Consider the following 144,179-nt stretch of genomic DNA (forward strand, 5'->3'; position numbering starts at 1 on the left):
TTATTTATTTATTTATTTAATTTTATCCCTTTTTGATATAAGTTATATATAATATATTTTTTTTATCCTAAATACAATCAGAGATATATTTCTTTTATAAGGTTAAAATCTTTTATAAATTTTGTTGGCTGTTGTTATATATGTCAGTTAAAAAGAAATTTATTTTAACAGTTAAAAAAGTAGAGGTTTTTTGGTCTAGTATGGTTCAGACTGGTCGAGTATTGTTCAGACCTTTGGTTAAGTATGGTTTAGAATGGAAAAATAGGTCAAGTACATGTCGAGAATGGGTTAAGACTGTTTCAGACTGGTCGAGTAATAGTTTAGACTATTTTCAACGGCAAAGATAAGGGTCAAGTACGATTCAGTACAGTCGAGTATGGCTCAGACTGGGGTCGAGTAATGTCAAGTAAAAGTCATACCAATTCAGACTGGTCGAGTAAAAATCAGTACAGTCGAGTACAGATATAGGCCATTTCAGACTTTAATGGTTTGTAGTGCTTCAAGTTCATCATTTTCAACTAAAGTAATTATATCTCTGTTGTAAGCTCCATCTGTACCGGGACTTTTGTTTTTTGACATAGCCATCAAAGCTTCAGTAATTTCATCATACAATATTTCTGCATCACACATGTCTTTATCATTTTGATTTATTTTTACATCAATAGAACTAATGAATACTTCCATTTTCACATTATCTACTTTAACACAAGAATATAAATTTTTATAAAAAGAATATTCAATATCTAGTATACCATCTGTATCACTAATGACATCACCTTTCTCATTTATAAGCTCTATTACAGCATTATTTTCTTGCTTGTATTTTTCTAAATTTAGAAAAAAAGTAGTATTCTTATCACTTTCAGAAGCCCATATTGCTTTGGATCGTAGAACTGCTCCTTTGCATTTTTCTAACTCATAATTATTTAACTCAAGCTTTAAGTTTTCTAATTTCGTTACATCTATAGCAATGCCGTCTGCTTGCATGGCACATATCCTTTGGATTTTATTTTGCAAGTTAAAAAAATCTTTCTTTTTTTCTTTTGCCAAATTAGCTGAAAAAACTTGTGAGAACTTTTTGATTCTAAACTTAAGATTATCCCACCATACAAGAGGTTCAACAGTATACAATGAACTTTGAACAGCTTCATTAATTATATTCCTTACTTTTTGAACATATTCATCATTATGTAATAAGGTGTTATTTAAAACCCATAGTCCAGGTCCTTTTTCAACAGTACAAAAATTGAAATTCATTATAACATAAGTATGGTCACTAAAACTAGTTTCGTTATACGACACATTTTGTAAATTTGATGACAACATTCGACTTATAAGAAAATAGTCAATACGACTTTGTTGTAACATACCATTTGTAATTCTTTTCTAAGAAAATATCTTTTTATTTTCATTTCTACTTCTCCATAATCATCCATTGTCATCTTTAAAAACTAACTTAGACCTTTCTTTATAGTTATTACTTATCATAATAGCTACACCTTGTAGACAATTTTTATCATTACTTTCATATATTACACCTTCATAAATATGTCTTTTTCCATTGACATAGTCATCATCCAAAAATGTTTCCTGTAACAGGGAAAAACTAATATGCCTATCGTATAATACAGATACATTATTTTGACCTCTGACTATACACTAAATCAGAATGTAATATGTAATTTCCGTGTATCTGTGTATTTGTATTCAATACTGGTTTACCTTACAAACGGTATATAATAAATGTTACATCTACATTTATTGATAATGACTTCATTAAAATATATAATACGTATAATAATTAACTACATAATATCATGCAACAATCATAAAGTTGCAAATATAATAATCATAAAGACTTATGATGTCAATATTATTGATTTATTAAAAGCTCCAAACTAACGGGAGGTAAGTCATGTTTACAATACAATATAACAATGCTAAACTATAAATAAATATACTCTTACCACGTGTGGAGTGAGTTGTACTGATAAGATCAACGGCACATCATATACACATCACACAATCATGTGTTCTATATAATTACATTACATGGAGTCCTGAAACCAAAATACGAACATAAATACTCGGACTCTAATTATAAAAATATACAACGTACCTAATATTCTTTATTCATTTATATTTGTACTTGATAAAAACTATTTACTACAAAACTATTACTTTATATAAATGGAAACACTTTTCCTTCTTTCACTTAATAAGCCGTCATTTATAAAATATAGACTATTCATGAAAATAATCAGATATATAATGTACGCAAATTAACAATACAATTCTACCGTGGCAAATAAACCGTAGATTATAAATCATATACTTATAGCGTAACAAAATACTCTCTTGTACATCTCGTGTACTTGTGTTACATACATGCGATATGAGGAGAACTTTACAATACAAAATAGAAACTTTACTAGAATATCATTTACGTGAAAAATATAAATAATGTTAATAAAGAAGTAACTTACAGTATTCTATAATAATGTTGTCCGAAATATATAAGATTTACAGGTAAACTATGTGGTCAATATAAACAGATATAAATTCAATGGACTGTAATGGCTATCGTCCCGTGGAAATGTACAGGTACAAAACAAAGGAAATTAAACTTGACCGCGAAATATAAACAGCCAATCAAATACAATGATTCAAGTAAATCCCTAATGAATATTCATAGAAAATAACGTGAATATTACTATACATAAAAGTAAGGTTTTGCATGTAATAATTTAACCAAAATACAATATCCAAAATATGAAATTAAGCTTTATAATAAATATATTAATTAAATAGATGATTTTTACAATATATAAAATAATCATAAAAGTCACTTTGCTACATTCTCCCCGCTGTAGGAAAATGACTTCCACGTCATTCCAGTCTGTTTTCCCCTTCACTGAACGTTGACGTCCTCGGCAAGCCATTAACCACTAGTTGTTGCTTCGCATGATGTCGAGGATGGTTCTGGACAACTCCATCTCCAAGCCTTTAAATCTTCCTTTTCGTGCTTCAGACTCCAACCAATGAATCTTCATTAATCAATCTGGCTGTTGAATTGTAGTAGCCTGCTTGGATACAACATAGTCCTCAAGGTATTTCCTCTGAGTTCCTCTGAGGTCTAGTTAATACTGGTGGGTCTCGTGGTGGTGTAGGTAGTATCCGTCTCCTTCGTTGTTGTTCCGGAGCTATGGTGGGCTCATCTGCCTCTAGTGATAAGTCTGTTGGCGCACTCTCATCTTGAGCAATAGAAGTGTTTTCTCCAGTAGTCTGAGCAGTCGCTTCTTCAGGTTCCTCATCACTCACAAGGTTTGGTTCTGCAGTACTAATAATGTCCACAGGAAGAGCGTCCTCTCCTAAACCAGTTCCCTGCTGATCACTACTCTCAGCTCCAGCATGGCCGTCACCATTGAAACCAAGACTTCTTTCTTCTTGTAGGTCCACAACTGGTACATCACTGTTAGTGTTGTCCTGTGTATCCTGTTCAAGTATCATATATCCATACTCCTGCTCCGACTCCTCATCTGATACTTCATCAGTGGTCCTGTTCTCACTGTTTCCTTCAGATTTCGCTGGTTCCTCAGGCTGCTTCTTTCTTCTTTATCAATATTATCTTTGGGCAGATCTCCAATAGGCAAGAACAGATTCCTATGTAGAGTCCTCTTTCTCCCTTCTTTATTCTCTTTTTGAACCACGTACACTGGTATTCCACAATTAGGCTGACTAATTATACGGTACGGGTCATCTTCCCACCTATCTGCTAACTTTGCTTTCCATCAAAAGCTAGAGTCTTAACTAAAACTCTATCTCCCGGTTCAATCCACCATTTTCTACATTCGAAAATGCCTGTACCAAGTCAGGAATATGACAGTTCTTGTCCATTCGTTTTTGATGCGTTTTGTTATTTGATTTTGCCATGTGATTATGGACTTTCCGAATGGATTTTCCTCTGAGTTCAGAATTTTTTTATTTTACTTTTTTCAGCACAGCTCTTTTTACTTTCTGGTCGTAGTGTGTCTTTTGTCGTTTCTGGGCAGCAAAGATGTTTCTTGTTGCTGTGTGATATGCTTTGCGTAGTCTTTCCTTCATTACCTCTGCATACTTCGTTGTTGTTACAGGTTCAGCTTTATCTCCAATTCCAAAGGCGATGTCAATAGGAAGTTTTGGTTGTCTTCCAAACATCAGATAGTAAGGAGAGAATCCAGTTGATGTTTGACGAGTGCAATTGTAAGCATGGACAAGACCAGCAACATGCGACTTCCAATCTTTCTTCTGGACGTTCTCTAGTGTTCCAAGCATACCAAGTAATGTCCTGTTGAATCGTTCAGTAATGCCATTTCCCATTGGATGATACGGTGTTGTTCTTGACTTAGTCATACCAGTGATGTTGCATAATTCCTTGATGATTTTGGATCCAAAGTTGGCACCTTGATCGGAGTGTATTATTTCTGGTAAACCATAGTGGACGACAAAGTTGTTGAAGAATGCGTCTGCAGTTGTTTTTGCTGTCTGGTTTCTTGTTGGTATTGCCAATGCATATCGAGTGAAGTGGTCTGTTATTACTAATATGTTCTCAAATCCACCTGTAGATCTTTCAAGTGAGAGATAGTCCATACATACTAACTCCAGAGGTTGTGTCGTCTCGATGCTAATGCGAGGTGCTCTGTGACTTGCAGGTTGCTTTCGTCGAATACATCTGTCGCAGTTCGATATCCAGTTGTCAACATCTCGATTCATTCCAAACCAAACAAAACGATCTCTAACTAATGATACTGTTTTGTCTCTGCATTGATGTCCCATCTCATCATATAATGCTGTGAGTACTTTGTAAATGCAGACTTCAGGTAATACCATTTGTTTATGTTGTTTCCCAATGTCGTGGATAATACGGTAGAGTACGCCATCAATCATTTTCAATTTGTCATAGTTGTTAATAAACCAAGTGTTCCATGGTGAACGTTCTAGTTGATTTTTCGTGGCTTGCGATGTTCATCAACCCAATATATCCAATCATTAAGGTAAGTATCTTGCTTCTGTTCCATCTTGATGTTGACTAGGTGTTGTGATGGTAAGTATGGATCATCAGTGGCTTTAGATGTTGTCATCGATAACGTCTGAACATATGGTTGAGCATGTTGTAACTGACAAATGGCTTTCACAAAATTTGTACTAATGTTGGAGGTGTTGGTACGACCAAGTAGTTCTGGAAGTCTGGAAAGTGCATCTGCATCAGCGTTGTTAACACCAGGTCGATAGACGATATTAAAGTTGTATGATGACAAACTTGTTATCCAACGATGACCAGTGGCATCTAGACTCGCTGTTGTTAAAACGTAGGTAAGTGGGTTGTTGTCTGTAACCACGGTAAAGGTGTTGCCAAAAAGGTAATCATGAAATTTCTCTGTTACTGACCATTTCAGAGCAAGGAATTCTAACTTATGGACTGGATAGTTCCTCTCAGTCTTGCTAAGTCCTTTGCTGGCATAGGCTATGGCTCTTTTCTTTCCTTCTTGTGATTGGTACAGTATTGCTCCAAGACCAAGCATAGATGCATCTGTATGTAATTCAAAAGGTTCCTTGTAACGTTGATAACCAAGAACAGGTGGCGTCGCAAGTTGACTTTTGAGCTTCTGGAAGGCATCTTCTTGTGGCTTGTCCCAAACCCATGATGTAACTGTTGGCTTCTTAAGTTTTCGTTTACTGGACTTCTTTGGTGCAGGCATCAAATCTGTCAGCGGTCTTGCTATCTTGGAGAAGTCTTTGACAAACTTGCGGTAATAACCGACGAAACCAAGGAAGCGACGTACTTCTTCTGGCGTTGTAGGTCAAGGCCAGTTGATGACTTTCTCTAGTTTATCTAGATCGGGTGAAATGCCATCTTTAGAGACTATGTGACCAAAGTACTTGACTTTATCTTTGAAGAATGCACATTTCTTGGGCGAAAGTTTCAAGCTGTGTTCTCTTAGTCGTTGTAGTACCATCTGTAGTCTTTCAAGATGTTCCTCATACGTCTCTGAAAAGATGATCAAATCGTCAAGGTATATAAAGCATATATCTAGGTGAAGATCTCCAAGTATCTGTTCCATGAGGCGTTGGTAAGTTGCTGTGCTGTTTACGAGGCCAAACGGAAGTCTGTTAAACTCGTAGAAACCAAGAGGGCCGACTGTAGACGCTGTTCTAGCCTTGTGTGTCTCTTCTACCTCTATTTGGTGATAACCACTCTTCATGTCCATCACGGTAAAGTAGTTGTTTCCTCCCAAGGCGTCAAGGATTTCTTCGCTTCTAGGAAGAGCATATGAGTCTTTAATTGTCAGCTGGTTCAATTGTCTATAGTCCACACACATTCTGAGCTTATTGTCTTTCTTCCTAACCAATACAACATTCGATGACCAAGGCGAATGTGAACGACGAATGATCCCAGCAGTAAGAAGTTGTTGAAGATGAGTTCTAACTTCGTCGAATAAAGCAGGTGGAATACGCCGGTGTCGTTGTTTGAATGGTGTTTCATCTATCAGTTCTATTCTATGCTGAACGGCAGTGATATGGCCTATATCAATATCCGTAGTGCTGAATACATCCATCTCTGAATTGATGAAGTAGATCTCTTGCTTTACGTAGTTGATCATCAGTAAGCGTGTCTGGAAATGTAGATTCATTCCATGCATCTTGTTCGCAGGTGTCTGGTACATCAATGTCGGTAACTGAAACAGGCTGAAGTTTGCAAAGGATGGCATTTGGCGAAACGGTCACTGTTCTGGTGGTTACATTGCTGATGTGTACTGGTATGATGCTGTTGTTTCTATACTGATATGATACTAATGATGGAGCGATATCTAAATCAGATGGTATTACTGCTCTATCAGGTGACTGTAGGAGTTCACAAAAAATATGCTAATTGTTCGGCACTAAATGCGTAATTTCTCATGAGTGATGCTAGAGGCAATACTATTTGAAAATCTAAAACATATTGACAAATGAAGAGCAAACCAACCAAGGAAAAGGACATAACATTAAGCCAAATCTGGAATCAAATCTATGCACGAATTCCAAATTAAAATTTTGTTACAACACCACGCAATCTGTTTCTTGGCTTCAACAGTTCTCCGATAGAGGTATCGATCCAGCGTAAGTAATAACATTAACAGTACCAACGGATATGCCCCAGAATGGCAGGCTTATATTATTTTTCTCTTGAGTGATGTTGAGGTTAGATCATGATATAAATTTACAGGAATAGATAAATTTAGATGAATGGATATGTTGTAATTTTATTAATCAGCAGCTTATTCCTAACACAATTTATCCATAAAAAGTCACTTCTAGTTTGGTTGATCAAGTATATTTCCGTTCACAAATAAAAGAAAATATCACTACCCCTCTAATATAATAATGAAAAAGGTCTAGGTTTAAACAAATTGCTAAATTGACTTAAATCTGCACTGTAAATGTCATCAGTGCGGGAACGTTACAAAGTGACATTTTTATTGTGTGTTATAATGCAACGTGTAATTTTGTTCTGTCGATTACGTTAATATTAAAATCTTAACTAATATAATAATAGATTATGTAAGCTACTGAATAGAGGAAAATGTCATTGATAACACGACTTAAATACATAAGGTACAATCAATCTTGTTTAATCATAGTGCATAATTATAAGGTCGATCAACAGAGCATCTGAAGTGTTTTCGCCACACAGTGCCATTTGTTTGTTACTGATTTTGAACACATAGGTTTACGCGAAACTAGGTAAAAAACGAAAACAGAGGGGAAAAATCACAAAAGAGAAATAAAACAATAAATACACATGTCAAGTATCCTCCTTGCTTCTAATATGGACATATATATATTTTAAATATAGCATTTATGTACGTATTTTTGTATTTGACAAAGAACATAAATATTGAGAGAAATTTAAGTAATTATTACTAGCAACCATGATTTCAAAATTCATGATACCTATATAAGAATTTGCTGAAATTCTAAAGTGCATTACTATGTAAACATCAAAAATAAATTAAATAAACTCGTCATAGATACCAGGATTGAAATTTTATATTAACACCAGACGCGCGTTTCATCTACAAAAGACTCATCAATGACACTACTTTCAATTGTTGGATAAATACAATCCACATTATCCATGGTAATAATTGTCCTTATACCACTTTGCATATCGGCTGGAATAATTTATAGTATCTGTTGTACATGAAACATTTCTCTCAAAGTGATATCAAGGTGCAGGTAACAGCCAAGAACATGACGACCTAAATATGAAGTGATTTTATAAGTTGTTCTTCATCAAGGGGCTAGTTTTTTTTTATATGATACCATACACCCAATCTTGATCTGACCGTGTAAATTGAAATACGGAACCGTCGAAAGCTGGTGCAGAATAAACTTCTTTGGAATGGTAGGTTTACTATAACATAACTGTAAAACTGTGTCTGCGTGAATATTTCTATTCTACGTATATAGACAGAAAGTTGTAAACCTAAAGATAGAATTAACTTAAAATTAATATCAATATGTATTGTAAAAACTGATCGCAGTGATCAAATAAGATGCAATTAGTCTAAGAAGGACATTAATATAGAGCCAATGTTCTACTGATCAACATCTGAAAAAATTATTTAAAGGTGCAGCTTAACTTGTATACATTATATTTAAATGTGATTGGACATTATCAAATTACCTTTATACAGGTTTAACCACGCCTACTTATATCGATGTCAATCCTAGCCACATTGCCTGCTCAAACATTAATACGAACAACACACGCATGGCATGCAAGTCAACAAAACTCTTACTCTAATACTGAATGCATTAGGAAACTGATTCTAAATAAAATCCATATTTTCAAAATGATATTATAGGATTTGCCTGTATCTACCATCTTGAATGTTAGACTTAAAAAAAAAACTAGTAATACATAACATGAGAAATAGTATTTTAAATAAGTTGTTTACAAAGTAGTATTGTTTTTTTTATTTTTTTAATGTGGCTCATTTTAAAGAAGACCGGCTTGTCAAGGTAACAGAGGTCACAATAGTTTACACTGTTTACAGCATAAAGGAAACCAAACGCTTTACATATTATATAGATTATGAGATGTGGCAGTAATGCGAATGAGATAAATATCCTATAACGGACAAGTATATACAGTTTGGAGTTTTACTTTGTATTAGATAGATGTCCACTTAAGGACAAGTACATACACTTTGGAGTTTTACTTTGTATTAGATAGATGTCCACATAAGGACAAGTACATACAGTTTGGAGTTTTACTTTGCATTAGATAGATGTCCACTAAAGAACAAGTACATACACTTTTGAGTTTTACTTTGTATTAGATAAATGTCCACTTAAGGATAAGTACATACACTTTTGAGTTTTACTTTGTATTAGATAGATGTCCACTAAAGAACAAGTACATACACTTTTGAGTTTTACTTTGTATTAGATAGATGTCCACTAAAGAACAAGTACATACACTTTTGAGTTTTACTTTGTATTAGATAGATGTCCACTTAAGGACAAGTATATAGACTTTGGAGTTTTACTTTGCATTAGATAGATGTCCACTAAAGAACAAGTACATACACTTTGGAGGTTTACTTTGTATTAAATAGATGTCCACTTAAGGACAAGTATATACACTTTGGAGTTTTACTTTGCATTAAATAGATGTCGACTAAAGAACAAGTATATAGACTTTGGAGTTTTATTTTGTATTAGATAGATGTCCACTTAAGGACAAGTATATACACATTGGAGTTTTACTTTGCATTAGATAGATGTCCACTTAAGAACAAGTACATACACTTTGGAGTTTTACTTTGTATTAGATAGATGTCCACTAAAGAACAAGTACATACACTTTTGAGTGTTACTTTGCATTAGATAGATGTCCACTAAGAACAAGTACATATACTTTGGAGTTATACTTTGTATTAGATAGATGTCCACTTAAGGACAAGTATATAGACTTTGGAGTTTTACTTTGCATTAGATAGATGTCCACTAAAGAACAAGTATATACACTTTTGAGTTTTACTTTTTATTAGATAGATGTCCACTTAAGGACAAGTACATACACTTTTGAGTTTTACTTTTTATTAAATAGATGTCCACTTAAGGACAAGTATATAGACTTTGGAGGTTTACTTTGCTTTAGATAGATGTCCACTAAAGAACAAGTATATAGACTTTGGAGTTTTACTTTGTATTAGATAGATGTCCACTAAAGGACAAGTACATACACTTTGGAGGTTTACTTTGTATTAGATAGATGTCCACTTAAGGACAAGTATATAGACTTTGGAGTTTTACTTTGTATTAGATAGATGTCCACTTAAGGACAAGTACATACACTTTGGAGTTTTACTTTTTATTAAATAGATGTCCACTTAAGGACAAGTATATACACTTTGGAGTTTTACTTTGTATTAGATAGATGTCCACTAAATAACAAGAATATACACTTTGGAGTTTTACTTTGTATTAGATAGATGTCCACTAAAGAACAAGTACATACACTTTTGAGTTTTACTTTTGATTAAATAGATGTCCATTTAAGGACAAGTATATAGACTTTGGAGGTTTACTTTGTATTAAATAGATGTCCACTTAAGGACAAGTATATAGACTTTGGAGGTTTACTTTGCATTAGATAGATGTCCACTTAAGGACAAGTACATACACTTTGGAGGTTTACTTTGCATTAAATAAATGTCCACTTAAGGACAAGTATTTAGACTTTGGAGGTTTACTTTGCATTAGATAGATGTCCACTTAAGGACAAGTACATACACTTTGGAGGTTTACTTTGTATTAGATAGATGTCCACTTAAGGACAAGTATATAGACTTTGGAGTTTTACTTTGTATTAGATAGATGTCCACTAAAGGACAAGTACATACACTTTGGAGGTTTACTTTGTATTAGATAGATGTCCACTTAAGGACAAGTATATAGACTTTGGAGTTTTACTTTGTATTAGATAGATGTCCACTAAAGAACAAGTATATACACTTTGGAGTTTTACTTTGTATTAGATAGATGTCCACTAAAGAACAAGTATATACACTTTGGAGTTTTACTTTGTATTAGATAGATGTCCACTAAAGGACAAGTATATAGACTTTGGAGGTTTACTTTGTATTAGATAAATGTCCACTAAAGAACAAGTACATACACTTTTGAGTGTTACTTTGCATTAGATAGATGTCCACTTAAGAACAAGTATATACACTTTGGAGTTTTATTTTGTATTAGATAGATGTCCACTTAAGGACAAGTATATAGACTTTGGAGGTTTACTTTGTATTAGATAGATGTCCACTAAAGAACAAGTATATACACTTTGGAGTTTTACTTTGCATTAGATAGATGTCCACTAAAGAACAAGTACATACACTTTGAAGTTTTATTTTGTATTAGATAGATGTCCACTTAAGGACAAGTATATAGACTTTGGAGGTTTACTTTGTATTAGATAGATGTCCACTAAAGAACAAGTATATAGACTTTGGAGTTTTACTTTGCATTAGATAGATGTCCACTAAAGAACAAGTACATACACTTTGGAGTTTTATTTTGTATTAGATAGATGTCCACTTAAGGACAAGTATATACACCTTGGAGTTTTACTTTGCATTAGATAGATGTCCACTAAAGAACAAGTATATACACTTTTGAGTTTTACTTTGTATTAGATAGATGTCCACTTAAGGACAAGTATATAGACTTTGGAGTTTTACTTTGTATTAGATAGATGTCCACTTAAGGACAAGTATATACACTTTGGAGTTTTACTTTGTATTAGATAGATGTCCACTAAAGAACAAGTACATACACTTTGAAGTTTTATTTTGTATAAGATAGATGTCCACTTAAGGACAAGTATATAGACTTTGGAGGTTTACTTTGTATTAGATAGATGTCCACTAAAGAACAAGTATATACACTTTGGAGTTTTACTTTGCATTAGATAGATGTCCACTGAAGAACAAGTACATACACTTTGGAGTTTTACTTTTTATTAAATAGATGTCCACTTAAGGACAAGTATATAGACTTTGGAGGTTTACTTTGTATTAAATAGATGTCCACTTAAGGACAAGTATATAGACTTTGGAGGTTTACTTTGTATTAAATAGATGTCCACTTAAGGACAACTATATACACATTGGAGTTTTACTTTGCATTAGATAGATGTCCACGTAAGAACAAGTACATACACTTTGGAGTTTTACTTTGTATTAGATAGAGGTCCACTAAAGAACAAGTACATACACTTTTGAGTGTTACTTTGCATCAGATAGATGTCCACTAAAGAACAAGTACATACACTTTGGAGTTTTACTTTGTATTAGATAGATGTCCACTTAAGGACAAGTATATACACTTTTGAGTGTTACTTTGTATTAGATAGATGTCCACTAAAGAACAAGTATATACACTTTTGAGTTTTACTTTGCATTAGATAGATATCCACTAAAGAACAAGTACATACACTTTGGAGTTTTACTTTGTATTAGATAGATGTCCACTAAAGAACAAGTACATACACTTTGGAGTTTTACTTTGTATTAGATAGATGTCCACTTAAGGACAAGTACATACACTTTTGAGTTTTACTTTTTATTAAATAGATGTCCACTTAAGGACAAGTATATACACTTTGGAGGTTTACTTTGCATTAGATAGATGTCCACTAAAGAACAAGTATATACACTTTGGAGTTTTACTTTGCATTAGATAGATATCCACTAAAGAACAAGTACATACACTTTGGAGTTTTACTTTGTATTAGATAGATGTCCACTAAAGAACAAGTACATACACTTTGGAGTTTTACTTTGTATTAGATAGATGTCCACTAAAGAACAAGTATATACACTTTGGAGTTTTACTTTGTATTAGATAGATGTCCACTTAAGGACAAGTATATACACTTTTGAGTTTTACTTTGCATTAGATAGATGTCCACTAAAGAACAAGTATATACACTTTGGAGTTTTACTTTGCATTAGATAGATGTCCACTAAAGGACAAGTATATGGACTTTGGAGGTTTACTTTGTATTAAATATATGTCTACTTAAGGACAAGTATATACACTTTGGAGGTTTACTTTGTATTAGATAGATGTCCACTAAAGAACAAGTATATACACTTTGGAGTTTTACTTTGTATTAGATAGATGTCCACTTAAGGACAAGTATATAGACTTTGGAGTTTTACTTTGCGTTAGATAGATGTCCACTAAAGAACAAGTATATACACTTTGGAGTTTTACTTTGCATTAGATAGATGTCCACTTAAAAACAAGTATATACACTTTGGAGTTTTACTTTGTATTAGATAGATGTCCACTAAAGAACAAGTACATACACTTTGGAGGTTTACTTTGCATTAGATAGATGTCCACTTAAGGACAAGTATATACACTTTGGAGTTTTACTTTGCATTAGATAGATGTCCACTTAAGGACAAGTATATACACTTTGGAGTTTTACTTTGTATTAGATAGATGTCCACTTAAGGACAAGTATATACACTTTGGAGTTTTACTTTGTATTAGATAGATGTCCACTAAAGAACAAGTATATACACTTTGGAGTTTTACTTTGTATTAGATAGATGTCCACTTAAGGACAAGTATATACACTTTGGAGTTTTACTTTGCATTAGATAGATGTCCACTAAAGAACAAGTATATAGACTTTGGAGTTTTACTTTGCATTTGATAGATGTCCACTAAAGAACAAGTATATACACTTTGGAGTTTTACTTTGCATTAGATCAATGTCCACTTAAGGACAAGTATATAGACTTTGGAGTTTTATTTTGTATTAGATAGATGTCCACTTAAGGACAAGTATATACACTTTGGAGTTTTACTTTGTATTAAATAGATGTCCACTAAAGGACAAGTATATAGACTTTGGAGGTTTACTTTGTATCAAATAGATGTCCACTTAAGAACAAGTATATACACTTTGGAGTTTTACTTTGTATTAGATAGATGTCAACTTAAGAACAAGTATATAGACTTTGGAGTTTTACTTTGTATTAGATAGATGTCCACTTAAGGACAAGTACAAACACTTTGGAGGTTTACTTTGCATTAGATAGATGTCCACTTAAGGACAAGTATATAGACTTTGGAGTTTTACTTTGTATTAGATAGATGTCAACTTAAGGACAACTATATTGTTACGGCCAGAAATCGCCTTTAAATTGTAGCCAACAAAAGACACAAATCAATACTAAAATTTAGCAATATTTATTATACAAAAGTTTACAAGAAGTATTTCACAAATATTACTGTCAACTTAACTGTCAAAATATGAGTCCACTCTTTTATCTTTATCTGTATCCGGAAATCTTTCGGAATCCAATCTGAATATTATGTTCACTACTAAGGTCACAATCCAGTATGATGTTGTTTGTAGAATAAAAGTGTCAATCCAAATGCCGTGAATACTAATGTCTATCAATGTCTAAGTCCAAGTTTAATTATTGGAATTTAACTTTAGTGTCTGTATATATAGTGTTGTCATGGAAAATTCTAGAACACTCTATAATGGAACATTGTGGAAAATCCTGGAAAGTTACAACGGAAGTTTCTGGAATAACGTAGAAGTTTAAATTACGCATCTTTTATAAGGATCATTCTAGAAAGTTCCAATCATTCTGTGATTGTTCCAGTGATTCCTAAACTGCACAGTTATAAGATTATTTGGTAAACAACTATCAGGCCATACAACACAAATTAGGCCAACATAAATAAACATAATAATTACAATATCATAACACCTCCCCCCTTAAAAGAAGTGTAACAAAAACTTATCATGAATAATATGAACAAAAATATATAATATATACAAAGTGATTTAATAAGCTCTAGATAAAGCATCAGCTATTACATTATCTTTACCCTTAATATGTTTTACAATTACATCATATTCCTGTAACAATAAACTCCACCTAGACAACCTCTGATTCTTGTTTCTCATTTTATGCATGAAGGTGAGAGGATTATGATCAGTATAAACAAGAATAGGATATACAGTGGGATTCAAATATACATCAAAATGTTGAAGTGCTGACAACATTGCAAAACACTCTTTTTCAATAGTTGAATAATTTTTCTGATGTTTATCTAATTTCTTAGAAAAATATGATATAGGTTTTTCAACATTATCATCTGTCTCTTGATATAAAACAGCTCCTATTCCTACATCGCTTGCATCAACGGCAAGTTTAAATTGTTTTTCAAAGTCTGGAGTAATCAGAACTGGACTATTAATTAAAAGTGATTTGCTATTTTCAAAAGCTTTTTGACAATTTCCGCTCCAGATAAATTTAGAATCTTTCCGTAAAAGATGAGTCAATGGTTGAACAACAGTAGCAAAATTTGAACAAAATTTTCTGTAAAATCCAATCATGCCTAAATATCTCATAAGTTGTTTTCTTTTAGTAGGAGGAGGAAATTTGGAAATAGCTTCCACTTTAGCCATAATAGGTTTCACTTGACCTTGGCCAACTGTATGCCCTAAATAATCAACAGTGGCCTGACAAAATTCACTTTTACCAAGATTAACAGTCAAATTTGATTTTGACAATCTATCAAAAGTATCATATAAATGTGTTAAATGCTGTTCCCAGCTATCACTACATACAATAAGATCATCAATATAAGCATAACAACAGTTTAAATCTTTTATAACATTATTGATCATTCAATGAAATGTAGCTGGTGCACTTTTCATGCCAAATGGCATTACAGTATATTGAAATAAGCCATCTGGTGTAACAAAAGCTGATATTTCACGAGCTCTCTGTGTCAATGGAACTTGCCAATAACCTTTCAATAAATCAAATTTGCTCACAAATTTTGCTTGACCAATATTGTCAATACAATCGTTAATCCTTGGAATCGGATAGGAATCAGATTTTGAGACTGAATTTACTTTTCTGAAATCAGTCACGAAACGGAAAGTTTTATCTGGTTTTGGCACAAGGAGACAAGGAGAGCTCCATTCACTGTTACTCGGCTCAATAATATCATTGTCAAGCATATATTTAATTTCTTTCTCATAACTTCAAGTTTGAGTGGATTGAGCCTGTAAGGATGTTGCTTAATTGGAGAAGCATCTCCTACATCAACATCATGACAAACAGCAGTGGTTTTGTTTGGCACATCCGGAAAAAGATTTTTAAAAGAAAATACCAAAGTTTTTATTTCTTCTCTACGATCAAAAGACAGATGTGCAAGTTTTGAATCTAAATTTGACAAAATTTCTGAATTTTTCAATCTAACTGTCTCTTCCATAGTTTTACAACTAAAAGGTGGTTCAATTACATCTGGTTTGTCATGATTGTTCTCAAATTTAACCATGCCTAAAGTGGCAACTGGTTTACTATCACATAGTACATTAGTACGCTCAAAATATGGTTTTAACATATTAATATGACACACTCTATTTTGTTTGCGCCGACCTGGAGTTTTTACAATATAATTCAAATCATTAATTTTTACTCTCTATTGTATAAGGACCACAATATTTAGCCTGTAAAGGATGTCCAGGGACAGGCAGAAATACAAGTACCTTATCACCAGGCTCAAAAACTCTGTCCCTGGCATCTTTATCATACCATATTTTCATCTTGTTCTGAACATTTTTTAAGTTTTTCTGAGCAATTTGACAAGCAGTATACAATTTTTCTTTAAATCTAGATACATAGTCTAAAAGATTCAAGTCAGTATGTTCAGTAAGCCACTTTTCCTTAATCAATTTTAACGGTCCCCTTACAGTATGGCCAAATACCAACTCAAAGGGACTAAATCCAAGGGATTCTTGAACAGCCTCTCGGACTGCAAAAAGTAGAAAGTGAACTCCATCATCCCAGTCTCTGTCAAATTGAAGACAAAAAGTTCTAATCATGTTCTTCAATGTTTGATGAAAACGTTCTAAGGCACCTTGAGATTCTGGATGGTACGCACTTGATCTATACTGAGCAATCCCTAACTGGTACATGACTTGCTGGAATAAACCTGACATGAAATTTGATCCCTGGTCGGACTGTATAGACTTAGGAAGTCCTACTAATGTGAAAAATTTGATCAAAGCTTTGACGATAGTAGGTGTCTTGATATTTCTGAGCGGAATAGCTTCAGGAAAGCGGGTAGATGTACACATGATTGTCAATAAATATGCATTTCCAGTCTTGGTCTTTGGTAAAGGTCCAACACAGTCAATTAGAACTCTGCTGAAAGGTTCGTCAAAGGCTGGAATAGGCAGAAGTGGTGCTGGTGGTATTTTCTGGTTAGGTTTACCAACAACCTGGCATGTATGACATGATTTGCAGTATTCTGCAACATCATTTCTAAGTTTAGGCCAGTAAAAATGCTGCAAGATCTTAAGGCAAGTCTTCATTATACCTAAGTGTCCAGCCAAGGGGGTGTCATGGGCAAGACCAATAATTTCTTGTCTATAAACTTTAGGCACCACCACTTGGTACACCACTCTCCATTCCTCCTCTGGGGTAGCATCAGGAGGCCTCCACTTCCTCATTAAAATGCCGTCCTGATGGTAATAGCATTCGGCCACTTTGTCTGCTTCCTCCTGTGGTTGAGCTCTCTGGCTGAGCTGAAGAACCTCAGGGTCTTTATGTTGTTCTTCAGATAAATTCTTTCGGTCTAATGAATGGCTGTTTACATCTGGCCATGGCATAATAACATTTTTGTTAACACTAGGTGGTTTTATAATTGCCTTTTCTGAGTTACCAGGACCTTCAATGTCAGCTATGAAAGTGTCAGAAAGGTCCATGTAATCAAACTTGTCTGTTTGCAAATTCTCATCTTGTTGTTTTCTAGCCATCGCCCTAGTAACAACACAAGCTGGATATAATTCAGCATCATCTTCAGGTGATTTAACATCCACCACCGGTTCACTGGTAACAATTGGTTCAGCAACCACTTTGTTCCTAGCTAGATCATTTCCTAGCAATAAGGTAACACCCTCAACAGGGAGATTAGGACGAACACCTACAACAACTGGTCCAGTTATTAAATCTGACTTCAGATAAATACGATGGAGAGGAACATCTATACAACCTAACTCTACACCTTGTAACAAAACGGAGGCACCAACAGAAGTCTTCTCGGACAAAGGCAACACACCTTCTAACAATAAAGACTGAGAAGCTCCAGTGTCCCGTAAAATCTTAATAGGCTGAAGAGTGGTATCATCAACAATAGAAATAAACCCATCAGACATAAAGGGTTTATATTCCTCCATGTAATCACAAAAACTGGACTTAAAAGCCTGACTCGCAGGACATTCCAATGTACTGGTAATATAAGGTGTCGTACAAGCACTGGTCTTCGGCTTATTATCTCGTTCATTCTTCTTCTGGAGTCTAAAACAATCAGCAATCAGGTGACCAATCTTCTTACAATAAGCACAAGTCAGTGACTTCTTCTCAAAAGTATCAAATTTTGGACTAGACATATTATAACTGGACTGACTCTTATTCTGTGGAACAGGCTTACTATCAGTACGCTCAGTGCTTTGATTTTTGTAATTTCCACTGGAAGTATTAACATTTTGACTCTTGAAACTTCTTTTATGTGAAAGAGTATAATTATCTGAAATTACAGCCGCATCATGTATTGACTCAACAGTTTTGTCGTCTAAATGTGTTTTTAATTCTGAATGAACACATTGTTTAAACTCTTCTAATAACATCAATTGTCTTAGTTGATCAAAATTGTTTTTTGTTTTCTTTGAAGTAAGCCATTTATCAAATAGATCTTCTTTTTCCCGAGCAAATTCCACATAGGTTTGCGAATCAAACTTTTTATAAGATCTAAATTTCTGTCTATATGCTTCTGGTACTAGCTCATAGGCTTTCAAAATTTCCTGTTTCACAGTGTCATAATCAGAACTTTTTTCTGATGGAAGTGCGGAGTATATTTCAGCTGCCTTACCCGCAAAAACACTTTGCAGCATCGTAGTCCAATACGGCATTGGCCATTTCAAATTATTAGCAATTTTCTCAAACTGTGGAAAATATTTATCAACTGTTTTTTCACAAAATTTCGGAACCAAAAGTATATTTTTTGCTGCATCAAAATAATCTGATTTCGACTGGACTTCAATTTTCAGTTTTTCCATCTCTAGCCTTTCTCTCATTTCAAGTTCTTTTAATTTAAATTCATCTTCTTTTTCTTTTTTCTCCATTTCTAACCTTTCCTTCATTTCCAGTTCTGCCTGTTTTAATTTAAATTCATCTTCTTTTCTTTTCTCCATCTCCTTCAAATTCATTTCCAGTTCTTTTAGTTTGAGTTCATGTTCTAGTTCAAGCTGTTTTAATTTAAAGGCGTCAATATTTTCGACCTTAAGTTCAAGAGCCTCTTCACCTAAAATTTCTGCGTCAACTAATTTGTCTATAACCAAATTTTTTATAATTTGTTTTCTCATAGATACTTTAAAAACTAATTTCAGTTCTTTAGCAAGCAACACTAATTCCTCTTTCTTTAAATTATCAAAACTCTCCAGGTCTGGCGTTTTCAAAAATTTACCGGCATCAAATGCCATTTTGTAGAATTTTGTTGGCTAGTTATAATACAAATACTAAACAAATTTTGAATAAAATATTTTTAAGATCCCAGGACGAGCCCCCAATTTCTGTTACGGCCAGAAATCGCCTTTAAATTGTAGCCAACAAAAGACACAAATCAATACTAAAATTTAACAATATTTATTATACAAAAGTTTACAAGAAGTATTTCACAAATATTACTGTCAACTTAACTGTCAAAATATGAGTCCACTCTTTTATCTTTATCTGTATCCGGAAATCTTTCGGAATCCAATCTGAATATTATGTTCACTACTAAGGTCACAATCCAGTATGATGTTGTTTGTAGAATAAAAGTGTCAATCCAAATGCCGTGAATACTAATGTCTATCAATGTCTAAGTCCAAGTTTAATTATTGGAATTTAACTTTAGTGTCTGTATATATAGTGTTGTCATGGAAAATTCTAGAACACTCTATAATGGAACATTGTGGAAAATCCTGGAAAGTTACAACGGAAGTTTCTGGAATAACGTAGAAGTTTAAATTACGCATCTTTTATAAGGATCATTCTAGAAAGATCCAATCATTCTGTGATTGTTCCAGTGATTCCTAAACTGCACAGTTATAAGATTATTTGGTAAACAACTATCAGGCCATACAACACAAATTAGGCCAACATAAATAAACATAATAATTACAATATCATAACAATATACACTTTGGAGTTTTACTTTGTATTAGATAGATGTCCACTAAAGAACAAGTATATAGACTTTGGAGTTTTACTTTGCATTAGATAGATGTCCACTTAAGGACAAGTATATAGACTTTGGAGGTTTACTTTGTATTAGATAGATGTCCACTAAAGAACAAGTACATACAGTTTTGAGTTTTACTTTTTATTAAATAGATGTCCACTTAAGGACAAGTAGATACACTTTGGAGTTTAACTTTGTATTAGATAGATGTCCACTTAAGGACAAGTATATAGACTTTGGAGTTTTACTTTGTATTAGATAGATGTCCACTAAAGAACAAGTATATACACTTTGGAGTTTTACTTTGCATTAGATAGATATCCACTAAAGGACAAGTATATCCACTTGAGAGTTTTATTTTGCATTAGATAGATGTCCACTAAAGGACAAGTATATACACGTTTAGTAATTTCTTGCGTCCGATGCGCTTTTCTGGATTTACCTTCATCAGGAAAGCTCAAAGCCAGACATTTGAAATGATGTATAAGTACCAAATATAGCATGGACAATTTAAAATGTTTTGCTTATTCTCAAAAGTGAACATATTTCGTGAGAGATTAGAAGTCACACAGTTAAAATGTGAGCTTTTGATTATCTTTTGGTCTTTTATCTTTTTTTATAACTTTTTCATAATGTTTTAACGAGTGTGATTGAATATCTCTTTGGTATGTTTATGCCTCTTTCATATATCCTACATAAATATATATATATATATATATGTTTAATGTTTGATTTTGTAATTTACAAGTAATTAAAAGTCTACATTGTTAAGATTGCCTACATGAATTTAATTTGTTTTGTTTGAACATACTGGTTAGTATTACAATTATCGCTTGAGCGTGATAATCCTAGTAATATTTTCAATAATGATGTGTCTGACTTTATTTTATAGTTATAATGATAACATTTCCGTAGATACATCCTACATACCACGTGTTTGTAAATATATTTTAACAACCATCTTTAAGATAGACTCATTGGTGTATTTGAATTTATAGTTTAGTTTTACTGTTACCTTTAGTCAGTGAAGTTTTCCAAAAATATGATTTTAATCAATGTCTTTTCTTCCAAATATTTTAAAACAATATGAATCATAATACTTATATATTCCCATAAGAGCTGTCAAAGGCGACGGTAGGATAAGACAACTGTTTCTTCTTTTGAAATTAAAAAAAAGTACCATGTATCTTTCAAACAACGTGCGTCAGATGTTTATAACTTGGACAAGACTTCAATTAGTTGAAAAACTTGTCTCTGATACATTTGTCAAATCAAAAAATGAAAACTATTCAAACTAAATATTTATAAAACATTAGTCGTTCAGATTTGAGTAATCATTTGTTAATTGCGTTTGACATATTTAAGGCTTCAAACTCACTAAGACAACGTTGACCTTTGATGGATTTTACCCATCTTTTTTGTTATGGTTCGGCCATATAATTTTTTTCGGATCATGTACATCCATGACATTAAAAAATATTTGAATTTGAGCGTTTATTATGAAGGTAAATCCAGAAAATTGTTATGGACGCATACCTTATCGATTGTTATTTATCAAAACAAATTTATTATGATATCTTTTCATATATATTTAGACCAAGAGCTATCCATGAAAAAAAAAACACGTTTGGCTAAAAATGTTCTCAAACCAAATGTTCATGTGTTTTAGTAATTATTTACGGGTTTTTTATTTGTCCATATTTAAAAAACAACTGATGTGTAAAATTATTATATTTGTCGATATAATTAAAACTGACTTTTTATAGCATTAACGTAAATATTATTCCTATCTTTTCATTTGATGATAAGATTACCATGATTTTAAGTTATTAGAATAGTTAAAGTTTGATATTGATTTATTTGCCCCTTTGGTATCTTACCTATATCTTTTAAAGAAATATAATTTTAAAATGAGCCGAATCCCGTAGTGACTAATGTTCATTTATCACTTATTGTTTTTTACATTCTCTCAAATCAGCAATTAAATCTCGAAAGAACACATTATTTGAAAAAAATGGCACCTACATGCAATCCTGTAATTTGAAATTGTTTTTTTTTTTTTTTATGTCAAATGATTACATTTTAATATCTTTATTTGTAAGAAACACTTTGAAGAGAAATATGAAAACTATCAACTAGGTAAATTGTCCAACAGCACTTTGAAAACATAATTACGGTTTGAAATACCTTCATATTTTCATGCAATACAGATAACCTTTTATTTTAAAAATGGCAAAAACGGACATTTGTCAAACGTTCCGAATTATGGGTGATCATTGCTCTTTAAGTTCGTACTTCATTTGGCATATTAAATTGTTTTGATTCGAGCGTCAGCGATAAGGCTTTTGAAGACTAAACATTTCCGGTAAACATAATTGTAAGCTAAATATCTATGATGAGCTTGCATATTCATATAGACCAATTAATAATTGATATACTGTTGTTTTTTTAACGTGCAGTGGCAGGTATTTGATACATAATAGTGACAAGGGGTTTATATTAACTACATACTTTCATATGATGTTTACAGTCTGCAAACCAAGTCTAGTGTGCTTGGATTGAAAGTTTATCGATTCTATATATATGTATGCATGTAAACATATCAGCATCACAGAGTCTTAAAAGATCGTGTAGGTCTGTATAATAATGCAATATGAAATGTCTGTCTCAACTGTATAAGCGTTTATTGAATTGTTCTATTAAGTTCTAGAAAGGCGGCAATATGTACTTATTATAAAGGAACATTATATTCCTTCAAGTTGTTCGAACTAAACTACCTAAAATTAAGTGATGCAAATTGTAAGATTAATGTTGATACTCAGTGTAAGGTCGGTGTGATATTCATTCATTTGGAATCTAATTAAAATGCAAATTGCTTTCAAAATAACGCCACATAGGAATTCGAAAATGCTTTAAACCTAGATATTATATATTAATGACAGGCACTAAAATTCCCGGTATTCAAGAACGTTATGACATTTTGTATATGTGTTTGTTATTCACGTTTTTCACATACACATATCATGTGAAGGACACACGTGGGACTTTCAAACACATACGTCAAAAAGATTCATCTTTCATATGATGATTTATTTTGATAGGCTACATTAACCTGCATCTAATGGATCATGAAATGGTCAGTGGCGGATCCAGAAATTTTCATAAGTGGGGGCCCACTGACTGACCTAAGAGGGGGCCCGCTCCAGTCACGCTTCAGTGATTCCCTATATAAGCAACCAATTTTTTTCCCAAAAAGGGGGGGGGGGCCGGGCCCCCTGCCCCCCTTAATCCGCCTATGATGGTTTCATTTAGGACTAGTCGACTATTTTTCGGAGAAACTTCAAATCTGAGCTACCTGTACATTTCAACTTCTATTTTGTGTTTCCCGTGTTAAGACTCATAAAAGGAGACATTCAGTAAAAATTGGCTCGTTTTATACAAGTGTTTTATACACGAAATATATCAAACCTAACCCTAACCCTAACCCTAACCCATTGGATGTTGGATGTGTACGGATAGTCTTAGATGCATGATTTTTTTATTAGTTGTTAGTGGCTTTGAACTAGTTATCAGATAACTGCGAAGACTCTCAGATCTTTTCATTGTGTCTTTTTGTGTCGGGATGTATAAGTACCAGGCCACGTCCACTTGTATTTTTGTCCATCTGATGAGTTAAACCTTTTTCAACTGATTTTTATAGTTCGTTCTTATGTTGTACTGTTATACCACTGTCCCGGGTTAGGGGAGGGTTGGGATCCCGCTAACATGTTTAATCCCGCCACATTATTTATGTATGTGCCTGTCCCATGTCAGGAGCCTGAAATTCAGTGGTTGTCGTTTGTTTATGTGTTACATATTTGTTTTTCGTTCATTTTTTTTTTACATAAATAAGGCCGTTAGTTTTTCTCGTTTGAATTGTTTTACATTGTCTTATCGGGGACTTTTATAGCTGACTATGCGGTATGGGTTTCTCTCATTGTTGAAGGCCGTACGGTACCTATAGTTGTTAGTGTCTGTTTCATTTTGGTCTTTTGTGGATAGTTGTCTCATTGGCAATCATACCACATCTTCTTTTTTATATTTAAGCAGAAAATTGACCAAATATATCAAATAAAAGGCTACCGCTTTCAATGGATATTAAATATATTTTCAGGCCTATTTTTTATGATTATAATCTGTGTTGTGTGGGAAAAGTAATTGTGTAGTCTTTAATATGTACAGCTAAAAAGTCAGAATTATAAATACAAATATATAATTAATCTGTCTTCACAATTTAAAGATTTCAAATAAAGGTTATACATTTGATAAGAATATCTGTATTTCAATATAATAATAATTGATATTTGTAGAATTTGTTATCCTTTTATAGGTAGACTATTTACCGGATTTGTTATCACACAAGCAACACGACGTGTGCCATATGTGGAACAGGATCTGCTTCATATCCCACTATAGCAGTCATCACGTGACTTTGACGACGTCACATATCACCCGTATTAACCCACGTAAAATGTATAGAAATGCACAGGGGCTTTCAAGAATCGATAAAATAAAGTACTTTAAGTTCATGATACAAAAAGTGTGGGAATATATAATTATTCCTAATATATTAAGAAATATATTTATGCCTTTTGAAAAAGTTTAAATTTTGGTCTTCTGCCTTCCAAATGCCTATGAAAATTTGTCTTGTTGCCTCGATAAGTTCACACTGTTAATCATCCAACTCCGATAAATATTGGATTTTCTGTCGTGTTAAACCTAAAATTGTGATTTAAACAATAGAGATGGAATAATTGTGGGAATATGTGCTTATTACTATATTCATAAATATTTGAAATATCGTATATGCAATAGTTTAATTTTTTATTATGTCCCTTCCAAATTGATTTGAAAATCAGTCATTTTCAGAAAATCTGGTATTATTTTTCAAGATGGCGACCTCATTGTCAGCGCGGGACGACTTGGTAAAAACATATTTTGTAAGATTGTTACATTGAAAATCAAATAACCGTTGGATGCTCGCGTTTTCAGTCATTGTCTTACCTTAAAGCAGCATAGAATCAAACATTGGTTCCTTTTGATAAAGCTGTTACATACTGTTTATTTTATAAAATTTTGAAAAAAATGGCGACCAAATAATTTTCAAACGTGGGCGATGTTCGACACTTATTTTGTACATGCACATAAATCCAATTTAATTTCACTGTTTACATTGCAATTAAATATGACATGTTATAGTCACTATAATGATAGCCAAGGGCATAGCTAGATAAAGGAGATACAAATTAAGTCATAACATCAACGTGATCAAAGATCGAAAATAAACATGGCACCTAATCACAATGTAAGTTTTGACAATACCTAAATAATAAATAATAATAATACCAATGTAGATTAATTAGTGTTCTCTATGAAATTTATTACGATATTATTTTATATTTATAAAAAAAAAAAAAAAAAAAACTCGAATGGATATTAAATAACCAAGGTGAAATAAATATATTGTTTAATTTTCTTTAAATCATTCATCGGGTAACCAGTTAATTTTACATAATCCTAATTAAACCAGTAACACGCAGAGTTATCGAACGTAATTATGACTGGAATAGTTGCTAATGTACCCTTCCGGAGCACCTGATATCACCTCTAATTTCTGGTGGGGTTCGTGTTGCTTATTCTTTAGTTTTCTACGTTGTGTCATGTGTACTATTGTTTGTCTGTTTGTCTTTTTCATATATAGCCATGGCGTTGTCAGATTATTTTCGATTTATGAGTTTGACTGTCGCTCTGGTATCTTTCGTCCCTCTTTTATAACCGAAATAAGATATTCATTATCTATAGAAAAAAAGACGACAGATCCCTAAGGGACTATTAAACTCATAGCAAAAATTAAACTGGCAACGCCATTGCAGAAAACAAAGGAAGATTGGAAAATCTTGAACCTCAGCAGATTGGTATACTAAAACGTCATGGATCTTTTCTTTTCCAACAAAAAAATCCTTACATTTCATGCATTTGTGTTGAATTATATTTTTTGTCTTTCGGCTTGTCAATTTTGTACAGAAACAAACCCAGACAATAATAGTAATTTGTATAAAGCGCTTGTCCACATAGAAACAAGTGAAGGTAAAGTGAGTATCTCAACTCATTTTGGGGTACATAATCAGTAATATGGCATTAGAAACTTGCAAGATTGTGATTACTATAGTTTTAAAAAACTAAGTTTTCTTTTACATAAGACATACCATTGTATTTCTGTGATGTATGTGTTGATAATTTCTGTTTCATTTTGGTCTCTTGTGGAGAGTTGTCTCATTGGCAATCATACCATATTTTCTTTTTTTATATTACACAGTTTTACCTGCTTGATCCTAATTATTGTTACATTTACAATTGTTTTGCTCACCAAGTTTTGTCATAATAACATAACTTTGAACAACTGTCATACAGATGAATGGTATAGCTACCTGTACAACCAATGTTAAACGAAAACATTCTTGTACCAAGTCAGAAATATGACATGGTTTTTACTCTTTCCATGGTTAATAACGTTAGATTTTGAAAGTTTGTATGTTCCTCTCCCTTTTAAAACTTACCGTTGAGTCATGTAGTATTGTGTTACTTTAATATAAGATGTTTCAAGAATAGGAACATCTACTTACGGATAAGAGTCGGTCGTTGATTTGTGCCGTAACGACCGTGTTGAACAGATTTCATAAAAAAAATCTTGATTTAGTCATCAGTTTGTTCGAAGTCTCTGCATGCTTTGTTTCTTATTTTATATAATAGCTGTGCCATGGATAGGTAGACATTATTGTAATCACAATTTTTTCTCCTTTTCTTCCATGCCTGTGACATCACTGAATTTGAAAGTGTCTAATCGTCGTTTCTTGTTTTTTGCTATGAAGCTGCAAGTTTGTTTCCGACTAATGAGTATTGAATATCCCTCTCGTATCTTCTGACTCTTCTGTTTATGTTTATATCTATATTTGTCTATACCAATTATTTAAATTATCGTTCACAGTTCCTTTCATGTATGCAGTACGTTAAATCATCATGACAAATACTTTACGTCTAAGTGACTAAAGTTTAAGTTTCAAATGTAATCTGTTTAAATATCAATTTGGTATACTCCGTCTCTCTAGTTAATTGAAAATTCATGAGTTCGAAGCTTATCAGCAATTTGCCTGGAAATAGATTAAAAAAATAGAATGTAGAAGTTCATTTAGGTTTAATCTCAATTCTATTCAATTTTACTAACAGTGTATACAACAAATCCTTCACAAATAGATATCAGTTCTAAATCAATGCTGACATAATTTGACTGAAGAAATTTCGTCTGGCAATTCAGATGAATTACTAGATCATGACATTAATTTAGGATTATCTAGCCTTTGACATTTTTCTCTCTCGTTTAGACATTCAAGACAGTGTCACATGATAAATCTCAATCAACTACTCAAATACGGATGAACAAATGTTATTAGTGAAGAAACCTCTCAAATCTGGCACAACTAATTTCCATTCTACTTACAGCATTTTAATTAGTTTTATATATTTGCATAGACTTTAAATTGCAGAATTTAATTGTTATATAATATTAAAATGGTTGTATTACGGAATTGTTTGACTGGAATTTCCGGCTGAATTAGCCATGGAACTCCACCAGGTTATCTGATATACTCATAACATACATGCAATACATGTTATATCATAAAAATAAGTAAATAAATCAGTCAACCAATGCACAAATATATTCATAGGTTTATTATGTATCAGAAGAAAAACGTTATGGGCACAGCTTAGTACTCAGCACTTCTGTGTTGACCAGAATTATCAATTATATGCTCAAAAATATGAATCAACTGATGACATAACTTATTACCTTTATTACATTTTGTCAAAATTTCGCACTTAAGGATCCTAAACGTTCTCGAATTAGATGGGCTTTCTTTTTTAACTTTTGTTGAGTTATTTGTAGACGATACTCGCGACTGGCGTACAACATGTTAATTCTTGTCTCTATAATGAGTTTACTAAATTATTTGGCGGATGTTGCTGAACAACATAAAGTGCACTACATGTGATCAACATATATTCTTAGCTGAAAAATTAATTAAAATATTCGGATTAAATATTTTGTATTTGGTACTTTGAATCGCAATTAAAACATTGTTAACCTACCTTTATTTCCGGTAAATTGGATATACTGTAATCGTTTTCTAGGAAACTTGACATTTCTGTGGAGTGTTTTCGTTGTTTATTTCTGCTTAACTGAACAAAATCTTATTATAGATTTTTTCAAAACATAAATACATTCCCAGAAGCATATATTTTACTAAGTCAGGAATCTGTTGTTCTGTTCAGTTGTTGTCGTCTGTTTATGTGGTTCATAAGTATTTCATATTTCTCGTTTCTATACAGATTATACCGTTTGTGTTTCCGTTTGAATGGTTTTACACTAGTAATTTGTGGGGCCCTGCATAGCTTGCTGTTCGGTGTGAGCCTAGGCTCCGTGTTGAAGGCCGTACCATGATCTGCAATTGTTTACTTTTATAAATTATGACTTTGATGAAGAGTTGTTTAATTGGCATTCATATCACATCTTCTATATCTATTTGTGTTAAATAAGTTTTTTTACCTTTTGGCTTGTTAATTTTGTACAGAACCAAATCCAAAAATTAATTATAAGTTGAGAAAAGCGCTTGTCCACATAGAAACAACTAAAGGTTAAAGTGTATATCTCATGTTTTTTGGGATACATAATCAGGCAGGAGTATGGAACTGGAAACTAGCAAGATTTTGATAAGTATAGTTCTCTCATGTTCAAACAGCTCTAACAACTAAGTTTTCTTTTACATAAGTTATATACTTGCATTTGTGTGATGTAGGTTTATACAGTTTTACCTGCTTGATCCTGATTATTTTCACATTAACAATTGGATTGTTCACAGAGTTTTGTCATAATAACATAACCATCAACAACTATCATTAAAGTGGAAGGTATAGCCACCTATAAAACCAGAATTGACAAACCTTCCTGTTCCAAGTCAGGAATATGACATATGTTTTTTTACTCGTTCCGTTGGTTAGTAAAGTTAGATATTGCTAAAATGTATGCATCTCTCCCTTTCGGAGATTACCATAGAGTTATGAATTGTTTTGTTACATTAATATTAGGTATTTCAAGAATAGGAACCTCTACTTACGGATAACAGTCGATCGTTGTTTTTTTTTTGCTACCGTGTTGAACGGTTTATAAAATTTCCTATTAAAAAATCTTGTAGTCATTAGTTTGCTCAAATTTTCATGGTTCTGCATGCTTTTATTTTTTTTTAGTTTATGTATTGGCTGTTTCATGGATAGCTTGAAATTGTCGTAATCACAATATTGTCTTCTGTTCATCGCCTGTGACATCACTGAATTTAAAATTGTGTACTCGTCGTTTCTTGTTTTTGGGTATGGAGTTGTCAGTTTATCTTCGACTTATGAGTATTGAATATCCCTCTCGTATCTTCTGAATCTGTTTGTATATATATATCAATATTTGTCTATACCAATTATTTAAATTATCGTTCACAATACCATTCATGTGAGCACTACGTTGAATCATCATGACATTTACTTTAATTCTGAGTGACTAAAGTTTAAGTTTTATATGTAATCTGTTTAAATATCAATTTGGCAACCTCCGTCTCTCTAGTTAATTGTGAATTCAAGAGTTCGGTGCTAATTAGCAATATGCCTGGAAATAGATTTTAAAAAAATAGATCACGACATTAATTTAGGATTTTCTAGCCTTTGACATTTTTTCTCTCGTTTAGACATTCAAGGCAGTGTCACATGATAAATCTCAATTGACTACTCAAATACAAACTAATCAATGTTATTAGTTACGAAACCTCTCAAATCTAGAACAACTCCTTTCCATTCTTCTTACTGATTTTAAATTAGTTTTTATATATTTGCATAGACTTTAAATTGCAGAATTTAAGTGTTATATAATATTAAAATGGTGGTATTACGGAATTGTTTGACTGGAATTTCAGGCTGAATTAGCCATGGAACTTCTCCAGGTTATCTGATATACTCATAACATACATGCAATACATGTTATATCATAAAAATAAGTAAATAAATCAGTCAAGCAATGTACAAATATATTCATAGGTTTATTATGTATCAGAAGAAAAGCGTATGAGCACAGCATAGTACTGGCAATAAATACATTGTTAACCTACCTTTATTTCCGGTAATTTGGATACACTATAATCGTTTTCTAGGAAACTAGAAAGTTCTCGGAAGTGTTTTCGTTGTTTTTTTCTACTTAACTGAACTCGAAGATCTTATTATAGATTTTTCAAAACATAAATACATTCGCAGAAGCGTATATTTGAGTTAAATGTGGTTTCTTGCATATTCTTTTATTCCTACGATCACTTATAAACACACACTTTGCACTCGAATAAAGGAGCAACAATATCTAGAAATTGAATTTTGTTTTATTCTTTTAGCTGCAACAGTATAATATTCAAGTAAATAGGTTGCAAGATGAGGTGTTTGTGATAAAAAATAAATGAAAATGTAACAAAAGAAAATTATACAAAACTAGACCATTTTGAAAAATAAGATGCAAGCATTCACTCAAATACTATCAAGACGGAATATGACAGTAATCCATTTGTATTGTTCGTTGGTTGACAAAGTCTAACATTTGATTTGGTAAGTTTTAACGGACCATTCAATATTCTGTTCACTAAAATGTTTTTTAATATATTTTGGAAAGTCAATAAAACTTCACATAGTCAAACGTCAGACTATATCAACCAATCTAATCGAATTGAAAACAACTGTGGCATGCCCATCTAGGAACCAGCATTTTTTGAAGGGTTTAAAGTCTTGTTCTATAAGACGATGGTGTTTGTCTTTCAATAGAATACACAAAAAAAGTAGTGTATGCGAAATCAAATTAAACGTTTAACATTTCATTGTGTGAATTTTTACGGACTTATGTTTGTTTTTTCACTAAAACGTTTTTTTTTTGTTAATACTTTGGAAAAAATCGATAAAACTTGACAAAGTCAAACGTGAAGCTATATCAACAACTTGCGTATGCAGGTTTGGGTACCTTTAATGCAAATCGTTGTTGAGATTTGTTAACGCATTGATTGTATCAATTATGTAACTATTCTTTTTTTTATTGGTAAGAAGATGTTTATCAACTTCCGTAGAACCGATTGTTGGTGCCAAATGCAGCATCAATTAATGATTTACCAAGCATAAGGGAAGCTGTATATATAGAATTCTGATCACAGATATCTAATCTTAAAATAATATAAATGCAATCACGCGCAGCAATCTTTTTATAAATTCTGTTTTTCAGTCTTTATTATTTTTTGTCATCTTAATCATCTTTTTAGCATACAAATTGTTATTTGATGTCTTTTAACTATAAAAACGCATATTCTTTTTCGATAATATTAATATTTGACCGCTATTTAAAAAACAAATAATGTTTGCACTTTTTTTCAGTATTTTCGATGTTCAGTTAAATCGTAAATAATCGTTAAATATAAGCACTGACGAGTATTATTTCTTGCTTTATTTCTCACATATAGATATGTCCGAAACAGTTGTCAGAAACAGTTGAAACTGACAATACAATCATTTATTGGTGTTTTAATAGTACAATTCCTCAATCTTTACAATCTGGGCAGACTTTACTGTATCTGATAAAATTGAGAATGGAAATGGGGAATGTGCCAAAGAGACAACAACCCGACCATAGAGCAGACAACAGCAGAAGGTCACCAACAGGTCTTCAATGCAACGAGAAATTTTCGTACCCGGAGGCGTCCTTCAGTATGCTTTTATTACGTACCATCTATCTTCATAAATTATGCTTCCTATTTTTAATTGATACAGAGTGTCACACCTATGTCATCTTTAAACATTACATTTGTTTTTGTAACTTTTCCTTCTAGACGATTAGTCATTTTCTGATTGTCACATTTTGGCCTTAAAGGACAACGTCGATGACAAGGGAAATTCATTAGCCTTTCCTCAGTAGATAAAATATAATGCAGTTTGAGGAAATCGTTATTTGGAACACTTTTTATGCCACAAGGTCACAGTTTTCAATTCATTACTTTAAATAAAACCAATATGTGAAAGGATCTCTCAGCCTAAATTTTGTAAGTTTGAAGACAGACGTCATCCTTGCAATTGTATTGAAAAGACTTTATACGAGAAATGTCAAAATACACCAAGAAACTGTCTAACATTATTGACGCATTGAACACATCAGTTAAGTTACAGTGAAGATGTTGTCTCGTTCTATTGTCTCCAGACCAGTTGACATTCTTTTGAACTGGTAGTGATAACAAAATATGTCCGCATAGCTTTTCGTTCTGGAGAACATGTGATCATCATAGGTTTTTGGTGGTTTTCGTGTTGTTCAGTATCTTGTGTTTGTACCATTGCTTCTTTGTCGACATCTAGTTATGAAAGTACCCTTAATAAAGTCTGCTTTTTAAACTACAACATGAAGTTTCCTGAAGCATGCAATTAAAGGCCTGATGTATTTAAAGAGATTTATCTACTTTCAATACCCCTGTCGAACGACAAAGTTGAACATTCCCTGTTTGTATGACAGATATGAGAATCATAGTTTGCCATTGTTACAGATAGAAAAAGTAATTAAATTTATAAACTTCAATTAAATACTTTCCTTGAAGACCTAATTATTTTCAAAGCTTTCTCGGTATAAACCAAGAAAAGATAAAATATAGTCAAGAAGCAGCATAAATATATTTAATGTTTGATATGTTACAAGAATCTATGCATCAAGTGAATATGAAAAATACATAGTGGTGGATCAGTTTTAGACACAACTTATTTGCATAGCATCGACCTCGAGTAGATACAAAATGTCCATTTATCAAAAATAATATATGGCTCCATATGAAATGTTCATACTGTACACCATGTTTAAACTACAAAATCAAAATGTATCATCACAAGAGGTTCTTCATAGATTTTATAAATTCACCAGATTTTCTCTCGTGTAATTTATTTTTTCCTCTTCACATTTATGATTTTCTGTAAATCCAGATTTTCCAATTTTTAAAAAGGTGTACTGTGTAGTGTGATTAAATTTTAAATTTAAAATATTTCGTAGGGAGTTTGATTCATTTCATCTTCGATACAGTTAGAAATACTATGCGGGAAACGATATCCGACAATTGGGCTTACCAAATTACATTTGACACGGGCTTGTACTTATAGTAGGACAGCAATGAATGGCACTTGTGAGGCAGAATCTGTGTACCCTTTCTGGAGCAGCTGAGATCATCCCCGATTTTTTGTGGTTTTTGTGTATATCCGGTTTCAGTTTTTAATATTGTCTTTTGCATATTGTACTGTACTAAACAGAAGATACATTAAACTGATAGCATTTCGGCATCTGATTTTATGTGGTACAAATTTTAAAAGCATTTTGTGAGAACATTCACTTGTTTAAATGCTAATAAATGATGCTCGAAAGTGATAAATGTTGTCTATTTAACTTAATATTATAAACTTCGCCGACGAAATAGATAACATGTAATAGAGTGAATGAATTAAATGTGCGAGAAACTATACAGGTGCTCTGTTCACGATTGTTTTCAATTGAATTTCAATATCATAAGAGTACACTTGTTTAATTTTTATCATTTATATTTCAGTGAATGGTACCATTAACACTGTGTCGGTTTGATATTAAAATTATCAAGAAAGTTTGTTATATCTAAAAAGAATAAACAGTTTGAAATTAAGATTTGCTGTCAAATTTTAAGTTTTTAATTTTCTTTATTTTGATTTTATAATAGTTTCCAAATCTTTAGCTGATAATTTTGTACTTCATATGTTGTTTATTTAAATTCCTACATGATCGTCTAACTTACAGTTTTTATAATTGAATGTGTTGGAATTTGAAGTCATACATATTATTGTACAAATACAGGTTTCATAGCTGTACAACTGAAAGTATAAATAATTTAGTGAAATATGATTACCAATTAACACTTTTGTGATTACGAAATTAAAACTAATGTGTTTGAAATGAAAACAACACTAAACATGTCAAGCGTACGAAGTTCTCATTCAGACCAAACAATAAAAGTGTAAATATTACCTTAATTTTTTTTTTTGTGTATTGACGACTTTAGCAGATTGACAACGTTTCTGTTTAATATGAAAATACTATCATAATTGATGGTAGTGGAACATTATGTGTTCTGCTCTCTGCATCTGTCAGTCCTTTCGAAATTATTTTCGTCCGTCCAGTATGATGGTTTAGTTCTGGGTCAACCTTTTTATCTTATGTACACATTAACTATGTTGTGAGCATATTTGAATAACGGTAAAGATTTGAAGAGAGGCGAAAGATACCAGAGGGACAGTCAAACAGGTACAAAATAAACTGACAACGCGATGGCTAACACATAAAAAGACAAACAGACAAATAATAGTACACGAGCCACAACATAGAAAACTAAAAACTAAGCTACACGAACCCCTTTATAAACTTGGTGTTATCTTATGTGCTCCGGAAGGGTAAGCAGATCCTGCTTTACATGTTGCACTCGGCGTATTGCTCATTTTATTGCAGACCCGGTAATAGTCTAATTGGGTATGTCACATTCGCGGTGAAAACGGAAGTGAATTGTAGTTAATACATAAGGAACATATCCGATATCATCTGTGAAACGGTTATTCCATAACGGTCAACCAACTTGTGATGGCGTCCGTTGAATTTGCGACGGGATGATTCTAACTTCACCATTTGGAACGCTTGGTTTTTAATGCTTCCTTGTGAGCAGCAACCAACTATCAAGGAAATCATGACAGGAAATACAAGCCAAAGAGTATTGTATTAATTGAGAGAAATATACATAATGTTGCACGATCACTGAACATGGAACATTGCATTGTGAAATCAGTCCATATTTTTTGGGATTTTGGTAAATATGATTTACCATTAACTTGTGTCACATGAGTTTGAAACTAAATGCACATATTTTTATGATGGTATGAACACAATTCAATAGTTTATTATTTTACTAAACGTGAATATTTCCTAATACCAACAAGCATTCAAAATCAAGTAAATACAAGTAATGAGGATCAAACCACATTTAAACAAGTAGCATATAAATTTGTAAAAATTATTTCATGAAATGTCTTAAGTTTGAGTTTAAAATAAAGAAAACGTATGCGTGTATATCCCCCAAAATTGTACAAGAGTTACAGCCTGCAATACAAGATAATTTAAAAATGCTAATAAATAAAATAACTTATAGTTATAATTTTCATAAATTAATTCAATCCCGCTCAGGTAGTAACCTTTTTATAAAAAAAGAATCGACTCTTGATTAGAAACCATAAGCTGGTTAATGTATTATCGTGCATTAAAAAATGTTTGAAAAAGCCATACAAAAACGGTTGATGGATTAAAACACAGCGTTATAATCCTTTTCTGTCTGATGTCAACTATAGTTGGTTCGGTTCAATTAAAATTAATAGAAGAATTGAAAAAAAAATATGAAAGAGAACTTATAAAGCATATTTTAATGGACCTGTCAAGAGCGATCGACTGGCTAACTATTAACCTACTAGTTAAGAAATGAAACCTTATTTTCGATCTGACAGTTCATGGAAAATGATAAAAATCATAATTTAAAAAAAAGTGTTATAACATATCACATGCTATATAGGGAAACAATTTATGATATACCTTTAAGGTCAGCTATGTTTATATATTATCATAGTTGGTGTCCTTATGCCAAAAAGACAGAAAATATAATGATGATGTTAGTTTTTCAATAAATGATTCTCATAAAGATTTTGGTAAACACGTATCATATATACCAAAATGCTCTTTTTAAGAATATCTAAAACGAATTTTGGAAAACTAAAACAAACTACCACGGTTAATAAAGTATTCGTTCGATATTTTATTTCATTTGTTGAGAACTAACTAAACAAAAAATATTCTGGTATATTTTGATATATTTTCAATTATTTGTTTTCAAAAACTAACAAAATATTTTCAATTATATGGTCATTTTTATAAATTTCCCGTTTACAAAACTTTTTTGAAAAACTAAGGATTTTCTTATCACAGGAGTAGATTACCAAAGCTGTATTTGCACAACTTTTTGGAATTTGGGTCCTCAATACTCTTCAACTTTGTACTAGTTTGGCTTTTAAACTGTTTTGATATGAGCGTCACTGATGAGTCTAGTGTAGACGAAACGCGCGTCTGGCGTATTCAATTATAATCCTGATATCTTTGATAAACATTTTAGCTATAATTATTATAATTGAAAAACGAAAAATTTTAGACATAATAAAGAGCAGATGGCAAAAAAAAAGATTTTTTAGATACATTGCTGAACTATTTTAGAAGGAGCACAACACTATCGATAAGATACATTCTTACAACAATTCAAGGGTTCAATACAAGCATGACTTTAGTGTTCACATTTTATAATTTACATATACAGGAATAGCTCAGGAACTCGTCTCAGAATTATTTTTTCTATATTCATGTATACGCCTGTTACGGATGATTCCGATGATTGGGGTTATTTTGTTTCCCTCTGTTTATATTTGTTACCCCGAGTTGCCTCTTCCTTATCGATTTACGAGATATGGACTACATATAAAGAGTTATGTCAACAACAGAAAACTAGAGGTTTCGATGTAAAGTATTTAAATCGTGGTAAACTTCTTTCTAGAAGCAATCACATACAATCCAATTAAAAACACAACAATAACTTTGCTTTATCACTATTATCTGAAGTCATGAGATCAAAGGACTAAACAGGTAAAAGTAATTTTATTTTGTTGGCAGCCTTAGGATGGTCATTTATTACTCATATTATACTTTGCCTTTTTTCAATCATTGTCTCTCCAGGAAACCTGATATGCACTTGTCGGTTAGATTAATTAACGTAAGCTTTAATAGATTATATGTTGCTGTAAGTTGTCTTCTCCATATGCACTTCTTAATTTGTCAAAAAAGAGAGAAATATAGAATTTGAAATGTCATATATTCACAACAAAGGTAGTTCGGATTTCTTAAAGGAACTTACAAAAGTATAACACAATACATCGGTTACTCTAATTTTTGAATGTTAATGTAAGTAGAATTTAAAGCAATTCTACCTCATCTCCTTATTCTATAATGCTAACCGTTTGAATATTACATCAAATGGTGAATGGAAATGAGGGATGTATCAAAGAGACAAAAACTCGACCAAATAGCAGAAAACAGCAATAATCCAACAATGGGTCTTAAACACAGCGATAAAACACCAGCACCCGATGGCGTGTTTCAGTTGGTCCATTGACACAAATATGTACAAGTGTAGGAAAAATGGACGTCACACTAAACCACAAACATATATATATAAATGAACTAGAATTAAAAGACTTACAAAGACCAAAAGCTTCTGACTTGGGACAGGCGCAACAACTTGGCGGGGTTAAACATGTTAAGTGAGATCTCAAACCTCCTCTATACATCTAGCCAATGAAAAATAAACAAATACTAAGTGTAATTTGACATTTTTATGTTCAAAAGTATCTGCATTCTAAAATGTTTTTATAATATTGATGAATTAAAAGCCTTCCTGAAACCGTATACATATGATAGCTTATTGGACACACTTTAAAACGTTGTATCACAAAAAAAGCCATGTTTGATTGTAGAATAATAAAGAACCAACAGATCGATGATGTTTTGTCTCCTGCCAAATGTTTATGTATCTAATTTAATTGATTTTTTTAAAATAAGATGTATATGTCTACAAATTTTCTAATAAAGTTATTTCAGCTATAAAGACTAAGAAACTTCGACACTAATGGTCAAAGCGTGATAAACTTCTTATGAAAAAGAAAATAATGCTACATATCAATTTATAAGTAAATTAAAAACACTGTAATAACTTTGTTACATGACCATAATCCCTAGTCACGAGATCAAAGGATCAGACAGGTAGAAGTAATTAATTTCGATTAGTTTGTTGACGGCTCAAGGATGGTTATCTATTACACAAATGACAGGTTGCTTTTAGTTATTCGTGATAGGTCCAGGGAACCTATCATGAAACAGTCAAGTATAGGTTAATAATTGTATGTTTGATTGAAGTCGTATGATGCAGTTAATTGTCTTCTCCGTGTGCCTTATTTTATAAATTGACTAATGACAAACAAACAAAAACTGTTATTTCAAACTTCATAGATAAATATTAACCAAATGTAGTTTGGAATTCTTTAAAGGCTCCTTGATTAAAGAAACACAAATTACCGGTTACACGAAATGCTTCTGTATAGACCATTTAGATGTGTGACAAAGCCAAATAGTATTTGCATGCAACACACAATATTTTTCTTTAGTGACTTAAACGGTCAATTCATTATAATCAAGATTGATATAGCGTAATCTAACAGCATAACACAAGAACTATCAAATTATTACACAAACTTTCCTAAGGGGCATAATTCCCATTACACAATACGTTTGTCTATGAATTGCAAATTAGTTTCAACAATTCCAAATGTAAAACTGATATTTATTTCATCACATATTTTTTCATTGATTTTTTTCCAAGGACATACCCAACTGAGATCGGTGATTTACATGGAACGCTATGACTGCCTAATGTTAATGATCAGCATTATATTCAGTGCTCAAAACATTATATGCAGTGCTCACATCATTATATGCAGTGCTCACAACAAGATATGCAGTGCTCACAACAAGATATGCAGTGCTCAAAACATTATATGCAGTGTTCACAACATTATATGAAGTGCTCACAACATTATACGCAGTGGTCCAAACATTATATGCAGTGGTCACAACATTATATGAAGTGGTCAAAACATTATATGAAGTGGTCACAACATTATATGAAGTGGTAACAACATTATATGAAGTGCTAACAACATTATATGAAGTGGTCATAACATTATACGTTTTTTGTTGATGAAGCTGATGATCGGTGATGGTGATGATGATGTTTGATGTATGATGCGATTGATGTAAGATGAGATGATTCGATAAACATAATTTGTAATGCCCAGGAAACAAATTTAAACAGTTATTAAAGTCATGTTATCATTAAGGCAGTATACAATATTTAAAACAAATTGAAATAAGTAAATTAAGAAGTATGATCAATTTACCACAAATTTATTCCGCACCAAGGCATTTTAAAGTTATTTTGATGATCATTTTCACCATATGCACAACTTTATATGTATATTATGTATCAATCGGCAATCCTCGGGTGACTCCCTACTCTCCTATCGTTAGATGAGGTACGGAATCGGCCGAGTTGTGACGAATGGTATATATATTTAAGTGTTTAATAAATTGCTTCGCCGAACACAGCTGGGTACGACCGCAGAGGTCCGACCATAAACCGTTCGGACAAAAATTGACACACTATTCACGCTTGATTCAGGTCTGAATTTGGAATGTAATTAAATATTTGACACATAATAGGTTTCTAACACAGAATAGCTGTAGTCAAAGAACTTAAAATTGGTTATATCATTTGAATTTATACTTAATTTTTTGCTTTTGCACTACGCTGTTGCGAATTGCCCCATCCCCCCAAAAATAAAAAATAAAATACCCTCCCTTTTTTATTGATTTTGTGCAATACACTATGCTGTTGCATACTGACCCCAACCCGAAGAAGAAAAAAAGATGTATCCCCCACTTTTTTCTTTTTGATTTCTGAAATCTGATATGAGAAAAAAATTTCTTTATACATAATTTTAAAGCAGTGTAAAGGAGGTAATAAAACATGTTTGGATTACCTCAATATATTTGGATTACCTTCCTTACACTGGTTTCAAATTGTCTTAATTGGCTATTAACCAAAAACCCTTGTTTTCCCCCTCTTTGTTGCCTCTAATTCCTAAACGGCTTGAGCCATAACACCCTCCCCCCCCCAAATACCCCTCCAAGCAAATCATAACCATCCCTTTGTGGTATGAAAACTTGTGGTATAATTTCTGAGAGATTCATACACTTAATAACTTAAAACTACAAAAATGATGATTTTGACCACTTTTTGGCACCTAATTCCTAAACAGTTGAGACCATAACCCCCAAAATCAATCCCAACCTTTCTTTAGTGGTTATAAACCTTGTGTTAAAATTTAATTGATTTCTATTTACTTATACAAAAGTTATTATCCGGAAACCATCCGTCTTCGGCGACGTTCAATATACGACCATTTAAAAAAAAAATTTGCAGTCGTATTAAAACATATAGATTTATACACATATATAATTGTGCATTTCTGATCATTTGACCCTTAATAAATATCTTCAGATTACTCGGGACTGTAATTAAGATATGTTATGACCCAGTATTTTTTAAGGAGAACCAGATATCTGTCAGAAGTATACTGTTCATTGCATTTTTTTTAATGTTGGTCAGCGATGTTATTCGAAATAGAATTTTACTTAAACATTTACGATTTCCAATCATATTTTAAAAAGGCATGGCACAGCAATGTTTGGTGCAAAATAACTAGTTTGTGAATTCGGACTATGCTATACACAAAAGCAGGGGTCGAATTTAAGTTTTTTTGTTTACTGGCCAGCCCCGGACCAGTGAACTGAAAAATCTACCGGTGCGGCTCCAAATCAACTGGTCCTGCAAAAATGTCATTCATTTGCCAAACACTATATTTTATTTTTGTTTTACATATGTTAGACAAAAAGTTCTTTCCTATCCTTTATTCCCGTAGATTTTTTGGGCTGTTCTGATTGCTCATGTCAGAGTTAGTAGAGAATAGAACTTAAAATTTGAAGATCCCGTTACAAAAATACATTTCTTATCTAGGTCTGTCACATTTTTTACAATTCATTACGTTGCGATTCACGATATGATTTAACCATTCGCCATTTTTCCCCAGGATTTTTGATATGACATTTCCTGTCGTCAATGTCATATACTCTATTCCTTTTGAATGTCTCTAATTTTCATTTGTTTTGTCCGGCGGTTTAACTCCGGATTTTGTGTTGTTGTGAATGAAGCTTACTTGAGATATTAATTAACTTGATCAATTGGTATACTAATTAGTACCCCAAATACCGTATTATTGATTGTGAGAAGAATTAGAACGCCAATAACAACAACGACAAAAATTCACAGTAAAACAATACTTGTAGTTCTCTATTAATATAATTATTTTACAATTATATATTGACATAATAACGAGTATCGTTTTTTTATTTGTGCTTCTAATAAAAAAATTTTGTGTGGACTTTCAATAAAATCAAAGAAGTGCTCAGTAACAAAATATCATTCCTCTTTTATGTGTTGTTGCTATCATCTGGACCTTAACACAAATTGGAATCTTTTTTTAAGGTCCATTGTTTTCAAAGAAGTGCGATCTTAATGATATCATAATTCTATGACTTGTAGCTGATTAAATTTTGTATCTAAATGTATCTTAACCAGAATTAATTTAGGTCAAGATGACTCTTTTTTCATAGTCAATCGTTACTATCCAATAATAGTAAATCATTCTTTTTTACTCACAGTTTGTTTCAACCTTTACCTAAATGCCTAACTTAGATGCATGTTTTTTTATTAGTTGTTAGTGGCTTTGAACTAGCTGTCAGTATATGCAAGTATTCTCAGATCAGTAATTAGTGTCTTTTTGTTGTTGGGATATACAAGTAGCCGCCCACGTCCACTCTATTTTTTGTTAGATGCATTTATATTCGTATCCATCTGATGAGTTAAGCCTTTTACAACTGATTGTCATAGTTCGTTCTTATGTTGTTCTGTTACGCCACTGTACCAGGTTAGAGGGAGGGTTGGTATCCTGCTAACATGTTAAAACCCGCAACATTCTGTTTATATGTGTCTGTCCCAAGTCAAGAGGAGCATTTATTTCAATAGTTGTCGTTTGTTAATGTGTTATATACATGTTCGTTTTTCGTTCGTTTGTTTGTACATAAATTAGGCCGTTAGTTTTCTCGTTTGGAATGTTTTACATTTATCATTTCGGGGCCTTCTATACCTGATTATGCGGTATGGGCTTTTCTCATTGTTGAAGGCCGTACTGTGGCCTACAGTTGGTAATTTCTGAGTCATTTTGTCTTTTGAGGAAAGTTGTTTCATTGGCAAGCATACCACTTTTTTTCATATATACAGTCCGCCAAAAGTTAAGCACCACCTATTTTTATTGCATTGATTTTTTTTAAAATTCAAAAAATCAATTATTTCTCGAAAAAAAGAAAACAATCATATAGCAATTTTGCTAATGTATACCATACACAAACCACAAATATAATTTTGGTCACTTATGATGGTTCTATGCATGTAGGTTTTTCGTTCAAAGAAATAGTGTAAATTACACAATTTAGAAACGGAATTTAAGTTTCACTGTGATTTTATTTTTTTACAACAACTGGTCACCCTATATCATTAAAATTTTCTACACATAATCTTTGGTATGTTCGGCAAAATTAATGTCAATATTTGAGTAAATAACATGTGTAACAAGCTCTCTTCCGGTACAGTTTCATAACACGACGTATCATTCTCGGTACAAGCCTTTAAAACTTTAGTATATTGTAAAGGTAGATCTCTGCGATTGAGATTTCCACCAATGGCATCTCAGACATGTTTGATAGGGTTTATGTTTGGAGACATGGAAGGCCAAACAATAGTGTAAATGGCTTATTGCTCTTTGAACTCGGTTAAAACCCTTGCCCTGTGTGGTCTAGTGTGGTCGTTCATGTACAAGGGTCTTGGCAATGTTGACGCAAGTGGGGGATTATTAAAATGAGGGACTACAATGTTTTAAGGCACCAAATCGGTGTATCATACATCAAACATCATCACCTTAATCAACAAAAAACGTATATTTTTTTCATATAATGTTGTGACCACTTCATATAATGTTTTGGCCACTTCCTATAATGTTGTGACCACTGCATATAATGTTTGGACCACTGCATATAATGGTGTGAGCACTTCATATAATGTTTTGAGCACTGCATATAATGTTATGAGCACTGCATATAATGGTGTGATCACTGCATATAATGGTGTGATCACTGCATATAATGTTTTGAGCACTGCATACTGTTACGCCCCGGTGCTTTGAAAGCTGACATTTTTACTTGTTCATTTTGTATTTTTTTATACTTAGTTTCAGTATAAGGTACCAAATGTAACGTTACGTGTTCTTGTTTATGAAGAACTTGTGTATTACGTCACACGTACTATAAAATACGGAACGCATGTTCCTACGTTGAGCTTCTCTCCAAAAACCTCCATGCAGTTACCAGTCTCTCTAGAATTTGCTGCACCAAGTAAGAGCACTTGATGATAATGCAGTGCACCAAGTAGATTTGCAGCTTGGTGAAAGTTTTTAGATGCAGTGCACCAAGTAGAATTGTATGCACCGAGTACGCTGCGTATTCAAGTTGAATGCAGTGCACCAAGTAGATTTGCTGCACTGAGTACGCTGAGTATTTGAATGCCGTGCACCAAGTAGATCTTCTTGCGCCGAGAGCTAGAAGAATTGTTTTATTAAACTTGGTGCAAGTAATGCACCTTGCCGTATGACTTATTGTATATAATTATTAACGTATTTTGTCTCATGAACCACTGTATTTGATGTATTGTTTAATTATAAATATTACAATTAATGAACTTCCATTATAATCTTTATTATTACTTCCTTCACCAGAGGCCCACAAAAGTAACTACGGGTTTATATCCTGACAAGAAAACCCGGAACGTTACAATACAATAGTGTGAGCACTGCATATAATGGTGTGAACACTGCATGTTATGCTGATCATCAACATAAGGCATTCATGGCGTTCCATAGATTTTCGCCATATGACTCAATTGTAAAGATAAATGCGTAGTTTTTTTTGGAGGAACGAATTTAAGCACTCGCAACCGCAAAGTGGAAAGGGATTAATATAAGTTGCAAAACTTGTTTCCCAATCCACTATAAATAAATATGTTTAAATTAAATATAAAACATGTTACAAATCTAAGAAGTTATAATGACTGCTTTTATCCTTGATTGAGTGTGTAATTGCGAATGATGCACGCAAAAAATAAATAACAATAGACCAAAACTCGGTGGAAAATTCAAAACAGTCCATAATAAAAGCATGAGCCCTATATCCATTGAACGCAACCTGTCTCTTTTTGTTTGTAGTGAATTCGGGTTATGTTTTAAGCATTGTGAATCTTAGAAATGCATTATAGAGATCCCATTAAGCAACATTCATCAGTTTTACAAATAGATGACAGATGTAATCAGAATATATGTGGTAATTAAATGTGAAAAGGTAAGACAAAACGAATTGGTCAAGTTGAATGGCAGGTCTATTATTCAAATATACAAGGTTATGAATGAAGATGTCATAAATTTATAACAGAAGCAAATACTTTGTATCTAGTCTATGTGAACTGTTGGGGTATTGAACAACAAGATATCGCTAATAAATTTGATCATGCAATGGAGTAGAAAAAAGGTTTTGTTTTCTAGAAGTTTTTGGAAGAGTTCTTATTCATAGAAGTGCAGTACTTAACACCTATTCAGGATTCAAACATGATAACCTTTTTAATTAAGACAACATTGGTTTACCGATGCAAAAATCTCAACAATCGACCAAGAATACAAACAAAGTAACAAAACAAAAACAACATCAGGATGACATCAAACTTTAAAAGTAACGATACCAGGTGCGTCACACGATATGCACACGTCACCTTCCATTCAAATGGACACTTCATCAAAATGTCACAATCAGTAAAAGGACACAATCTGTTAAATAATAAATGGTTTAAGACGACAGCAAAACGTTCAAGATGAGGCACAGACATATCGCTTCTGTCAACCATTTTTAGACGTACTATTAGTTTCGACTGTTATAGCTCATACATAACATGCATACAGCTATGTAACAGGTGCATTCGTATAAAAAAGTCATAAAATCTACGTCATTAAGTCTCAAGTGGATAGTTATCTTATTGACAAACATACTACATCTCCTATTTTTATACATACCTGACAGTTCGATATGAGGTTTAGATTTCTATGATGATGTAACAAGAAATCTGAAGTTGATTTTAAAAACATATTGTACAATATCAAACAGACAAAACAATATTATTTCAAAGTTTAGCTTTTTTTTTTGGTTATGAAATTGACTCTTTTGTCATGCTTTATGCTTTTTGTACTAAATTGATGTTTTTTCAAAGCCATATATGGATAATGCTTTATAAAACTTTGTAAATGTGCCTTGTTTTGTTTTGTTTCTATTAATTGTCTCGTTCAGAAATTTCTATTCCAACAAACCATTTGCCTACCCTTTTTATTGTCCAATTTAATTTAATGAGGTCTATCTAACGGATTTAAGAATAGGAAAACATATATACAAAAGGAAATGTAAAGGAATCGTCAATGAGAATGAAGACAAAAGTAAAATCACAAAAATACTGAACTCCCTAATCAAAGTCCCTAATCAAATGACAAAATCAAAAGCTCAAACACATCAAAGGAATTGACAAAAGCGACATCAGATATCTAGTTATTTCAGTATGGTCAACAAGTTATAAGCCTTGTATATTTGATGCGTTTATATAATATCATATTTTCAGCTGTAAGTATATGATTTACTGTCTGTATCTTATTTTGATTACTAATCTTATACGTCTTTTGTCTTTTGTTTCCGTACAATCACCCCAAACGGATGAAGTGTAGCTTACTTTTTATTTAGACTGATCATTAGCATATAAAACTAAGCATTGATATTTTGTATCTGATGTAGTGGCTAGCCAGAAAACCAGGATGAATATCTCCTGTACCTAGTCAAGAATTTGGCAGTTGTTATCTTTAGTCCGTTGTTGACGTTTGATTTAGTTGTAGTTCAGTGTTTCTGTTGTTATCTTATAGTTAATGTGTTTCCCACGGTTTTTTTCTCATACCCGGATTTGCGTTTTCTTAAAACAGCATACTACTGTTGCCTTTATTTGGCATGCTAGCAATGTAGGCATATGAATTATAGCCTCATATCATACGCAAATGTAATTAAATTATCTTACAAAATTGTAAATATAAAAAAGAAGATGTGGTATGATTGCCAATGAGACAACTGTCCATAAGAGCCCAAAATGACACAGACATTAACAACTATAGGTCACCGTACGGTCTTTAACAATAAAGCCTTTGTAATGTAAAAGAGGGACGAAAGGTACTAGAGGGACATTCAAACTCATATATTAAAAATAGCTGACAAAGCCATGGCTAAAAAATAACAAGACAAACAGAAAAATGATAGTACACAAGACACAACATATAACACTAAAGACTAATCAACACAAACCTCACCAAAAACTGGTGCTAATGTTTGATACATTTTCTTTAAATTATAATACAGAAAATCAGATGCTACCACTGAAGCAAGTGTGATATGATATTAAAATGGGAGTTTTGCTGTTTTAAATATTGCAAAATTTCAAGAGTGCAGAAATATTTAAGTGCACGAGATTCGGAGTTATCATGTGTTTTCGAAAGATTTTTAAACGATATAATGACTTTAACTGAACTGTAAAACAGCTTGTTCTTTACATGAGAGATCATCAGGTATGTTCAACTTTTTATGACGCCCAACATGATCTACAGAGAACAGCAAAACGCATTGACACCACACTTGAATTTGACCATTGAAGTACTGAGATCAAACAAACCACTCATTCATTGTAAAAAGATAATCAACCGATTGGTTGAGAACAACAGAAAGAAATAGATATATCATGTTATCGATATATGATATTTAATAGCTCACTATAAGGTATGGGTTTTGCTCATTGTTGAAGACCTATGGTGACCTCTAGTTCCTTATTTTAGTGTTATTTGGTCTCTAGTGAATTGTTGTTTTATTGACAATCATGCCATTATTTTTTTTATATTGAATGTATGATATGACATATATTCAAAACAGAGGACAGAAGGAGATAGTTTTCAGTCATTCTCGGGAAAAAAAATGTATGGCCTGAGTCATAGCTAAGAACAAGAAAAAATGTGATAATGTCTCAAAATGACGGTTTTGAATAGAGAAACTCTGTTTCAATCAATATATATTTGTAGAGAAAAAAAATTAATACAACATGTTACAAATTTCCTGAGACGAGTTTTTGGATTTAACGTCATCAGAAACGCTCATAGAGGGATATTTGAAAGCCAAGAATGTATACTAACCGAGTTGAAGAGTAAAAAGTTGAACTATATAATTTAATAAACCAGACTTTTAGATATAATTGAAAATGCTTCACCCACAAAACAGTATACAATACATATAAGAAGATGTGATATGAGTACCAATGAGACAACTCTCGATCAAAGCTTTTTAAAAGATTTTTATTTCATAAAACACATGCAAAGACTGAAAACATTAATATAAAATGTCAAAATTTTCAACATTTTACAACGCAACATCATTAACAAAGTATATTAAACGCACTCTGACTGAAAAAACCCAACATACTTATGTTTCAATACAAAATTTTCAATTTACCCATATCATTTCACCGATACACTTATCACATTGTGAATACATTAAGTCGATTTCCCAGAGATTTCAATCATTATAGATGATTCATTAATGCATTATACTACTAGCAGAACAAAAAACTAAAACAAAAGAAAAATGCATTAGCATTTATCGTCTGGCGTGATGATTAATGTGTTTTAGTTAAATGAAAATAATTTAACTGTACTCTAGCAATTACATTTTTATTATAGAAATAAGAGATTATCCATTTATAATTTCAGCTTATTAACTCACTATCTCACAAATGGAGAAGAATTTGAGCAAAAGCTGTGCCAAATTTCTAAAATTCCAACCATGCTAACAGTGATGTGTTTCTCTCAAATTTAACTTTCTTAAAATCCGTTTATTCTATTCATAACTTTTTTTTTGAAAATGTGGTATACTGGATTAAAACCAAGAAAAAAGTTAACATATTTGATTTTTTGAAATTATAGTAGAGTTATATGTACTCTACTATAATTTCAAAAAATCATTTGGCATTACATCGTGGCCACAAGTTAATTTTTTTTTCTGTTTAGTATTAAATTTATATTAAGATCAATTTTATTTGGCAATCGCCAATGGCAGTCAGCAGGGATAAAGAACATCATGTGGTTCGACCTGTTAGTCAAATGCGTTTTGTTTAAATATACTTTTTCACTTCTTTGGTCTTTTGGAAAATGTTGTTTGTGGTGTTTTTAGACCCTTCTACAACGACATTTGTTTTACATGCACACGTATAAAAATTGCGGTTTTTATCCAACGCAATCATAGGTTAGAACGTAGTTTTCAATTTAGACTCGTTTATATTTTTCGTTTGGGCTTGTATCATATTTTCCCTCCGGTTTATATGATCCGTTCATCCTATATTGACTCTTAAAATTCAAGAGTTTATCTAAAAATGAGGGTACTTTTTATATGGCCTTCAAAATACCGTTTCGATCCCTAACATCACTGAAGAGACATTTATTGTCGAAATCCGGATCTGGTGTACTAAAAAAATATTGACACCGTATGTTTGTGGCATAACATCGTGGCCACAAGTTAAATTTTTTTCCTGTTTAGTATTAAATTTATATTAAGATCCATTTTGTTACATCTTGTGATCAATTTTATTTGGCAATCGCCAATGGCAGTCAGCAGGGTTAAAGAACATCAGTTGTTCGACCTGTTAGTCAAATGCGTTTTGTTTAAATATACTTTTTCACTTTTTTGGTCTTTTGGAAAATGTTGTTTGTGCTGTTTTTAGACCCTTCTACAACGAAATTTGTTTTACATGCACACGTATACAAATTGCGGTTTTTATCCAACGCAATCATAGGTTTGAACTTAGTTTTCAATTTAGACTCGTATATATATTTATATATACATAAAACATTTGTAGTTTAAACACGTATCTTTTCCATCTTAAAACCGTCTTAATATCTTACTGAATGTGTGTAGCACCAATATTCTCTTATTTTTTTTAAAGCAAACTGGTTTCCTGTAATTTCTGTAGTTGAATGTGGTTACAGTTTTCCTCTACGTGGTCATTATCGTTGTCATCTGCTCCTGCTTGAATGGCTTGATCCACCATGTTGGTAATCCGGGTATGTTCCATTTCTTCAATAATATTTCGCATACAAGGGAACCAGTAACTGAGTGATGGGAATGTTTTCACGAACGATTTTTTAAAGCGGTCATTTAAAAACGCATATATGAATGGATTTACACAGGAATTTGCATATGATAATGTGTGTGCTAAGACTTTGATAATAAACATAGGTTCGGTTTTAGGGAATTCGGGATAAAGCTTGGTATAAATATTGATAACATGAATCGGAAACCAGAATGTAGCAAACAACAATATTATAATGGCTACCATACGCGTCATACGCTTCTTTCTTCTCGTTTGTGTTTCACTTGTAACTGCTGAGTTTATGGATCTTCCTGTCTGAAATAATAAACTTAGCGTAATTATAAAAAAATCGCTACCTGTATGTTTTAAACGGTTAATATTGCATGTGTATTGATATTCAACAGGAATAGTTGTCCTTGGTAATTAAAGTCAGATATACGGATCCCATGTGATTTAGGTAATGGTCATTTACAACACTTTTCATTTGAGTATGCTTTTACCCTTTTACAGCCATCAAATATTTTTTTTCAAAACTAAATAATCCCTAACCTCAATATATACTAAGGATATGCAATGATCATAATGCATATATTTGTTTTTAATATTCCATAAACATGCGCTCATCTAGACTGTTGAGGGACGGTATATAGGTTCAATCACCAGTCTGATAATAACAAATACTTTTTATAAAAGAGTAGAATTACGTTTCTTCGCTTAAAACGGGCTAAAGATCAGACTGGTTGTCTCCGACACAGAATATTGTTTTGGAGATGATGCCATTTCTAGGCAATCGCATGCTATCTTTCGAGTTACCATGTGAAAATACAACGTCGTAAATTGATCGACTGGAAAGCAGAGCTATGTTTTTCCTATCGTATTAATGTTTTTTTACTAGATATTGATGGAAGATTACAAGTTTATCCACAAATATAAAAGTATTCTCAAGACAAAATGTAGCTACGAAGAACAACATATAGAGCAGACACATATGTTCACTTGTAAAAGATACTCATCAGATAAAAGTGTTATTGTTTTGATTTACTGTACAAACCTTTCGTCTGTAGCCTTTCCATAAATTACGAAGAATCTGATAATAGCATATAACAATGATGGTTAATGGTAAGACGTAGTTAGTGCCTGTGACTGTTATGAGTATAACTTTCCCAAGCGTCTCGTCTGGCCATGCTTCCTGACAATATGTATTGTCTTCCTCGTCTGTCACGGTTTTATGGTATAGAGCAAACGGAACAGATATGAAAAAGGCAACTACAAATACAAATACTGAGTTTTACTATATGTCGTAATAAGGTACTTATTTATACTTTTGATGTAATTAATATGCTATTATTTTGTTGTTGTGGTAGTATAAAAAAACATTAAGAAGGGATATAGTTACGATACTGTTGTCAGGTCATTAAAGATTGCATATTTTGGCGTTAATATTGATTCACTTATAGGGTCATATTTGTTATGATGGTATGATACTAAACCCCTCAGGGGAGGATTGTGCCTGCTTTTCATATGATGAAGACATAATTTTTCAATCAGTTTAAATGAAGTCCGGAGCTGGCATGTCAGTTAACTGCTAGTAGTCTGATGTTATTTATGTATTATTGTCATTTTGTTTATTTTCTTTGGTTACATCTTCTGACATCAGACTCGACTTCTCTTGAACTGAAATTTAATGTGCGTTTTGTTATGCGTTTACTTTTCTGCATTGGCTAGAGGTATAGGGGGAGGGTTGAAATCTCACAAACATGTTAACCCCGCCGTATTTTTGCGCCTGTCCCAAGTTAGGAGCCTCTGGCCTTTGTTTGTCTTGTATTATGTTAACGTTTAGTTTCTTGTGTACAATTTGGAGTTTAGTATGGGGTTCATTATCACCACTGATCCAGTATATATTTGTTTAGGGGCCAGCTGAAGGACGCCTCCGGGTGCGAGAATTTCTCGTTGCATCGAAGACCTGTTGGTGACATTCTGCTGTTGTCTGCTCTATGGTCGGGTTGTTGTCTTTTTGGCACATTCCCAATTTCCATTCTCAATTTTATGTAAGCGAATTTTGTCATAGTTAAATAGCTATTTATTTTATATTTATAGATAAAGGCAACAGTAGTATACCGTTGTTCAAAACTCATAAATCCATGGACAAAAAACAAAATCGGGATAACAAACTAAAACCGAGGGAAACGCATTAAATATAAGAGGAGGACAACGACATAACACTAAAATGTAACACACATAGACAAAATCCCACGAGAATAACAAATATAACATATATATATAACATCAAAACCAAATACATGAATTTGGGATAGACAAGTACCGTGACACGTCTTATCGCAATGTGAATTTACACTCAAAAATAAAGAGAAAACAAACGACACAACGTTATAATGTAATACACACAGAAACGAACTATAATATAACAATGACCATATTTCTGACTTGGTACAGGGCATTTTTAAAGGAAAAAATGGTGGGTTGAACCTGGTTTTGTGGCATGCCAAACCTCGCACTTTTATGGCCATGTGAAATATAACATCAAAATGACAACACAGGACTACAATATAAATAAATTGGAGAACACAATTGACAAAGAATCACACGAACAACAGCCAACAAAAGGCAACAAGTTCAAAATTTTAATACGCCAGAAGTGTATTTTGTCCACACAAGACCTATGTGTGACGCACAGATACAAAAGTTTGAAAGCCGAAACGAGTACAAAGTTGAACAGCATCGAGGACCAAAAGATCAAAAAGGTTGTGCCAAAAACGGCAAGGGTTTTCTGTTAAGTTACCAGAAAATCCCTATAATTTAGAGTAATTTATACTTTTGCAAACAGTAAATTTAATAAAATGAATATTCAAAAAATGTACATGATAAAGCTGAAGTATTAACTAATTACAGGAAACAATTGAAATACATTTACATAACCAGACATTTGAAACACAAAGGTAGACACATCCGAATACGTTTAAACCTCTACGCCAAGTGACGTCCTATTTGAAACTGAAAAATGACGAAAAAATGACGTCATTTGAATTAGTAAAACAGAGCATCAAAAAATGAAAAATGACGTCACATAAGAATGAATAAGATAGAATTAGGATTAATTTAAGATTATATATTTGAACTAAATACTGATATTGCATTTAAATAACAAAGCACATTTTAATTCTTATTAATATAAAACTGAGGTAGCAATTAACTATATTATAAAACTATGTCAGGTTTGTTATGAATCTAACTTCAAACGTAAAATATCGTACTGATTACTTTGAACGAAATCAAATCTGATAAATGAAGGCGGTGATTAATTTTCTTTACCATAACACATAAATACAATAGAAAAGACGTCAACACATTTGACAAAATCCGATGAGAATTACAAATATAACAATAAACATTTAAACTAAATACATGAATTTGGGATGGATAAGTACCGTACCACGTCTTATAGTAATGCGAGTTCACACTCGGCAAAACAGTCACAATCGGGAATAAGTCACGTTTGGTAATTAAAAGATTAGACGACATTATGACAAAACACAATCTACCATGTGGTAAAAATGTCCTTAGCTAGTTTGGTCAACGAAACATCGTATGGATCCACCAAATCGTGATGGTGTCCATAAAATTTACGGAGTGTCAATTTTAATCTGTCCTCCTCATAACTTTGTTGGAGCAGTTTCTGCGTAAGGAGCACACTCCTGTATATGAAGTCCGTATAGTGTGAACAAGCACGAGAATAACGTATCAATTGTGATATGTAAACACCATACGAAGGGGCAGAGGGTATGTTACTGCTGAGAAATGGGAAATATATAGAACTTAATATTCATTTTCAATTGAAGTATAGACAAATATTCTGTCTGAAATATATATATCAACATAAATATTCAACATTAACAGTGCATATTTACTGCAAAAAGAAAAATCACAAAATACTGAACTTCGAAGAAAATACAAAACGGAAAGTCCATAATCAAATGTCAAAATCAAAAGCTCAAACACATCAAACTAATGGTACAAGATTTTTTTATGTAGAAAATGGTGGATAAACTTAGTTTTAAAGCTAGCGAAACCTTTTTAATTATAGGACAGTCGCATAAAATTCCATAATATTGACAACGATGTGTAAACAAAACATATAGGCACAATAGGTAAAAAATGTCATTATTAGGTACAGCAGTTAATATTTTGTTATAATCTTAAACACTAAAAACAGTTATCAAAGGTACCTGGCTTATAGTAAATGCATTATTTTTTTATTAGTTGTTAGTGACTTTGAACTTGCTGCCAGTAACTGCGAGTATTCTCAGATATGTACTTATTGTCTTTTTGCTTTATCAAAAATAGACTAATCTGTGTGTGTTACATTCTAATGTTGTGTTTCTGTTATGTCGTAGTTCTCCTCTTATATTTGATGTGTTTGTAACCCGGATTTGTTTTTTTCTCAATCGACTTATCAATTTCGAACGGCGGTATACTACTGTTGCCTTTATTATTCATCAGTGGCGCTCAGATCAAAATAGTCAATACGCCAAACAAATAGAAAGTTAAATTTAGTCCTGGTATCTATGATGAGTTTATTAAAGAGCATTGAGGACCTAAAATTCCAAAACAAATGTGTTAAATAAGACTAAGGTAATCTATGTCAGGGAATAGAAAATCCTAGGTATTCAGAATAATTCATACTTTTGCAAATAGTTAAACACAAAGAAACATGAAACAAAGAAACACAAAATTGCCATATAGAAAAGCGCATTAGCAAAAGTGAAAGACCAAAATACAAAAATTGTGAAAACTAACACAAGGACGGGATGTACAAGTACAGATTTAATGCCATATGTAACATACGAACAAGAAATATGACAGTCAGCAACTATCGACAATATATATATAGCATCAATTACACCATTCTATTCTTACAGATATACATGAATTGTGATCATAACCTTTTATTTCCCTGATCAAGCCCATGCAAAGAGATAGGGCGATGTTGGAATATCCTTCTAACTAAACTTACCTGACCATACACAGATATAGATAAAAAGTAAAATCACAAAAATACGAAACTCAGAGGAAAATCAAATCGGAAAGTTCCTTATCACATGGCAAAATCAAATGACAAAACACATCAAAAGCGAATAGACAAGAACTGCCATATTCCTGACTTGAAACAGGCATTTTCTTATGTAGAAAATGGTGGATTAAACCTGATTTTATAGCGCTAAACCTCTCACTTTGTACGACAGTCTCATCAAATTTCGTTATATTTACAATGATGCGTGAACTAAACAGACATAATTAATAAAATAGTCAAAATAGGGGTACAATAGTCATCATCGTGTTACAATTTTAAAAGGAAATACATTGCTTCGCGTGTCTGACGTCACAAATTTTATACGTCACATATTTTTGTCGTAAGAATTAATTTCAGAAATAGACTGACCGAGATTTCAAATAGTCCAAAAGTTCTATAGAATTTATAAGAATCCAAAAATGGTTCATTCCACTACGCGATTGAATAATTTTGACGTTTGTGGTTCAATGTATTTTCTAATTTATAATAGAAATATAACATAATTGTAAGTATTCTTACCTGCCCAGAAAAATATATATTTAATTTTAGTGAAACGTACCGGCCCATACAAAGATACATGTAATTGTAGATATCTTCCTGTTCCTCCAATTCATAGAACTTAATGGATGAACAATAGCATGATATCGGTCAATCGTCATTGCTGTTAGAGTAAAGGATGTTGCATGTAAGGTCACCTGTAAAAAAAATAGAGGCTATTTTGAAATGTATGATTTTACATTGAATAAAAAAGGGATGTGCATAGAGTAAAATAACAAAAATATCGAGCTCTATTTGGAACTATAACATGTCATATGTCAAGGAAAAGCCATTCACTATCTTGGGTACTTTTTACAACCAAAGAAAGTCACAGACAAAGCAGAATACCGGAACATTTGACGGGTGCCACATATGGAGCAGGATCCAATTACCCTTCCGGTGCACCTGAGATTACCTCCATTTTTTGTGGGGCTAGTGTTGCTGAGGCTTTTATATGATGTTGCAAATAAAAAGCTTCACTCAAATTTGCCAGCTATATATTAAACGGACAAAAAAGCTAAAGAAAACACTACAACATGAATAACATAGTTTTCTTCAACTTTTAATTAAAACATAAGTAGATGTGGTATGGTTTCATTTACCTTGGAGTGGGGTATTTTTGTTAATACTTTTTTATTAATCGAGAAAATATATTTATTACAAAATTTGCAGGAACAGTTTTGTTAAGATGCCATAAGGTTTATAAATTAGTTTGAAACAAACATTTCGATCGACTGTTGAGAGACAAAGGTATTTACATTGTAGCTAACAGCAAGTTATGATGTCGCTTCATATCTTTACTACATAAATGACAGTCAGTGTGATTAATAATATAAATTGAAAGTGCTTCGAGATCCGTTCATCTATAATTTTCCGTCATACTAATGTTTTGGTAGACCGATTTATTCTGTCTTCATACTGATAATAATTATTTGGCTACACTTCCAGCATAAATAAAGATGTGAAATTGAAAGTTACGTCATTAATGGTCCTTAACAAACAATTTATCTATTAATCTTCAGACATTTTTTATAATTGAATTATACATTCATTTTTATCATTTTGGAGAGATTTCAATCTAATGCAAAGTTGTAACGCTGACTAAGTTATAGTAATGTTTATTGTATTGTTAAGTTTTCCCGACAAATATCGTCACATCAGGACAATCATTGTTTATTACGCTTCATTACGGAGTGCCAATTATGGTATTCTGTTGCGTCTTATCAGTGCAACTGAACACTTATTTACTAGAGTTTTGACAAGTGTCTTCAAGTTTTATTAGATTCAAATTACTGAAAGCAATTAATTTCAAAATCTTAAATGTGATAACAGCTTCATACTCGATTAATTGAATACCTAAGGATAGACATTTTTGTGGTGACATAAGAACGTATAAAGATAATTTATATGCATAACAATTTTTTAACCCAAATTTATGTAATGCAAAATCAATCTATTGACACGACAAAACAAACCTTTTATTTGAATAAATCATTGACACATTAACGAAGTTAGAAATGTAAATCACAGGCAAATGATTTGACGATAAACCCGGGTCCTGGCTGTTATTAGTTGGACTAGGAGGCAGATGAAAAACTCAGGTATTGATAGTAGTTAGTATTGACTCTTGCCAGCAAAACCTCTGGACAAAACAATAAATCATAAAACTACTGTTTAAAACAGATCTAACGTTCGAAATTAAATCTCGAAGAATAACTCATCGGTGTCGAGACTTTTAAGCAATTTAAGCAAACGATGTGTATAAGAGACAGACTGTTCATCAGTATAACTACGAGTTACTTACTATTCATCCACATAGATTATTAAACTCAAATCGTGTATTGTTTGTTGACTAGTGTCTTTCTTCGCACTTTTAGTTATTGAAAGTTCACTTAATGGTGTGCACATCTAGTCAATTTGTATGTGTCACTGCTCTTTGGACACGGAAACTGAGAAAGCACTATGTTATTTTTTAATGAAAGAATATGCTATTATCGGGAAAATCAGACAGCAACTCATTGACAAAAAACTTGAGGCTTCTTATAGATCATTTTTCTATTAACCCTTGTGATCAATATAAACTGGGGGATGGAATACACTACCATTCATCACAGAACTTTTCAGTTGAGGAGAAAATATTTTAAGTATTATCTTTATTTTTCAGGTTCACAAAACATACATCAGTGATGTTCAAAGCAATAAAGTTAAATAGGTCAAATAAACTTCGATTTTTTTAACGTTTAAATTCCGAAAGGTATTGCCAAATACAGTTAAAAGAATCATTATTCTGATAGAAAATCAATTAGCTGTCAAACAATTCATTCTTTACTTCATTTTCACTAACCTCGTTTTAAAAACAAATCTTCGTATATGAATATATAGAAGAAACTTTTGTACTATACGTTATGCTACATTGTACATTTATGTAGACATTTTCGCTTATGTATACCATTATTCTATTCCTTTATTATTTCAATATTGTTATTCTTCCGAAAAACAATTACACTTCATCTTTTAAACGTGTAGAAACGTTTCTACGAGTAATTGAGCGTTACACACATTGATTCTAGAAGAATGAAACAAGTGTACAAGCACGTTGTAGGATATATGAAACACCAGGAGTTGATTACCTTTGCTGTAATAGATGATTGAATTTAGAGTCCTAAATGTTCTTTGACTTCGTAAATGTGTTGGCCTTTTTGATTTTTCAGGATTCGAGCGTCACTGATGGGTCTTTTATACACGAAACGCGGATCTAGCGTACACAATTTAAGTCTGGTATATATATATATATATATATATATATATATATGATTTATTTATACATATACTGTTAATGAATGCAATAACAATTGCTTACATTTTTCTATCATCGCTCATTACGATGTTCTTGGGCAGAAATCGGTGCTTTATTATTTATATGTTAATAATCTAATTGTATTCGATAATTCTTTATGCATTTAACATATGACTGTTGTCACACAAATAATAATGACAAAAAGCAAAGTGCAATCAGGTAAACACGAACTAACGTTTTATTGTGATAACTAGTTTATTTTTATTTCTCAATTGTGATCTCCTATTAACAACATTTAATGGAAAATTCTAGTTAGTTATCACATAGAAATTGTTTTTATTGTGGGCTGACCTTTTATCGGTATTTCATGTAGAACAAATTGCAGTATAAGATAATATTAGAGTTTCAGTATCTGTCAGACAGGCCATTGTATGTCTGTCATTCTTGCAATACATATGTTGGTAACCTTTAAGTGCAGTAATTGCTGGTATCAGATGGTAACCATAGCAAGAAATTATTAAATCGTTATTAAAAAGACATATATATGATGAAAGCAGGAAAAGTACAAATTACACCTAGTTTTTTGTATGCGTTCATACAAATAACACATATAGGACAACTTGAATGTATGCTTTCATACAAATACAATATATCCATATCGTCAATTGTATGTAAGCTAGCTCATATATTTCACTTTTGTTAGTTAATACTTCAGCTTTATCATGTACATCTTTTGAATATTCATTTTATTAAATTTACTGTTTTGCAAAAGTATAAATTACTCTAAATTATAGGGATTTTCTGGTAACTTAACAGAAAACCCTTGCCGTTTTTGGCACAACCTTTTTGATCTTTTGGTCCTCGATGCTGTTCAACTTTGTACTCGTTTCGGCTTTCAAACTTTTGTATCTGTGCGTCACACATAGGTCTTGTGTGGACAAAATACACTTCTGGCGTATTAAAATTTTGAACTTGTTGCCTCTTGTTGGCTGTTGTTCGTGTGATTCTTTGTCAATTGTGTTCTCCAATTTATTTATATTGTAGTCCTGTGTTGTCATTTTGATGTTATATTTCACATGGCCATAAAAGTGCGAGGTTTGGCATGCCACAAAACCAGGTTCAACCCACCATTTTTTCCTTTAAAAATGCCCTGTACCAAGTCAGGAATATGGTCATTGTTATATTATAGTTCGTTTCTGTGTGTATTACATTATAACGTTGTGTCGTTTGTTTTCTCTTATTTTTGAGTGTAAATTCACATTGCGATAAGACGTGTCACGGTACTTGTCTATCCCAAATTCATGTATTTGATTTTGATGTTATATATATATGTTATATTTGTTATTCTCGTGGGATTTTGTCTATGTGTGTTACATTTTAGTGTTATGTCGTTGTTCTCCTCTTATATTTAATGCGTTTCCCTCGGTTTTAGTTTGTTATCCCGATTTTGTTTTTTGTCCATGGATTTATGAGTTTTGAACAGCGGTATACTACTGTTGCCTTTATTTGGGTCTAATTGTAGCATATCTTTTGTTTCAAAATTCTAAAAAACAATTTGCATATCACTCATTTATTAAATTCTTTGTTTAAATAATGTCCTTATATCAGCAGTGTTTAGTCAATGTGGCATTACTTTGGGTAACGATTATCGTTTACACATAGTTTTTATCAACATCAACATTTGAGATATAAAAAAAAATGTGGTATGATTGCAAATGAGACAACTGTCCACAAGAGACCAACATGACACAGACATTAACAACTATAGGTCACCGTACGGCCTTCAACAATGCACAAAGCCCATACCGCATAGTCAGCTATAAAAGGCCCGATAAGACAATGAAAAAACAATTCAAACGAGAATACTTACGGCCTTATCAATATAAAAAATTATGAATAAAAAACAAATATGTTACACATAAAACAAACGACAACCACTGAATTACAGGCTCCTGACTTGGGACAGGCACATACTTAAAAAAAAGTGTCGGGGTTAAACATGTTAGCGGGATCCCAATCCTCCCCTAACCTGGGACAGTGGTATAATAGTACAAAATAAGAACGAACTATAAAAATCAGTTGAAAAGGCCTAACTCATCAGATGGACAAAAATTTGAGAGCCGTTTTTCATTCTTATGTCATCATTTTAAAGAATCAAAAGTCTCCGTTATATATTGATTATGTTAAAATGTAATACTATCATATGCTTTGAAAACAGTAGTCAAAGAGAGGCAGAAGATCCCAAAGGAATATTCAAGCAAAGGTTGAAATACAAAAAATGACAATGCCATTGCATAAACAGAGAAAAATGCAGACTAAGCAACATGAGCTAGGCTAAAATTTGGCAAAGATTTCAGGTGCTCATAAAGTGAAAACAGACTGCTTCACATGTGTATGTGGCAACCATTGCGACACTCGTATACAGACCCGGTGATAAGTCTTATTCGGTAGTGCACATACATTTGTGTAAAACATGCTCCCCAACAGTTAACCAAATCATGATGTCTTTTGTAAAATATTCGAACGTATGATTGCAGCTTCACTACTGAAAAACTCATGGTATAACAGCTTCCTTGTATGCAACCCTCTTCCAAGAAAATCATAATAAGAAAGACAAACCCTAGATAATTGTATCGAAATATATCAACTCCGTATACAGGCCCTACTGGAATGTTGCTAAATAAAAAGAAAAAGTTCACAGTTGGCAATTGGCAAAAATGTCTTTTATCGAAAAGTTTTGTTCTCAACCGACTTTTTCTAGCAATTCTAAATGTGATTCAACATATGAGGCCGACTTATCTGCATCTAATGTTTTATTTATTTCATTTATTCCAGGTTGCATTCGTCATATTATTAGTTTGAATCATGTTTTAAAGTTAAATTACCTATATAACATACACATAATGAAGAATGCTAGCTTCCTTTTATTCTTCCAAAGATACTCTTGTATGAAGATTCAATTAGGTATAAGGACCAGTCGGCAGAAAGATGATAATTGAAAATGTCGATTGGTTTTTGAAAATACGTCCTCCAAAAGTTACGTAGATGTTGTCAATCAAGAAATTAGACATTTACATAATGAAAGATGCAGAGAAAAGTTTGTATGAATTATAGTATTTATAACAATGTATTCCTACTAAAGAAAGGGTTATTGTATCTTCATTGGCCGTTTAATGTGTGCTGTAATATCCTATTGTTATGAAGAATAGACTTTACGTCGAAAAATAGCTTATGTTATGTAAGTATTTACAGTCTATTAATATGTTGTGTACATAAAGTCGTCTCCGTCTGGTATAACGAGTGACACGATATAAGTTGAATGGTAAAACACTGGGAATAGGTTGACCGATACTATACGTTTTTTTTTCTACAAATCACTCGTGACATGTTTTTTTCTAACTAAGAACGTTTGCTACCACAATAGTCGTCTAATCTGTCTATTAACCGATTTCTCCGTTAACCATTTGTGACATCTTGACTGAGTGAGGAATCGAATACCGGGTGATGCATGCATAGCTTTATATCGTGATTTGTCTTCTTAAACGACTTATTAGTTTTGACCATCGACACTTTACTGTTGTCGTATGGTAACATCATAGCCTCAGTTTATAACAATTTAATTTTTAGCTGATTCTGAGACGACGTCAATGCAAGCATGGGTAAGTGCATGATTTGTCATTTGTGAAATAGACAGGAAAACAGTAAAAAACATCAACAACTAAACAAAAGAAAACAATCAGACCTTACAAAAATGACTAGCATACGTTTAGTATATAAGGGAATGTTGATAATCAAGTACATACAATCACCCTTTCTCAAACCAACTAAAACCATTTCATATTTAAAGTCGAACTTGTTACTGCTGTAGAAAGGACAGACGTATTTCAAAATAAAATAGTTATTGTTTGTTTGCTTTTTGGCCTTATATGTTTGTCCCATATATTTTATTAACTGTTCATTTGCATTCAGATATCACAGATCAAATTTATTCGTTTATAGTGTATTAATGGACGTTTTTTGATTGAGTTAAGCCTGCCAATTGATATTTTATCGTGTGTTTTGCTATGTTGTGATGTTGTGCTATTGTTTCAGAAAATGGGAGAAGGTTTGGATCCATTAAAACGTTTAATCCCGCTGCAAGTGTTTGCACCTGTCCTAAGTCAGGAATCTGATGTCGTTTGTTTATGTAATTTATACGTGTTTCTCGTTTCTCTATTTTTTTAAATTTTTTATTTTATATAGATTAGACCTTTGGTTTTCTCGTTTGAATGGTTTTACACTAGTAATTTTGGGGCCCTTTATAGCTTCTTGTTCGGTGTGAGCCAAGGCTCCGTGTAGAAGGCCGTACATTGACCTATAATGGTTTGCTTTTTTTTAAATTGTTATTTGGATGGAGAGTTGTCTCATTGGCACTCACACCACACCTTCCTATATCTATATTCAATCAATAGAATCATAAAGAAGAATATACAGTATGAATATATTAATCAAAAGGGAACAGTAACATCATATTGGAATACCATTAAAACTGCATACAACTTGTTCTAAAATACAAACTTTCTTATTATCAGAAAAACCAGTTTGTTTAATCATTAATTATTTCAATTTAACTATTGTTTAAAACATTACTTGGAGGTAATTAGTATTAGTTTATAACGACAATTAACGTTCAAATAGTAATATCTCTCTTGTCATTCAGTTATTTGAATTTATGATAATGAGTCCCTCTAGTTTCTAAAGCGAGAGCATAGTCCACCAGTCATTAAAGCTTAAGTTGCAGATTTATCGGTTACAAGTGTGATTTTCGTTATCTTTTATTTTGTCAAAAGAATAAATAACTCAGGATGGCATTCAATTATTGAAGTTCAAGAAGTTCAAGAAGTTAAAGAATTTGATTTGTTTTACGAATATAGTTATCCAAGGTAACAGGATTATAATTTAGTACGCCAGACGCGCGTTTCGTCTACAAAAGACTCATCAGTGACGCTCATATCAAAATATAGTTGAATCAGTACACCAAACCCCATAAAAAATATAATATCAAAAGTTTTATTAGTAATGTAACTAGCATTTAAACATAACGAAGATAAATAACCATTCATACAAGACGATTTGATCTCTTTTGTTAATGAATCATCTCAAATTCCAACCACACACATACCCATACACCAATATGACATCAAAGATCTGATAAAAAAAGAAGTACCATTAAGGATAGAATTAACATATTTTAGAAAAGCATCAGTATCTTAAACTGATAACCTGTTGCTTATAATATTGGCGTTTTCATAAATCAGGCAATTAGTTCTACATTGGATGAAATAAAAAAATTACTGTCATGTAATAAATACTGAAATAAATATTATAAGTGAATGTAATGTACTTCGCAGCTTTCCGAAAGTTAGATGTAAATTATGTAATAAACGTTCTGATTTATTGTGGAAAGAGTTTTAATATTTAAATGAATGATATAGTTAGTGTCGCCTACAGAAATAAAATATTGTTTTAAAAACATTATGGGGGAAAGTTTTAGAGAAATCCCCATTTTAAGTTAGGAAATTCATGATTGTTGTAGCTTTTTAATACACTTAAGACATTTATAGACATATATCATAGTTGTTCATTGCCTATATAACAAGAAGAAGTATAAATCTAATATGTATCATTTTATATTCAGATGCAGTTCAAAAATTTCTTATTTTATAAAAAAAATCCGATATAGCGTCAAATAAGATAAACCTTGACATTTTAAGATGAAATAGTATTGATTTGAATTTAAAAAATATATATTTAAAAAGTGTTGCACATGTAGTAAAGACATGAGGTGCTAATGTCTTAGAGTACAACTTTCCTCATAACTAGAAGTCAGTACGAAAATGTAATTTTAACAGGCTCCTGACACAGCATGAGCAACCATCTAACTCTCTACGGGTTTTTATTCTTTTTTTTTTTAAATCGCATTATGTATCAGTAATGTTAAATATTGACCTTGGATATATTGTAGTTTATTTTATTTAAACGTTTCAGATCGAATAGATTTCAATTAAATATAAAATTATTAGTTTTACCTGATATATTATTACGTTTGTTAGTCTAAAGTCACAAAATGAAAATCCCAAAAGCAAATGGCAAAATCAAAAGCTCAAACACTTAAAACGAATATATACCAACTACTGTGGATTCATTTATTTTCGTGGGTATCAATTTTCGTGGATAGAGAAAAAAAGACGTTTCGTGGTATACGTAAATTCGTGGATCGCTGATTACAACAAAAAAAATTAGATACGTAATTCGTGGATTTCCTTTTGATTTAGGAGATCATATAACATCCTTGGTTCGATCAATAATAAAAGAAAACAAAAATGAAGGAATTCATTGAAAAAGTTTTGAATTGTCAAAATCCTCGCTTTATTGGTCATTCTAGGTTAAAGTGTTCATTGATAACTTTGATTACAATAATGGGCAGAGACAACTAATTATTTGTTTGTTCTACAATTTATAAATTCTTGTCTGAATTCTATAAGGCATTCAAAACTTTATGATTGAAAGCTAATTTCCCTAATCACGATATAATAAACAGTGATATAAGTATAAGGTGTGAAAATAAATGTTCCTGTCATAAACAATATTACCTACGGGCAATATCCCCGTACTTAATCCTATTGATTTTTAATCACTGGTAAACCAAACTATGACACGGTAATTAACAACTTGCAGTTATTTTCCATGAACAGTTTTAATCAATTTTAAAAAGTAAATTATCACTGATATTCGATATTTTTATTATAGATTTAACCAAAATGCTTGTATCTTCTTTAAATAAAAATCACGTGTTATGTTACAATGTTTATCGCTAGTCAACACTATACTAGAACTGCATAACATAACCGGAAATAAACATCCAACTCCATACACATTTCTCGGGATTATTCTTCGTTGAATTCTTAAATTCGTGGTTTGCTGTGACCCACGAAACCCACGAAAATTGGTATACCACGAATAAAAATGAATCCACAGTATGAAATTCCTGTCTTGGGGTAAGCATTTTCCTATTTAGATAATGGTAGATTGAACTGGTTTTATAGTGAGATAAACCTCTCACTTGTATGACAGTCGCATCAAATTCCTTTATACTATGTCTACGTTCAAAATGCTATATATTACTGCTCAAAGAGATCATTTTTCTAAACCATTATTTATAACGGGTATACAATGTACATTTAGCTTTCGTATAGTAAAGGTATGCGTTTCTGCGTTTATCTGTACTTTTACTGATTTTTTCCTATTCTTGAGTGACATTTTGACAAGATGTGAAAACGCATGTCAGATGATGCATGCAAAAAAGCCTCTTATCCTGAAGATACATCTAGTCGCGCTCTCGTTTTCCTGATAAGACATCAGAAGTTGTGGTACGAGTGCCAATGAGACAACTCTCTATCCAAGTCACAATTTATAAAAAAAAATCATTATAGGTCAAAGTATGGTCTTGAACACGGCGCCTTGACTCACACAGAACAGCAAGCTATAAAGGGAACCAAAAATGACTAATGTAAAACCATTCAAACGGGGAAAACAACGGTCTAATCTATATAAAAAACAAGAATCGAGAAACAGTTATGAACCAAATCAACAACTATGTTTTTACTTTTTACCTTTATTTGTCTCTTCCTGATCGATAATTATAGTTTATAGATTAATTGCTTATAGTCATACGTCATGTATTACTTTCTCAAATGTTACTATATGGATATATGTATCTTATCATTTTCTTATTGATAAATTTCAAAAGACTATTGCAAATCTATATTATGTGATGATTTTTTTTCAATTGATAGTCGTATAAAATTAGTATCGAGTTGAAATCAATGTGCAATTATATGCATTAGAACCTGCGTGTTATCGTGATAACTAGAATAATTTGGTTTCTCAATTATAGACTATTAATTACGATACTTGATACAGAAATCTTGTTTGTTATAGATTTAATGCATATGAATGACAAAAACTTTTAAGTTATACACTTAATAATTATTTATATATCTACACTGCCTGTTATTTAATACAGTGAATGCCTGCTCATCCGGCTATGCCTACGGTCGGAAACAATGAAGGTCTTTTTGTTGGCGTGTACAAGCATCTTGCTCATATTGTAAGAGAAATTATAGTTTTTCTACAAAACAATAAAATGACAAAAATACCGAACTCCAAGAAAAATTCAAACCGGAAATCTCTTATCAATGGCAAAATCAAAAGATCAAACAGATCAAACGAATGGTAAACAACTGTCAAATCCCTGACTTGATTTAGTCATATGCACTAAGCACAATAATAACAGTGTATCCATATAAAAAGGACAAAATGGGGTATGAATGCCAATGAAACAACTTTTCACCAGAGTAGAAATGAAGTCGTAGTAACAAAATATAGACAACCGTACAGCCTTCGACAATGGAAAACAAATACCGTATAGTCAGTTACAAAGGGTAATACATGTAAGAAAACCAGACAAACAATAGTACACAAAACACAACATAGAAAATTAAAGACTGATCAACACACACCCTACCCTAGTTGTGATTATGATTGATGATGGTATACATTTTTTGTAAATCTTATTTTAGGTCGACTGATATGTATCTTTTTCATTTTCTGTATAGCAAGAAGTGCATTTTTCTTTATCGTAAACTACGTACAAAAAATACCAACATTTTTTATTGATACGTTATTTTCACATATTACCATTACCTTCATCAGACGTCTGGCATGCTGGGAAATAATAAATATGGACATATGCCTCTGAAGTCAATAACTATTATTTATTCAAAACATGTTGCGTTTAATCCAACTGTATTTTCTTATTTACATGCATTCATCTTCACCAAAATGAATAAATTATATTAGTAAAACGAATTAATGTCAATAAAGATACTGCCGATTTCGTTAACAAGATTTCAATTGCATGTGTCGCCTACACCCTGATTTACAGCAATGCTTGAAGTGAAGTCAAAGATGGTAAGTGACTTTAAATAAATGCATTTCAATGCCAAATAAATTGTTCCATTAAACAATTTACCATATTATGTAACATAAAATTGCGTAATATGTGCTTTCGTATACGTATATAAAAGTAATAATTATAATTACGAATTATTGTAACCTCAAATTTCTTCATTTTATAACTCTCAATAACTTCGGTGTTGACATGAATATCAATAATGTGGTCATTTGTATGAATTTCCTGTTTACAAAACTTTGAATTTTTCGAAAAAAGCTAAGGATTTTCTTATTCCAGGCATAGATTACCTTAGACCTATTTGGCACAACTTTTGGAATTTTGGATCCTCAATGCTCTTCAACTTTGTACTTGTTTGGCTTTATAAATATTTTGATATGAGCGTCACTGATGAGTCTTATGTAGACGAAACGCGCGTCTGGCTTACTAAATTATAATCATGGTACCTTTGATAACTAATTAAATAGTCTAAACAGAAATAAATATATTTGATGGACAACTATGTCAAAGACGCAATACCATTGATGTGAAACAAATTAAAACCAATGCATTATTTGTATATTAAAACCTAGCCTTTGCTAAAAAAAAAAACTCAAATTTAAGTACAAACAAATAGATGAAGTGGTTTTTAGTTTTTTGAGAACCTAGTCTTTTATAAAAGTGATAAAAAGATTGATTGGATTTATTTTCAAGACATCCTTGTTCTAGAAGTAAATATATCTTCATTGTCAATCAGTCTAATTTTGTTTAACAAGCGGCAGCAAATTTTCTGATTGAGTGTCATTTTATAAAGCAACTTCACAGTGCATATCTTCAAATTAAGTTTAACGAAGTGAATAGATGTATAATTGTGGGAATATTGACACCGTAAAACTGATTTGTGTTGTAATTGACTTGAATGGTAGTGATAAAAAATACATCAGCATCAATCACGAAGGAAGTAAATTACAGGATTAAAAGACAGTGATGCCTTTATGATAAATTGTCACTACAGTGTTGGATAACTGGTTTGAACAAGAAAGACAAATGAATGGACAAGATTATATGAACATAACTACTTTCCTTTCAAAACTAAGTAAAGTTCAATACATGAACGATTTCTTTTTTTCATTTTAACTCTCCTCGAAGAAGGTGCGTTACATCTAAAATACTTACTATGCAATCTTTGGTCATTCAAAATCTTAAAAAATGAAAATACTAATGTGTCAATGACATTTTGCACCACCACCAGAAAATATCTAATGAATAAGGGCAGAATTTTACTTTAAACTTCCCATTTACATCATTATTCCACACACAATACACAATAAATCCACACACAATACACAATAAATCCACACATTCTTTACACAATAAATCCACACATTCTTTACACAATAAATTATATCAAATACTCAATCACGATTTCCATTTCGGTTTCAAATAGTGTAGTCCCTCATCAAAAGTTCAAACATAAAAAACGAATGGAAAACAACTGTCATATTCCAGATCTTGTACAGACATTTCCATAAACAAAACTCTCACGTGTATTACCGTCGCATATAGTTCATTTATATTAATAACAATGTGTCAGTAAAACCAAGAGACGTAATAAGAAAACATTTTGCACATTAGAGTTCAGCAATCAACATATAAAAACATAGAAAAAACATTATTAAACAACTTTGTGATAAGAAACCCAAATGTCATATATACATTAGCGAAAATGAAAGAAAGGAATACCAAACATGACCAAAGCACAATGACACAACGGCGGGATGCTACATAATTGACTAAACAGTAAAGTATAAAAATACACACAGACAAATCCAATGTAAAATAACAAACAAACAAAATATTACATGTATAGGGAAAATTGAAAACGGAAAGTCTCTTATCAAATATCATTATTATCCAAATTACATCTTATATGTTCTTGAACAATACCCTTGTAAGGTAGATGTACAAATGTAGTAACCAAAATTATTATCTGTAACTAAACTGTCGTATTTACTCACAGTAATGTGAAAGTGTTGTTTCAATGCCATACAAATCATTTTTTTTCTTTAATCTTTATGATATTTCGATCGATATGATCGCTTATTTTGCCATATTTTTCTTTTCTATCATTTTGTTGATATGACAAAATGAATATAAAAGTAAAAATGTGGCAAAATATGAGGTTCATGTATCATTACATAATAGCTGCAACCATTTAAACAGGATCTATTCAATATAACTAGTTTGAAAAAACAGTTCTTGAACATCATACCCAAAGTATGATATAATATATAAACAACCTGATAATATGTTAGTTTTTTTTCCTATTTGCATCTATATCCAACAACACGTTAGGTTGTATAAAAAATATCAAATATGTATTTGTACCATCTTGTATAAAATCAGAAAATAACAGTTATGTTTCACTAAATCCGTTGGTTGATTACGTTGGTCAGTATAATAACAAAAATACTGAACTCTGAGGAAAATTAAAAAAGGAAAGTCCCTAATCAATTGGCAAAATCAAAAGCTCAAACACGCGTATTAATCGGTTTTTATTGACTTTCATATTTTGAGTAAACCTTTGAGTTCCGTTTTTGCTGTTTTACTCTCATATAAAACATCTGCCACTTCGAAATATAACGATTTCTACATAGATATGTGGTATGAGTGCCAATAAGACAACTCTTCACCCAAATAACAATTTATAAATGTAAACCATTATAGGTCAATGTACGGCCTTCAATAGTTTCCTTTTTGATAATGGCTAGAATAAAAACCGAATCTTATGTTTTTAATGTAAACCTATTTTGGTCATACTATAGATTTTAAAAGGAATGTTAACCAATTATTCCATATACAATTTTCCCATTTAGAATATAATGAACTATTACAGCAAACTGTATGTCTATTTAATTTGTATTATATTGTCCAAGTCCTATCTTTATTTGCCCCAAATCACAATAACTCAAGGGTTTAAAATCATAAAAGCATGATTAATAAATGAAATCTGACTTTAAGATTCTTTTATCAATATTGATGCATTTAACCATATTCTTAAACATGTCAGATGGATAAGTCAGTGACGAAGGATGTCTTGTAGTCACATAAACATAAACACTTTAGGGGGATATCTGATTTACTTCTACATTAATGATAAAAAAAAGGGTCATTTGTGACACATTCCCCATTTCCTTTCTCCATTTTATTATCATGAAGTAACAGATACCGAAGAAGAGTTTATATAATGCAGGGTTCACACATTGCCGATTATTGCTCCTGTTTGAGATCAGACAGCAATACGACACGAAAAGTGAAAAAGTCGGATAAGTATCCTCATTTTCTGGAATGTCCTATCATGGTCTGAACGCAATCGTTTTAGTTCGTAACAGATTCCTACGGGTCGGGAAGGGTCCGAATAGTTCGGCAAAGCACCCCGATAGTTAGGAACGTCCCGTAACATTCGGGGCAACTCAGCCGATTTTGTCTAGTCGGATTACAATCGTGGCTATGTCGTGACAGATTCTGCTGTATCGGATCTAATTCCGAACAATGTTTTGTGTATTCTGGACGGTGTCCTGTGGAACGGGAATGATCTGGATTAATTTTTCATAGCTGTTTTTTCTGCCGATTGAGTCCAGATTGCATCCAGATTTTGTCGATTCCGAACCGGTTTTTGCCGAAACCGTTCGGAAACAGTCCCGTTATTAATACGAAATTCGTCAATGATACCCACGTCAGAGTACCGACAATTACAGAATACAATACGACTGAGACCAGACAAAGCCGTTTGCAATGCGATAGAGCGGACCGTGATAGGATTACGTTCCGATAGCACCTGATCATCCCGAATATGCCGACAGTTTTCGAACGGATAACTTCCATCAGCGTCGGTTCACTGTCTGGTAACTGTCTAATCTCTGTCGGATTACATTCGGTAGAGTCGGGACGCAATCGTGACAGACTCGGTCGAATATTACCTTGCGAAAAATACGAATCGGATTAGAAGCGGATTCAAAACGGGATTATCGGGACATATTCGCTTGGAAACGGTTGAATATCGACGCTTCCTAAACACTATCTGATTGTTGTCGTGATCAAATTATTTTTTGTACAAATTTTAATTAAAGTTTGAATTTCCATCCACGATTCACAGGATCTTGATCAGACTTTTAATAAATTTTAATCTGGAATGGTCCTGTCAAGGACGGTAGTAAAAATCGTGAATGTGTGACCCCAGCTTAAGGTAGTATCAAATATGCGTTAAAATATCACAACTTGAATACTTAACCTTTTGAATTTCAAATGTTATATAATTGCAAATTTGTTGAAACCGATTTGTACCTTAATGTTTTTTTTTGTATAAGCTCCTCTTAACAGTAACTTTTTTAATAGTAAGGCATTCATTATATTTATACAAAAGATAGATTATAAAAATCCACGAGTAATAGATCGCCAGGCTTCAATGCATGGATAATTTTCATGTACACTTATTTCAGATTCAAGTATCTAACATAAGTTTCAATAAATGGTACACAGGGGAGACATGGAGATAGTGTTAACGACACAGTAACTTCGTACTTATGTACTTGTGAGAACAAACGCATATTATTTTATTGAAAAAAAGTTATCATTTTATAACTAACAAAGACGTCCTGTTTAAAACACTTGACTTGTTCTTCATTTCACTCATTTTTGAAACTAGACGATACATGATGTTATTGCTATGGAAAATTCGAAGCAACAAAAAACAACAGACAAGTAATTAAATGAATGGTACAAATTTTACCCAATCAGATGCGCATTTCGACAGTCAATCTCTCTTCTATGATTCTCAAGGCCAATTTATCTCAAAAGTCTAAAGTTTGATACCAACATTGAAGAGCTTGACAAACCAAAGATAATAATTTGTAACGTTAGAAGAAGATCTTAGTTTATAATATTACATTTTCATTATTTATATCTGACTAAATATTATTATTTACTTCTCACAACAGATATAATAACATTTTTAATTAATCTCTTCACCAACCATAATCTTGTAGAGTAGAAGTTCAAGTGAAGTTTATAGTACTGGCAGAGGGCACAATGATCAGTTATTTGAACTGCCTGATTAAACCACCACTAAAAATTATTTGATAGTTTGTTTCAATGCTTTATGTTTTCCCGATGACTAGAGTTGTTCTTGACATTCCGATCATATAAACTAGACAAAACGAGGGGAAACGGTGGGACGATATCAATAAAATTGAAAATGGAAATGGGGAATGTGTCAAAGGGACAACAATCTGACCAAAGAACAGACAACAGCAGAAGGTAAAAAACAGGTCTTCAATGCAACGATAAATTCCCGCACCCGGAAGCGTCCTTCAGCTGACAAATGTATATAATAGTTCAGTGATAATGAACGCCATACTAAAGTCCATTTATCAATAACAATAACCTGTATCGTTTGAATAGAATGGACCAATTACTCATATAAGATATAATAACCTCATCAATACGACAGGTGCCACATGTGGAGCAGGATCTGCGTATCCTTCGAGAGCATATGAGATCACTCCAAGTCATTGTTGGTGTTCGTTTTGCTTAGAATTTTCTCTATTGTGTTTTTTCTGCATCGTTGTTTGTCGGTTTGTCTTTTGCTTTTTTAGCCCTGGCGCTGTTAGTTTTTTTTCTATCTATGAGTTTGACTGTCCCTCTGGTATCTTTCGCCTCTCTATTATAAAAGTATGTTCAAAGTCAGGATCGACACTAACAGATAGTGATTGAATATGGTATTCATAATATTCAATATACTAGTAATCGCTATAAGCCCACTTTCTCCCAAAAAGAGGTTGATTAGGAGGAATGTGAAATTAGGTAGCCGTCTCTTAACAATCTGTACTATATACCTTTAAAGTCAGATAGATATGGGTACTTGATACCGAACCACGATGACAGTTACGAAAATATAAGCCTTCACATAACAAATACAGTACTGATGAACTAAAATTTGTAAAAACCAGCGTTTCCGACATCAAACTGACCAATATATAGCTTATAGCTTAGGCTAGACAGAACGAACCAGTTTTGAACTTTATGACTAATTACCAATTTCTTTAATATTTCATATGGGTTTATGAATATGATTCATTTATAGTTAAAGATGAAAATATTACAGTTATACAAGATATACGAAACTACTTTGGGATTCAATAAAGGTCTGATTGTGTTACACGTGATAGGTTGCCTCTAGAGAAAATGGACAATTAAAAAGATCGCACCAAGACATTATTAGCAATAAGGGCAACCAATAATATTATATCATATATGATTTATTGTTTCAAAATGCGAAACAAATATGAACAAAATCTTCACGACTGTTTAAGCAAAAATAAAAAATTTAGAACCAATACGTTGTCAAATGTGTTAAAACAAAAACGAAATGAATTCATTTGAATTGTGAACACTTTTTCGAAACAATGAAAAAGAGAGACGAAAAAAACTAAATGGACATTAAAACTCAAAAGACAAAATCAAATTGACAAGCCATGGCGAAACAAAAAAAGGGACAACTAAAACAAGTAAGCAAATCAAGAACCCTTTCAAAAACGGGGGTTGATCTCAGGTGCCACAAAAGGGTAGGCAATTCCTACTTACTTTTACTGATATATACCAAACAGGATTGTCTGTTCTTATGAGGTATATGTTGATATCCTTCATTTTGATTTTTTCTGTTTAATCAGTTAGGATTCTACTTCGTCAAAATTATCTCCTTATTACGCCAGTTCATTTTCACAATCGTAGAAATGGAAGCCATTGTCGGGATGACGCGCTACCAATTTTGCTCTTGGAAACCGATAAATTTATCCACATTGCACCAGTACGATCCTCATATGTCAGTTGTATTTTAAAAGACAAATGTATCAACTCGCTAATGAGCATCAGTTGATGATCTTGTCTGCATTGATTCAACTTAAAACTATTGTCTGATCGGTTGTCAAGTGGAATTTTCGAAAATTCATAAACATTTAAAAAAAATCTAATTAAATATTTCGTGGAAGGGCAGACTAGATTTTTTTAATGGTTGAAGACTATAAACCCTAGTTATCGCACACAAAAAAATTATAATTTTTTGAAGATATGCATTTTCATCATCCAACTTGAAAGACTGTCGTCAAGTACTTTCAGTAAAAAATAGCTATTCGAACACACCTACTCTGTTTTTGTGATTCATTAGATAGGTATTTCACTTGACCCATATATTTTATCGTTTAGTACTGTGATTTTTTTATGTTATAAAGTCAACCTGTAGCTTTGATATATAAAAATGATAGAATCTGAAGCGAAACGATGTATGAAATATTCTTGCTTTGTACGATATCAAGACAAAATATTCAACTCAAACACGACCTAACATAAAAAGGTGCACTCGATTTTCTCTTTTCGATACAATTGTTACCCATTTTGGGGATTTTTTTCTTGAGTGACATAATGGAAGGGCAGACACAAACATTTTTGAACTAATAGATTGATATGTTTTCCGTCCGTGGTAATTTTTTCAAAGAAATCGGAGGTTATGCATTTTCTTCATCCGACTTGAAAGATACCCATGTCGTCGACTTGCAATCTAATTGTTCTGCAGAACTATGTTCTAGATAAATTAAAACTTATGGAAATGGTGTTTTTAAAATAAAACACCTCGTAATTGAAAGGAAAATTGTAATTTTGTTTGTTTCTATTAACTATGCTGACCATTGTTTTTGTTATTATAATACTGTGGATTCATTTATATTTGTGGGCACCAATTTTCGTTGATTGAGGAAAACATATATTCGTGGATAATTAATTTCGTGGTTTTGGCAAACCTGCATACATTCCTTATGAAAAATTGTATTCCGTTGAACATTTGAATTCACGAAATCCATATATATAACTTATATTAATGAATCCACAGTAAATGGAATATTTCCCAAATTCTGACCATTGTTTTTCTTTTAAAGAGGTATGGACTTTTCAAAGTAACCAGGATAGTTTAAGAATTGGATTTATTTATTTTTTTATACAATATAAATATAAAAGTAGTTTGTAGACTATAGTTTGAGTTTTATAGTCACAGAATTTGAAAGTGATAGCAGTTTATTGATGTCCCGCTGGAGGTAAAGGATAAAATTGAGAATGGAAATGGGGAATGTGCCAAAGAGACAACAACCCGACCATAGAGCAGACAACAGCAGAAGACCACCAACAGGTCTTCAATGCAACGAGAAATTCTCGCCCCCGGAGGCGTCCTTCAGCTGGCCCCTACACAAATATATACTGGTTGAGTGATAATAAACACCATACTAAACTCCAAATTGTACACAAGAAACTAAAAGTTAAAATGGTACAAGACTAACAAAGGCCAGAGGCTCCTGACTTGGGACAGGCGCAAAAATGCGGCGGGTTAAACATGTTTGTGAGATTTCAACCCTCCCCCTATACATCTAGCTAATGCAGAAAAGTAAACGCATAACAATAAGCACATTAAAATTCAGTTCAAGAGAAGTCCGAGTCTGATGTCAGAAGATGATAACGTATCAGGCAACACCAATGCACACACACTGTTACTGTCATTTTAACTTGTGAACGCATGTGAAACGTAAATTTCCTAATGCTATTAAAGGCTTATTAATAGAGCTTTCTTACAAATTGACGTACGCTTGACGAATCATACGTAAGACTCGTTTTAGGGATCCTTTATTTTGACATTTTGACATATTTAAATAATAGTCAATGAACTTTGGACCATTTACCTACATGCAACGACACTTATTAAATTAGATTTTTTTTAGATCTACAGAATTTCGGGACATACGATAAGTTAGTGTGAATTCACATTACTATAAGACGTGTCACGGTACTTTTCTATCCCAAATTCATATATTTGGTTTTTATGTTATATTGGTTGTTCTCATCGGATGTTGTCTGAACTTGGTCCGTTACTGTGTGTGTTACATTTTTTTAATGTTGTGTCGTTGTTCTCCTCTTATATTTAATGCGTTTCCCTCGGTTTTAGTTTGTTACCCCGATTTTGTCTTTTGTCCATGGATTTATGAGTTTTGAACAGCGGTATACTACTGTTGCCTTTATTTAAAATATAACACCATCAGGTGGAAGTAGATAACTCTAAAGCATATCTTAATTAAAGGGTAGTCCGGCAGAAAAAAATGCCCCTAATAACTAAACAAAATAGTGCTCCAACCCCCTCCCTCTACTCTTTCCAATATTTCAATATTGCATTGTTTAACCTTAGAAAATATCAAAGCAAATTCATTGTCTTCTTCCCTTACAAAAAAAAGGAAAAAAAATCAAAAAATCAAATACTTCCTTGATTCAATATTTGCAACGCCCAAAATAATAAAACGTAGAAAAAAAGATGATCTTCATACTATGTCATATGCTGGTGCTCGTTTAATAACTTGTGAATCATCGCCTCTCCCTGGGTTATATGCATCCTCCCCCTTTAAAGTGTTTATATGATATTCCGGCGTGAGGCTCTCCTAATCGTTATTTTAGCGTATAACTGCGTTTTGCCTACAGTCCTGAACTTTCATGAAATTTAAACCACTGGACGTTGAGTGACAACTTGTCTATCTTTCAAGTTTGTCTACTCTTTATAAAATCCACAACATATATTGTAATTTGTTTTAATCAATGTGTTATGTATTGCTTTGTAAAAGGTGAGACGTTAATAAAATATTGTATTGTATTGTATTGTATTGTATTATATGATGCAAACGTGTAGATTTATTTTCTTGATATACATTTAGGTGTTTGAATGTGTATGTAAATGAACAAAACAATCTACATTTATATAATTAGCTGATCTATATTAAAGCCCAAGGACAGATTTAGATGGGAATTCGCACAAGAGTGCCTCTACTCAACGGACACATTCCTAGCCTCAGATTCTAGATCTTTGCCTTAATCTATTAATCTATTATATACAATTAAGTCATATATAGAGAGAAAGAGAGTTTAATTTTCCAAAACAGCCCTTTTTTTCGTTTTTGCTTTGAGTGTAAGGGAACAAGTAATTCACTTCAAGAGAGTTATGCTTTTTTCCTTTTAAAATATTCTGATTCCCAATTTGACCCAAAAAAGTATTGTGGTCAAGAAGCAGATTACAAACAAAAAAATCTTAGTCAAGATTTTACCTGAAAAATAAATAAAATTGATTGATAGCGTCTAAAAACTAAGAAAAGAAAAACCCATAGCCCCTCCTTCAATGGTTGCTCTCGTTTTGTTTTTATCCCCCCCCCCCCCCCCCCCCCCCGGGCATTTTATACTTGTTTAACAGTGTGACCTTTGTAACTTTCATATTAAACTGAAGTTGCAATTAAATTTATAGTTTCATATTTGTCGGCTGCGATCACAAGAGTTACATTACCATTAATACAAAATAACGGTATCACAAAATCTGTTTTACTAGATTTATTTGAAATTACTTTTTCAAAACATTGTAGCATCATTGTTTTACAAATATCGATATTCCACGTTCACAATTTGCTGTAAATGTACTATACGAAATAAAAATGTGAATCTTGTCGTTAAATTTGTACTAACGAACTTCAACAATGCCATTAAAATTTTAATCGTGAAACTCGTGCTTAAACCGTTCCCGCGGAAATGTGTGTACTCGTGGTTTACGTAAGTAACGTATCGGACGTAAGTCCATTTGACACTATTTTCCTTTATTTTCTGATAGTAAAAGCGTGTATTATTTCCGATATGCTTATTTTTGAAAGATAACATGATTTGATTCAGAAAAGAATGCTGTTTTATCGGATAAAATAAAGACTGTAAATTGTTATTGTAGAAATGAAATACGTGCTCCCTTTACGTTCGTTCGTACTTTTCGTCAATTTGTAAGAAAACTCTACTTGACGAAGACATAAACATTTGATGTAATTTCTTGTAAAATAAAAATTTCCGATTTACGTATAATGAAATTACGAACAGTCTGCACACTTAGTTCATTAAATATTAATGACTGCACGCGAAGCTAGAAAGAATATTGTGACAAAACAACACGAATTTTATATAAATGTGTAAAGAAACTTAGCTATTAAAATGGGCCATATTATTTGAAATGAATATGTTCTACGACTATCTTAAAGTCATATGAAACCTCAAATTAGAAAAAAATGAAGCATATGTGTTTTAAACGAAATGGATAGTTTTCATTATTAAACTTTAAATATGTACATATACTTTTTTTCTGACGAAAGTTCTTTAATTTGTCCACATTCAGAAGAAGTTTACTTTTATTAATTGCTTGCTTGAAGGAAGCAATTCTCCGGACATATTGTCCTTAAGCAGATTCACCTTAGCGTGACCCGCCTCGTAAAAATCTGGTGTTCGCAATACGCATGGATCTGTCACTGAAATAAGCTATTATCTAATTGTACATGTTAAACACGTGCTCAGTGTCCTTGCTTTTTTGTTGATTGTTGAAAAAACGGATGGAGATCGTTAAACTTCGGCTTCAAAACACGAACTTTAATTACCTGCATATTTTCGCAACAACACTGATCGATTGAAAACCAAATGACGATTATACAAAGTATATGCGATAAAAAATGATAAAATCGTGCACAGAAGACTAAGTTTATATTGTATGTATGCATTGGTTCAAGAATTGGAATAACATTATTTTTCACCGGTCACTCGTTTCATATGACTTCGAGTTATATATCATACCATCGATACACTTGAAATGCTGTCCCATTTCCAATCCGACATTACAAAGCGACTTATAAATGTACTTGTTCATAAGTGAATATGTCTTCCGGTGCTATTGATACAAAACAAGATACGCGCTTCATAATACAGATCATGAGATAGGGATTCCTTTATAATTTACATTTGTATTCCCTTGTCTGAATGTTAGTCTGTTCAGTTTCTTGTGCATACATATTGATATGTGATCCGTGTTTTCAGTGCAGCCAAATTATAGAATCGTAAAATCTAGTATAAATGGTATCTCCTATTAATAACTTTTGAAAGCCAAAAATCACGAATGACACTTAAAAAAAAGAGAAGGAATTAATTTCAAAGTTCATATGTCTTTGGTGATTACTTGGATCTTTATTTGCATGACTATGAAAGTTGTTATAATTTTAACTAAAATGATAGGTATGCAAAATACGAATAACGTCTCTTTTTTCTTTCTTTAATAGGTCACGTGATTGAAATGAAGCAAGATGAAGATGTTTTCACTTAAAAACTAACAATTTACAAGTAATAAGTTAAGTACATTCGAAGCACTTTCCAGATTTATTTATATATCATTCAATCAAGAATCTTGTATAAGAAAGGAGTTACTGTTATTTGATCAGAAGGTAAAAACAAATAACATCCAAATTCAAATCAGATAACATTTGTCTTGTGGAGCTTGGTATTGAACACCAGTACACGAATTTTGATCTGAAACAGTCATGTTGATCTTAATAGGTATATTATATTTATGCAAGACTGGACAAAATGTTATCAAGTCATTTTCAGTCTTTCATCAGTTTTCAGGTTTGATGTTTATACCAAAATAGCCATTTCGGATCCCAGTTTGTTTCATTCAAGTAGCATTGGCTACTAAGTTGACATTATCCACACAACACTGGAACATCAAAATAACATTTGATGAAGTTGTTGTGTTTGAAGAACAGCTCAAATAGCTTTCACCAAAAAGCACATATATGAAATATTTTTAAGTCTAAGTACGTAAAACAACTTGCAATTTACAATTGTATGAGCTATGTGACCTAAAGTACCCAATAAAATAACCAAACCACTTAGCTTTGACGTTTTGTTTACAATCAGAATTGTATTTGGATCTTTTTTTATGATGTCAGACAATTTGATGTTTTCTTTTGAATACATTACAGGGTTGTTCGTTAGCAGCAATTTGATAAACTGAAAACAGACATTTCTTTATAACTATCGCCAACTGTTCCATTGAAGATCGGTTCTATATATTCCATAAAACAAGTCAATATATATTTGGACATTGATCTTTGTTAAAAAATACCTTGAAGTCTAGAACATTTTTTATTTCCTTTTCGTAAAGAGCAACCCTGGCTGATATAGACATTTTATTGTGATTTTTATTAACCTCCAGTAAGGAAACGACTTGTCTATGTGATAAAAACGACAAAAGTGCACGGGGAAATCTTCTTTTAATTGTAGAGAAAGACTCAGATGTAAAGTAAAGCGGATAGTTAAATACAGATAATGTAAAATCATTGCTGGTTAGACATGCGCAGGCAATTAGTTAAATGGGACGATACCATATCTTTTACATTCTACAAAACGTTGATTCTTATAATTAAATTAGAATCTGACATTTGTTGCTCACAAATCTTTGACATGAAAAGACCATGCTTAACTTGGGCAGACATTCATAATATGCTACTTGGAAAGGACAATTCAGCATTTGGAAACAACATAAACCATTGTGTTAACGTTTTGTGATCAAACGTCTCGGGTGTCAAAACTACTTTGTGTCAAACTACCAATTTGTTGAGCTGGTATGGATGTTGTTACTTTGTCAAAGAAAACAACCCGAGCAAAGAGCAAACAACAGCCGAGGACCATCAATGGGTCTTCAACGCAGCGAGAAAATCTCGCACTCGGAGGTGGTCCTCAGCTGGCCCCTAAATAAAATTGTGTACAAGTTTAGTGAAAAAATACATCATACTTATATATATGTATTTCACTTTGAAATTGTCTAAAATGCAGGTTGCGGGTTGCGGGTTGCGGGTTGCAGGTTGCGGGTTGCCACAAGGGGATAAGCATGGGATGGTGTAATCTACAACATTTTACTTGTTTCACTTGTTATAACAATTTTATGATCAATGTTTAAGGCATGGTATTTAATAACAATACACATCATTCTTGTGTAAATAAACTTACACCTACAAATAGAAATCTATCAACTTACATTAATTACAATATCTTGATGGGTTTATATAATATTATACACACATTTTCGTATGAACTTGAAAAGAAAGCTTAACAAACATTTGGGTAAAACCTTCAACAAACGGTAGATTCTCACCACTAACTAATACATATTAAGCACTTGACACGGTTTTAATTTTAAGTGGTAAATTAAAGACTTTTTGCCTTTAAACTAGATATATATATGAACATCATTGTATATATTTTTGATTAACAGTGTTTCTGGATTCTTTTTAGCTAAGTTCTATTGCATTCTTAGCAAGGGTCCTTCTCAAAAGTCTACCTATTCAAAAGTCTTGTTTTCGCTTGATACTCCTTTAAAGTTTTACTGGCTTATAAATACGGTATGAAAGGCATTTCAAGTTTTAGTAACATGTTGCAGGGGAAATAGAAATACCGAGCGTCTGTTAGTCCTTTCTTCGCCGGTCTGTCTATCCGGCTTTTGTTATCGCTCCCACGTGTACAACTCTTGCCATTTTTTTTTATAAAACTATTCTATAAATAGGTTATAATAGGTTAATATCAACAATATCTATGACAAGTTCTAAAAAGGTTGACGTATTTAAAAGAGTTATGACCCTAAGAAGTATCATTTTTTTTTAGAAAATGTCCTGTGAGCTGAACATATACATGTATACCTGGGTTTTTTGTTGCAGTCCTTGAGTAAAGTTTCAAAGAAACTGAGAGTTGAGAAACTATGATAATTGCAAAAGACAAGCAAAAATTTTGAATCACTAAATATAGACCATCAAACAGAGCTGCCCCTTCTGCCAAAACAAATCTCAATTTTTCGGAAAACATTTGAAATACTCTGTAGAGCCTCCAGGATTACTTGGACATGTCTTCCCATTTTAAAATTTCTGTATTCGGTCCTGTCTTTCATGTATTGTCAAAATATTAATTTGCATGTATATTTATAAGAATTGCACTTCTAATTTTCATCAGGACCCAAAATTGAGCCAACTTGAAGGTTCTGTGTTGAAGGCCGTATTGTAAAATAATTCTGCTTACTTTAACTTCATTGTCTTGGATGGAGAGTTGTCTCAATGGCACTCGTACCACATCTTCTTATTTGTGTACTAGTGTTGTACTCATGTTGTTTTTGTATCAGGATCATATGTTCTACTAACCTCTAGTTTTCAGTAAGTGTTAATTTCTGCCAATTTAAAGCACAAGAGTGCACACGGTAAAATGTATCGCCTTCTTTACTAGTCATTGATATTATGTTGATAGTTCTAACTATATAGCTTTACTACAACTGTCACATTAATTTAACATTTACCAAGAAAACTAAACATTGACCAATGAACCATGCCAGACAGAAAGACATGTACAGCTAACAATTCTTCCGTACAACAAATATAGTTGACCTATTACTTATAAATTAAGAAAAACAGACCAAAACACAAAAACTTAACACTGAGCAATGAACCGGGAAAATGAGGTCATGGTCAAATAAAACCTGCGCGACTGACAGATAGATCATCAAATATTTCCATACACCAAATATAGTTGACCTATTGCATATAGTATAAGAAAAAAAGACCAAAACTCCAAACTTAAGTTTGACCACTGAACCATGAAAATGAGGTCAAGGTCAGATGACACCTGCCGGCTAGACATGTATATTTTACAATTATTTCATACATAAAATATAGCAGACCTATTGCATACAGTATAAGAAAAATAGACCAAAACACAAAAACTTTACTATAACCACTGAACCATAAAAATGAGGCCAAGGTCAGAAGACACCTGCCAATTGGACATGTACACCTTACAGTCCATCCATAAACAGAATATACTAGACCTATTGCTTATAGTATCTGAGATATGCAATTGACCACCAAAACTTAACCTTGTTCACTGTTCCATGAAATGAGGTCGAGGTCAAGTTAAAAAGGAAGGATAAAATCATCAGAGACACAGATTCCACCACTATAACTCATGTATTACAATATTTTGCCCACTTTCAACAATTAAATATTAAGTATTTAAATATTAAAAAAAAATAACTGTCTGGAGTGGAGAAATATCGTAACACACTTGTTGCATTTGTGGAATCTATATATTTCTTAATATTTAAATGTAAGTTGTATTTTATGATAGTTCATAACATATTATAAAGATTGAGAGTGAACACGAATGTGGCACTTTTATTTTTGACAAAAAAAACATCTGAAAAGTGACATAGTATGGTCCGAGTACACAGTTATTTCGTAGTGCATTTCTTTTAGACAATAAATGAAAATTTAAAAAATCCCACCTGCGCTTTCCCAATAATATTTTTACAGTGTGTTGTACTACTTTTGGGACAAATTATATCAAAATTATAGAAAACTTCATCAGCTCTAACTCAAAATATGGACAATCTTATGTTAAGGGGGTCTTGAAATCTTTTGACAGCTTCCGCAGTGCTAATTTTTGACCTTTTTCAGCTGGACCTAATCACTACTTTACATTAATATTTATGACCCAACTTTTTTTACAGTGTAATTTCACCCCCCAACTTGCTATATGAGGCATAAAACATGGAGAAATAAATTTGGAAGGGGTATAACAAAAATTGGCAAGTAACACACTGTCCACACTAAGGACTACATTCGTGGACTACGAAAATCAAAGGACGATAACTGTGTACTCGGACCGTATGGCATATTTGATTGATTTTTCCGATTGCAGCTTGAATTTGAGGGTCTTAATTGACTCAATCAGTTCAAATCTTTCACATGAAATTTAATTAGGCCAAAATCAGCCTTAACCATACATACATGTACACCTTTATATACTCAAAGGATTCTCTTTTTGAAAATAATAAATACTATTTTTACTTTTCAATCAAAGTCAAATTGTAAATGGACAATTGTAGTGGAACTGGCTCAAGTACACCCCCCCCCCCCCCCCCCAAAAAAAAAAGAGAAAAGAAAGTAAAAATAGCAGAAATAAGAATACTTACCCTTTTCATTTATTTTGGCTGGGTCTGCAAACTTATGTGGACTCTCAAGCGTCTCTGTAATGTCTAAATTTTTATTTTGCGTCTTTAAATAATAAAACTGACTGCCAAAGAAAGCAAGTTATTTTGTTTGCTTTTTGTACTAAATTATGTTCATGCAAGAAAAGGCATATACAATTATTTAAACCTAATAATTTCATAATATTAGCCTCAAAGATGTTAAATGTCCACTGAAAGGAATTTAATTGTTTATGTAACTAGATAAAGACAGATTAATGTGTTCTATGATAGAACCTGTTCAGCCTATGTAAATAAGTTTTCATTGCTTTCACTTTAATTAGAATCAATGTTGAGAACTATTAATAGCAATTGAGCAGTATGATAAGCATCAAAAGATACATGTATGTGTATTAAACTTATGATTATTGAATTTGAATTATAATGAAATGACAAAATCAAAAACTGACAACTGAAAACTGACCAAAAACTTCTACCCTACTTTTAAGCTTTATTACTACAGGATGTGTTCTGTTAGAAATGATTTTAAATTTATTAGTCATGGGGTAGATTTTATACATGTATTTTCATACATATATTTATGTGTGACCTGCAACCTGCAAACTTCAACCTGCAACCCGCAACCCGCAACCTGCAAAATAGCACTTCCCTTTCACTTTCAAGTTTTTGGGGCATGTGAGTTCTTGATGAAGGTAACTATAGAAGAGCACTTGTATGCAAAAGTGATATTTTCATTTTTTGTTGAACAGGAAGGATGTAAGATTTTTTAAAATGAAAAAAAAATAACAAAAATGGTCTCTTCTAAATTCGGTTCATTTAATCTTAACTTTGAAAGATATTTGCTCCATAAAAGAGGATAAAGATAGAAATTTGAAACATTTAAATTTATTACCCACTACAAGCTGTGAAAACACCTACATATTTTTAACCATCTAATATAAACAAATTGTTATGTCTACACTTTTCTAAAATAAATTTGCTATTGTGCACAAATAGAAACTATTTCTAGTTATATCCACATTAATCATGTGACACTTTTTTTACAATTCGTCGGCAAACATATCTGAAGAATCAAAATTAGCACTTGTTATTGTAGTTTGTTTATTTGATTTAGGATGTAACACGTCTTCTGGTTGCTGAAAGTATTTTGTCTCCAGCTGAAAGGCATGTCATTTGAGTGTGACCATATCAACATTTTCTCCATGATTTACTACTTAGAATTGAATTGTATTCTGTCTTTTTAAAATAACCTCAAACATATGGTGCACTTTTAAATAACCTGCTACGTGGTTTATTCAGTGTACACCATATTCTGTTTGTTATTTCTTCATAGACAGAAAATAAATTACTTTTTTTTTCTTAATCATATTATTCTGCCATTCATATCGTTAAAAATTGCAGAAAAAAAAACATTTCGTATTGAGACTATAATTTACATCTTGACTTTAGTTGACGGCCAAAACCCAAAGCTCAAATCGGAACGAGAGCTGACGTCACATTCTCAAACTAAAGTAGAAAATGTGTATCTTCTTATTGACCTCAAATGTTTACGTTAAAACAACAAGTCAGATCGCGTGGTAATTAATTGTTAGCTTGATTGTTATATTATCTGTAGATTATTTTGTTTTCTCTCAGTATCAATGAGCCAGAACAGACTAAATGACCAATCAGAATATTGCTAATGAGGTGAAAGCAATGAAGACAAGAGCCCATCACCAAAAATGTAAACAATGTACAAAGTACAAATATGGTGATAACAGATCATAAAATCATTAAATATTTCATATACATGTAGACAGCTTTGTCCTCTAGATTATCTATCAATACATGGAAGATTCCATTTTCAAATAAGGGTATCAAGTGTCGTTAGTCGTTGGAAAGAGAAAGCAAAGACTGCAAATGATATTTACTTTTCTCCCTTCAATCAATTGGAACTCAACTTACTTTTTGTAAGGCAGTTTTTGAAGGGGTAGTTGTAATTTTGATGCGGAATGTGATCTTCACTTTTTTACGAAGACGTGTTAACGTAAGACCAATGTTGTAACTTTTTTTAGTAGTACACACACAGCATATCAAGAATTCAAATGCATTCAACTCTTTATATTCATATGACACTGTTTTTAGGAAGTCAGGAATTAGACAGTTTTTTTCATTCGTTTGATGCGTTTTGTCATTTAATTTTGCCATGTGATTATGGACTTCCCGATTTAATTTTCCTCAGAGTTCACTACTTTTGTGATTTTACTTCTTACAGATGGCTGTTGTGACTTGAGCCGTAAATAAAACATGACACAAAATATAAATTATTCTTATATTGACATTCGTATAGGTTATTGATATGGTAATCCTGTCAAGTGAGAGTGGTAAATTGTAATATATATGGAAACCTAAATGATTTAAACATTTAACGCGAAATTGTAATCTATTATAATAATATATTGATTTTCAATCATGCTCACAAAACAATTTAAACAAATGTCTATTTTCTGTAATATAAATTCACTTTACACTTTAATTTTAATAAATCTTAAAGACAACCGACAATTTAATTGAAACAGAAACAATGGATAAGCGTTGATTCTTGAAAAAGAAACCATAAGCCCGTAGAGCGAATGGTTTGTTTTTCATGGATCAACGCTTATCCATTGTATCTATAACTTAAACTATTGTGTTAATGTCTTTTCAAAATTAAAGCCTATTTTTAATTAGAAGGTATTCTGTGTGAGTTTAAATGACCATGTCATCGTGACAAACGATATATTACAATACATTGTTTATCACAATTAAATGGTTAAAACAATACAAAGATAACACAACACGTCTGCCATTTAATGTTACATACCAGCTCCTTTAGTTTAAACATATTTATTTATAGTGGATTGGGAAACAAGTTAAGCAACTTATATTATTCCCTTTCCACTTTGCGGGTGCGAGTGCTGCCTTGTAGCGGCATTAACCTGCTCTTTTTTCGAAATCTACAAGGGTGTCTTTAACGTGCAAGAGATATGGCTTTCTCTTAACACGGGTTAGCCATTTATCGTCCCCTTCCGACGGACTATCTAAAACAGCTGGGATGTAAAATAGTTATCCCATTCGGACTTGGTGTGTCAGTGTAAGACCACACTCTCGCCTCCGGCCATCGGGGTGATCTTACACTGACACACCGCGTCCTCGTGGGATAACTATTAAATCTTCATATATCAGGCATCTAGATATATCTTTTTTGACATAATGAGACATATTCGATCTTATTCATGTTATTTCTTATTAAATCGAGAATAAAAATTTAAAATGTGTCAAAAAACGGGGACAACAACTTGACAAAGATCATATATATAGTATATATATATAAAGCATGTGTCCGAAATTTCTAACAAGAAGCCTTATTCTAGACGATTTTCTAGCATAAGAATTTGCGAATAAACAGATAAAATCATACTGTATTAATTTATAAAACAAAAATGGACAACTAGAATGTAAACATTTTCATTTCAAACGTGGAAAGCCAACAATGATATGATAATAAACGATAAAACTCGCTTTTATCAAACAAAATATCCACAATAACTTACAAACCAAGAGACAAAAACAGGAAATCTAGAGAATAGGAAAAACAAAAAGAATACAAGGATTCGAACCTAATCCGACACATTCTAACTCACTGAGCTTAACCATGAAACCTCGCCGCTACCAACTCATCCTATACGATTTCCAATTATTGTATATATAAAGGAACAGTCCCTGTGTATCCGTTGTACCGATGTGTAACATATATTCATTTATATATATAAATTAGACAATTAAATTGTAACCTGTTGGTAGCCGAGAGGTCTCGTCGATATGTTGATGTTAGTAACACGTCACACAATTCATGGACGGGTTCAACTCCCAGTGAAGGCATTTAGAAATTACAAAAATTAAAGGTAAGGTTTTAAAATAATTCCATTAGTGAACAGAAATCAGTAAATTGGCCAATTCAAACTTAATGAAATTAGACACACAAAGAACACAATTGAATATAATTTGGTGAGTCAATTCCAGCGACGGATTTATGAAGCGTTGATTCTAGAAAAAGAATCCACGATAAATGAATAGGCTGACATCACCACAATGGTTTATGGTACATGTAAATCCAATTCTATTTTTGTTTCTTGTTATAAATTTTATGTTGATAACTGTTTAATGAGTATATTCGATAATGTCTCATTTTTTTCTCGTTTATTTGTACGCGTGCATCCCTTCATATTTCTTTCACCCTTTTTTGTATAGAACATCACCTACAATGTATATACGTGATTTGAATAAACCAAAATATATTTGTTTGTGAAACTGTTTAAGGTGGATATTTCCAAAGAAAAATAATTAAAATTAAGAACTCGAAGGAAGAAAACACCATGCTAACGAAATAAGACGAACATATTAGCAAAACAAATTCGCCAAACCCACCAACCAAACAATAAAAATTGAAAAATTGAATCCATTATAATCGGAGCCAAATCACTTGTTTCGAAAACGTTTGCAATTCCAGCTTTATTTTTCCACCAGGTGCTTAAAAAGTAAAATCACAAAAATACTAAGCTCAGGGGAAAATCAAATCGGAAAGTCCTTAATCACATGACATAATCAAATGACAAAACACATCACAAACGAATGGACAACAACTGTCATATTCCTGACTCGGTACAGGCATTTTCAAATGTAGAAAATGGTGGATTAAACCTGGTTTTATAGCGCTAAACACTGTGTATGACAGTGTCGTCAAATTCTGTTATATTTACAATGATGCGTGAACTAAACAGGCATTATAAATAAAATAGTCAAAATATGGGTACAGCAGTCATTATCGTGTTACAATTCTAAAAGAAACAATTTCGCGTGTCTGACGTCAGAAAATGTATGCGTCACATATTTTTGTCGTTCAATGTTTATACAAAATAAACTCATCATAGATACCAGGACTACATTTAGTATACACGCCAGACGCGCGTTTCCTCTACAAAAGACTCAGTGACGTTCGAATCCAAAAAAGTAAAAAAGGCCAAATGAAGTAAGAAGTTGAAGAGCATTGAGGACCAAATTTCTGAAAGTTTTGCCAAATACAGCTAAGGTAATCTATGCCTGAGGTAGAAAAGCCTTAGTTTTTCAAAAAAATAAAAAAATTGTAAACAGTAAATTTATAAATATAACCATATCAATGACAATTCAAGTCAGCACAAAAAGTACTGACTACTGGGCTTGTGATACCCTCGGGGAAACAAACAACTCTAAAATATCACATGAACACTGTTAGCATACAGGGTTAAACAATCAAAAGTATGTAAAAATTACTTTCAGAAATAGACCGAGATTTAAAATGGTACAAAAGTTCTGTAGAATTTAAATGGTTCATTCAACTACATAATTTTTGACGTTTGTGGTTCCACGTATTTGCTAATTTATAATAGAATATAACGTAATGACATGTAATAACACACTGACAGGATATTTTAAAGTACAGAGTCACGTTATAAGAACCAACGATACACAAGAAGTCGCATATACAAAACACACTAGCAAAAATGAAAGATAATACAAAGTACCGAGCCACGTTAAAAGGATATCACAGAAAACAATCCAACAGTAAAAGTAATATTAATATTAGATCAAAGACGATTTAAAAAAAAACACTTTCTTCAAATAATAAAACGGTGTTTTTTTTAATGTTTTCGCCTAAATCACCAAAGTTATACACCTTTCGTTCTGATTCTTTGACAAAAAGTAATTTTAAGGGATGTTCATAAAATGTTCAAAATATTTTATCAGTATTGTATTTATGTTTGTATTTTCAAATCAAATTGTCAAAGAAATAAGCGTGGTTGCAAGACTATTCCGGTTTACTTCCTAGATTGAATGAACATGCCAAGATTTATTTATCTAATCATCCTACAAAAGATAATTATTAAAATCATGCAACCGACAAAGAAACTGTTGTTTGTTGAATGGTTGAATGTTGTTGTGCTGGTACTAAATCATTGACGTTTACTTAAAGTCTTCATGTGTTGATATTTAGTCAGAAAACAGTCAAATAAAATTGAGAATGGAAATGGGGAATGTGCCAAAGAGACAACAACCCGACCATAGAAAAAAACAACAGCAGAAGGTCTCCAACATGTCATCAATGTAGCGAAAAAAAAACCCGGAGGCGTCCTTCAGCTGGCCCCTAAACAAATATATACTAGTTCAGTGATAATGAACGCCATACTAATTTTCAAATTGTACACAAGAAACTAAAATTAAAACATTTAACATTACATTTTGAAAAGTTAATATATATATATTCATTTACACCACACATTATGCTGTGATGGCAGTGTTTTTTTTAAAATTTGTTTATATTCATGATTGGGAAATAAACTTTTAATCAGTCCATATATGTAATATATATGAATAGCAATATATAAATAAATCTCATCCAAAAGACATTTAAATTTAAAATTAACTATACAAATAATGCTGATGCGATGTCAATATAAGTTTGATAAGACTGGTGTTCAAATATAACTGTTCTTAATATAGGGTACAGTAGTATACCGATGTTCAATAGTTATTAAGCGATAAAGCGAAAACCAAACGTATAAGAATGTAGTGAGTTACAGAAGGCACTCACTATATTCTTGTGAAATTCAGCTTTATCTTAGATTTCAAGAATACTCATAACGTAGTTTAAATCATTATATAAGGCCTTATGTAGAAGTAACTTACTTTTCAACATGTTCCAAACTCCAACATTGTATTAATTAGCATCACTTTGCACTGTTTCTATAATTTCATTACTTATTAATTTTATATTGAGATGAAATATCATTGATAGTATAAAGTTTCTTTAAAATAACGGTTGTGAACTATATATTGTTGAATTTATAGAAACACTACTGTTTTTCCTACCTCGCAATAGATTGATATAGCCTTGTTTTTGTTTAACAAATAAGATTTTTTTTAAATTTTATATTGCTCTTCAAGTTCAAAATCCTGGCATCTTTGATAAGTTGTTTCCAAACCTAAAATGTCTTTAATCGTTTTTTTTTTCTCGAAAATATTTCCTTCTGTGTAGTTTTAAGATGTCCGTGTAGATGGTTAACCAGTCTATTATTTTTCTTTGAGCTCTTTTTTTTTAATCAAGTTTGAATCAAAATTAAAAGCAGATAATGAATTTATTTGTTGTGTTCCTAAAGTATATAAGCCCGATACTGCATTTTTTTGCTTTCGATTATCGTAATATAAACTCTGGTTACATGTATTAAAAAAACAAACACATTATGTTGTTATTAATTCCTGAACCTAGTTGGTGTTTTTATAGATATATTCATGACAGAAGGGAGAAAGGGATATCACTTACATTTCTTTGAAGAATGTACGATCTATATAAAGGTGTTGAAAGGGCTGCAATGTGTTCCTGGATTATCACACCTTAATTAATTTGATTTTTAGTTGCAAACATTTTCTGTGCTCAAGTTACATATGCGGCAACATCTTTGACAGTCAACAAACTGTTAAGAATGAGATTCTATCTTTTATCTTATTATTAAAGAATGTAATTAAGAACACACGGTGATGAATGGTTTCCGTCTAACTATTCAAACTTCATTGAAAATCAGCTTCTCTTAAAGGACTCTTACTTTGATGATATGATTAAAAGGAAGCATTCATCAAAGACATGAAAATGATGAAAGACTAGATATAAATAAAGTAACTTTGGTCTCACTAATCATGTATGATTACAAAGCGTAAAACAAATTAGAATCTAATTGGTTTTCAATTTGATATTTCAATTTAATTGTTGAAATTTAATCAACCAATTACTGTGATCATCAACAGTACTGTGAATAAAAGATTATGGAATATATGTCAGAATAGAAATTCACCACACGAGGATTATAAAAGGTCATGGCATATACGGATCACTTTATTTCCCCTGGATTATAATGCCCCTTTTTATCTCGATACCAAAATGTGAAGTATTCCAGATTAGACACAACCAAAAGAATAATTAAAGGCAGCTGTTTTAGGTACTGGTCGGAAATTATCCAAGAAATCTGTTTCCTTCTTGCCAGATTCTTTATCGTGTATCCCACATAGTTTAACCATTTTAATACACGAGTAATTACTCTGCTATTGTTATTATATTGTTTATTTCCTGACGGAGACGTCATGACGATAAAATAATCCGAACACAGAGGAGAGGTTAATAGGATTTATATTGATATAGAGCGGCAAAACTTGTGACAAAAGGATATTCGAAACCAGGAGGTCACATGATAGCTCATTGAGCAGTCATATGATAAATAGACACATGATACATGATTTTTCTTATATTCGAAATAGTTGAATGATGGCTAGATCAATGACAACAAACTAAAATCAGAATTGCGTCATTATGTATAGGTTAATGGATGTTTCATGCTAGCTTTACCATAGAAAAACAATGTAATCACCAAATGTCCTATTGTCTTATGTCATATTACTATATCGTAATATTCTGACCGAATTGTGTGTTCAAGAAATTAATTTTCTCTTTGCCATTCTGGAAATTTGTAGTTAGATATTTGTACTTGACCAATACTTAGATTGTATAAATTCAAAACATTTGTTAATGAAAACCAAACAGTTTGTGTACTTGAATAAAATATCAGGCCTACTTTTTATTCTTTATAGTTTTCCAATGTGACATAACATCAAATTATCTATCCCGTTATAACAATAGGTGATCGGCTAAATTGTAGATGTACGCCTATAGCGGAAAGTTGTGTCTTGTTTGCTGTCGGAACTTCTCATTCTTTTATTTCTTTCTGAGAGATTTGTATTCTCTTGTGACAGATTTGACAAAAAATAATTCAATATGTCTGAGCTGCAAATGTTAGAACTAATCTCTTGTTTCTTACAAGATGTGGGATTAGTCTTGACGGTTTATATGGAAGTAAGTCTGTGCTACAATTGTGATTGTTATTCGGTAAACATAGCAACATAATAAGTTGCGAAGATCAGACGTCACTTTTTACTCAGAGTTTCTATTCGTAAGCTGCAAATGCAATCTGTTCTTGCGAAAACCAGTTACGTTTTATTTTATTATTTCTAGAGAAAATGCTGCACACAAGTCAACAGTATCTTTGCACAGCGTTTGAAACTGAGATTGAATAAAATATTATTTTTTTTTCGAAAAGTCACCATTCATGTTGTAAACAATGATTATTCATCAAAACTGATAAACGTCGTATTATGATTTATTCATTAAGATATTTGGTGAATGTAATTTGCCCAGTCTAGTTACACAATATTCTTATTATCAAACAGTAAAATTATGCATTATATTTATTATTCTAGAATATATGGATGTTAGTCTCGCCTTCTTTGATTTCATTAATGTTTTCGTATGCAGTTTATATGTGACATTAATTAGTTTCATACTATAATCAAAAAGGTCTTTCATTTTGATATACATTGCTTTCAGCAAATATAAAGCGACAACGGGATGAAAGGTTACGAATTAATAATCTAAATATCGATATAAGCAATTGATCAGGAATATTGTTATGACTGACATTGTAAAGAAACGAATATACTGGTTAAGTAAATATGCTTCAGTTAAATGAGGTTGATTTTTTTCATACATGATCCAAAGAACAACATTGAATTGACTGCGTCGCCGGTGTCCTTTTATTATTAGAATATAAAGAAGTGGTATTATTGTGCCAACATTTAACTCATATTAATTATATGCCAATTTATATACAATCCATTGATACGGGAGTAAATTAAGGCGTACCTAAGAAGGACGAAACAAGCAGAAGGGGGAGCGAAAAAACATGAGAGCAGTTATTTGAAAAAATCTTAATGTATTTTAAAGTCTGCCGATAATAAAGAAATCGATCATTCTTGTAGTAACTAATCACTGTACTTCAAAGTAAATTTATTTCAGAAAGCAGTTAATTCAAGTTGCGAATTTAAACACGTAAAGTAAAATAAAATAAACGTTTTAGGCATGTGAATATCACTTTTGCGCGAATTGGTATCACACAACTTTGACTATCATAATAGCAGTACAATCATAATATTTATCAATAAGTTAAAAGAGATAATTCTGATGCTCGATTTCCTTAGAAATTAAATTGACATAAAAGGTTGGATGTTAATTTCTATTTTTAATTGCATTCTGGAATGTGGATCAATATGAGAAGTTGATTACAACTCTGTATACCTTATTAAATGAAGTGAATATTTGAAACAATTTATGGTATGTTAATCCATTTGTAAACGCTAAATTTTCTAAAATGCTGAAAACAATTATAATAAAATTGAGAATGGAAATGGGGAATGTGTCAAAGCGACAACAACCCGACCATAGAAAAAACAACAACAGAGGTCACCAACAGGTCTTCAATGTAGCGAGAAATTCACGAACCCGGAGGCGTTCTTCAGCTGGCCCCTAAACAAATATATACTAGTTCAGTGATAATGAACGCCATACTAATTTCCAAATTGTACACAAGAAACAGGCGCAAAAATGCGGCGGGGTTAAACATCTTTATGAGATCTCAACCCTCCCACTATACATCTAGCCAATGTAGAAAAGTAAACGCATTATAATACGCACATGGAAATTCAGTTAATGAGAAGTCCGAGTCTGATGTCAGAAGATGTTACCAAAGAAAATAAACTAAATGATAATAATACATAAATAACAACAGACTACTAGCAGTTAACTGACATGCCAGCTCCAGACTTCAATCAAACGGATTGAAAGATTATGATAACACTTTATTGTACAAAATATATATTCATTTCTTATGATTTCATATTCTCTTTCATAAATGTATTTAAGATTCCACAATTTTCAGCAAATGCATCTCGGAGTGTAATGATTTATTCTGCTTGAACTAGAAAAGTGATAAAAGGGTCTGCCACCTGATAATACAATACTTGGAACATCACACTAAATTGTAGAGAAACCATTAGATGTGTGACAGTAATTACAGTATTGGGTTATATTATATTATACCTATTGAACTTGCTATTTCAGAGTATTGAATAATATAAAATCAGTTGTGTCCAATGGAGAAAGCATTCTTGTCGATAACTTGAAAAGTTAAATCTTGTAATTATACAACAACGTGGCATTTTTTGTCAAATGTTTCCTGCTTTTTCAGCATTATCAGTCTCAACAAAAGATGGATGACGAATGTTTCTAATATCCCTAACATTCATGCAACACATTCTTCATCTAAACAAATTATTTGACAAATATTACTATTGTCACACAGTCAAAATATGCTACTTAATATTATTTAAATAGCTGTCATTCTAAACATAAACATTTTTGAACTGTTGCATTCACTTTTTTATTTCACAATGTTCACCATTATGTTTTCATGATATAATATCCAATCTGTCTTTGTAAGTCACCAAACAATCAAATCATTTATATGCATTACATTTCTACGTTCATACGAACTGTTGTCATACAAACGAATGTTTCAATGGAAATGGATTAGCTTATGACAACATACTGATTATATTAATTGACATATATTGTAAAGATCAAGTCGAGAGGAAATTCTTATTAATTTCGTCCGTAAATACTGATCCTCTATTGTGCAATCGCATTTAACATCCTCGTTCGTCCCTTCTTATATGTCGCGACATCGTTACTTAATCCGCTTTGGTGGTATTTTGCATTGTACAATTTCTGATTAAACCAGGATAGAACCTGGGCTTCGTTTTTATTTATTTGTTATTGGTTTGACCATAAAAACATATTGTCTTGAATTGAGTCCATTTCTTGAAGACGAAAATAGTTATCAAAGGTACCTGGCTTACAATTTGATACGCCAGACGCGCGTTTCGTCTAAACAAGACGCTTTGATAAAAATGGTTAGATATATATCACGATTTCCCCATTAACAATCATATATAGCAACTAGAGCCGCATTCTTTTGATTTCCGAGTTCAGCATAGTTTGTAAACACATATATTTTTAATATATCATGTTAAATTAACTATATTTGTCATTGTCAATAAAATTGCATTGATTAATACCTTCTTTTTCAGAAAAATATCGTCCTTTCTATTCGAAATTGAAAAATAATACATCTGAAAAATCTTAATAGAACATTTGATAATATCGGAGATATTTTTAAACTTAATAGGATTCAAAAATATATAAGACAGGTCTCTAATGAAGAGCTAATTGACTATACCGTGATGTGTAGAAAGGTCAGATTGTTATGAAATTTATACGACATTTTATTATATATTACTTTTGAAAGTATAAAAACGAAGATGTTGTATGATTGCCAATGAGACAACTATCCACAAGAGACCGAATAAAAAGGTCGTCCGTGTTATGCAATTTATTTCATGAGCTATATGAAGGTATTTACAGATTTAATCTGATATTAAATTTTAAAAAATGTCAAAAGATTTACTATTAATCAGGTCGATTGACTTCTTGTTTCAAATTATCAAGCTATTGTAAGATAGTGAGTGATACATTGAATGGTAGGCTGAACATTGTGAAGATGATTTTTGCGGAATTAAATCGGGTCATCTTACGTTGATTAGTATATAAAAAAGAAGATGTGGTATGATTACCAATGAGACAACTGTCCACAAGGGATCAAAATGACACAGCCATTAACAACTATAGGTCACTGTACGGCCTTCAACAATGAGCAAAGCCCATACCGCATAGTCAGCTATAAAAGGACCCGATAAGACAATGTAAAACAATTCAAACGAGAAAACTAACGGCCTTATTTATATAAAAAGAAATGAACGAAAAGCAAATATGTAACACGTCAACAAACGACAACCACTGAATTACAGGCTCCTGACTTGGGACAGGCACATACATAAATAATATGGCGGGGTTTAATATGTTAGCGGGATCTCAACCCTCCCCCTAACCTGGGACAGTGGTATGAGTCAAAAACAAAAATATTTCAAAGGGTTTATATAAGTATTTCACACGAAATATTTATTATTGAGCTTATAATCAACACCATTCAAATAAAGTCTTAACAAAAGTTGTAGAAAAGTATACTATAGGCGTGGTAGAACAGTAAACGCAAAAACAAAATCTTCAAAGCAAAAACGTTCGACCAAATATTCATATAATTCCTCATAAAGCATTGACAATCTTTTGATATTTGAAGCTTCATACATCAATCATCACGATCAATCAATGCTGAATACAATTAACATAAGATGAAATGATACAGAAAGTTAACATTTTACACTTCAAAAAAAATCATTTCACAAAAGACTATTGCATTAATCTGTACACTTTAATTGGAAAAATCTATTGACTGGATGTGTTAAATGGAAAAGGGGTAATGGGGTAATGCTGTTAAATTTGTATTTCAGGTTTTTTTGCGATATTCCTGTAACATGAAAATGACATTCCTATGGAAACATGAACTTACACTTTTGATGATTGATGGAGGTTGTAGTTTCTTACCCTTTTTGCCTTCAGCGGATAGGTGATGGTGTTCATTCCTAGCCAGCCGGATTTGAATACAGAAAAGAAACGGATGGTTTATGAAACTTTTTTTTGCGTTCTGTGCTCTTGATTTCTCATTTGAATTATGCATTATAGATGTACAGGTGCATTTAAGTGTTGGTAGTAATCATTTCGTTTAATTTGTTTTGCTAACAGATTAATATATTTTATCCCAAAAATATATATACAATGTGTTTTATTACTTAAATATGGTAGTGTAAAGACTGAAACTTAGCGTATACCATGTTATCACAGAGATCAGTACTACAATGACAAATTACTACTTACCTAATGGGACAGTGTTTTGCCAAAAAAAATTAATTGGGTTAAATACGTTGTGGAGGTTAACTATGTATTCCAAGACTTTTAAAACTATCTCATCTAAATTCAATGAGGGGAGATGGGAGACTACGGTATCTTTGGTTAGAATTTTCTAGCATAGAATCGTCATCAAAATTACCTCAAGGTATCACCAAGTGATGTATGGTAAGATTTCAATCGCAAATACGTCAAATAAACAATGTGAGCAATTATATTTATGAACACAAGAAGATTTTTCCTATACTTCTTTAACAACTAAGGATAAGGAAAATTTTGATCTTGAAGATGCAGCCTCAAAATTACCATTTATTATATAATTTTGAAAAACCTTTTTTATCATTTTAATATATAAAAACTTATAGAAACAGGTTCTATTATTTTTATTTATCAGACTTACCTCTGATATTGATAGAATTCACCATTTGAGAAAAACTTTAACATATTTGAGTCAAGTGAGATCGGTTGATTTGATTACAAGTAACCGATTTAGTCATTTCTTTCAAAGTGTTGTTGTCAATAAAATCATCAAACATTGAAAACGAAATGTGTAAAGATTTAAGATAGCTTATTGGGTTTATTTGGCTTACAATCTTTTCCTACGACATGTATGTATTGAAGCACAAAACAAATCATGCAGTCTATTTTGTCCAATGTCCACTTGTTCATTGCAATGGAAATACATTCAGAAAAGTTTTAAACGTAAAGTAATGGCATTTATTATTTGAAATCTCCCCTATAATAGGATAACAACAATCAATTTAACATAACAGACTGAACGACAGTCCACGTAAACCAACAACACCATCCGACTAAAAAAACAACCATACAACCCTTTGCAAACATAGCCAGACTTTTTGCATAAATACAATGAAATTGGAATAAAACAGTTTTACATCCACATTAACCTCCATATTGATTTATTTGTTTTTACTATGCAGCTACATGTACCAACAGAACGAACTGATACAAACACAAATTAACAAAACGGCACAAACATTTGAAGGGGTTTCAATTTGCTCGAAATTGCTGGCAGCTAACAAAGTTGGCTTCAACTGAAGTTCACTTGAACATAATAATTTGAATCTATTTAAATATATTCAAAGGGATCGTTTTGGAGGAATGGTGATAATGTAGTGGTTCTTTGAAATAATTTTCTTGCTTACTAGTATTTACAACGTAAATGAAAAAAAAAAAACAAATTTAACGTTTAATTTGATATTTTTAATCATAATCTGACAATATAAAGGATTTTCCTCCTGAAAGACACATACAAAATAAGGTATTAATATCATTTCCTTCTTACTGTACAGTGTGTCGTTACAAAATGACGTATTAAATAAAAAGCTGAAAACAATTAAAATCACAAAAATATTGAACTCCGAAGAAATTCTAAACGGAAAGTCCAAAATCAAATGGCAAAATCAAATGACAGAACCCATCAAAGGAATGGACAACAGCTGTCATATTCCTGACTTGGTACAGGCATTTTCAAATGTAGAAAATGATGGATAGACCTAGTAACCGTTTATAACAAACATTAAAGATGTATGAGACTCTTTGCTGAAAGGGTCATGTTTAATATAAATAAAAAATATTTTCCGTTTAAGAAATGATGTGCTTGTGTAGAGCATATGAAGTAGTATCCTGCTATAAAATATATGCTTTCTTCATCTAGCAATTGCAATTTACACATCACTGTGATGTATTGTTATTATAATGACAATTTTATTGATTAGCGAAACTATATACAACCATATACTGTTTAAGTATAAAATTGAAATGTGCAGACTAGAATTTCAAAGGAAAGCCAGAATCCGGCAGGTGGCGTTTTTCTTGCAATTTGTGTTTATGTCATTTGTCTTTATATGTTGTTATTTCCCCATTTCAATTAAGACCAAACATTCATCGGATAATATATTACTTTGCTGGCAGAGATAATTGCCCTATCCATTGATTTCGTATACATGTAGCAGGTGAAACACTGTAAGAGGTTATCATCGTCCTTAAAGTGTGTCTTTGTTGTCAATATACCGGAGAGCGCTAATCGAAGCATTTCCAACATTTTTCACAAAAGTACAAATTATTTCATCAATCAGAGGTGTTATAATTTAAACCTGCCAACAAATCGTTAAAACATAAGAAATTTTATCAATAAACTTTGCTGTCTATAGGTCATTAATATATATCCAGTTTATCACGATAAAAAAAATATAACTCAATATACCTAAAACAAAATATATAAAAATACCAAACTCTAGGGAAAATTCAAAGCGAAAAGTCCTTTATCAAATGGAAAATATAAAGCTCATACACATCAAACGAATGAAAAACAAGTATCATAATTGTGATAAGGTACAGGGGATTTCGTTATGTAGAAGATGGTAGAAAATTAAACCTGGTTTTATAGCTATCTGGACATCTCACTTTATACTGACTTCATGCAGGAACTTCTTAGGAAGAAAGAAAAGAAGTTAGCAATATCCTTTAACTCTACTTTCCGCTATATAGATGACGTTCTTTCACTAAAGAATTCAAAATTTGGTGACTATGTGGAACGCATTTATCCCATCGAATTGGAGAGAAAGAATACTACAGATACAGTTAAGTCGGCTTCATATCTTGACTTACATCTAGAAATTGACAATGAGGGTCGGTTGAAAACAAAACTTTACGACAAAAGAGATGATTTCAGCTTTCCAATTGTGAACTTTCCATTTCTAAGTAGCAACATTCCAGCAGCACCTGCATACGGGGTATATATCTCCCAATTGATACGATATTCCCGTGCTTGCATTTCCTATCATGATTTTCTTGATAGAGGGTTACTGCTCACAAGGAAGCTACTAAACCAACAGTTCCAAATGATGAAGTTGAAATCATCCCTTCGTAAATTTTACGGACGCCATCACGAGTTGGTTGACCGTTATGGAATAACCGTTTCACAAATGATATTGGATATGTTCCTGACGTCGTAAATACAATCCCCTTCCCTTTCAAGAATGTGACCTACCGAATTAGACTGTTATCCGGATTTGTAATCACATAAGCAACACGACGGGTGCCACATGTGAAGCAGGATCTGCTTACCCTTCCGGAGCACTTGAGATCACCCCTAGTTTTTGGTGGGGTTCGTGTTGTTTATTCTTTAGTTTTCTATGTTGTGTCATGTGTACTATTGTTTTTCTGTTTATCTTTTTCATTTTTAGCCATGGCGTTGTCAGTTTGTTTTAGATTTATGAGTTTGACTGTCCCTTTGGTATCTTTCGTCCATCTTTTATAACGTTTGATAAATATTATTAAATGACTTCCGAGTGACCACTTCGAATACCATTTCATCGAATTATATTAACGTCCAAATACATTAATTTTCGATATGATTGTCGTACATGTTTTCTATATCATCTCTATATGACGTCAAAAAACTTTGATCAGAAAAAAATTCATTAATCTTTGTGGTAAATAGTTTGATTTTAATCTTTTAGAGGATGATTCCGAACGAATCAAAGAACAATCATTTTACTAAGAGGGTAAATAATTAACATATCTCAGCATATCGTATATTATCGTATATTATCAACGTCAAACACATAAATGCATTCATGGTTAATAGTTTTTGACCCCATTTACATTTAGATTAGTATAGTTCTATACGTTGCGTACGGAGCATACTCATTGCCATCTAATTAAAAATTATTTATATACAATATGAGTTTACTGATTTTTGTTCAGTATGATAAAATATTTCGAAACTGGAATGTTTTGATAGAGATATGAAACACCATACAATTAGGCAAATAGTATAAATGAATAAATATGATTCTAGTTTGAAGTCTTTTATATATAAAATTGAGAAAGGAAATGGGGGAGTGTGTCAAAGCGACAACAACCCGACCATAGAGCAGACAGCAGCCGAAGGCCACTTATGAGTCTTCAATGTAGCGAGAAACTCCCGCACCCGTAGGCATCCTTCAGCTGGTCCCTTAAAAATGTGTATACTAGTAGAGTGATAATGGACGTCATACTAAACTCGAATTATACACAAGAAACTAAAATTAAAAATCATACAAGACTAACAAAGGCCAGAGGCTCCTGACTTGGGACATTCGCAAAATGCGGCGGGGTTAAACATGTTTATGAGATCTCAACCCTCCCCTTATACCTCTAGCCAATGTAGAAAAGTAAACGCATAACAATACGCACATTAAAATTCAGTTCAACAGAAGTCCGAGTCGATACAAAGGAAACAATGAATACACGAAAAGAACCTTCCAGTTCGACTTTGTATTTGTTTGGCTTTATAACTATTTTGATATAAGCGTCACTGATGAGTCTTATGTAGACAAAACGCGCGTCTGGCGTACTAAATTATAATCCTGGTACTTTTGACAACTATATAATAAGTTGTGTTCATAACTCACTTATTTACGTGAAATTTAACCACTCACTGCATATGCGACTGTCATTCAAGTAAAAGGTATACAATCATGTTTAATTCACAATTTTCTACATAAGAAAATACCTGTGCTAAGTGTTGTTTTCTAAAATCTTCTCTTTCGGAAATGATGTATGGGTATATGCAGGCTTTCTAAATTATTTCCGGCTTAGTATATATCTAGGATTTTGATTGGTTAAGGCACGTCGTTACAAAACCCATAGCCCCTGGGTGTTGCTAACTCATATCCCCGGACGTTGCTAACCATTGTCCCGGGGAACTTCACGCAAGTTTTCCTTAGTTCCATGAATGCTCCTTGTGAAGTATTGAATTCTGTAGATTATCCATGATGTTTGTAATGAAATATTTAATTCATTATAATTTTGTCCTATTATGCCGATCATTTACACTCATTTCATTAAATGCATCACTTGACTACCACATTTTCACGGAATGGGACTACTGACCTAGCTATGCAAATGACCCACGTTGACGTCACACTATCTATGACGTAACTCTCACAACATTGATCGCCAAATTTGACTCAATCCAGTTTCTCTGTCTCCGTGTTAAAAACGTCTTACATTTGACTACCTGTAGGGTTCTACCAAAGGTAGTACCCTACACCCCGTAAAAAATATGTAAAATTTCCAAATTTCAATAAAACTTTTTTAGATAATGAAAAATACGTTGTTTTCACGTTACACTTTGTACCCGAATTTCCATAAAACTCGCCCGATTCTGACTAATACCGGGGATAAATTCGTTATCTACGTTCATATCCGTAGATATGGATATTTTAACACCCTTCAGTACCCTGTACACCCTTTGGCTACAGGGCTACGCCTCAGGGTGTACTGGGGTACTTCAGGGTGTTAAAATATCCATATCTACGGATATGAACGTAGATAACTTATAGTGTATCAATAAAAAAACGTTAGATGACACAAGCTGGCCTTCAAATTTAGAATTTACTAAACCCTTTACCCAGAATAAAACAAAATGATATAATTGAAGACTAAAAGGGAAAACGAGCGAACTTTCATTTGACCCAATGAAATGAATATCTAGAATTCTATTATTATTTCATTATCGGAAATTTCGCTTTTCCTTATTCTATTATACTGGGCTTACCAAATAACGTAATTACGCGAAGGAAATTATAATTGTTTATCGGTCAATTACAGAAAACACCGGACTTCCCTGTTATATTTCTAATTATTTATTAAATAAGAAACGAACGGAGAGAAATTATCAGGATCTCCTTTCTTAACAGGTAAAAGTGGTAATTTTTATTGATAAATGATTCAAATGACTCTCGCAACTTTTTTCTATAGTTATGATAATAGTGAACAGTTGTGTATATAAGATATAGTAGAAACACAATGATGAATGTATCAAAACAATCAAAAATATAAAAGAAAAAAAAATGATATTTAAAAAAAAACATCATTTTAATATTTTTATATTTTCTAAAGTGTTTATTGTGATATTTTGTGAAAATTTTCCCAATATATTGAAAGACATATAAAATTCTACGAACAAAGTAATTCTTTAACTTTAAAGGTTTATACCCATCGCTGAATCAGCATTACAATAATACAACATCGCCATTAAAATATCTCAAAGAAAAGTCCCTAATCATATGGCAAAATCAAAAGCTCAAACTCATCAAACGAATGGGTAACAACTGTCGTATTCATAACTTGGTACAATCATTTTCTTATGTCGAAAGAGTTGTTGTATTGTTAAGAAAAATGTGGCTTGGCTATCATTTTATTTTATGATTTTGTACATTTACATTCTTTTATATTTAAAAGAGAAGAACATCGTGGAAATTTCTAATAGAACAGCGGTATACTACTGTTGCCTTTTTGTCAGAAATTATATCTGGTATTCTTCCTCAGTCATAATAACCTTCCATCATTACCGAACTGAACAAAGAAATGACACGACGGGTGCCGTATACAGTGCAGGAAATGTTTACCCTTCCGAAGCACCTGATTTCACTCCCGGTTTTTAGTGGTTGTTCGTGTTGTTTGTTATTTATTATTTATAACTGTAATGTAAATGTCTTTTGGTTGACAATGTATACAAACAATCAGAAATATAATTTTAAAGAAAATGGGTAATATTTTAAAAGTGTTTTTGGAATATTTTTTTAAAATTGTCCAAATATATATCGAAGCACATACGAAAATCTATGAATAAGGCAATTCTCTAACAATTAATGTTTATAGCCATCAATGAATCAGACATATAATGATAACAAAATCGCCGTTAAAATATCTTTATACCGTTATTGAGTAGTTTTGCTATTAGTTTTTTTTTTTTTTCTCAGGAAAACAAGTTTGTATCCTAATCTAGGGTAAATTAGATATGAAGCTAAACGAAGTAATATACCAAAAATACCAAACTCCGAGGAAAATTCAAAGTCTCTAATTAAATGGCAAAAATAAAAAACTCAAAACATCAAAACATCAAACAAATGGATAACAACTATCGTATTCCTAACTTGGAACAAGCATTTTTTTTTAATGTAGAATAAATTGTTGTTTTTTTTAGAATAATGTGTGTTGGCAATTTTTTTTTTTATTTTGAAGTGAGTATTTGTTAGTTTGCATTATTTTATCTTACGGAAAATCTGAATAACTAATGCACTAACTACGTGTATTACATAGATTGTTGATATTTAGAAAAATAACAAAGGCAACAGTAGTATACCGCTGTTCGAAAGTCATAATCGATTGAGAGAAAATAAATCCGGGTTGCAAACTTAAACTGAGGGGGAAATGTGTATTTGGTACTTTTTCATAAGCACTTAGCGTTTAGGAGTAAAAGAAAAGACTAATCGGCTTAGTTTTATATAAAAAAAACCTAGATTTGATAATAAATTATATAATCTTCAGACGGCTAACGGGCATGATTTGATTTACCATACGTTCCCTTTTTTTCAAATTAATATTACTCTTTTGCACTGTATATAATGAGTACGTACAAAAAATTGGCATACACTGAAACATCATTTGTTACCAGTGCATTATCAGATGAAACTAGAAAAGAAGCATTTCCAGTAATTACGTAATAAAGAAAGACTGAAGATACCAAGGGAGCATTCAAAACTCGTGAGTCGAAGAAAAACTAAGAATACCAAAAGATAAACATATCCACAAACGACTACATTTAAAACTAAAGCTAAAGCAACACGAACACCACCAAAAACTCTTTGTAAATGTCAACATAATCAGATAAAACGCCTTCTAATTGTTCGGTGAATCGATACTCTTTCCACCTTTTTTCATTTGTGTAGTTAACATGTTAAAATAATTTGACAAGTCATTTTCACCAAGTGACACTTTTTAATTGATCACGGATAAGAAATATGTTTCAGTCATCACTATACGTAATTAGTACACCAAACTATTGACTTTTGTATGTTTTCGATTCATTTGTTTGAAGGACACAAACACGTCATAATCGATAGATTATATAACATACGTCTATAACGAAAGAAGACTATTATAATAACAATTACAATTAATAAGTACATTCTATAATATTAACGTTTTAAACATTGTATTTATTACATGTTAACTGGTATAATATTGTTAAGACATTTGAAACACTAAGGTTTAACTTCCCAAAGGCAAAGATGACATTAGTCAATATGCTGTTTTGTGTCACAAAATGAGCATACGAAAATATAAAATTTACTCTATGTGTTTTAGTTAAATATGAAACAGGATCACATAAAACATGTGTATATGATGCAGTGAGCGCACAATTACTCACGAAAAAAAGCATTTACAACAGCGACTAACACTTTTGCAATCTAAGTCACAAAAGCTACACCAAAAGACACACATAATATAGGTATAAATCGAAAATAACTTTGGTATATATGCAATCGGCATCAGATCGAAAGAATTGAATGTTTTCAAAAATATCAAATATTTATTTCAATAGATTATTTTGCAAACTAGATTTCATTATATTCTATAACGGGCCAAGCAATTGCAAGTGTATTTACGTGATTTCAAACGAGTTTTGTATTTGCTTCGTAAATAAAGGCAACAGTAGTATACCGCTGTTCGAAATTCATAAATCGATAGAAAAAAAAAACAAATCTTGGTTACAAACTAAAACTGAGGGAAACGCATTAAATACAAGAGAACAGCGACACAACATTAAAATGTAACACACACAGAAACGAACTAAGCATTAGACAAAATCCGATGAGAATAACAAACGTAACATCAAAACTTAAAACATAAATTTGGGATAGAAAAGTACCATGACACGTCTTATAAGCCATCAATACGTCTCGTAAACCATCAATAAACCTAAAGTTTTTCTTTGTTTACTCCATAAAAATCTAAAAAAAAACTAAAATCATATAAAAATAAATAAGAGATTCATTTTGAAAAATAAATACCTAGTATTTGATATAGCATACTGCTATAATGTAAAACATTCTTTGAACACGAATAAAAAGCACATGTTTACCATTAGAACAAATCATTATAATCAAGGCAAAATATATCGTTATGCAATTCACTCCTATACATTTAACAGGTCGATCGGTTATTATAATCATGACAGTTTAACAAATTTAATAAATTGATTTTTTTGTTTCTGTTACCATTTATATCTAATTCCTGATGGGCCAAGTAGCTGCAATTATCAAACTATTATTAATTTTGTTTAAATAATAGTTATATGCACTATATTCACTTGGGTGCAATTCATTAATAATCACATATACGTATACTTCAGGCAATATTTGTGGATTAAGTAATGTTATTATACGAAACTAATATCTCTTCACTCTTCGAACAATCAGAGACAATAAAGCTAGCAGTTTTCCAGCATTGATTGCTCACTCGAGAGACCTTGTATCAGTGGGAGTTCTAAGGACAAACATAGCTCCTTTACAAATTAAACTCTGTGATGTCTAGCCGGTTCTCATCGGAACGTTTTAAGTTTTAAATTCCCGTCTGAATGTTCTGGTTATTGAGACTATAATAATAACAATAATAATGATAGACATAATCTGGTTTATTAATATTAGAATATCATATTCTTCCAGAACATTTTATGTTCAAATAATAGGTTATATGCACCCTTGTTAAATAAGATATTTATAGATGCTATTCGAACTAATTCTTAATATAATGTACAGATTTGTTCTACTATGTTTTTATGTATATCATTTAAACACGTCGTATACGTATGGATCTGTAACAACGAAGCTCCGACAAAAAATAACGCTTAAAATCATATACGACAAAAACCAAATGTGTTTCTGGACAAATCTCTGTTTTAGTTTCAACGTCAAAGGGATTTTAACTCAGAAACTAGCATATCATAAGTTTTGTGCAAATACTGATACGACCATTTTATTGATAAAGAATCATAATACTTATGTTGAAAATTCCCGTTGGAAAACATAAGCAGTATTGACAAATAATTAAACTGATTAAAAGTTGAACAAAAAAAATAAAACAAGAGAAAATATGTCATATGAGCGTAGGTTAGAGACAAATCAAGTAGATTAAAATACTGTGGAATTGTATGTTCCTCAAAAGAAAGACTTTGAGTGGCTCCTACTTTGATTACCAGTAATATAAATTCACATTTACTCAAAATATCACACAATCTGAAATATAATACTATCGTTAAACATGTTAAATATACAGATCCATGTGAAGACCACACAAACATGTTAAATATACAGATCCATGTGAAGACCACAAAAACATGTCGCTATCTAGTTTAGACACAGACACACTGTATAAGTGATGGTGACCATTATAATTAGGTCGAATTCCATAGTTCATAGTTCATAAAAAACTCAGCCGCAGAAGACTGCGTAACAAGAACATATTATACACAATATAAATCACACCATATTTCGTAATACATACAGTATACATTTTTAAATTATAGATTTTCAGAAATAAATCTTTGTTTATTGCAATTTTAAATCAGACAAGCATCTTTTCTAAATTTGAATAAAAATTGACAGCTTAGACAGCACAAAATTATTACAATATTTGAGCATGCCAAGTACTTTTTTAACATTTGGATATTTTAAATGATATGGAGATATGAACTTCCTCCTTAAATCTTTAAATCATAGTTGGTACAAAGTGGACACATTCTCTCATTTCGTGGTATATTTCTCCAGCTTCCTGTTTCAATGGGAAACTTTGTATTACATACCCTTAATTTACATATATGCACTCTATGACCCCCGCATTAGTTTTAACAGATATGGTTCTACGCAAAACTCTTCTTTAAAGTGTAAATAAAATTCCCCCTTGATGAGCTATTTATATCAGAGAACCATTTTTGAATAAACTGGTCCTGGAGACGCTGCCTCACATTAGTTTTAATATAATCATAATCAACTTTCAACTTGCTCCGGAATATTATATATTTCACAAAATCCACAGATTTTACATAGTTAAACCATTTGCAATTATAACCTTCATGCTCAAGCATGTACCAAAGTAACATGTACAGTTTACCCGATAATTTTTTTATCGTTTGTTGCAAGCTTGTGCCAAATAAACTCATCATAGATACCAAGACTAAATTTAGTATATACGACAGACGCGCGTTTCGTCTACAAAAGACTCATCAGTGACCCTCGAATCGAAAAAAGTTAAAAAGGCCAAATATAGTACAAAGTTGACGAACATTGAGGACCAAAATTCCTAAAAGTTTTGCCAAATACAGCTAAGGTAATCTATTCCTGAGGTAAAAACATACCATTTTTAACTTGATCTGCAGTTCAAGTGGAAATCTTCCAAGTTCTCCATACACCATAAAATTTGGCGTAGAGGATCTCACCCTCAAAATGCGCTTACAAAACTGTAGATGTAATTTTTCCAATATTATTTTTATTTTCAAACCCCGATATTTCCGAAGAATATGTAAAAATAGTAACCACCAATGCATCAAATAATTTTAACTGTTTATCAATCGGGAGTGAGATATTTTGTATCTTCTTGTAAAGAGCATAAAGTGCTTTTTGAGCTTGGTCTACCAGTTTTTTCCGAGCTTGAAAGAAATTTCCGTTGTAACTAAACAGCAGACCAAGATAAACATATGAATCTTCCATGATTTTCATTCGTTAATCTGTTTGCGTTTAAGTTTTTTAAGTCAGACACACACTTCTGTTAATGAAGTCTGAACAGTGTGAATATACACGCGGGTGATTATGATTTTTTTCCGAAATTCTGAGGATTTTCTTATCCCAAGCTTAAACTACCGTAGCCGTATTTGGCATAAGCGTTTGGGAATTTCTGGTCCTCAATGCTCTCCAACTTTGTACTTGTTTGTCTTTAACTATTTCGATCTGAGCGTCAATGATGAGTCTTATGTAGACGAAACGCGCGTTTGGCGTATAAAATCATAAGCCTCGTACCTTTGATAACTACCTATTATTGAGATAAGACTTATCAGATTTGATTTTCCTCTTAGTAAAACTGTGTATTCCGCTTAATGTTTTTCCTCTTCAGGATCGTGTGACACAATCTTAAGATTTCGTATACCGTTGTTTGTCTTTTCATCGTTTTTCGTTACATGCCATGACATTTTTATTTTGTTTTCTTGAATCATACATATAGTTATGAGGATGATGAGAAATCGTAATAATCCAACTGTTATTGCCTATCGGGTTTTACGATTATCTTATATCTTTTTCAACATTTATGATTTCCCAAAATGCGACACAAACCGTATTTGTATTAGAATGGTACAGATCTGTAGTGCATGTTTGTTTTTTTTTTTTTTTTTGTTGTTGTTTGATTAGCATTTTTTTTATTTTCCTTTGGTGTTTTCTGATTTTCTCACTTAATCACTAGAACTCAGTGAAATTAAAAGATTAGATGGAACTTCATTAATACATAATTATTTTATTCACTTTCAGTTATATGATATAATAACTGTATGAGAAGAAAAATTCACCTACAACCCCGTTACAATTCATTTATCATAGCCCGTATTCGTATTAGATTTCCATTTATTTTGAACAATAAATATTTGACCAGGATCAACATTTATTGAATTCATTTCTAATTAATTACTAGAAAATTCATTTATGTCGTATAATTGTATGAAGTTGACAAATGACCCAAGCAGCATAATTGTCAGATAATGCAGAAAAAAAACTATGATAGAGAAAATATTCTCTTATTGATTATCCACATAAAATCACGGTTATATTGTTAATATATGTTGTATGCTTTAACTATCGTCTATCTTTTGGTCGTTTCTCGGTTTTTGTCATTTTTTTGGAATTGTGTTTTTGAATGTTTCTTTGGTATCATTTGCCTCTCTTTGTCTATTCTTAGATGATATTATTTATCTTAATTTGCTATTGACGAACACACAGTATGGCTTGTAAGAGCAAAATGAAGTTACGCAACGTTCTCAGAGTACTACAAAATTCTTTTATTAAACATTTGTTTCATACTGTACAACTGTATCATATTATATTGATTACGATTTTAATAGTTTTTAATTTACTATCAAAAGATATCCTAGATTAGATCAGAGAAAGTTCATTCATGTTTATTGGTTTCTCACCAATGTGTCTAATACATTTTATTACAATTTTAAATGCATCTATCTATATCATTGTATGTGATGTTTTGCAGATGCTATTTTTCATATAAAGTAAGAAAATTGCAACAATGCAAAAGTTGACTGTATCTTTAGTTAGTTTCTATTGCAAAAGAGTTTAAATTATTTACTTCAGATCCCGTGATTTTATTTTGTATTTGAATGTTCCTGGTGTGGGTCAGGTAAATAAGGTGCTTTTCTTTTAAAAAAAAGTGTATTTAGAATGTCGTAAGCGCGTGCAAGTTTTTGTGTTTTAATTAACAAAAATGTTGCAGTTGATGAAATGGCATTTATAAGAGCTGATCGCATTTTAAAATTAGTACAAGGTCAGTTCCCTATTTAAACATCATGGCATTTCAGAAAAATTAAACTACACTTTGTGTTATCAAAGATGTCAGTCTAAACTGTGCTTGAACAATTTATTTGCTAATATCACCTACAGTGCAGGTTCTATTGCACAAAGATGTTTTCATAATAATCTCTTGTAATTACGACAATGTCGTTAAAAACCACTGTGATCTTTGTACTTCATAGGTCTTTATTTTTTCAAAAAGATATTTTCTCAGTAAATTTCTTATATCATTAAAATGTCTATTTTTAATCATTTATCAATATTTCAAGGATTTTGCCCTATTTCTTAAAGTTTATTTATAAAATACGACAAAAAAATGAATTGAATAAAAAGATAGACTAAACAATAAACAGTCCTGAATATCGGTTAAAGAAACATATTGTAGTTCTTTTCTTTCAAATAATCTTGATATCGGGTTATTTTTCCATTTGTTAAGTGGGAAGGTTTTGAATACTGGGTATGATTCTTTCACGCTTGCTACCGAATATTTATTTTATAAAGATGGCTGTTGTCTTATGAATGTCTCTCCCATATCTTCTGATATCAATTTGCTAATGGATATAATGGAATATTGTCGTACGTTTAGCAAATCCAAAACTTTGAAATCCAATAAAGTGCCGTGTTTTTTAAAAATTGAACAATAGAAGAAAATGGCTTTATGATACCATATATAATAATTTATAAAAAAGTATACAGAAACTATGGTTCAAACTCTCTCAGTCAACGATGATATCTAATTCACATAGTATTTGTCATTAGTTTTTAAGAATCTTTTGCTTATAATTCTTACACCACGTGTTTTCAAGTGATGGATGTATATCTAATGAAGACTAATCTAAAGCAGTCCCACTAGGCCACGATCGCACTACGATCTGTCATAAAAAATAAAATTTTGACGATCAAAGTGCGATCGTACAGATCGCAGTAAGGTCGTAGTATGGACGTTGTGAGGTCTTCGTGATCGCGCTGAGCGTGGCCAACTTTGAACATGTTCAAAACAGTCGTGGTACGGTCGTGGCGAAATCAGTTCGTAGTAGAAGCGTAGTGAAAGCGCAGTAAGATTCTAGTCGGGTAGCCTGCGCTATAATCTAACAACGACTTTACTACGACCTTACTACGACCATCCCTTCTTACAGCGACTCAAACACGCTTCCACTACATCTATACTACGTTTATACCACGATTACACCACGCTGTGCAAGACCATAGTACGAGTTTAGCAAGCCCATGTCGTCCACATCACGCTGATCTTACGACTACGTACATACTACGATTATCATGCTAATTGTCATTGTAAAATTATAAAATTTATAAAAGCTCTCCAGTTTATATGTCTGTATGTAGTTTGGACCTCTTGTTCTTTGTCGTCAACGACATAACCATGATTGACACATCTGTGTCATCCCTGTTATCGTTCACTAAAGCATCGTCATTTGATCTTGATGGACCAGCAATAAGTTGTGATTGAGGTTGGATTGGTCGGTCCGAAATATATCTACTGAATCATGATTCTTTACCTTCAAATCTCCCTCTGCCTTTACCTCTACTCTTATCCTTACATATATTTTGGCTGTATGAGTGCGTTGTTTCCGAGACACTCTACATATTAATGAAAAATAGAAGGAATGATACAGTATTATATGGAACACGATGTTGACGTTATTGCTGGGAGCGTAGTAAGATTGTGGTATGAACGTGGTATGATCGTAGTATGGTCGTGGTAAGAGCGTGCTATAATCGCAGTAGAAGCGTGATAAGATCGTGTAACAATCAGAAAACTCGAGTTATGGTCGTAGTGAGAACGTAATGAGCGTAGAAATGTCGTGATGATCGTAGTGAAGTCACAGGATAAACGTTGTGAGAACATGGTATAATCGTAGCAACATGATTGAAACGAAAATTTTCATTTTCATGCTGCTCATACTGCAATCTCACCGCGATCTGAATTTATTTTAGTGCGATCGTGGTCTAGTGGGACTGGGTCTTAAGACAATATATCAACTAAAATAATAAGGTAAATTCAAAAGCAGTCCTTCCGAGGCATAACTTTGCAAAGTATAACTCTTATTCTTTTTCAAATTTTATACTATTTAGAAAATTACCTCCCGTAAGTGCTGGCTTATCATGCTTTAAAATCGATGTTATTATAACCTTATCTGGTAAATTACCCGGTTCATATGTAAATCAGAAATCACCATTTCTAGATCAATTGTGTTTTTTTTTCAATCAACAAAGATTTACATAAGTCTTTATCTACTCATGACATAACATATTAAAAAATTTGTCAGACAGCTGTGAAAATATAATGAACTGATTTGGTTCTAGTATTAACAGAGGACATCGATTGAAATAATAAATACAACCTATTTTGAACAATTTGCTGCATTTGCAACATGCTTGTTTGTCCTTTACGTAATTTCACGACGTCAATCAATTACAAAAAAACCTTGTTTATATTGATCTAAACTTTGACCTTGTTATAGGAATATGGTCATTCCTTTTCCGACTAACAATAAAAAGTAAAATAACAACAATGCGGAAAGTTCAGATGGCAATAGTATAGCTCAAATTTATCAAACGCATAGAAAACAGCTGTCATATTTCTAACTTGTTATATGTTTTCCCTAATGTCAAAAATAGTGGATTCAACATACATGTAGTATTTTAGCTAGCGTAACCTCTCACTTGTATAACAGTCGTATATAATTCAATTATATTGACAAAAATGTGGGGTACAGCTGGCAACATTGTGTTATAATCTTAATTACCTTAAAAAAAAAAAAAAAAAAAAAAAAAAAAAAAAAAAAACATGTTTTCAAAGTAAAATTAAATACCACATTAAACAAAAATCATGAACAAAATGAAAGACAATAATAAAAAAATGACCATACCACAATAACACAATGGTGGAATGTAAAGTACCATGACATGCCAGAAGGATATTTCAAAAAATGGACAAGACAGTAAAAGTAAATAATTTACAAAGACAAATAAGATATAGATAATATCTATTACCTAAGTATGTTTTGTTGTGCGGGAATCATAATGTAACACTCTACAGATATATTTAAACATTAACTCAAATGCGTTTTTTTTTTCATTTCTTTACAGCGTCCTCCGTTTCCTGGTTGGGTAACAAATAAACCTTGTATATACAAATGTGAAAATGTGTGTATTCAATATCTCTTCCATTTGATTTTTAATAGTTGTACAAGAGAAATAGGTTGTGTTATATGTATACAAATGGCAACATTGTAAACTGATTCCCATAACATATCCGAAAAAATGCCATGCAGTTACCACCAAAATATGGTATAAAGTAGTAACAACATTAATGGTGTCATTTGTAATAAACAAACTGCGCATTTCCAAATCCTGACAAAGAGTCAGCGGTTTGCGTGAGAAAGAAGCATTTTAAGCGATATATTTTCAGAAATCATTGATATCTATTTAGCAAGGATTAATAATGGTGGCCTTTGCACAATGTTACAGTAAAACTGCTTCACAAAGTTGTCGGCGAAAAAAATGCGTGCATAAGAAATATCTCAATAATTTCTGAACTGTAATGAATATGCGCACATGAACTATAAAACAGAAAAGTCCTAACGTATCCTTGTTTTCCTATATATCTATGTAAAGGCTGTATTACTAAATGTTTACATTTTATATACTATAATTTAATTGCACAAAAGGTTTCATATATGAAAGTGCTACCTGAATGCACCGCAATGCCCAGTCGATGTTAGGGGGACATTCATAGCGTTCCTCGTACCAAATTCTCTACGTTTACAGCCCATGCAATGGCTAATTCTGAGATCACGATTTGAAATCAGGTTCATCTAGAATATATATATATATTTATCAAGGACAGTACAGACGAATAACGTAAGTAGATCAGATACATCTAAAATATATAAATAATAATCGAAGAACGATAAGCCTTGGTTAAAACTTTATGATTGCTTTGGTTAAACTAAAAACATGCAATATTTCGTTTGTCCGAAGCGGTATTCTGGATTAACCTTCCCCGCGAACGTTCAAAAGTAAACTTTTAAATGTCAAGGGTTCGTGATTACGCTGCAATCGTAAGTGGGATATAACTATAAAGAACTTCAACAGAATGTTCATAAACCATATTAATTTCAGACATACACCCTGAAAAAGCGTGAATAAAGGCAACAGTAGTATACCGCTGTTCAAACTCATAAATCCATGGACAAAAAAACAAAATCGGGGTAACAAACTAAAACTGAGGGAAACGTATAAATATAATCGGAGAACAACGACACAACACTAAAATGTAACTAACACACACAGAAACGGACCAAGCATCAGACAAAATCCCACGAGAATAACAAATATAACATCAAAACCAAATACATGAAATGACTCCGTACATTAATATTATCTGTGTTTACCCTGTAGGCATAGCTATCAGTATTTGAGTGTTCCAAATATATGAGGAAACATTAAACATTTTATATACACTTATGTTATATATACACATCTTTAGGTCAGTCAGTCGGTCAGTCGGTCAAGCAAGTTGTTCCAATATCACATCAGTTCAAAATTTACCGTACAAACGTAGCGTATTTCGAAAGAAGACAGACATTACCTATTGAGCGGTTAAAGTGCACAAGAAATACTGAAATGTAACACGACTATCATGATTCAATCTCAAAAAGATAACGAGTGATACAGTGTATCTTACTATCATTGAATCTAATAGGTGAATACATTTGTCTGCAAAACTGCAAAATATGGGAAATCATTAAGACTTTTAATTGTATGGTCAAATGTACAGGTTGATATATTAGGACACTTTAGAGCATGACAATAACTTATGACGTCTTAATAATGTCATTATGATGTCATGAATATATCGAAAATGACATATTTCAACTTAAGTAGTCATTTTATGCTTAATTTTTGGACAAAATAAATATAACGAAGGATTTATCTCAAAAAGAATTTTTTTACTCTTTAACAATTGTTTTTAATCTTTAACATAATTATAAAAGATACCCAAATGCAAATACATGTATGTAAGACAACATTAAAAACTACAAATACAGATGTCCGACAGGCTTATGTTTTACAATATCTGATTCGAAATACCTTTGAATTTTCTAGTAGACGGAACAAACACGGGCCTTAACATTTCTTCTTTTATGATATAATCAGGTGTATAACAGGTATTTTAACAAAATAATACTTACGTAAATCATATACATGGCAAATTTGCACATGAAATCTCCAAAAATCCAGACGGGTGTTGCGTAAAATGAAGCAGTGAATGGAATTACAACTACTAGAAATGTTAGATCAGCGATAGCTAGATTAACAATATAGCAATTTGTGGCTGTTGTTTCTCCATTTTTACTCAGTGTGTATATTACCAAACCGTTTCCAATTACCCCGAGAATAACGAGTAGAGCCCATATTGTTGGAACGATTACGGCATATTCCGGGCGTCCGGTAAAAACTCCTTCAAGTCCAAAGCTGAAGTTAGCGTCAGTTGTGACTTCTGTCATTGATAAGTTAAGAGACAGCATTATTCTTTTTATCCTTGATAAGCACTATATACAACCAATATTTCTGTTCTGGATGTTAATTTTTTTTTAATGAATCAATTTGAATATTACAGTTTTCTATTTTTTAAACACAAAATATCACTTCTATGCATTAAAACAATATCGTAATTGTTGAAAAATGTCTTTTTGTACTGATAACAAACAAGTCGTTATTTTCAAAGATGCAACATTAGATGATAACTATTCCACTATTCAGTTGTTTAATTGTTCCTCTTTGATTTGTTTTTCAAAGTATTGACACAAAACATCTCCTTTTATTCATATACACAAATGAAACAATTTATTTGCAGCTACTTTTCAGCACTGATTAACAAATAGCTATTGAACTTACTATATACCATTTCATATGTTGGCTTCTCAAGCGACAATCGCAAATATATTGATTGCAGATATTTATAAAGCACAATGTGACAATTGTTAATTATCATCAATTCCATTCTATACTAACTAGGCGTTTCCATTCTTTACTATCTAGGTGTTATGCCCCTCAATTGTTACAACAGTAAATATTTATACATATACTATTTTTACCATAATATAAATAAATAGACGCCTTATGTTCGTGTGCGAAATAATTTTTGAAAGGTCTTTAGGATTAAGTCTAAGAAACAATAGACATCGTGCTTAGGATTGCTGTTGACATATTATTTGCAATTAAGTCGTAGACCATTTTCTCTCACATAAATAATAAGTTCTGATTCGTTTCATCGGTTTTTATTTTTTTTTATATGACGATAAATGAAATGTTGGAAGTAACATCGTTACTTAAACTGCTACCCTGATTTGTAAATATTCCGTAATAATTTTTAAAAAATTGTGTATTACAGTTTTGTATATCAAATAGTGATGACTGCTATACCCATATTTTGACAGATCTTGTCCATTCGTTTTTGATGTGTTTTGTTATTTGATTTTGTCATGTGATTATGGACTTTTCGAATAGATTTTCCTCTAAGTTCAGTATTTTTGTGATTTTATTCTTTATTTATTATGTCTGTTGTTCATGCACCGTTGTAAATATAACGGAATTTGATGAAACTGTAGTACAGGCGAGAGGTTTTGCGCTATAAAACCAGGTTCAACCAACAATTTTCTACTAAGTCGGGAACATGACAGTTGTTGTTCATTCGTTTGATGTGTTTTGTCATTTGATTTTGCCATGATTAGGGACTTTCCGATTGAATTTTCCTCGGAGTTTAGTATTTTTGTGATATTACTTTTTCATTATGTTATTGTTCTATATTTTTTGTATCTTTTATTTTTGCTATTGTGCCCTTTTGTGTTTCCTGATACTTTTTAGAAGAAATTCATAATAAGCATATAGACAAGCGGTAAGAAGGACAAGGAAAACTTCCAATCTTGATTCTGCAGATTATATTTTGTTTATACTTTGAACGACAATATTATTTTATATCTAAGAGGGACGAAAGATACCAAATGGACAGTCAAACTCATAAATCTAAAATAAACTGACAACGCCATGACTAAAAATGAAAAAGACAAACAGACAAACAATAGCACACATGACACAACATAGAAAACTAAAGAATAAACAACACGAACCCCACCAAAATCTAGGGGATATATCAGGTGCTCCGGAAGGGTAAGTAGATCTTGATTTTATATCTACCTGTGTGATGTCAAACGCATGTCAGAGTTAATGTTAATATAACTATGTATCTATCAGGGTACGGATTCGGTCCCACGTCAGAGTTAATGTTAATATAACCATGTATCTGTCAGGGTAAGGATTCGGTCCCACGTCAGAGTTAATGTTTATATAACCATGTATCTGTCAGGGTAAGGATTCGGTCCCAGTGATTCTTTCAATCCTCTATTTGTTGGTTTCATATAGATAAATAAAATCGTATCATAAAAAACATTGAATAAGGTTTTTAAATTTTATGTATACCTTTTTGTGCTTCTTTGTTACATTTGGTTGTTTTTATTGTGATAAATATGATAACATAATGTTAACTGCTGTACCCCTATTTTTGACATTTGTTTAGTTTAGTGTATGTTTGTTTTGTTAACGCATCGTTGTCAATATAATGGAATTGATTCAACTGACAAACAAGTGGATGGTTTAGCTAGCCATAAAACCAGATTTCGATCCACCATTTACTACATACGAAAATGCCTGTACCAAATCAGAAAATGACAATTGTTATCCGTTCGTTTCATGTGTTTGAGCTTTTGATTTTGCCATTTAATCAGGGACTCTCTTTATAAATCTTTCTTAGTTCAGTACTATTGTGATTTAACGTTATACAAATGAACTAAATAAAAAAAAACATTAGACTAACAAAAATTTGAGGTTTCTGATTCGGAATAGGAGCAAGTATGTGACATGGTCCTCAATGCTCTTGAATTTGGTACTTGTTTGGATGTATAACTTATTTTGATCTGAGCGTCACTGATGGGTCTTATGTAGACGAAACGCGCGTCTGGCGTATTAAATTGTAAATAAAGGCAAAAGTAGTGTACCGCTGTTCGAAACTCATAAATCGATAGAAAATAACAAATGCGGGTTACAAACTAAAACTTAGGGAAACACATCACACATAAGAGGAGAACAACGACACAGCATTAAATGTAACACACACAAAAACGAACTTAGCATTAAACAAATTCCAATGAGAATAACAAATATAACATCAAAACTAAAACTAAATACATGAATTTGGGATAGAAAAGTACCGTGACACGTCTTTAATGTAAGCCTGGTACCTTTGATAATCAATTATATATATAATCAGACCCTCTAAAAATCAAATAAAAAGCCGCGAAATCGTAGATTTCAAAGAAAAATTCGAGTTCCGACCAATCCCAACAACACGGTTGTCAATTCATCCACAGTCTCTTTATCTGAGGACGAAACTAAAGTCTTGTGTAAGGGTTTGAATTTTTTCCCTACTCCCAGTAACATAGATAATATGAAACTGGGAGATGAACTTGATAACTTTGCCAGAACCCTCAGAATCAAAGAATACACGTCTGAATACACGTCTGACTCGGAGGAAGAAATCAGAATTCCGCATTTTAAAAGAAGAGTTCATGGATTCCAAAACCTACTAAATCTGCTACACTGGAAGATGTTACCGAAAAAATAAAATCGGATGTTGTTCATCGAGATGATATTGTGATAAAACCAGCAGACAAGGGCAGTGCTGTTGTGATAATGGACAAATCTAACTAAATCGCGGAAGCAGTGCGTCAGCTCTCTGATGAGAGATTTTATAAAAAGCTAGACTATGACCCTACTTCCGAGTTTATTTCCAATATTATCACTGCGTTACAAACCATGTACGATGACGGTTACATATATGAGGATACAATTGGTTATTTAAAACCAGAGAATGCCAAGCCTGGTCAATTGTATCTTCTTCCCAAAATACACAAGGTTAACAACCCTGGTAGACCCATTGTATCCGAAAACGGCCATCCGACTGTGAAAATCTCGGAATTCGTCGATTTTCATTTAAGTTCTCATGTAGAAAATTTTCCTTCCCACATTCAAGACACTACATATTATTTTCGTAAAATGGAATCCATGAACCCACTTCCTCCGGAACCCCTCCTTGTCACTTTAGATGTCACCTCATTGTATACCAACATACCTCATGATGACGGCATACAATCTTGTAGGGAAATATGGGACTCGTGCACCATTTTAGAACCACCTACTGAATGTTTAGTCCAGCTGCTGACTCTGTTCCTGAAATGCAACAATTTCACCTTTAATGGTGATCATTACCTTCAAATAAATAGGACAGCGATGGGGACGAAAATGGCACCGTCTTACGCTAATATTTTCATGGACAATTTAGAAAAACAAATTATTGCAGCATCTTTATCCAAACCTCTGTCTTGGGTCCGTTTCATTGATGATGTTGGCATGAAATGGATTGAATCCCAACAAAAACTGGATGATTTCATCAGACATGCAAACAACGTCCATCATTCAATTAAATTTACGTATGAAATTTCCGACTCTAATAACATTTACAAGTTTATATAAATAATCTAAGACCATTAAGCAATGTATAATCTAAATTAAGAACAGTAACTTTATGTATTGGTCAGTTATATTGGAGTAGTAGCTTGAAGTAACATGTTGTTTTATAGAGCTGGAATTTAGTAACGTTTTGTATTGGAAGTTATAATTGTGAACCTTCAAATATATTATATATATACATGTACTTTTATACGATTAAACATGAGACTTAGTTTTACATGCAATTCTAACAGTGACTTTATGGTGACAAATATGCGAGTGCTAGTTCCCTACATTAACGGACAAGATGGATTTATCGATCCCGGATACATATTCCCGAAATAATGACATGCAGTTACAAAACACATACACACACAAAAAGACCCGTTATATAACTTTAACACACTAGTTAATGAGTGTTATAAAATTAGTTCTCTCTTCTTAAGTTTCCGCACAGCTTCATTTTCTTCAGACGATGAATTGCTGAATGTTTGGGAAGTGGCAGTGGACAGATGTGTTACGTCGGATTTAATTTTGTCAATTATGTGTTCCAAAGTTGCACATTTACTGGGTTTAGGAATTCATACACTTTTTTTCCTGAATCTGGGAATATCGACATCTTCTTGGTCAAAGTGCGGTCTTGAACACGGAGCCTTGGCTCACACCGAAAAGCAAGCTATAAAGGGCTCAAAAAGGATTAGGGTTAAACTATTTGAAAAGTAAAACCAACGGTCTAATCTAAAAAACGAGAAATATTAATGAATCATATCACCAAACGACAAATACTTGACATCGGATTCCTGACTTAGGACAGGTGCAAACAGTTGCAGTTTTTTGTAAGATTGCATCCTGTTCTTTACCACTAGCCATTGTAAAATACTCACCAATTAACAAAAAAACTACTTGCAGCTACTGAAATGATAGCTCAAGACTTCAACTTAATTGTTTGAAATATTCTGTCTTTATCATATGAAAGTCAATCACAATCCCTCTCGTTAGTGGTTTAGTATCATACCATTATAACATATATGAGAAGTACATAACCCTTATCATTCCAACAACTGGTTTTAGAATAAATGTGTTCATTTTCGATGCAAAGAACCTATGAGAGAATCAATATCGTAACTATATCCCTTGTGAATAAGTCTGTTTTAAGATTTGGTAAGCTTTTGAGATATATGACATTTTTGTGCTTTTTTAAGATGAGAATAGAAATGAGTGGAAAGATATTATAAATTACAAGGATAACATGATTCTTCAAAATTTTAAATATAGTTGAATGCACATGAGACCAATGTATTGCCAATCGAAATGCTTGAAACTTTTGACAGAAAAACAAGTGATGAACACATTACTCCTTAACAAAAGAGGAACACAATTATTTACACTGTACTCTTGTCAAAACGATTCATTGGTTTATATTGCTTTAAATTTTTAATTACCTAAATCTTATCTTCGTATCCGTACAGCTTATAATACATTGTGTATTATATTTTAATTTGCATTTCTACACTCGCCATTTTATAAAGAGGATCATGTTATATCAAATCTTTCTTTTGCTTTAGACAATACAATTTGTTAAATCTAATTACAAATTCAATTCACACTTAGACTTTATAAGGATTAGGAAAACATATGAAAATTATGAGATTCTACAGATAATGCATAAGATTATATAACAAAATATCAACAAAAAGCGAAAATCCGATTTAAAATTCATTATTTTTGAGTGCCTTTAAGCATCACCTGGGATTTTATAATTACATTTAATATTCGTCTTAATCGTCTTAATGATAACTTGATTTGTTATTCAATCTGATAGAAAGTGTAAATCTTTGTTAGGCATTTAAATTTGTAAAGATTTAAATCACGGTAGGTATAGTGTCCGGCTAGGATTGTGGTTTTTCGAGTGATTTGATCGGGTTTTTTCGAGTGTGACCACTTCTTTTTCGAGTGAAGATGATCAAAAATGTAAGCAAACAGACTTCTTTTCTAACAAGACGTTACATAGAAGCTTGAGTTTGATATACAAGGTTATACATGATATGTTAGTACTTGAGATTTAAAGATAGTATCATTCTGACATTGCTTTTCGTTAAATAAGTTAAATTTAGCCTTAAAATGCTTTTATTCCAAAATACCAATTAAAGCCATTTTCTTACACATACATTTTAGAATAAATTCAGTTTTTCTAATTACATTTAATATTAGAGTGATTATACACATTTCGCATAGCTAAAAATGTTATGTGTTTACGTTTAAAAACTGTAAAATAAAGGCTCAAATTAAGTACTTTCAAAGCTCATGGTGTATCAACACTTGCATGTTATAAACAAGTATCGTTCATTTGTATATATTCTTTTTCTCACATCTTATAAATTGCATGTACAGTATATATCCGTGATGTCAACAATCTCATGTGAGTGTTCCGGACCATATAAGTATTTGGACCTCTATTACTGAACAGCAAAATGTCGACTTGGAAGATAACTTCCAAAAATGTCTTAAAGAACTGTTAAACAAGAGTTCAACTGTTTTACTAACTGACAAAAAAGTCGATATGATAAAGAGTCTAATAAGTATATGTAAGAGAATGTGAATCCCTTTCTTCGTGGTTAAGTAAAGGATTATCATTCTCTTACAAACTTAGAATATTGTAAAGTGCTCAAGGCGCAAATGATCTCGTGATTGGTTGTATTCAAGAATTTGTTTCATCGTTGGTGAAAATTAAATGTTTATAATTGATGCATTACTTCATTTTGCAGTATTTCATTCATGGGCTAGTTTTAGTGATGTGAGGACTTTCTTTTAATTTGGGAAATATTAAAAATAATGTGTTATAGACATGATGTAAGGTGACACAGCAGTGCAAAATATATTTTTCTTGACTGTGAGTATGAATGTAAATCTTGTAATATTTGAGGAATAATTATCCTTTTTAATTACAGTCTCAATCAATTAACAGATTTCAGTTGAAACAAATTTTATTCCTCAGCCAATACTTCAGTCCAGCTCTTAAAACTATTTGAGTAGGTCTGGGAAATTTATAGGTTAGACTATACTTGGTCATGTGTTATGAAGATTTAAGCCCAAGGCGAAGCCGAGGGCTTAAATCTTCATAAAACATGACCAAGTATTGTCTGACCAATTTAGAACATATTCACACTTCCGAGTGACCTTACAAAATCCTTTCCCATTGTTATATTCAAACCTAATAATAAGAGTTCACTTTTTATAATGAACTAAATGTAAAACATAGGTATCATCATTTCAGGTTCTTGTCCATTCGTTTTTGATGCGTTTTGTTATTCGATTTTGCCATGTGATTATAGACTTTCCGAATTGATTTTCCTCTGAGTTCAGTATTTTTGTGATTTTACTATTTTTTTTTTCAATGGATGGAATGAAATAGCTCTGACGTGGTTTGTCAGAACCAAATTGATAAATTGTTTTTCTTCTGCTTCAGGTAAAATTTAATACTAATTTATCTTGAGATTTTTTTCCTTAAAAAAGCAACACAATAAATTCCCTTTTTGATTTTTTTTTTTATAAATATAAAACTCTCCGTATAAATAATTAAATTCAGACAATTCAACTTTAAATGCTTACTTTTTATTGACAAATTTACATGTATTGTGTTTCTCTGAAAAAAATCCTTATATATACCAGCAGTCTGGCATTGTTTTCTTCATAGAAAAAAATCCCTCAAATGTCAGGTATATAAATTAAATAAATACTTGTTTACCTATATCCTTAAGTTACCCCCATTATTTTTGTTTATAATTCTATATACATGTTTTTGTACCATTAGAAAATGTATGAACATTTGAAAAATTAAAAATGATTTTTTTTAATTTTTGCTCTTTTACCTTTAATCAGTAGACTTTTTTCCCAAGGAAAATGCCTCAGGGTATTGTACTCTTTGTTAGTGCAGTTATATTGAATTCACTTTCATAATTAACTGACAATGAAAAGTCATTCATGTATAGCATTTCATAGTGCATGGAAAACCATGTACTATGAAAATTATAGGGGAAAAATGGGGCTTTATATTGGATGAGAAGGGGTGAGTATGTTCTAAGTTCTAATAAAATGAATTTTAAAGTTTTAAACTCATCCCACTAGGCAACGATTGCACTACGATCTGTGAAAAAAATGAATATTTTGACGATCGTAGTGGTCGTAGTACGATCGTAGTGAGTTCTTCATAATCGTGATGAGCGTGGCCAACTTTGAACATGTTCAAAACAATCGTGGTGCGGTCGTGCCGAAATCATGTCGTAGTAGAAGCGTAGTGAGAGCGCAGTAAGGTCGTGGTAAGATCGCAAAGGTCGCTGTACCATCGTAGCGACAGCGTACCGAAAGGGCGATTCTACTCGGGGAAACTGCGCTACAATCTCCCAGCGACTTTACTACGACCTCACTACGACCATAATGTTCTTACCGCGACCCAAACACGCTTCCACTACTCCTATGCCACGATTATATTGCGCTGTTCAAGACCATAGTACGATTTTAGCACGCCCATGCCGTCCTCATCACGCCGTTCTTACGACCCGACTACGTTCATACTACGATCATCATTCTCATTTTAAATTTATAAAAGCTCTCCAGCTTTTGTTTTTATGTATATTATTTTTGACCACTTGTCTTTTATCTTCCACGGCTCAATCATTCTTGACACATCACTGTAATCACTACGATCGTTCACTAAAACATCGTCATTTGATCGTGATGGACCAGCAATAAGTTGTGATTGAGGTTGGATTGGTCGGTCCAACATATATCTACTGGATCATCATTCGTTACTATCAGACCTCCCTCTGCCTCTACTCTTACTTCTACGTAGATTTTGGTTGCATGACTGCATTGTTTCCGAAAAACTCTTCGCATCAATCAGACATAGACGGAATGATACAGTATTTATATGGAACACGATGTGACGTTTTTGCTAGGAGCGTAGTAAAGCCCCAGTCCCACTAGACCACGATCGCACCACGCTCACCGCGATCTAAAATAAATTTAGATCGTGGTGAGGTCGCGGTATGAGCGGCATGAAAATGTAAATTTTCGTTGCTTTCACGATGCTACTACGTCCTCTCTACGCTTCTACAAAGATCCCGCTACGATTATACCACGTTCTCACCGCGCTTATTCTGCGACCTCACTACGCTTATCAAGATCTTTCTACGCTCTTCACGTTCTCACTACGACCATACCACGAGTTATCCGATTGCAACACGATCTTTCTGCGATTATTACACGTTCTTACCACGATTATACTACGTTCATAGCGCGATCTTACTACGTTCTCAGCAATAACGTCAACATCGTGTTCCATATCAATACAGTTCAATTCCTTCTATTTCTGATTAAATCGTAGATTTCTCGGAAACAATACAGTCATGCCACCAAAATCTGCCAGAACACGTGGGCATGGTGGTAGGAGTTGATGTAGAGGCAGAGGGAGCAAAGTAACGAATCCTGATCAAGCAGAGATGTCGGACTGACCAATCCAACTTAAATACAACCTATTGCTGGTCCATGAAGCTCAATGACGATATTTTAGTGAACGATAGCAGAGATGACATTAGATGTATCAATATATATAGGAAGATGTGGTATGAGTGCCAATGAGACAACTCTCCATCCAAGTAACAATTTATAAAAGAAAACCATTATAGGCCACGGTACGGCCTTCAACACGGAGCCTTGGCTCACATCAATTAGCACGTTATAAAGGACCCAAAATATTACTAGTGTTAAACCATTTAAACGGGAAAACCAACGGTCTAATCTATGTAAAAACGAGAAGCATGGTTGAACCGTTAGAGCAAATGGATAATTACATTCAAACAAACAAAATCTAGGGAGCATTTTTTATATATTTTATGTGAAAATGACAATGAGAATGATGGTCGTAGTGTGAACGTAGTCAGGTCGTAAGAAGAGCGTGATGAGGGCGGCAAGGGCGTGCTAGAATCGTACTATGGTCGTGAACAGCGTGGTATAGTCGTAGTGGAAGCGTAGTTGGGTCGCAGTGAGAACGTGATGGTCGTAGTGAGGTCGTTATAACGTCGCTGTGCGATCGTAGCGCAGTCTCTCCGAATAGAATCACGCTTTCGCTACGCTCTCGCTACGATTGTACAGCGACCTTTGCGATCTTACTACGATCTTAGTGCGCTCTCACTACGCTTCTACTACGACCTGATTTCGCCACGACCGCACCACGATTGTTTTGAACATGTTCAAAGTTGGCCACGCTCTTCACGATCTTGAAGACCTCACCACGACCGTGATACGATCTTACTGCGATCTACACGATCGCACTACGATCATCAAAATTTGCATTTTTTGCACAGATCGTAGTGCGATCGTGGCCTAGTGGGACTAGGGTATAAGATAGGTATGAACGTGGTATGATCGCAGTATGGTCGTGGTAAGAACGTGGTAGAATCGCAGTACAAGCGTGGTAAGATCGTGTCCTAATTGGATAAATCGTGGCATGGTGGTAGTGAAGATGTGATGAACGTAGAAAGATCGTGATAATCGTAGTGAGGTCTGAGAATAAGCGTTGTGAGAACGTGGTATAATCGTAGCGGGGATCGTGGTAGAAGCGTAATGAGGACGTAGTATTAACGTGATTGAAACGAAAATTTACATTGTCATGCCGTTCATACTGCGACCTCACCATGATCTGAATTTGTTTTAGATCGCGTTGAGGGAATTGCGATCGTGGTCTATTGGGACTGGGGCTTAATTTCTGTTTTTTTTTTTTTTATCGGAATATTGGTAATAATTATTCTCTATTGCTTTTTTTTAGGTAAATTAATTGAAGTTATTTATTTTTTTATAACATAATGGGCACAAATTTTACTGCAGCAGTAAACTTCAACTTATTTTGATTTTTTATTTGTTTCACTATGCAACTTTTAACCAAATCCAATCACAGTGATAAATACTCTTCGTTTTGAATTGTAATTAGGTCTGCATGATAGGATAATCCCTACTAAGAACATGATTTACATTCATTCTTCACAATGAACAGGCACCAAATTCTACAGTTTCATTGGTCGAAAGCACTTTGTTATATTTTAATCGATACTAGAGACGGACTGAAAACAGATACACCCAGATTAAGAAAATTAATTGAAATGCAATGGGTTTCAACTTGTAACTTGTGCTGTTTTGGTTAGCCTTTGAACTATAAAATTAATACATTTCATGTAACCATCATTGTTATAGATAAGTTTATTGTATTATTGAATCGTTTCTCATGTATACCTATATGGTCCCAATACTCATATGGTCCTGTTCGTTAATAGCCAAATGAGTATATACTCATCTGATGTACAGTAGTTGTCGTTTGTTTATGTTATTTATACGTGTTTTTCGTTATTTATATAGATAAGACTGTTAGTTTTCCCGTTTAAATGGTTTAGAACTAGTTATTATTGGGCCCTTCATAGCTTGTTGTTCTGTGTGAGCCAAGGTCCCGTGTTGAAGGCCTTACCTTGACCCATAATGGTATACTTGTATAAATTGTTATCTGGATGTAGAGTTGTCTCATTGGCACTCCTACCACATCTTCCTTTATCTATCATATGGTCCGACCATATGAGTATACGCGTATGGTCCTAATACTTATATGGTCCGGAACATAAACATAGACAATTCTAATCGAGACGTACATACATATATTGTATAAGATGAGATATATGTTTGTTTTTAAAAGAGTGTACATCTTAGATATTTCATTAACTATTTGTCTTGTATCTTGTATTATTTATTTTTAGGTTTCTTTTATTAATCTCCGGAGTTCACCACAAAAAACATTATCAACTGTGAAATCAAAAGTAGCATGAAATGAAGTTAAAATGAAAATGAGTTCTCTGCATTATGTTCTAGACACCGTTTTGTTAAGGATCAAGTAATTTCTAAATGAACACTGGAAAGCAGTTGTATAACACTCTCCAAAGAGAAAATTGCATTAAATTGAAAAATAAATTTTCGAACTGTTTTTGATGACTTATTGGGAATATACAATATTGTCCTTCACTTAATTACAGTTATAAACTTGAAAAAAGTATTTTTTAAAGTCTAGAATACCTTTTTTCTTATTCAAATTTTCTGTAAAAAACCCGGAACATTTGTCTAAAAACCCGGACGATTTCACAGTTGCTCTCGAAAAAAACCCAGACAATATCAAACACTGATTATTTTGATTAAATACAAGGAAAATGTGTTCCTTTGGTGATCAAAACATATATAGTATTCAATATAAGATGGGTAGTAATGTTAAAACCTGTTATAATTACGAAATATCCGTTAATTGAACTTTTCGCATGTTTTATCTGCTTACCCTTCCGGAGCATGTAGGATCTGCTTACCCTTCCGGAGCACCTGAGATCACCCCTAGTTTTTGGTGGGGTTCGTGTTGTTTATTCTTTAGTTTTCTATGTTGTGTCATGTGTACTATTGTTTTTCTGTTTGTCTTTTTCATTTTTAGCCATGGCGTTGTCAGTTTGTTTTAGATTTATGAGTTTGACTGTCCCTTTGGTATCTTTCGTCCCTCTTTTATCACTCGAAAGAGCCCGAACTACACTCGAAAAAAAATGGACCATATCACTCGAAAAAACCTCGATCCTAGTCAGACACTATACCTTCCGTGTAAATTCTATTGCAACAGTAAAGTATTCGGTATTGTCTTCAGTGTCACCTGACAAATAATGTATACATGTAGGTATTGATCTTTTAAAATTAGTTGAATTGGGAATACTGCATGAGTAGTTTATAATTATTAATAATACAGCTGGGATACTGAGAACGTTAATCACGTATGACTCCATTACTTTTGTTTTTAATACAGGAGGCAGTTAATGGTAATTGGACTTTCAGTATTTATTATGCTTTTCTATAAAATACGCCTAAACAACAAGGCAACCTTCTTTATTATTGAAATAGTGCGTTTTGTGTTTAAGAAAATACTGATAGCATGGTGAACATTTAGATAAACACCTTTACTGGTGTATTTAATTCAAATACATATGGAACATAACCAAATCAGTAATAGAAATTAAATGCACAGTGTTCATATGTAAACCAGTATTACAATGTGGTACTGAAGACGCGTGTTTCGTCTTCAAACGACTAACCAGCGACACCCGAAACCAATGAAGCATACAACTGCATCACACTATACTATATTTTATACACATTTTACTAAAAAGTAACATCACAAAAATACTGAACTCCGAGGAAAATTCCCCCTGATTCATAATGTATTCCATTGCCAAACATACAAAGTCATTTAATCTTTGCACCTTGATATTAAACACCAACTCATCAAAATAATCACCATGACTTACTTATTTCAACTTGGGGGGGGGGGGGGGGGAGTTATAAAATTTTCGTGATACATTAATTCAAGGATTAAAACTCGTGAGGTTCAATGATTAAATATGAATTCTGCGTTCCTAAAAATGCATTTCCAATTAAACATAAAACCAAGAATATCGAGTGTGTCCAGTAATTTACACTCCCTTTTCCATAAACCAAGAATATCGAGTGTGTCCAGTAATTTACACTCCCTTTTCCATAAACTTACAACAATCAGCACCACTAAATTGCCACACTGGGTTTAATTTCCTTCATCATTCAAAATCCCTCATCAAATATTAATTGAATAAATATAATCGTTAACCTAATTTTGTTAATTATAGATATATAATAATACAAGTCTATTATCGCCACTAAATCTATTTAAAGCATAAAATCTAGAATTACGAGTTGTTATTTATGAAATAGTCGGGGAGTATATTATGAAGTTATTTGCATTAGATTTGCACTACGCTGTTGTAATGCTTTTTTCGAATCTTTTTCTATTCTGCTATTTACAGTTCATATTTTAACATAGTCACACTATTTGCCATTTAGGAATGTGATTTCACACCGTATTGTCTGACATGCTTTGACTTTCGGTTGCGGTACAAACGGGAGCTTGAAATGTTAAGATAAGAAAAGTCCCTGAGAACATAACCTATGAGAAAACATTAGTGTTTAAGGATAATCAACTCATCTATTAGTAATTCAAGATAGGATGCGTTCATTACATTACTCTGACGTGAATTAAAGAAAATCATACTTCCTTCTTCATATGTTTATAATTATACTTTTGTTAGGTTATTTTATTAGGAGCATACAATATCTATCCTATATATAACTATAGATAAGCATTTTTCTAGTTATGAATATTGTAAATTATCAACTATTGCTAACATTGTTCATTCCTATATTTCGATAAGGCACGAAATTTATTCCTGTTTATATGCAGAACCTCAAACCTTACAAAGTTGATTTTGAAAACTTATTTTGAGACAAAATGGTACGAATACAGAAATATTTAAGAATTGATAACACAAACCATTCTGACCTCCTGTGAAAAGGAAGTTGCCAATTAGGTATAAAAAGTGGATGTGGTATGATCGCCAATGAGACAACTCTCTACTCTCTAATGACACTGAAAATAACAACTATAGGGTACCGTATGGCCTTCAACAATGAACAAAGCCATATCGCATAGTCAGCTATATTCACATGATAAAGATATTAACCAATGCTTCAGTATGAATGTAATGGAAACTTTTTAAGTATAATAAAATACCACAAAAACAACAAACAGAAAAATATGGTTCAGTCGGTTTACCTACTTTATTCGGACTTGGCAGTTTACATGCATGGCGAATGTTCCCTTTTCTGAAACACATCTTCTTCTTACTGCTGCTGCATGGGTACTTCCCAATTTCATGTATGTAGTAGCTTGTTACTTCACTTTATTGTCTAAAAACACAAACATTGAAGAATGAAAAGCATAAAACAGTTCTTATAATTCTTGTGGAATGCTTCTGATCTATTACTGGTACGTCTTGCGGTAGATAGTTTCAGCCCATACGCATAGTTAAAACAAAGCACTGTGTAATCAACATGTGTGACTTAAACATAACCAGCAAAAGCTTCTATTTTCTTCTCTTTTATCATATCTTGCATTCAGCAAAGCAATAAGTTTTCTTCCCTCTCTGTACATGGACTGTCTAATACATTTTAAGACATTTCTCTTCAGATGCTAATCTACATGATGACATATCTCCGAACATAGGCTACGTATTCAGCCAAAAATAAGAACAAATATATATTAATCATTAATATCTATGATTGATATGTGTACAGGTAAATTGGCGCAAATGAGCTCCGAATATTGGCGCAACTGATACATATGGAAACAAAATTTGGCGTAAATGATACCCCTGAAATACAGTAATTGGCGCAAAAGGACTGCTGCCCTATCTATCAATCAAATCAATTGTGTATTGAATACTGTAATTTGAATTGGTGTTTTTGTAAGCTGTTACTGTTTTATGCTGTTGGTTTTTCTGTCTGTTGTTTTTGTTTTTGTAAGCATTCGTTTTTTGATATAGATGCATATTAACTATTTAAGATTTAAGAAAGATAGTTAGCCCGAGATGTATTCTTCTGATAGAAAATTAGAGAATATCCATGGGCAAAGTTGATTCAATATGGATTTGCTTTTGTCTTTCTATATATATATATCAATTTCGGTGATACTGATGTTCACATATATAAGTTTTTACACATGTTGGTTTTTCATTGTTTGGGTTTGAGCATGTCTAAGAAGATTCCTTCACAAATATCTATGTAGGACTCTGAACCGTGATGGTCACGCTGATATTGATGGTCTGACGCTCAAATGCGTTCTTAATCACGCAGATAGTGGCCTTGGGACGCTCTCTTGTTGATTGTTACGCCAAAGTGTGAAGGTGGTAAAGGCTTAGTTCGATGGTGTACATAAACAAACATTTTCAAAACTTTTCATGTGGACTAAGAAGCCAATTCATATGTTAGAAGCATTTTAATGGGTTTTCTCATTTAGAATGCAATTGAAATAAAGGGCATAAAATGGTGGCATTATACATTCTCTGTTATGAGGAGTTTAGTTTATATTTGACATTCAAGATAGCGGAGAATGTCACTGACATGTGTAATGTATTGACATTTATAGTGTCATTGTGAGCTGTCTTTCTCTTTATCGTTTTAATTGTTTATATTCTTGTAAGTATGAGACCCACACAGAACAGGAATACTTCATGCAGAGATGGTATAATCAAGGAATTTGGATTAAATGCTTTTTGTACTATCAAGTCTAGATTGATTCAGACGCATTTGTAGATACTGTAGTCAATTAAAATATGTTCAAAACAGATTTTTTTTTTGGAAGTGGCTTACAAAACAATGTTTGTCAATACAACGGAAAAGATTTAGTCAACTGATGGTCATTTATCCATATATAAATCCATACCATGATTTGAATCCCAATTAGTATGATACGACATAGACTTGTTCCGTTATGGATATAATACCCCTATGTATTAAAAAATCCGGATGTCCTTGTCATGGCTCTGGACATTATTATCTACGAGAAGGATCAGGATTAATTGAGCAGATTGTAAAATGTGAATGACAGACAGATGAAGTTAACAAACAGCTTTAATGTTCGTTTATTTCCGGAAATTAGTGATATAACCTGACATTCTTTGCAATTCAGAATTAAATGACGTCTGCTGAGATTAAATTCTAAATTATGATTCCGTTTGTCCTTTCAACGATTACAGCTACACTGGAGTGTTATTTGAATTGGTCAAGAATTTTATCAAAGTTTATTTTGTACCAAAAGACTTCTTCGTTCAGTAGAAATATTGCAGCTTGATATTAACCAGTATATCAAAAGCAAAGCTTCGACAAAAATCTTTATTTCGAGTCCTTAAATGCATACATTTTTGATTTCATCAATCCTTTCTAACTATGTCAAGTTCATTAAAAAATGTAATACATTAGCTTATCTATAATCTGCACAAAATTTAACTTTGAGCAGAAATGTTTCAAGGCTTTGTATATTGCTTGTTGTTAACTTTATTGTTGACAGATAAGACTTATAACTGTTATTTCTAACCTCATTGTCCTGGTGACGGATCTACCATAGACCAACGATGACAAGGCTTGCATCTCCCCAGTCTTGATGATAGGTCCTCGTTTGACTGGTCATGGAGGTTTTAATTTTTCATACCACACTTGATTTTATATATATGTGTTTTATGTGAGTACGTCGAAACAAGTGACAACTCTATGACAGGTCCATCCATTGGATTACCAGTGAAGGTGATACACAGCTGAAATATATTTTTATTCCTTATTACTCAATATATTAAAACAAAAATGTGAAATCAGCAAAATTGCGGAAGCAAATATTTGTTCTTCCCTCGTTGGTAATGAAGTCATGCCATTATGATATCGATATACCACCGACTGCACAGTGTCAAGTACTCTAGACATTTATTCCTCCTACACTTGACTAACACCGTCTGCACAGTGTCGAGTAAGCTAGACAATTCTTCCACCTAGACTGAAGTAAATTGTAGATTTTGGTGGCCAAGTGTTACCTTTCCTCGTCAGCAGAATCTAGAGTTGTACTGCAGTAAATGATATTTGAGACATGAAGATGGAATTAGCTGAAAATGCAGAATTTTTTAATGACTTTTTCAGGCATTGACCTATTTGTATATATTATAATTGTCATTCCGTCTTGTTATCAATAGGGTCCAAAGAGTACATGATAACGAACAGTAAAAATAATCTACTATATCATGTCAATACTTTCTCTACTGAATACAAACTTTTTTTTATGAACTATATCTTACTTCATTCAATTAAAAACATTGCCGATAGCCCTAGTAAGGAAGCCGAACAAAGTTTTGTACTCTGTATTGTTATATTGACTTCTACAGTCAAGTGTCGTGTAGTTTCTTATTTGATTTATTACTCTATCTCAAGAGGAAAGAGAAAGGGTAAAGTCATGTATGCTTCCGTGTACAGTCTTGTTAACGATGAGTGGTTTAGTATTTCAAGCAACACATATAATGTACTGACGATTGAAAAAATTTGAAGTTCGTGCTAACTCTATTAGCTGCTTATCTCGACCGTTGTACTAATCAGTGGTAAATAAAAGAACAGCTTACCTTAGTTAAAAGACACGGGTTCTATTTCTTTTTTATGATGACCATGTTTCGTGTCTTTTCCAGGCTGAGTATTTTCACTACAGTTAATACCATTGTAGGACTGTTTGGAGTTCTGTAATTTAAAGTTGATTGGATGCTTATAGATACAAGAAGTGTATCGCGATTTGCATTAGATTACGGACTTCCCGTTTTGAATTTTCCTCGGAATTCGGTATTTTTGTTATTTTACTTTTTTTTCGCGAATAAGGTGAGAATGTGTTCGAATTACATACAGAGAGGTACTTAAGTAAGCATAACTTGAATTATTTATAGTCTATAAATTCAGAAAAAACTAATATAACTAAAGTATACTGAAAAAGTAGAGGGAATGAAGAATATGCGTTTTACCTATGTTGATATTATACTACGAGGAATCGTTTTGATCTGTTTATAAAATTAAATACTTGTTTGCACATTTTGATCATTGGAAAGAGTTTCTTTTCCAAAAACAGTAGTGTTAAGTCCAAATCATAGCCTTCGAGAACCATCTGAAACTATTTAACAGAATAGTCCTTTCATTTAGATAAAAAGGATAAAATTTGAGCATGTCCTCAATATCCAAACCACATTTACATGTTGGATCAGATATAATGATAACTCTAAACAAGTCACATTCCAAGAAGGAAGCCGAACATCTAAATTGGATTTTGTATATAGATTAGACAGTTGGTTTTCCCGTTTGAATAGTTTTACACTAGTATTTTTGGAGCCCTTTATAGCTTGCTATTCGGTGTGAGCCAAGGCTCGGTGTTGAAGGTCGAACCTTGACTTATAATGGTTTACTTTTATAACTTTTAGGGGGCACAAGTCTACATAAATTTTATATTGCAGTGGATACAGTGGTAGAAACTATACTACTCTTATACGATGTCAATTTCTTCTATGTTTATGCTATTCCATCAGGGTTTTTTTTTTTGTTATTCTTAATACTATATCTTCATTAACCATTGATGAGATTTGAACCTCGATAAAATACTGTTGTCTAAGTTTATGTATTCACTGGAAGGTGGTTTGTTTTATTATAAATAACGTAAGGTTCGTTTGATTTTCCGGTTAAAAATGCCTAGTTTGAACAATTGAATTTAAGGGGTAATGATTTTCCAAGTTCGCAGTAACGCGGATATTATTTGATTAGTAATCAAACCACGTCTCATTTTTATATATCAACAAAATACTGCATCAAATTTATACATAATTCATGCCACCGATCAGTTTGTTTCTACTTTTGGTTTTGTTGACGTGGCTGTATATGTCGCATACAAATGTATTTAACTATGCATTCCTTTATATGGGAGATCGTGTAACTGGAAAAACAGTACAAGACTACCTTTCAGTCTATATTCCAACATTTATAATATCATGTCAGTTATTTCTTTATTGTATACAAACTTGTTTATAAACTGTCGAATACATCTTTCAATTATAAACATTGCCAAGGGTCTAGTACGGAAGCCGAACAACGTCTTTGACTCGATATAAATGTCTTTATTGTTGTAGTGTGTGCTTCAGTCAACTGTCATGTAGATTCTCATTTAATATAGAAATCGTTTGTTATTAATTTAATTCTCGAAGGAAGAAATAAATGAAGCCAAGTTTCCTTTTGTGTCCAGTTGACGATGAGTGATTCAGTATTTTCTAGGAACATTTATGTGATTCTTTATATTGAACGAATTTGAATTTCATGTTAGCTCTATACATGCGTGTTGCTTCTATCATTGGACTAACACAACAGCAGAAGAAAATGTAACCCGGTTTACAAACCTTTGCAATTTTCGAAATACTAAGGATTTTCTTTCGCAACAAATATATTGCCTTAGCTTTATTTGGAAAAACACTTTAGACATTTTGGGTACTCAATGGTCTCTAACTTCGTACTTCGTTTGGTCATTTATTTATTTTTTTATTCACTGAGTCTTTTAACGCCGAACCTTGCGTCTGGCGTACACAATGTTATGTCATGTATTTCTTATGAGTTGATATGCAGTTATTGTTGATACTACATGGTTATACAGTCACATTGTAAAATGATTGTAAAAGGGTGACAAGATAAAATTCTCGAGCAATTTGTTTGCGTGTCCTCTTTCGTTTCTAAATTTTGAATATTGATCGACGCTTAATGATATAATTTTATATTCTTGTTTAACCACTATAATTTTATATTCTTGTTTATAACCACTATGTATTTTAATGCTGCAAATCCTAGATTCGTGTTAATAGATAATCCTAAATCATGTCCACTATATACTGCAGCTTTTATCTTGAGTACTGCTTGAATTTCGATAATGAAGCGTTGACTATCCATGTCATCCAGACGCAGTTTAATTGCGTTGCTTGAATTTTTTACCCCTCCGTATTTTATTCTTGTCTGTGAATTTTTTACCCCTCCGTATTTTATTCTTGTCTGTGTATTATTACATTTTCAATAAATTGTCTCTATTATTTCGGGTTTTCATTCTTTATTCAAGTTGTTATCACCTAAATTCAAAATTTAAATGAGTTTTCATTATCTTTACAAATATATTACATATATGTTCATCACTGTTTAAATTTTACATTAGACTATTCCAGTAATTTCTGGTGACAAAAGAAACATTCACCGGTTCATTATAGACGTAGGTTTTACTTAATGCGCTTTAGAGTTCAATGATATTACATAGAATGATGAATTTCGACAAATTCTATAGGTTTCCGGAAAATAGGAAACATCCAATCCCCAAGGGACAAAAGTCGTGCTAAATAATTAGACTATCTTCTGCATAGAAAGAGGTAATTTATTATTCTTAAAGAGTGTAAATGCACGAAGTTTGTTTTAAATAGTACGCAAAGGAAAGATGTTTTTTCGATTTTTTTTTTTTTTTTACAATTATTCAAATGTTGGCTGGATAAATGGTTGAATAACATAAATGTTTCTAAATTATATACTACTAAATCATAACCAGAAATGGTAATGTATAAGTCTTATTACTGTAGTCCTGATACACGAAGGTTATTAACAGAATACTCTTGGTTAGCCAACTTGTATTACCAATGTTATTTCAACTGATCGGGTGGAGCTTACATTTTAATTTGCATAAGGATAGTCTATTTGAAGATGTGTGTGATAAGGACGATTGCCGTTATAATTATTACTGATTTCTAATCACCTATCAGTGTCATCAAAGGAATTTAATAAATAATGACTGGGCACTTCATTAATGAGTTTATCCTATAACACCTATCTATAGATGGACTGGTTTATTATGAGCGAACCGATTAAACTACGCCCAGTCAAGTGAAATAAATACTGATCAAATTGAGAATTGAGGAGGAGAATGTGTCAAAGAGACAACAATCTGACAATAGTTATCAAAGGTAAACGGATTATCATTTAGTACACCAGACGCTCATAACAAAATATTTATAAAGCAAAAGACAAAAGAGTAAATAAACAAAAAAACCGAATGCACCAATGATTCTTCAACACAGCGAGAAAATCACGCACCAGGAGCCGACTTCAGCTGGCCTCTAAACAAAATACATGTATGTACTAGTTCAGTGAAAATGGACATTATCATTTCCATAACCTCTTTTATTCTTATGTACATTATATAATCCTGCTTAAAATGTATTAATTTTATCATTTAACATACTTATTTAACCTAGCTTAAAATCCCGAGAGGGCTAAGTAGTTACTACTGTAATCACTAGCCAGTCAACACTGAGGTTGTGATTTCGAATCCCGATCGTGCTGGTGGTGCACTCGACTCCAATCTTAACTGACTAGGATTGTCAGTTTTCCTATCGAAGGTCGGTGGTTTTCTCCGGGCACTCCGGCTTTCGCCACCAATAAAAACTGACCGCCACGAAATAGCCCAAAAGCGGTGCTTAAAAGTGGCGTTAAAACACATAAAATCAAATCACATGAAGGCATTATTTTTTATTTCCAATTTCAAATGACTAGGTGAAAAATAGCTTGTAAGCATATCTTTGTTAAATATTCACCATAGAATCGAATCTGTAGTGTATTCCTTTATGGTATAATTTATTTGTGATTTCTATATATTCACAAATTTTTCATTGTGTAGTTCCATTGTATTTGCCAAATAAATTAAAAAAATAATAATTCAATTTTTTTTTTCAATATTTTAACACTTGACCTACTGAATTAGACTATCACCGGGTGTGTAGAAACATGACCAACATGATGGATGTCACGTGTTCAACAGGATCTACTTACCCTTCCAAGGCAACTGAGATCATCCATGGTTCGTGTTGTTCAGTATTTAGTTTCTTTGTTGTGTTTTTTGAGCTGTTGCTTGTCTGTTGATCTTTTTCTTTTTCAGCCATGACGTTGTCAGTTCATTCCTGGTTCGTGTTGCTCAGTATTTAGTTTGTTGGTTGTGTTTTATGAGCTGTTGCTTGTCTGATGTTTTTTTTTCTTTCTCAGTCATAAAAGAGGGACGAAAGATACCAAAGGGACAGTCAAATTCATAAATCTAATTCATAAACTGACAACGCTATGGCTAAAAATGAAAAAGGTAAACAACAACACACATGACACAACATAGAAAACTAACGAATAACCAACACGAACCCAACCAAAAAACTAGGGGTGATCTTAGGTGCTCCGGAAGGATAAGCAGATCCTGCTCCACATGTGGCACCCGTCGTGCTGCTGATGTGATAACAAATCCGGTTCTAATTCGGTAGGTCACATAACGTTGTCAGTTTATTTTGACTGATGAATATATCCCTTTCGTATCTTTCGCCTCTCTTTTAAATTTCATTTCAACTTTAAAAAATATGACAATGATAGTCAAACGTGAATTAATAGGTAATCAATGATAATGACACAAACGAACACAAGTATGATAATGTGTTTTATATTTTTGTATTACAAATTTAATTTAAAAACTCGTTGCATAATGATGATATCCCAAAATCACAATATACCTATACAAATTCACAGACGTAATATATTTACAAAATCACAAAACCCCATGTTTTTTTGGTAACTATCTTTCAGTACCTGAAGTCTAGTGAACTTCACCATGTATAAGTGTCTTCTATCCGGTGAACAAGCTCCTCTAGGTGTATCTTCTTGGGTGATTTGATTATCTTGAAGAAGTTCAGGTGGGCTTGTTGAAGTTCCATTTCTTTTCGTGTGCCATCTATCATGGTGATTGGTAATACGAGGTGCTGGTGGATGCTTAAGTGAAACGTAACGTTTGATCTACTTTTGAACTTGTGAACTAGTGAAAATTTTATGAGAAAAGCAGTTGGAAATGCTAAATTCAGAGTCGGATCCTATGAGTTAACAATCAGCGGATAGTTACGTTCAGACAGTTATGGCTAGTAACATTGTATCTGTACCGGTTGAAATTCACGCTGAAAGGCCTATAAGTAACTTTAATACTTTTGCCTTAACACCTAGAAAAACTACAAAACGTAGAAGGTCTGATGGTAAATGTAAAAATGGTACTAAAAACAGAGATATAGCCCAGGTGTGCTCGATGACAAAAATCGTCACGCTCTAGAAGACAATCAGTGTATTGGAGTTCAAGGGAAGGCGTCTAATAAAAGCGACATGAACACTATTAAAGTTGTTAGTAAACAAACAAACAGTAATGATCTCAATGGTTTAAAGATCATGGTAGGCAATTTAACGGATTCGATGAATACTTTAAGCGATCACCTATCGACAAGAATAGACAGTTTAGAAAGTAATTCCGCAAAAACTTTTGAAAAAGTTGTTGATAGAAAAATTGAAACCGCAATGAAGAAGGAAAGGAATATCGTGCATAAAAAAATGAAAAATCTGGAGAGTAAAGTTACAAAGGACAAAGAACAGTTAAAAGTAGATGTAAAAAAAAGACTTTCAGAGTGTAAAGAATGAAATATCAAGTTTGAAAGACTGTTGTCAAGAACCTATGAGCAGACCCGAGGCTAAGGCAGAGAACAACAAAAGAAACAACGCTATCATTCGAAACCTGGCAGAAAGTGAAAATGAAAACCTTTTCAACAAAGTAAGCGGACTGTTAAAGGACGGTTTACGATTGAAAAATATCAGCATGCACTCTGTAGAACGCAAGAGGAGCTTTCGAGAGGGTAAACCGGGTTTAGTTATTGTAAAGTTCCAAAACGCACAGGACAAGCGTAAAGTAATGGAGGTAAAGAAAACATTCCGAGAAGCAAGGAGTTATAGAGAAGTATTTATTGAAAATGACTTACCAAAGGCTGAAATGATGCTCAATGCAATCTTCGTCATATTGTTAATACTATCGGCAAGGATAAATTACAAATTTGGGGATCGAGAATCCATACAAAACGAAATGACAACGAATCAAGAGAAAGGACTGATCTAAGCCGACAGCTGTACGAGGACGACGACATGAGCAAAACACATCAAGCAACGTAAGAGACAGTTACCGACGAGAAAACGAACCAAGAGACACCGATAATTTTAGACAGTCTACTCACCGTGGCGGTTTCAGAAATGGGCTGCATTATTAGTGGCGTTGTGGGTTTTGGAATGTGAAGGGATGGGCCACTTCGGACGTTGATGATCGACATAAGTTACGTGAAATGTGTATAAAAAAAAGAAACTAAGATATTGTGATGCCTAAAGCACTTCTCAAGCAACGTGGGTCCTATTTGGCACCACACATAGCAGATATCAACAAAAGCTTGGCTGTGACAAAAAGACGTCTGCAGTACTCAAACTTTATTGATAGAACGAACAACATAAAAACTAGTACACAATCCCGAACCCAATTACCGTTACACTATTCCCCGTTTTCTTTATAAACAGACAGTTCTCAATAAGAATATCTCTAATTTTTTTTTTTTTGCACAAAGTTTATTGTCCACCTTTGAAACGTAACGGTTGGTTTATTTTGCGTCCATATCTACTGATTTTAGGTGGGTGCTCTTCTTTCGTCATCTGATGATTCCCATGTGAGTCTGGAGCCTGTGTCCTCGACTCACTGGAATCTGAACTGTCATCCGTCTTAGTTGAAATCTTTGGATTTAAGGCATCATTGAGAGACTCTTTTTGGTTATGTTTACATTTGTCTTACTACCACTTGAGACTGGACTCAGTGTCCCCGAATCAAGTGATATAATCTCCTTTTGATCTGTTTCCGCATCTTGTATTATTGAATCTTTGATTGTATTTCCGGTTATGCTCACTCCTGTATCCAAACTCTGTATAGTCTGACCAACTGAAACAATGGTTTTATCTTGTAATCCTGAATTTTCTTTCCTTAAACTGTCAGGTTCATCGTCAGTAAACGCATCATCATCCTCATCTGAAATCACGGCAACCAATTCATGTGATTGCCTGTCGTTCTCATTCTCAGTCCCCTTCTGAGTCTGGATCATGTGTCCTCGGCCAAGGTGGCACATTTGAATTGTTCACGCTTACCTCATCATAGTCTATTACTTCATCGCCAAGTTCCACTTCTGGGATATCAAGCACGTCTGCTTCAATGTTTTTAAGTTTTCTTCGATGGCGAGTTATCCATAGAGGTACTGAATCCAACATAGCTGGCTTAAGTCTATGATGATGCAGCACAGTTGTAGTCTTTTGATTACCGATTTCATATAAAACTTTATCTAAACGTTTGATCACCACATAAGGTCCTTTCCATTGAGCTTGGAGCTAGCGTAGACAAGATCTCCTGTTTCAAATGTATGCTCATGTTTTCTGAGATCATGTAGTCGTTTCTGATGTTCTGGTGATTTCTTTAGGGACCTTTTGCAAACTCGTGGCATTTCTGTAAAGAAGAAGACAATCTATCTCAGTTTGGGAACTGGTTCACAAGAACTAAGACATATTTACTTCCTCGGCGGGATTTTGGGAATGGTCCAAGAATATCTAGCTGTATGCGGTCCATTGGTGCTCCAGTCTGATATTTATGCATTGGTGCATGGCTAGCTTTCGTGCTTTTCTTGTTAACTGCACACTGCTGCACTCACCATCAATTGTTTTCCATTTATAGTAAACGACTCCATCTCGCATGCTTAGTTGTTGAAAGTAAAGCCAATAAAGTCTTAAGACGGGGCATTCTTTAACTATGTGTTTGCGTTCTGGAGGTTAATGTTTCATCCATTCCATTAAGCTCTTAGTGACTGAATCTTTAAGTTGTTCCTATTGAAGTTCCATGCGCGAATATCCTTCTATCCACGTACGATGACTATCTGTGTTATCAATTGATGTAACTCTTCTCGTGGCTATTGGGAGGACGTCATCAACGTCTGCTTCAAATTTTCCCCATTGTGTGTGCAGTTTGCTGCAGTGTTGGCAGCCATTGCATGGCAATGTCAGCGGGTTCATTCCTGCTTTGTAGCAGTCACAAAACATCTCAAGGTATCGAGACAGTGCGTCAGCGTTGCAGTGGTCTTTTCCAATTCGATGCTGGAATAAAATGTCAAATTGGCTGAGTTGTTCTAGCCAGCGGGCAAGTTGACCCTGCGGGCTCTTGAAACGATAGAGCCAGTTTAGGGAGCTATGGTCTGTCCTCAAAAGTTATCTTTGTCCAAGTAAATAATGCTTGAATTTCTCTGTAAAAAATAACACGGCAAGAAGCTCCTTACGAGTCACACAATATTTCTCCTGAGCAGGACTACGACGTCAGCTTGCGTAGCTTATAACTCTTTCCACACCTTCCTGTATCTGTGACAGAACAGCTCCAATTGAAGTGTTTGATGCGTCGGTGTCAAGAATAAATGTCTGTTCCGGAAGTGGATAAGCTAAAATAGGCGTTGACATTAGGAGAGTCTTTAGCGAGTCGAATGCAAACTGTTGGTCTGTCCCCCATGCAAATGTACATCCTTTGGGTAGTAGACGGTACAAGGGATCCGCAATATCCGCATATTTGGAAATAAATCGCTGGTAGTAGTTGATCAGTCCTAAAAATGTCTGAAGCTCCTTAACATTGGAGGGAACTGGCCAATCTTTTACAGTATCTGTAAGTCCAGAATTTGTCTCTATACCCCTTGCACTGAAATAATGTCCCAGAAACAGAACTCTCTTTTCAAATAGTTTACATTTGATGGGTTTGAGTTTGAGACCATGATCACTAAACCTTTCAAATACATGAGTAAGGTGACTTATGTGGGATTCAAAGTCCGGACTGGCTATTATCACATCGTCAAGGTATATAAGAACCATTTCCCACTGCAAACCTCGAGGGA

At 32.5% G+C, this 144,179-nt stretch overlaps 1 protein-coding gene across 3 annotated transcripts; it reads right to left on the bottom strand.

Moving 5' to 3' along the window:
• Nucleotides 1–48,602: 48,602 nt before the first annotated feature.
• On the bottom strand, nt 48,603–117,191 carry LOC143065410 (galanin receptor type 1-like). Of its 3 annotated transcripts, none has more exons than XM_076238963.1 (4): nt 116,505–117,191; nt 55,292–55,427; nt 50,695–50,909; nt 48,603–49,958 (listed from the first exon to the last, which is right to left on the bottom strand). In XM_076238963.1, exons 1-4 carry the CDS (start codon nt 116,838–116,840, stop codon nt 49,491–49,493), a joined length of 1,155 nt encoding a protein of 384 aa, XP_076095078.1. In that variant the 5' UTR covers nt 116,841–117,191; the 3' UTR covers nt 48,603–49,490. The 3 variants fall into 3 exon arrangements, with proteins under 3 accessions (XP_076095078.1, XP_076095080.1, XP_076095079.1); XM_076238965.1 differs by lacking the exon at nt 116,505–117,191 and adding an exon at nt 83,998–84,115; XM_076238964.1 differs by lacking the exon at nt 116,505–117,191 and adding an exon at nt 68,235–68,392.
• Between the last annotated feature and the right edge of the window lie 26,988 nt (nt 117,192–144,179).

The sequence above is a fragment of the Mytilus galloprovincialis genome, chromosome 2, assembly GCF_965363235.1.
Source record: "Mytilus galloprovincialis chromosome 2, xbMytGall1.hap1.1, whole genome shotgun sequence".
In the NCBI taxonomy this organism is placed as follows: domain Eukaryota; kingdom Metazoa; phylum Mollusca; class Bivalvia; order Mytilida; family Mytilidae; genus Mytilus; species Mytilus galloprovincialis.

Excerpts from the sequence above, each read along its gene's own strand:
- LOC143065410 (XM_076238963.1), bottom strand. The coding sequence starts at position 116,840 with ATGCTGTCTCTTAACTTATCAATGACAGAAGTCACAACTGACGCTAAC. Across the intron at positions 55,428-116,504 it reads TTGCCATGTATATGATTTAC|GTGACCTTACATGCAACATC; the intron begins GTAAGTATTATT and ends TTTTTTTTACAG. Across the intron at positions 49,959-50,694 it reads GGAAAGGCTACAGACGAAAG|ACAGGAAGATCCATAAACTC; the intron begins GTTTGTACAGTA and ends TTATTATTTCAG.